The sequence below is a fragment of the Myotis myotis genome, unplaced genomic scaffold (assembly GCF_014108235.1).
Source record: "Myotis myotis isolate mMyoMyo1 unplaced genomic scaffold, mMyoMyo1.p scaffold_m19_p_2, whole genome shotgun sequence".
Classification (NCBI taxonomy): Eukaryota; Metazoa; Chordata; class Mammalia; order Chiroptera; family Vespertilionidae; genus Myotis; species Myotis myotis.
The window spans coordinates 4,101,790-4,224,879 of NW_023416324.1; the positions used below are offsets into that span (position 1 = coordinate 4,101,790).

At 50.0% G+C, this 123,090-nt stretch overlaps 5 protein-coding genes across 9 annotated transcripts; 2 read left to right on the plus strand and 3 right to left on the minus strand.

The window, feature by feature from the left end:
- Positions 1 to 12,674: 12,674 nt before the first annotated feature.
- On the minus strand, positions 12,675 to 61,952 carry CTNNBIP1 (catenin beta interacting protein 1). 2 transcript variants are annotated; one of them, XM_036348828.1, is made up of 5 exons: positions 61,779 to 61,952; positions 36,801 to 36,884; positions 31,504 to 31,622; positions 30,950 to 31,040; positions 12,675 to 13,329 (listed from the first exon to the last, which is right to left on the minus strand). In XM_036348828.1, exons 3-5 carry the CDS (start codon positions 31,597 to 31,599, stop codon positions 13,277 to 13,279), a joined length of 240 nt encoding a protein of 79 aa, XP_036204721.1. In that variant the 5' UTR covers positions 31,600 to 31,622; positions 36,801 to 36,884; positions 61,779 to 61,952; the 3' UTR covers positions 12,675 to 13,276. The 2 variants fall into 2 exon arrangements, with proteins under 2 accessions (XP_036204721.1, XP_036204720.1); XM_036348827.1 differs by having other exon boundaries at positions 12,675 to 13,335; positions 61,779 to 61,948.
- LOC118675903 (phosphoethanolamine/phosphocholine phosphatase-like) lies at positions 23,951 to 28,505 on the minus strand. Its single transcript, XM_036348826.1, is given in 2 exon segments — positions 23,951 to 25,543; positions 25,546 to 28,505. Coding segments are annotated over 2 exon segments (1,266 nt in total). The 5' UTR covers positions 26,057 to 28,505; the 3' UTR covers positions 23,951 to 24,788.
- Positions 61,953 to 76,921: 14,969 nt separating the features above from the next.
- LZIC (leucine zipper and CTNNBIP1 domain containing) lies at positions 76,922 to 88,412 on the minus strand. Its single transcript, XM_036349606.1, is given in 10 exon segments — positions 76,922 to 79,277; positions 79,280 to 79,318; positions 79,782 to 79,863; positions 80,045 to 80,140; positions 81,370 to 81,468; positions 82,226 to 82,361; positions 83,507 to 83,615; positions 86,773 to 86,793; positions 87,582 to 87,744; positions 88,350 to 88,412. Coding segments are annotated over 8 exon segments (624 nt in total). The 5' UTR covers positions 86,792 to 86,793; positions 87,582 to 87,744; positions 88,350 to 88,412; the 3' UTR covers positions 76,922 to 79,233.
- On the plus strand, positions 87,929 to 102,430 carry NMNAT1 (nicotinamide nucleotide adenylyltransferase 1). 4 transcript variants are annotated; one of them, XM_036349604.1, is made up of 7 exons: positions 87,929 to 88,518; positions 89,574 to 90,353; positions 91,677 to 91,766; positions 98,211 to 98,381; positions 99,331 to 99,514; positions 100,202 to 100,341; positions 100,896 to 102,430. In XM_036349604.1, exons 4-7 carry the CDS (start codon positions 98,267 to 98,269, stop codon positions 101,309 to 101,311), a joined length of 855 nt encoding a protein of 284 aa, XP_036205497.1. In that variant the 5' UTR covers positions 87,929 to 88,518; positions 89,574 to 90,353; positions 91,677 to 91,766; positions 98,211 to 98,266; the 3' UTR covers positions 101,312 to 102,430. The 4 variants fall into 4 exon arrangements, with proteins under 4 accessions (XP_036205497.1, XP_036205496.1, XP_036205495.1 ...); XM_036349603.1 differs by having other exon boundaries at positions 87,929 to 90,353; XM_036349602.1 differs by lacking the exon at positions 89,574 to 90,353.
- Positions 102,431 to 111,921: 9,491 nt separating this feature from the next.
- Positions 111,922 to 118,501, plus strand: RBP7 (retinol binding protein 7). The gene is made up of 4 exons (XM_036350444.1): positions 111,922 to 112,055; positions 117,094 to 117,272; positions 117,389 to 117,490; positions 118,040 to 118,501. Exons 1-4 carry the CDS (start codon positions 111,983 to 111,985, stop codon positions 118,088 to 118,090), a joined length of 405 nt encoding a protein of 134 aa, XP_036206337.1. The 5' UTR covers positions 111,922 to 111,982; the 3' UTR covers positions 118,091 to 118,501.
- Positions 118,502 to 123,090: the final 4,589 nt, after the last annotated feature.

A 123,090-nucleotide genomic window follows, 5' to 3' on the forward strand; every position in this document is an offset into this window, starting at 1 on the left:
TCCTCCAGTTCCCCCCATAGCTCCCCTCGGAGCAGGATGAAGGGAAAACAGATGTTAATTTGCTGTCTGTGCTAATTTGCAAAGGAGCATAAACAGTGGGGCTCCGTGGCACAGCTCTGCTGAGGGGGTAGTTTAAGCCCAATCGTGTGCGCTCAGTGCATTTATTCCTCGTTCCCGTGGCATGTTAATTGCAGATCTGCTACTGTGGCAATTAACACAATTACCGCCCCTCTCTTCCGGCAGGATGCAGTCCACATGCTTTCAGCCAAGGAGGTGGGCCGGCGAGACGGCGGGAGATGCCCACTGGGAGAATGCCCGCTGTTGTGGGTTGGCTGTGTCTCCCCAAAATTCAGATGTTGAAGTCCTAGCCCCCAGTACCTCAGAATGGGACTTTATTTGGAGACGAGGTCTCTACAGAAGTAATCAAGTTAAGACAAGGTTATTTGGGTGGCCTCAATCCAGTAAGACTAGTGTCCTTGTAAAAAGAGGAAACTTGGCCCTAACCGGTTTGGCTCAGTGGACAGAGCATTGGCCTGTGGACTGAAGGGTCCCGGGTTCGATTCAGGTCAAGGGCACATAGCTTGGCTGCAGGCTGGATCCCTCGCCCTGGTGGTGGTGGGGAGGGGGGGGGAGGGCGTGTAGGAGGCAACCAATCGATGTCCTCTCTCACATTGATGTTTTTCTCTCTCTGTCTCTCCCGCTCCCCTCCACTTTCTCTAAAAAAAAAAATCAATGGAAAAATATCCTCGGGTGAGGATTAACAACAACAACAACAAAAAAAAACAAACAAAAAAAGAAAAGAAAAGAGGAAATGTGGCCACCTAGAGAGAAGATGCCAAGAAGAGACATGGAGAACATGGCCAGCTCCTCCGGAGGAGAGGCCTGGAGCAGCTTTCCCCTGTGTTTTTACTGAGTTCAGAGAGGAAGGGAGAGGGAGAGAGAGAGAAACATCAATGGTGAGAGAGAATCATTGGCCAGCTGTGCTCCCTGTCATCCTCAGAAGGAACAATCCCACCCACACCTTGATTTTGGACTTTTAGCCTCCAGACTGTGAGGCAATAAATTCCTGGTGTTTAAGTCACGGATAGCATTTTGTTAAGGTGGCCCAAGCAAACTCAGAGCCACGCCTGCGTCCTGGCAGAGTACCGTGGGTGGGACAAGGAGGGGAGTGGGGAGGGGGCATCAGCGTTGCTGTCTGTTCAGAAGTCTCCAGAGGGATCAGCAGCAATAGCCAGCACCTCCCTCCCGCCAGGCCTCTTCCCCGGGGCTTGCCATCCATGTCACCTCTGTCCCCCTGGCTACTGGGCCTTTATCCTCCTTGGCACCACGGCTGGAGTCCTCCTTCTCTATGAGTCACCCGCTCAGCCAATCCTGGATGCGTCATTTCCTTTCCCTTTGTCACCCCCTAATCTTTTTAAATATATATTTTTATTGATTTCAGAGAGGAAGGGAGAGGGAGAGATAAGAAACATCAGTGACGACAGAGAATCATTGATCGGCTGCCTCCTGCATGCTTCACACTGGGGATTGAGCCTGCAGCCTGGGCATGTGCCCTGACTGGGAATGGAACCGTGACCTCCTGATTTATAGGTCGACGCTCAACCACGGAGCCACGCCGGCTGGCTCACCCCCTCATTTTGATGATAGAGGGTTGCCTACCTTATAAGGTAAATAAGGTACTTGTTATTTTCCAGGTTAAGCCAGTTACAACAGTCAGGTATCTGCACAGTGCTCTACGGCTTACAAGATATTTATCAAAGACCTGTTCTCATTCCACACTTACAACAACTCTGTGGGGGTTGGTAGTATCACCCATTTCACAGATGGGAAAACTGAGGCTTGGAGAAGTCACACAAGAGCAGCAGGGCTCAGACTTGAGCTCTGATTTTCTATATTGTACCTTTTCTCCACAGCAGCAGGTCTCACGGATGTTCCCCAGAATTCTTAAAAAACTTAAGAGTTCTATGGTCAAATAAATAAGGGAAAAGCTAAATGAAATGGATGTCTTTATTGCAGGACTTCTCAGAACCTTTAATATACTGTGACACCAAAAGAATGCATATAACATGCAACATTTTCCAGACTTTGTTTACTTTTGTGGGCCACCTGCCGTTCCAGGGAGGGCTGCATGCCACCACAGTGCCACTCAAGGATGGCAACGCCAAGTCTCCGTGGGGAAGAAGCACATTCTGATGTTCATGTCCATGGGCAGGTCGCCTTCCTGCCCCTGTTCTTCCCTCCCCCATGGCAGGCTGGCTGAGCACCCAGGGTTGGTGTCACTGTGGGATTGCTCTCTTCTGGGGTTCAGCCAGCATCAGAGCCTGGTGGTGACAGCTTGTGCCTGATCATACTTCAGGCACCACCACTTCCACTGTGTGTGGCTCTGGTGACGATCATACTCTCAATAGCCTGTCCCACCCTGGCCACAGGAAAGGGATAGGACTAAATCCCCAGCCACTGCGATTGGTCCAGCAGGTGGCACATTACCCAACTACAGCCAATCAGAGGCTGCCCTGGGATTGTTTGAGGCACTGAGAGAAAGAACTTTCGTTCCCCTGAAGTTGCCAGGAGCCATGTTCTGCTGTCAGAGGAGCAGGTCAGTCTAAAAGGAAATGAAGAGACCAAAAGGCAAAGCCAAGCAGGAACAAGCAGAGATGGACCTAGAGGGAGAGAATGTTCTAGAAGCATCCAAGCTCCAGTTCCAGGCCCTGAGGCCCTGGTTCTGCAGCAATTGCCTTAATCTTATGATCTACCTCAGAGCCTCCCCAGTGACACAATCCAGTTGGAATTGGGTTTCTGTTGCCTGCAAACCAAAAAGTTCCAGCCGGTACTAGTCCCTGAGCCCCTTCGTAGCCCAGAATGGATTCACCAGCCAAGACAGACCTAACAAAACTGTGGATATGGGGTGCCACCGGGGCCAGGACCCAGCCCCACCGAAACGTGCCCGAGGCCTCGGCCAGAGAAACAGATGATGTCCTTTTCTCCTTAGGGCCAGATTTCCTGTTGTCAGCACACTTTTAGTTCGAAATAGGGTCACTGTGGCTATAGGTCACAGAGGGCTCAGCGGAAGAGCCAACTCAAGGTCAAGGTTACTCATTCATTCAACAAACCTTTATTGAGAACCTACAATATGTCAGGTACTGGGACACAGCAGTGAAGAAGGGTGATGAGGTCCCTGATCCTCTGAGCTTACCTTCTAATGCAGTGGTTCTCAACCGTGGCTGCACATTAGAATCACCTGGGAATCTTTTTCAAATCCTGATTTCTGGGCCTCATCCTCCGGAACTTCTGTTTCTTTGTTACTAATGTTGTGGCCCCACCCCATAACAAAGAAACAGAGAGATGGCTGGCAGGGGAGGGCAGTTGGGGGCAATCGGGCTGGCGGGGGAGAGCAGTTGGGGGCGGTTGGGCCAGCAGGGGAGGGCAGTTGGGGGTGATCTGGTGGCAGGGGAGCAGTTAGGCATCAATCAGGCTGGCAGGGGAGTGGTTAGGAGCCAGCAGTTCTGGATTGTGAGAGGGATGTCCCAGATTGGAGAGGGTGCAGGCTGGGCTGTGGGACACCCCCCATGCACGAATTTCGTGCACCAGACCTCTAGTGAGAAATAAATTTATGTTGCTTATAAGCCACTAAGTCTGTGATATTTTGTTAGCGCAACCTGAATGGATTAAGACCGGGGGTGACATTTGAGCTGACATGGGGAAATTGAGCCGCGTGGAAGAGCAGTGCAGACAGAGGGAACAGCAAGCACAGAAGCCCTGAGGAGGGGGCAGGCGCAGCACAACTGAGGGACCAAAGGAGGCCAGGGCGCAGAGGCTTGGGGCTGCCCACGAGCGGGCGGGGAGATTTTATCCTGAGTGCAGAGGGCAGCCGCTGCCTTGCAGGGTCCCAGGTGGGGACTTGTGTTCTCTCAGGTCCCAGAAAAGCAAGTGGTTCCCAGACACAGCCTTGCAGGGAAGCCATGGGCTGGGAGCCCACAGAGAATTCTCCGACACAGCAAGAGTCCAAACGCCACGCAGGCTCGAGTCACTGATGCAGTCCAGTGGTCAGGAGAGACCAGGGGACGCTGCGGAGCACCCAGGCCCAGGCCCTCGGGCACAGGGCACACACGTCCTCACTCCTCACGGACGCCAGGGCTCCGCCAGCACCCAGTCGGATGGGCAGCGCCTCTGGAACATCACCCGGATCAGAAATCCTCCACCAGACACGGCCATCGCTTCTGCCCGGGCTTCTCTGGCCGAAGCCAGTCAGGGCCACACTTAATGGGAAGGAGGGGGAGGAGGCCGCGAGCTCCACCAGAAGGCCGAGCTGGGAGTAATCGGGAGCAGCACCAATGACCACACCCCGTTTACAAGGAAACGGAGGCTCAGACACAGGGACTGGAGCTGCCCAGGTCAGCGGCAGAGTGGGCTGCAGGACCCTGGCGCTGGCCGAGGTGGGTGCTCTCTGCGATGCCCCCGCCCGCCCACACTGCCGGCCTCCCTTCTGCCGAGTGACCTTGATGAGCTTAGTCTCCTAAGCTTCTCGGGCTTCCAGCACCAGCGGGAGCTCCTCCTCCCTGCACCTCAGAGGAGGGCAAGGTACCAGGACACCCCCTCCTGCCCTCCCCCGAATAGATCACGGCCCACAGGGGGCAAGAGCAGGCCTGAGCGAGGGCTGGCAGCGGCCCCCCCAGCCCAGCGGGAGCCCGCAGGTGGGTGGGTAACTGCCTGAGTCCTGGGCTTGCTCCGACACGTCCCCCCAGAACGTTCTGTTTCCTTCTGCAGAAGCAGTTTCCAGCTTTCCTCTCCGACTGTGGGGAGGAGCCAGGGACCACGGCCCAGGTGGCCCACAGGCCTGTGCCACCACCTGCCCTGACCACAGGTGAGCCAGGCCGTGGCAGGGAGAAGGGGGCCCCACAGGCAGGCGTAGAGCTCTGTGGGACGGGACGGACGCTCTGTGGGACCCTTCTGGCCACCGCAGCTCCTCGCAGGCAGGCTGGGGCCGCCAGCTCATGGCCACCTAGTCCTGAAGGGCTTTCCCTTCCCCACACAGCACGGCACTGTCCTTGCCTATTTCCAGGTGGGCGGCCTCAGCAGCCTCCGCCACCACAGGGCGTGTCTGTGTCCCTCTCGCCACTGCCTGCCCAGTGTGCGCACAGTAGGCCCTCATTCAGACTGGCTGAGTGCCTCGCAGGGGCCCAGTGCTGTGCCCGGGCTGGGTGAACTCTCTGGAAGTCTGCAGAGGTCCGAGGGCCAGCCCGATAGCTCAGGGCTCACCTCTGAAGCAGGCACAGGAGCTGGGGAGACCTGGGGGAGCACAGATGGGTGCCCCATAGAAACCTTAAGGGTGGAGTCCAGGCTGCCCCTCCCGGGTATGGCCTCTCTGCGGCCTCGGCAGCTCCAGGTGGGGTGCGGGGTGATCTGCCAGAGAAAAGTCCACAGACTGCCTTTCCCTGGGATGCTGCACCACTCCCAAGACAAGTTCCCAATGGGCCAGTCAGCGGCAACAGGGGGTGGGTGGGCAGGGGCAGCCACCTCCCCCAGGCTGGGGGCTGGGGGCAGAGTGTTTCTGAGGGCACCCAGGGGCCCTGCACAGTAGGCCTGGCCAGGGCTGGCCCAAGGGGGTGGCACGATCTGTGGAGACAGCGGAGGGGAGGCTGGCCCCCTCAGCCAGGCCCCCTCCCCAGGCACAGCTCCGCCCTCTGCCTGGCCGCCTGGCTGGCTGCGGCTCCCAGGGCTCCCAGGGCTCCCAGGGCTCCAAGGGCTCCCAGGGCTCCCAGCCGCTGGTGTTTTTCTTTCACACGGGCCCCTGAGGATGTGCACCTACAGCAAACAAAGGACTATTTTTACCGCCGGATTGTTTCCTGTCCGTGTCCTAGGTCCCCAGCCAAGGTACACTTCTGCCCTCCCTCCCTGCCCGCCCCACAGGCTCTGCTGCGCCAGGTGCCAGCAGCTCAGCCACCTGCTGTCCCTGGGGCTGCCTTGGAGAGACCAGGGCGGCAGGTGAGGCTGGGGAGGGGCGCTGGGGCGCCAGAGCCCGGCCTGGGAGACCCTTTGCCGAGGTGGGCATCAGTCCCCTCCCAGCCACAGCCACAGCCCACCTACATCCCGGTCTGTTGCCCTTCAAGCAAGGCTCCAGCCTAAGGGGAGGTCAAAGCTTGGGGGCAGCCCCGGGGTTAGCGTTGCTGGTGCATGGAGACAAAGAAATAGGAAACCAGACTTTGAGTCAGTTCTATTGTTTTGAAATCCTCTCCAGCCAGTACATCCTCCATTGCCTGGCCTCAGGCAGGCACGGAACTGGCAAAGCCTGGATTCGAACCCAGGTCTGGTAGCTCTGAGCCCAGGGCAGCCATCACACCAAGAGGCATTTAGGGGTTTTGTCCCAGATCTGCTGGGCTTTGGGCAAGAAGGGAAGGGAGTAGGAGAAGGACCCTCAGGCCCTGGGGAGTGGGCGAAGGAGGGGCAGGGAGGGAGGAGGGGAGGGTGCTGGCACTCGGGGCTCAGGGCCCAGCAGCTCCCTGTCCTCCTGTTGCTGGCAGAGGCGGCTGCAGTGGGAAGGTGCCTCTGAGTGATGGTTTTTTTTAAACCACTTGATCATGATCAAGGATTTAATTTTATCCCCTTCCCTGGCTGGCTCTGATTCTATTTGGAGTTTAATCGCGAGAAGGAGGGTCCCTAGAACACAGGCCGCCCACCCCAGGCTCTGCAAGGCCCCTCCCTGCCTGTCCAGATCCCTCAGCTCCGGCCCTTCCCCCAGGCAAAGCTGCTTAGCAGAGAGGGAGGCCCAGGGGTGGGGGTGGGGAGCAGGAGGCAGCTCCCATCCTGGCTTCTGTCAGGGATCATCTCAGCTCTTTCATCCTCATCAAAAAGCGTTTAAGCAGCAGCACCTGGCTGCACCTGGCGCTGTGCCCCTGCCCCGCCGGCAGCCAGGAGTGCAGACAAGGCCTTGCTCTGAATGACATAGCAGAGAGGATGGGGGGGCACCATCGTGGTGACCTAATGATGACCATATGTGCTGGCCACCCACGGTGGGCAGGTCACCCGGCCACCTTGTCGTATGCATCATCTCATTAATTCTCAGCAACAGCCTGATGCGGTGCTCCTGTTTTTCCCCTTTTTTCCAAGAAATAATTTGTCCTAAATCACACAGCTGCCAAATGGCAGGTCCAGACTCCGTTCCCAGAGTCTCCCATGAAGATTTGTCTCCCATGGAGATTTATACTGTGAGAGCAAACAGCCTAAATCAGGGTCAGGATCAAGTAACGTTTGACCAGGGTTTTACTGGGTTCAAAGCATTTTTGTGTAGACTTTGGCAAAGGCACAATTGTTTTTATCATCATTCCCACTTTACAGATAAGAGAAGTAAGGCCGAGACCTGCCCAAGGGTACAAGGTCACAGGAGGGCAGGGCTGTGGCTGTCCTCTGTGGGGGGGCAGGTGTGCCTCCAGGCGGGATGGCCAGGTGCCAGCTGTGAACAGGAAGAGTTGTACAAAGTGGAAGAGCAGCTTATTCTAGAAAAACCAGCTTAGCCTGGAGGACTGCCCGGTCCCCACCGGAGCCAGTGTGGAAGGGCAGCAGCTTCACTGGGGAGAGGACGGTGGCCCCGGGTTAACCCCATCAGAGGGTTAACCCATCTGACAAATATTTGTTAATAACCTACTACAATGGGACCGGATGGGGCTTGAGAACAGGGCCAAATACCAGACTGGTCCTGGGGTCACAGAGCTGGCCAGGGAGAGGGTGCTGGGCAGCCCAGTGATCCAGGATTGACCCCTCACCCCCACCCTCTCCCTTCTGTTAACAACCTGGGCCCAAGTCCTGGCTGCGCCTCACTGACCTCTGGCAAATGATGGAACCCCCATTTTCTCTTCTGTAAAACCACATACTTAGATCCCACATGACTGAAGAGGGTGTATATGGAGTGCGATGCACCTGCACACAGGCAGTGCCCAGTACACATTCGCTGTCCTCAGACCAGGGCACGGAGACACCTGCATAAAAGATGTTTTTGGCCCGGCCAGTGTGGCTCTGTGGTTGAGCTTTGACCCAGGAACCAAGAGGGCACTGGTTCGATTCCTGGTCAGGGCACACACCCAGGTTTTGGGCTTGATCCCCAGTGGGGGTGTGCAAAAGGCAGTCGGTTGATGATGATTCTCTATCATTGATGTTTCTCTATCATTGATGTTTCTACCTCTCTATTCCCCTCCCTTCCTCTCTCTCTCTAAAAATAAATAAAAACATTTTTAAAAGTTTAAAAAAAAAATAGGTGTTTGTGGCCCTGGCTATGTGGCTCAGTTGGCTGAGCATCGTCCCATACACCAAACGATCACGGGTTCGATCCCTGGTTGGGGTCCGTACAAGAGACGGTCGATGATGTTTCTCTTACATGGATGGGTTTTATTTCTCTCTCTCCTTTCCACTCTCTCTAAAATCAATTTAAAAAATACATAACCTCGGGTGGCGATTTATAAATAATAAGTAAATAAATGATGTTGATGAAAACCCACCTCCTTCCACGGCCAAGGCCAAGGGCCAGGAGGCGGGAACTCTCAGAGGCTGAGTCTGAGGTCACACCTGGGGCTGTGCAGTGGGGGTGGGGGCTCCCACAGGTGTGCAAACAGAGGCCACCTGGGCACACTCCGCTGCTTCCCTGGGACTCGGTGAGAGGCCTGTGTGTGGGGCTCAGCTCCCAGCAGCAGTGTCTGTCTGTCTCTCTCTCTCTCTCTCTCTCTCTCTCTCCCTCTCCCGGCCTCCCTGCCCGCAGGCCTGGGAAACCGTCCCTGAGAACCATCTGTGACGGTGTGGTTCCAACCTCTTGGAGGAAAGTGAAAGCGAGGTTCTGGCTGGTACTCAGAAAGCCTTTCACTGCCCTTGCCTCTGAGGAGGCCTTCCTTTAAATTAGGACTCGCAGCCATGGTCCTCCAAGCTCCCCAAATTTCCTAAACACCCAGCTGTCTCCCCAGAAGAGAAAGCTCCTTCATTGGACAGAGGAGCGTATTTTAAACACGGACTCAGAGTTAGTCTGGGCCTATTTCACCCTCCAGGAAAGGAAGAGGGGTGGGTGGCCATGAGCCACAGTGAGAGGGGTCAGGGAGAGAGGAGAGAGAGGACCGGCCAGGAAGGCAGGGCAGGTGGGTGGTGGCTGGGTCCCCTGGGGCCCACAGAGCTCCTGCGAGGCTGGGAAGCTGGCTCCTGCCCCCACCACTGAACCAGGGGCCGTGGAGGGATCGTTTTCGCTGCTACAAAGGGCCCTCGCTGTTCAAAGGCCGGAGCAGCCTGGATTCTCACCGCTGCTATTCACCTGTGGGAACAGGGAGATGAAGCACTTCATTCATTCTCCACCTCCCTCCCCCCCAGGGTTGGGAAACACCAGCAAAAGGCAGGGTGCCCTGCCTCCATCCTCAGCCCATCCCGGCCTCCCCCAGGCTCAGCCTGGCCCCCAGCGGTCTGGGGCCTGGGCAGTCCCAATCCTGCGTGGGCGTCATCACTGGCCATGCACCTGCACTAGGAAGGTGGGCCCAGGAGGTTGCCTGCTGCGTGGGCTGAGGGACCCGGGAAGACCCAGCACTACCCCTACCCCCCCCACCCCCCGAGCTTCCATTTGCCTGCTGAGGTGTCCCAGTTGTCTAATTCCTGAGGCCAGGGAGTCAGATAGCTCTGGCAGGGCCCCTCCCTCAGCACCAGTCCCATGGTCTCCGTGGGGGCTGGGCAGGTAGGACAGGCCAGCCAGCCCCTCCCTCTCTGCTCAATGGCCCAGATGAGGAGAGCCCTTAACTCCAAGGTTAGCTACCAACAGTGCCTCTCAGAACACTGGGGTGGCCCTGGCCAGTGTGGTTCAGTGGATGGAGCATCGGCCTGCGAACTGCAGGGTCCCAGGTTCGATATAGGTCCAGGGCACATGCCCAGGTTGTGGGCTCGATCCCCAGTAGGAGGCGTGCAGGAGGCAGCTGATCATTGATGTTTCTCTGTTATTGGTGTTTCTGTCTCTCTGTTCCTCTCCCTTCCTCTCTGAAACCAATAAAAATATTTTTAAAAAGAACACTGGCGTGGAGGGGGGGAGTTTACACCTCATGTGAGCCCTTGATGGGTGCCTCTGTCATTTCTGGCTAACATAGCTGTCTTCCTTCCCATAACTAAGCTCCTTCCTGGAAAAGGAAGTTACAGAGAAACTTAAGATAAGGATGGACGCCTGCAGATGGAATGCATTACCTTGTGAGGTAGTGAGTTCCCCGGGTACTCAAGCAAAGATGGGGCAAGCCCTCTTCAGAGATGCTGCAGCGGGGACTCGCTCCTCTGGCCACTGCCTGGCTGCTAGACAACCCCGTTTTCCTCGACACTAAGATTAAATGATGGAATCGTGCACCTGCCACCATATTCCATCAACCCCAGAGCATGTAGCGCCCAGTGAAACTCTTTGAAAAGGAAATAGAAGTAGTGAGTCTAAGTAATTAGCAAAAAAAAAAAAAAAAAAAAAAAAGTAGAAATGAAAAATTCTGGAACATGCTTCCAAAGCAAAAATTCCTAAAGCAGAAATGATTTCAGCTTCCAAACTTGGATCACACCTGAGCACCGGTAGATATTCCGTTTCTGGAATGATGCAAGGGGCGGATGTGCTGGTCGGGCTTTTGTCATGAGCATTCTGAGAACCACCGCCTCGCACAGGGCGCTGGAGTGTCTAGAATGGAAGGGCCTCCACACCTAGGGGATGCTCAGTGTCCGCTCACCAGCTCTGAAGCTTCCTGACCTCAGTCTAATCCAGGACGACAGTTGGAATCTCCAGGTCAAATGGGGGGGGCTCAGCCTTCCCACGGCCCTGGCAGCCAGGCGGGGTAGACCTGGAACCTCTTCCAAACCCGAGCTCCACTCCAGGTCCCAGACACTCACTATTGAACTCGTGTTCCCACCCTCCAAGGCCCTCCTTGGGGAGGGAGGGCCCCGCAGCCCAGGGATGCGGGGAAGTCAGCAATGCACCCTTTGCGGAGGGAGACAGCTCCGCTCATGCACCAAGGCATTAAACATCTTTATTGCTAATTTTTTTCTCCGACAGGTATATTTTTAGTTGAAACAAGAAGCCACGGCAACACTTTCACTTTTCTTCAGAAGATGAGACAGATCAGGGCAATCGCTGTTACAAGAGGGAGCCCCAGGACCTTGACAAGGACGGGCTGGGGTGGAGAACACACCATCAGCCAGGACATGGACCCTTCCCGGGAGCGACAGGTACAAAGAGAGCAGGCAGCCAGCAACACCGGCATCCACACCTGATAGCAGAGGGGGCTGGAGAACTCACCTTTCCCCAGGGGCTCCGCTGGAACTGCAGACCACTGAGCGGAGAGTGTGTTTGTGTGTGTTCTCACACAGGCGTCTTCCTTCCCCCGGGAGGCAGATGCTCTGAGGCCCCTGGTGGGGTCCCCACAGTCCTCGTCCCTGGGGATCAATGGCCTTTGCAGTTAATGGTCCACTAACCAGGGCCAGGGGCCTGTGCGTGGAGGAGGACACGGTGTTTAGGTCATGACACTCTGACACTTGAGTCCTGCTTCTGGGGCAAGATCAGCACAGGGTACCACCCCCCCGATTCGGCCCCCCCAAACCATAGGGCTCTCCCAGGTTCAGGCCTAGGACACTAACATTCGGCCCCTGTGCTCCACGGCAGCTCCAAGCCCTGAGAAGGGGAAATGTGGCTGAGTCTGCTCTGGCTCTGGGCTCCTGGGCAAGGCTGGGCGTCTACCTTAGGGGGAGGGGCGGCTTCCCCATCCTGGGCCTGCATCTTCTTCCTCCTCCCCAGGTGGCATCCTGTGAGAGGAGAGGGGAGAAGGGCAGGCTGCCTCAGGGAAGGGGGAGGGCAGGTGGGAAGACTGGGGTGCCTGCAGCCATTCAAAGACCTGGCTCTGCCATGAGCTTCGGGGCCGGGGCTGAGGACAGGCTGTGGGCCATGCTCATTGAAGCCCTTCGGAAAAGACGCCTCCCTTCCAGGCTGATGCAGAGGGGCCTTTGGGAAGGTGTACCGAGAGGCACAGGCCGGATGAGAGAACCGGAGTGCTGGCCGGGACCCACCATCCAGCAGCAGACACTTGGGGAGCCTGGCTGGGGGCGGTCAGGGGTGGGTGATTGGAGGCAAAGGACTCGCAGGCTTCGTGCGTCAAGCTGTGGTCTTTGTGTGGGTTCCGGGCTCCTGGGCAGACACTGTGGGGTCTCACAGCTGGGGGAGCAGCTCCTGTCCTTTCCAGGAGGACCCCCAGAGGGGGCCTCAGGAAGCAGACGCAGAGAATGGATTCGACAGAGCTGCCTGGTGCAGCCTCTGCTCAGCTCGGTCAGGCTCAGGCGGGAGGCCCGGTGCAGCGGGCCTTCCATTCTTGTCCAGGGAAGCTGGCCGGCTGCCAGCCTGGAAGTGATGCACATAAATCCTGGCTAATGGCCGGTCACCGCTCAGCTCCCGCTGCTCCGTCAGGACAACACAGACCACCTTGGGGGCCCCATTTTGCAGCTGCGGATGCTGTTTGGGGTCCTTGAGATCTCCTTACTGGTGGAGTCAGGGGTGGTCATTAAGGCAAATGCACCTTCCAGGTGGACCCGGGCTGCAGAGGGACTGTGTGCAGCAGAAGGGGTGGGGGGTGGGGGGTGAGGGGCAGAGCAACGGGAGTCATGGGGAGCCAATGGGAAACCAAACACACAATCAAATGCAAACACAAACGAAACACGTGAAAGCAGCCAGCTGTGTAATAAATATTGCAAAGCGCACTTGGTTTCTTTCTTTTTTTTTCAAGTCAAATATAACAACCAATGTCCCAAACCCTGTATTCAGCATTCAAGAGAGAAGCTGTTGCTATCAGCAGAACACCTGCAGCCATTCAAGAAAAAAAATCGTTTCCCGTTAGCCAGCCAATCAACATCCTTTTCGAGTCTGAGCAGCCAATCAGACCTCTTCACGTTCCTAAAAAGTGACCTAAATAAAGAAAGCACCAGAGCTCGGAGAGCTTCCTGGGAAGCCATGTACCCGAGGCGCAAATTTAAAAAATAAGAGTCAGAAATAAAAATAAAAGGTTTCCGTTGGTCAAGATTTAAAAATAAAAAGGTTTCTTCCTGAAGCCAATCATGAGTCCGTCCCTTGAAGCCAATCACAACTGCACAACCGGTGTTTTCCTCGATGCCAGCCCTGCTGAGTGGCCGTGGGGTGGGGTGGGGTGGGTGGGGTGAAGAGGGGGAATGGGGAAGGTGACCCGCTGCCACTCAGCCAGACGAGGTCCACACAGATCTCTTGGCCGGTGCCAGCTTTCAGGATGTTCCCTGGGATTCGTAGCTACTGCCTCCGGTCCTCTGTCTCCGACCTGGAAAACGCCATCACCACGTCCTCTGCACCTGGAGACAAGCGGAAGAGACTTGCTGCATGGGCCTCTGGCACCGGGGGCAACCTGGGATGAGGCAAGGAGGCTGTGGCCTCAGGTGCTTTCCGAGTACAAAGCACTTCCCAGGAAGCCCACCTCCCCTCAGGCCTCCCCTGCAGCCTGGCCAGGGGATATGCCTGCAACTGGCTGCAGGGCTGGGGGGCTGCGGGCTGAAAGGGGAAGGGGTGAGGCTCGGGCCTGCTGAAGGCTGCACAGCGAGGAGGTGAGTGTGAGAACCCAGGGCTGCTGCTGGAGCAGGGCTCTGCTCACACCCGTCGCTCCAAAGCCGCCACAGTCAGGCCCTTCGGAACCTCCCCTTTTCTTCCTAAGACTCTTGTCTTGATCCCTTCGGAGGACCTTGCTCATTATGGTTTCTACGAGCCAGGCCTCTTTGCCCAAACCTAACACCTGTTCCAAGGAGCAGGCGGTCTGGCTCCATAGGAGACAGATAACGGCCATAATCTTTATTGCTGCTGTTTTTAATCATGGACTTGAGAATCTGGCCCAGGCACTCATGAAATCACTTCCTTTGTCTTGTTTTCCATAAGGCAGGCTCTGACATGCAGCCAAAAAACGGCAGGAGAGGGAGGGAAAGTGCCTGGAACCCTGACCTGCCTCCCACCCAGAGGTGCTGGGCGGAAGGAGCTGACTTAGCGGCAGACCCTGCAGGGTAGGTGAGGGGACCGGGGTCCCCCGCGCCTCTGGCCCTGGCCCTCCCTGAGTCCTGCCACATTCCCCCCCTTTTTCTAAAGGACGGCTCTTGGCTGCGCCCAGAATCGGCGTATTTCTCCTCTGTGCTAACTGGAGGAGCTCTCCCGGGAGGGAGGCCTGGAACAGCAGACACAGAAAGGCCACTGAAGGGGATCGGTGTGGGAGGCGCATGGAACTGGCTGTGAACCGGCTTCCGCCCCCAGGCACGGTGCTGGCCGCTTCCCCACCTCAGGGCACCCTCTCCTTCACTGGCAGTCGCCAGCTGACCTCCTTCCTACCTGGCTGCCTTGGGGACAAGGGAGGGGGTACCCACCAGGGGTGGGCTCTGCAGAAGGAGGGCCCGCCCACAAGGCTGGATCATCCAGAAATGCGCCTTCCATTGGCACCAGAGCACAGGTGCTGTCACCACCCACCTGCCTTGATGGGGCTCTGACAGCGCACCCTGAAAAGGGGAATAAGGTCTAGAGGAGCTCAGATCGTCTGACTCCTGGGGATGGGGCTCCTTGGCTTGGGAGGCCCTGCAAATCCTCCCTGTCTTCTCGGGGACATTCTGTTCTCGCCTCAGTCCCAGGACCACGCAGAATTTTCCTAGCAACCACAGAGTCCAGGATTACATCATACCCTGCATGGCAGCTGAGCTGCTACCTAACAGATGCCAGCCTTCCCCAGGCCGCCTCCCCAGCTCCTCATCAGTGGGGGCTGGCGGGAGACCACTGGCGGGGCGTTGTCCGCACCGGAAGCCTGGCTTGCTGAGCAGTGGCAGACACTCCTCTTCCCTGGCCTGCCTCGGGGGCTTCCTCACAGGGCCCTGAGCTGCAGTCACACAAACAGGCTGCCCCAGGAGGGATGGAGTCGGCAGAGGGAATGGCCACTGCTCCCCGGAGGAGCCCAGACCCAGGCGCAGGGTCCCTGACACCCCAGCTGCCCAGGGTGTGTCCCCAGCCTCTCCATTCTATCAGGTGGCCTGGCGCCCACCATCAGCAGGCCCCTCGGCGAGGATACACCTTTCCCTCCCTTTTCTCCAAGGGATTTGGGGGTTACCTAGCAGGGTGGGTGAGCTGCTCAGTGAGTTCCCATGAGTCAAGCTGTCTGAGCTTTAGAGCCACGAGGGACCTCAGAGATGATCAGCATGTGGTGTCTCCCGTGGGTGCTCCCACTGTGTGGAGTCATGGGGCTCAGAACAGGAAGACACTGCAAAGAGGCCAGCAGCCCCGCCCACTGCCTCCAGGCAGCCGGCTAGGCTTCCTCCCCCCTTTACAGGTGAGGCCTTCTACCACGTGGGCACTTCTGCCGACACTGTCTGCACCCGGGCTCAGAGCTCCTGTTCGTCCCTTCCCACCAGGACAAAGAGAGCCAGAACCAGACAAGACAGCAAAGGAAAGAACAGCAGACCAGGATCTCATATGGCTACAGATACTCATCACACCTGTGCTATGCAAAAATACTAAAAAAATACGAGCAAACTGAAAAAAGCAACATAAAATAATTACATCCTCTGACCAAAGAGAATGGAACCAAAGCTGGGATTTAAAAAACAACATCAAAGCCGCCCTTGGGCGCCTTGAAGACAATTCAGCATGGAACCCAGAATGCCGCCCTGGGGGTGGCCCTGCCCCCGACACCTGTCCCATGCCCCGCCCCCTACCCTGGCCGCTGCCTGCCAGACACCTCCCCGTCCCCGTGGCTCACCTGCTATGGAAAGCAGGGCCAAGGCCCTGCTGAGGGCACAGCTCTGAACCAGGGCAGGGCACGCAGTGGGCCATCTCAGCCCACGCCCAATGCCAGCTTTGCCCCTTTAACAGAGTCCAGTCAAGTGACTGGGGAGAGAAAAATGACAGCTATGCAGGAGCTTGTGAAAGGGAAGCTGGCCCGGAGCCGGGGGTGGGAGACAGACAATGGGGAGCTGGTCTGTTTCAAGCTCGGGATGAATTCACAACAGCAGCATGGAAAGCCCAGACCCGGCTCCACACCCAGCACCAGCCTGGGCCCAGGGCCCAGCTGACGACGGGGAGCTACACGTGGCCATCAGGAAGCCCAGCTCACTGCAGGGTGCTGGCCCAGGAGGCAGTGTGGTTTGGAGAAAGCCCACAAGGCGCTCAGACAGTTGAGACTCTAAGTTGAAGTCTTTCAAAGGTCTTTCCATCAATACACGAGGCGCCTCAATCTGTGTCCGGAACTGTGAGAACATACCCCTATCAGCCACATGTGAGAACTGGGTCCGTGATGGTGGATGAAGAACAGGAAGGTACAGGAAGATGGCACGGCCCTGAGGCCGATGGGTGGAGTGATGGTACTCACAGCCTCTGTGTCTCAGATGTGGCCGTAAACCCTAGTGGAGACCTCGCCCTTTTCTAGGGGCTCAGAACTCAGTCCTGGAAAAGCACTGAGTCTGGGGCTCACCGAGAGCTGGGCTGGGGCCCCAGGGCAGACTAGGACAGCTCCCAACTCCATCCTCCCTCCCCAGGAGCGACCACAGAGGGCCCAGCCGTCTGTGACAGTGCAGTTCCTGCCGTTCCACTGGGCGGCAGGGGGACAAGGGGACCCCAGAGCTCTCCCAGCTCCGGACGCTGCACTGCCCCGCGCAGAGCTGGCTCTCACAGGTGGAAGGGAGCGAGAAAGCAGCCCGAGCAACCCTAGCCAGAAACTGACACAAGGTACAAGATGCTGGGTTCAGCTCCCAACGGAGGCTGGCCCCGGGCCCCACAGTCCAGGACCCAGCCCTGTACAGATGTCCCGGGGGGAAGGGGCTACTCCCAGAAGCGCCATCAGCCGTGGGTGGGGGCGCCCACATCACCCGATGTGGAGCCAGGGGCTCCTCCAGGCCCAGCTCCCATGGCCATGCGCTCTGGAGACAGGGGCCTCTCTGAAACCCTGCACCCCTGCTTGCAGGGCTTCCCAGGGCTCCTCCAGGATCACATGTGCTACCTCCTGACCTCGAAGGGGCCTAACGCCTTCCTAATGAGGGTAAACCACTGGGGCAAGCATGTCAAACTCGTGGCCCACAGTGAATATGTCTGCGGCCCACAGCGAATATGTCTGCGGCCCAGCCAATATAACGGGTGAGCAGTTATTACAGTTATGAAAGGAAAGACGTCTCCTGTCAGATCCAGAATTACTGACATTCGCCTGCGGTCAGTTTTGAAAGTAATCCCTGCGAACAAGATTTCCCCGAGTAGGAAAGTAGTGGCAGAGAAGAGATGCCAAGTGTCAGGAAGAAAGCATTGATCTTATCATTGCTCTTGTGCTTTTCTTTATACTATGCTTTTCAAAATAAACCTGATTTCTATGAAAATGGAAGCTTTTGTTTTTCTGTGGCCCACATAAACTTAAACCTTATGTGGCCTGTGTTAGCCTTTGAGTTTGACATGCTTGCACTGGGGCCCAAGAAACTCAGAAATACAAACTGAAGCCCCGGTCTCCAATTCCCACACTGCGGGGGGCAGGAGACAGTGGAGGGGTTCCCTTCGGCTAATGCTTCAAAGCCGTCCAGGGAGCCCAACCTGCCGGGCCCGGGACACCCTCCACGCTCACAGCCACCGGCCAAAGAGGGACCATGACCACACGCCTCCACTCTGTCCCCTTCTCTGCCATGATTTCTGGTTGTGGCACCTCTTCACCCAATGACCTCATTGTCTTGCTGTCAACACCAACTAGAGCAGTGATGGCGAACCTTTTGAGCTCGGCGTGTCAGCATTTTGAAAAACCCTAACTTAACTCTGGTGCCGTGTCACATATAGAAATTTGTTGATATTTGCAACCATAGTAAAACAAAGACTTATATTTTTTATATTTATTTTATATCTTTAAATGCCATTTAACAAAGAAAAATCAACCAAAAAAATGAGTTCGCGTGTCACCTCTGACACGCGTGTCATAGGTTCGCCATCACTGAACTACAGTCTGCCACCCGCCACTCAACACGGCAGCAGCTCAGCTACCGGCTCTGCAGAGAGGAGCCAGGAAGCAAGGCTCCTGGACAAACAGGTCTCAGCTGCTCCTCCACCGGGGAAAGTTTCCACGGGGACGGGGACGGGGACGGGGACGAGGCTCTAGCGCCGCCTCAGATGAGGCCTCCTCCCAGACAAACTCTGCCCACTGGGTGGCACTCACTGTTTATGGCAGCTGTAGCCTGGGAACCCGGGTTCTATAGATCTCAGCTCTGATGCCCAAAGTTCCCAGGGGATGGCTTTTACCCAGAGATAGCAAGACCCGGGTTGCCATGGGGACAGCAGCCCTGATCCACCAAGGAGTCAGCAGCCAAATTGGGCTCCAGGCTTGGCCTCCCAGCTGACAGCACATCACCAGGCACCCAGGCTGCCAGGACGAGGGGCACACCAGGGAGCATGCAGCGGGCTCCCAGTAGGGGCGGGCCTCCTGACCAGCCATTGAGGGCCCTGCCTGGGCTTGGGCAGCCTCTGTGGACGCTGGGACCCTAGAACCTGGTTCTGGGCCTGATCTGGCCTACTTTGTGACGCAGGGCGAGTCCCTGCACATCCACTCCTGTTTCTTCATCTGCAAAACCTGAAGCATCGCACCTCTCCTCCCCACCTGAGCGCCAGGACAACGTCCACACACAGGGCACCAAAGTTAGCATCTGTGGGGTCACAACTCGGGTTCTACACACCAGCTCTTCTCCAGGCCAGACCCCACCCCTTAACACACCTGCTCTAGTCCAGACCCCACCCCTTAACACACCTGTTCTAGTCCAGACCCCTCCCCTTAACCCACCTGTTCTAGTCCAGACCCCTCCCCTTAACCCACCTGCTCTAGTCCAGACCCTTCCCCAAACCCACCTGCTCTAGTCCAGACCCTCCCCCAAGCCCACCTGCTCTAGTCCAGACCCCTCCCCCAAACCCACCTGCTCTAGTCCAGACCCCTCCCCCAAACCCACCTGCTCTAGTCCAGACCCTCCCCCAAGCCCACCTTCTCTAGTCCAGACCCCTCCCCCAAACCCACCTGCTCTAGTCCAGACCCCTCCCCCAACCCCACCTGCTCTAGTCCAGACCCCTCCCCCAAGCCCACCTGTTCTAGTCCAGACTCCTCCCCCAAGCCCACCTGCTCTAGTCCAGACCCCTCCCCCAAGCCCACCTGCTCTAGTCCAGACCCCTCCCCCAAGCCCACCTGCTCTAGTCCAGACCCTCCCCCAAACCCACCTGCTCTAGTCCAGACCCCTCCCCCAATCCCACCTGCTCTAGTCCAGACCCCTCCCCCAAACCCACCTGCTCTAGTCCAGACCCCTCCCCCAAGCCCACCTGCTCTAGTCCAGACCCCTCCCCCAAGCCCACCTGTTCTAGTCCAGACCCTCCCCCAAGCCCACCTGCTCTAGTCCAGACTCCTCCCCCAAACCCACCTGCTCTAGTCCAGACCCCTCCCCCAAGCCCACCTGCTCTAGTCCAGACCCCTCCCCCAAGCCCACCTGTTCTAGTCCAGACCCTTCCCCAAACCACCTGCTCTAGTCCAGACCCCTCCCCCAAGCCCACCTGTTCTAGTCCAGACCCTCCCCCAAGCCCACCTGCTCTAGTCCAGACCCCTCCCCCAAACCCACCTGCTCTAGTCCAGACCCCTCCCCCAAGCTCACCTGCTCTAGTCCAGACCCTCCCCCAAGCCCACCTGCTCTAGTCCAGACCCTTCCCCAAACCACCTGCTCTAGTCCAGACCCCTCCCCCAAACCCACCTGCTCTAGTCCAGACCCTCCCCCAAGCCCACCTGCTCTAGTCCAGACCCTCCCCCAAACCCACCTGCTCTAGTCCAGACTCCTCCCCCAAGCCCACCTGCTCTAGTCCAGACCTCTCCCCAAACCACCTGCTCTAGTCCGGACCCCTCCCCATAACCCACCTGCTCTAGTCCAGACCCTCCCCCAAGCCCACCTGCTCTAGTCCTGACCCCTCCCCAAACCACCTGCTCTAGTCCAGACCCTACCCCAAACCCACCTGCTCTAGTCCAGACCCTCCCCCAAGCCCACCTGCTCTAGTCCAGACCCCTCCCCAAACCACCTGCTCTAGTCCAGACCCCTCCCCCAAACCCACCTGCTCTAGTCCAGACTCCTCCCCCAAGCCCACCTGCTCTAGTCTAGACCCCTCCCCAAACCCACCTGCTCTAGTCCAGACTCCTCCCCCAAGCCCACCTATTCTAGTCCAGACCCCTCCCCAAACCACCTGCTCTAGTCCAGACCCCTCCCCATAACCCACCTGCTCTAGTCCAGACCCTCCCCCAAGCCCACCTGCTCTAGTCCAGACCCTCCCCCAAACCCACCTGCTCTAGTCCAGACCCTCCCCCAAACCCACCTGCTCTAGTCCAGACCCTCCCCCAAACCCACCTGCTCTAGTCCAGACCTTCCCCCAAACCCACCTGCTCTAGTCCAGACCCCTCCCCCAAACCCACCTGCTCTAGTCCAGACCCTCCCCCAAACCCACCTGCTCTAGTCCAGACCTGTTTCTCTAAACTCACATCGCCCATCCCACCCTCCACATGCCCCTGAACCCAACCCACACACCCTACCTCTGGAGTCTGTCCTCTCAGGTCAGTGAGGTGCTCTCCTCACTCTAATTCTTTTGTTTCCCAAAATGTAAGCTCTCCCTGACCAGAGGCTTGACTATAGGGAAAGGGCCAGGATCTGGGAGGAGTGGGTGGATCCCTGCAGGGTCAGGAAAGACCAGGTCTGCAAAGGCCTGCTTGTTCCCGGTTCTAAGAGGCATCAGAATCACCAGGAGGGTGGTTTCACATGCCAGTTCCCCGGCCTACCTGCTGCAGGGGAAGGGGGTGTCTGCATTTTAACAAGTATCCTCGGTGATTCAGTGTGGTCATCTGTGGCCCACACTCAGAGAACTCGTGCTACAGACTGTCCCTTGATCTCCACTCCCCACCCGTGTTGTCCCTTCTCGGCCAACGTTCAGAGAGGTCTGTCCTGCTCCCACTCCCTCGCTTCTCGCTTACTCCCCGGCCCATAGCAATCTGGCTTCCACTGGCGCTCCATAGAAACTGTTTTGGGGAAAGTCACCACTGGCCTCTTAATCAGAAGCCCAGGGAACCCTGACAGTGACCCTGCGGACCCTGCCCCTCCCAGAGCTGCCTTGGGTCCTCCCACTGTCCTCCGTGCTGTGCTCACTGAGTTCCCCTTGCCCTCACCCTGCCTGCTTTCCCTGGACGACCTCACCTGATCCCATGTCTCACCAATACCCAAACCCAGTCCTCCATCTGCTCCCACCTTGCACCTGCGCTCTGACCTTGCTCTCACCCTTCCTGGACACACACAGGCCCCTCCCACTCAGACCTCCCCTCCCTGTCTCATCCACTAGGACCTCAGTCTCAGACCCCATCCCTACCTGCTCACCCAGCCTGCAGGTTCTCGGTCCTAAATGTCCTGCATCACTTTGCACCAGCCGTCACTGTGACCATCCAGCTGTCTTCCTGCCTCACCTTCTGCCCATGACCTCTCCCCAGCGCTCACCCTAAATCAGTGGTTCTCAACCTTCCTAATGCAGTTCCCCATGTTGTGGTGACCTCCAACCATAAAATTATTTTCGTTGCTACTTCAAAACTGTAATTTTGCTACTGTTATGAATCGTAATGTAAATATCTGATACGCAGGATGTATTTTCATTGGTACAAATTGGACATAATTAAAGCATAGTGATTAATCACAAAAACAATATGTAATTATATATGTGTTTTCTGATGGTCTTAGGCGACCTCTGTGAAAGGGTGGTTTGACCCCCAAAAGGGTCGTGACCCACAGGTTGAGAACCACTGCCCTAAATAGATGACAACTGACCTGGCTAGCTCCCCTTCAGGCTGTGGTAACCCCTTGCAGTCTTCAGAATAAACTCCATCCTGAGCCCATTTGCCTTTCTGGCCACTCACCACCCACCCGGCATCCGCCAGGTGGTGACACGTAGACACTCAACACTCGCACACGCTGGGCAGGCTCCGGGGCTCCCCCGGCCTGTGACGTCCTCCCCTAGGTCTCCCACCTACACACTCCCACACACCCTTCCAGGCCCAGGCGAACGGCGCCTCTTCTCTGTGCCCTTCTCTCGGGACTAGTCCTCCTGTGATCTGTGTGCCCAAAGTTCTTTACACATTTGCTCTTGCATCTGCCCTGCTGGACCAGCAGCTCGAGGGCAGGCAGCAGCTTGAGGGCAGGGCTGTGAAAAGGCACGTGCCTGGCACACAGATCGGGGCTAACATGAGCAAAAGTGTCCCATCACCGGGAGAGCGGCCCCCTAGTGCTCTTGTCCAAGGCAGAGGTCGCCTCTTAGGGGTGCCTGGAGGCTAATTAGAGTTGCACAAGGGCATTGTTCTCAGTTCTAAACAATAGGCCCCCTGACACTGCAAGGAAGGTCAAAGCAGCCCTTTGCTGGCCGGAACCAGAATGCGGAACTGAGCAGTTGGCCTGCGTTTCAGCACATTCCTTACCCTTTCTTGGATTTTTATTTTTCTGTAACACAAGTTACCAAGTCCCTCTGGCTGATTTTTCAGTTGGATTCAATGTATATGTAATTTTTGGGGTTCAATTTTATTATTATTAGGTCACAGGTAATTCTCATGTAAGTGTTGATTAAAGTGAAAAGAGATTAGCTTCCCCTCCATAGGGTGAGTCCTCTGGGGCCTGACTGTGATTTCAGCCCTGAGCTTGTTAGCACCAGTGCCTCTGGGAGAAGCCTGGGTCCACGCGAGCATCCAGCAAAGCCCAGCTGTGGGCCCGAAGCTGGACTAGGGCTGCACAGAGCGCTGACCTGGCCCCACGGACCCTGGCACAATGTGATTATGGAGACTAGGCTCATCAGCAAGAGGAGGAGCAGCGACGACCCGAAAGGCGCGAGGAGGGCTGCATGGAGGAGGTGAGAGAATGGAGGAGGGAAGGGGTGCGAGAGGGTTCCAGGAAGAACGCTGGCTGTTAAGATGGAGATGGTGTCAGCACCTTCACTGATGCTGCTGAGAGGGCCAAGTGGGGTGACCGACTGCAAAGTGCCGTGCAAGGGGTGGGCCACTCCCTCGGAGCTGCTGGCTCCCTGCTGTTGCCCATGACCATGACCACAGCCCCTTTACCCGGATTCCGTGTAACCCTGAGACCAAATGACCTATTTTGGGCTCTCTGGCTGCATGCCCTGAGCCAGCAGCCTCGGCTGCAGAGGGTGGGAGCCAGCAGAGCCTGGGACAGCCCAGCTGGCTCCAGGCTGGGGACCTTCCCTGGAAAGTCTCTTGCAGAAAGAGTGTGATCCGATGAGGCTGGGACAGGTGTGAGGAGCCACCGTGCCTGCACCACAGCTCCCAGCTCAGGTGAGGGGAAGAGAAGGACAAGAGCTTCCTTAGCAAATCGGGGTCTCTCACAGCCCCAGGACACCTGGGCAGGGGCCCATACGAAGCACCGCACCAGGATGACAGCTCTGCAGGTGACGGGCCACAGGGGCCTCTGCCCTGTGCACTGGGGCCTGGGATGGGCACCCGCTGGGCCCCGTTCCCGGGGCGGTGCTGGGGCAGGAAGAGACGGGTGCTCTCGACAACCGCACACTCAAAGGCCCGCAGGGCCCGGGACAACAAAGCAGTGGAAAACTCGTCCCAATGTCTCCAGTGCCTCCTGAGATGCCACAGTAACTGCCAAGTCTCTCCTGTTGCTTTGAAACGCACGGGGCCTGTAAGCCACTCCTAGAATTCTCTTAAAATAACTGAAGATTTACACGTAGAAAGTCAACATGTGGCACAGCCTGGACCCGCTGACCGGCTCTATGGCCTTGGACTTGTTACTTAACCTCTCCAGCCACTGTCTCTTTTTGAAAGTGAAGAGGGCTCTTGTGAGGCTTCCTGGGAAAACCCTCGACAAGCAACCAGGCTCAGAGCAGGACCTCAGTGTTTGCTGTTGTGATTTTTTTTTTGACTCTTCCCCCTTCACCTGCTTTAATAGCTCTAAAACACCAAAGAGGAGGGGCTTGGGTTTCGCTTGCTCTGCTTTAAAACATCATGGCTTTCTGTTCCATAGGAGAGGAGGGGGCCGCAGAGGGCCCAGCCCACAGGGGTGACTTTGGTTGTCCCTGGTCTTGTTGCATAGAGGAGGCTGGGGTATGAGAAGGCACTGCTGTGAGGTTCCTGGCTGGTCCGACCCAAGCCAGACAGTGTGCTATGCTACCTCGTTCCACCACCAGGAGGCGACTGTTCCATCTGGCTTTTCTTCCTTTGGAGTTGCTGGCCGGATGGGCGGGGAAGGGAGGCCAGAAAAGGGATGTAGTGTGGCATCGCGGCAGGTGAAGCGAAATCTAGGCCTGGGTCGGTTGCCAGAAAGCTTCCTCTCTCAGCGGGGAGTCGACGCGGGAGGATTCCTCCTTGACCTAAGACTGGGAGAGGGGAAGTTACGGGCCAGGCAGCCGTTAAAGTTCTCTCGTGCACAAGGGAACCGCTTCCTCCCAGTTCAGAGGATGAGCTTTTAGGAAACGCTGCTGCCTTCCCAGGAACGCGCGTCACCCGGGTTGGGCCACCGTCCAGAATGTAACTGTTTGCTGTGGCTCTGAGGGGGGCGGCCGCGCTGGTTTAACTGCATGGATAGTTCGGATTGGCTCTGAACTCCCTCCTTCAGCCCCCGAATGGACGGGCCTGGAATCCTAGAAATTCCACACCAAAGAGGGGCATACCAAAGCGAAAGGGAAAGGAAGTTAAAAAACTAGATGGTCTTTCCCGATCTCCCTTCCTCACTCCTGGTCAGGGCGCCCCCTGCAGGCCGCTGTCTCAGCACGTCTTCAGCACCTGCTGCAGATGGAGGCGCACGTCATGGGCGGTCTCCCAGGGCACCACCGTGGCGCGGAAGGAGCTGGGCTCGGCCTTCTGCGCCTCCTGGATCAGGCGGTGCATGGGGTAGCCGCGGCGCGGGAAGGCCACGTCGCCGCCGGCCAGCAACCCCATGGGGCAGAAGTCATTGGCGCCGTCGCCCACGTAGAAGAGGCGCTCGAAGTGCACGCCGTCCTGGGCCCGCTCGCGCAGGTAGTCGCTGAGCACCTTGTGCTTGCACATGTTGCTGGGGCACCGCGCGCAGCTGTGCGCGTGGAAGGGCCGCAGCGCCAGCAGCCCCCGCGCGTCGGGCCCCGAGGGGTTGCTGAGGATGCGGCGGAACAGGCCCAGGTGGCCGGCGGCGCGCAGCGCGCTCTCCACGCCGAAGGTGTTGGCATCCGAGATGAGGATCACTTCGAAGCAGGCTCCCTGCTTGGCCACAAACTGCAGCAGGTCGCCCATGCCCGGGGACAGGGGGATGGCCTCGTAGACGGCGCGCAGGTCCCGCGGCCGCACGCCCTGCTCGCCCAGGTACTGGAAGACCCGCAGCATGTACTCATTGGAGAAGCCCTCGCGGTAGGTGGCGCGCAGGCTCTCCGGCAGCTGCTGGCCCGGCGCGGCGCGCACGATCGAGTCGTCGCTGTTTTCGTCCACGATGGTCTCGTCAAAATCGAAGGTCAGGAGGAAGCGCGGCGCGCCCTGCACAGCCATCCCGCCGTCCAATTCCCCGGAAGGACCGTGTCAGCGGGTGGGGTTCGTGCCAGAGTCCGAAGCGAGCGAGCAGCAGAAGCAATGGGGCTTGGAGAGGTAGGAGCCTCCCGCGCCAGGCCACGGCATACCCTAGACAGGCATCGGAGGCCAGCAACTGGAAAACACCCGCTCTGGTTGGTGCACCTCCCCAGCACCACCTGTAGGGACTGCTGGGCGCTAGCCCTCGTCCAGAGCTCCTCTGAGCAGTTTTGTCCTGAATGATCAAATCGTTTTGTGTTGTCCAAGAGTTCCTCAAATAAAAGGGGCAAGGATCTCCGAGCTTCTCCGGCAGGCTTGGTTGCAGGCTCCTCCCTGACACCCTGGTCGGGGCTTGTGCAGGAGGCAACCAGTCGACGTTTTCTTCTCACATCGATATTTCTCTCTGTCTCTTTGCTGTTGTGATTAACAGCAAAAATGAGAAACCAATGTCCCACAATAAAGGATCCGTCAAAAAACAGGGCACAGCCGTATGGCTGCATGTTATGCAATTGCTAAAATGTTTTCTTGAAGATTGTTTAAAACATTGTAAAACGATCATAAGTAAAAAACTGGATGTTAAAACGGGTAGTAAAATGTTTATAGTATAAGGTCCCAACTTTGTGGTGGAAATAGATGCATATTTTTAAAAGGCTGACGGGAAATTTAACAAAATGTAATAGTGATGAGAGCTATGTAATAGGATTCAATCTTTTAAGCTGTTTCTGTCTCTCCCTCTGACTGTGCGTTATTTTATAGCCAGAAAAGTGGTCAGTTGTGCTACAGAGAGAGCAGCGCTGGCAACACTAAAGGCATGAACTCAGCACTCTGTCCCGCCTGCGCTGGAAGCTGCAGCTGGGCCTTCTCCGCAAGGCGACCTTCCCAGGAAGTACTGATCTCCTCTGGTTCAAAGCCAGGCTGTCAGGTCCCTGCAGCGCTCAGAAAACTGGCTCCATGTCTCTGCCTTTCTCAGGGACGGCAGGCTCCAGCCCCACACATACAGGAAGGGAAACCACAGTCCCAGGTTCAAGGAACTCAGAGTTGGTCAGAAGCAGACCAGGAAACAGTGTGCGAGCAGCGCAGTCGAGTACAGAGTACACATGTGATGGAAATCACAGGAGGGCCTGGCCTGCGCGAGGCAGGAGGGAGTGGGTGTCAGGGCCTGGCCTGCGCGAGGCAGGAGGGAGAGGGTGGTCAGGGCCTGGCTCCTGGGCTCCTAGTAGCCGAGAGGCAGATGCAGAGGCAGAAAGGTGTGAACACGCGTGGCCTGAGACAGGAGCCGAGAGCCATTCCCTGTGGCTGCCTAAGGTGCATGAGGTCACGGTGTTGCAGGTTGGCAGGGGGTCTTGCTCGTCATGCTAAGGGGGCTGGACTCCAACCTCAGGCAGGAGAGAGCCACTGAAAGGTTTTAAGTGGGGGAGGCCTGCTGATATGGCCTTCAACAATCCCTCTGGCCAGGGAGTAGAAAGTGCACTGTAGGGGGCAAGTGAGACGTCAGGGTGCCAGTTAGGAGCTTTTGCAGTAATCAAGATGAGAATTAATACAGGCTCAGACCAGATGGGGTTCAAACCAAGCTGGAGAAGATGAAGCAGATCTGAGCAGCATTAAAGCTTCGAGATACTTGGGGAAGAGAGGAGGACACGGCAGAGAACACAGGTGGGGAAGGTTCTGAACCTGGGTCTGCTGAGTGGGGGACACCGTGGTGAGGTGGTCAGTCGGGAGCTGCACATACAGTCGGGTCAGCAGAGGGGTCTGCGCTGAGGGAGCATGTCTGTGGAAGTCACCGTAGCATGTGAGCTCCCAAAGAGAACGTATGAGACTGAGAGTCGAGAGGACAGACTATGGAGGAGACCAGCGTGACAGGGAAAGAGGGCATTCACAGGGGGGTGAGCAGAGAGGTAGAAAACTGGGGGAGGGGAGAGAGGTGTGTATCATGGAAGACAAGGAGGAAAAGCAGGGTTTCTGGAAGGATCATGGTGACCTCACCTGGCCAGATCCTGCTGAGTAGTCATAGGCGTGTGGGTGTGACCATATAGGCCCCGGAATCGTCCATGGGACACCCAGGCTGGCCTCAGCCACCTCTCAACTCTCAGTCTCAGAGCCCCAGAGGCCAGGCATGTCCACTGTTCAGTCCAGTACTGGGGGCCACGGGACCCTCTGCTGGACCCCTTTAGTGAGCTCTCAGGGGCAGGCCCACGCTCCAGGGTCTCCAGCAGATACTGGACACAAGTTTACCAGGGGGAGAGCGGGAATGGGGGAGGCTGGGAGGCCTGGGTGCAGCAGGATGGGCCAGATTACAGTGGGCAACGAATGCCCAGCTCACTCTCCTCCCTAGGTCGAGGGAGGGCAAGCAGTGCCCCGGGTACCGGTCCCCTCCGGCTGCAGAGGGGAAGTGTTTGTGGTTCTAAAGATTGTGGGCAGGACCCCAGGACTAATGCCAAGCACAGATCCATTGGTGGGGTGGCCTCGGGAGCCCTATGGAGGGGAGCTGGAACAGCAAGAGGCTGCAGACACCCAGGAGGGAGCAAGGGGCATTTGCTGAGAGACAGCGCCACCTCGTGGCAGGAGGCACTCCCACCAGGCTTCTGCTCCTAGGCCTTTGGGGGTCTTTCATGCTGGGGCCCCTGCACCGGAAGCAGTGAGCCAGGCTTTTGCCACCTGGGCAGCACTGGAGCCTCTGACAGCAGCATGCCCCGTGGCATCCGCTGAGGTCGGCTCTGCCCGCAGAGAAGGCAGGCAGACTAGAATTTTAGCCGACAGCCACTGGGCGCCATGGGGAGGGCAGAAATGTAAGGTCTTACTCTCAGGCTTGTCCCTGCACAGCCGGAGGGACTGGACTGGCTGCTGGCTGGTTGCCATTGTGTGTGTGTTCGTGGTGTCTTTAGGCCAGTGGTCGGCAAACTCATTAGTTAACAGAGCCAAATATCAACAGTACAACGACTGAAATTTCTTTTGAGAGCCAAATTTTTTAAACTTAAACTATATAGGTAGGTACATTGTTATTAACTTAATTAGGGTACTCCTAAGGCTTAGGAAGAGCCACACTCAAGGGGCCAAAGAGCCACATGTGGCTCGCGAGCCGCAGTTTGCCGACCACGGCTAGGCTCATGGTGAAGTACCAGCGTGCCGCGAGGCTCTTCCAGACACAGCCACCCTCCCCTCCCCAGCTCAGGTCCCCGGGAATCCTCGGGCTTTCTGCAGCGCATACCTTCCGTGAGGCTCAGGTCAGAGTGACCGTGGCGGTGAGGGGCCACCTGCAGGTCACCCGGCAGCAGAGAGCCACCCCTGCCACCAGCCTGCCCGGAGGTTCTCCCCTGGCTCCAGGCTCAGCTCCAGGAGCTGCTTCCTGGAGAGAGAGGTGGCTGAGGCCAGCCTGGTGTCCGTGGACGACCCACACTCAGAAGGGCCCAGACTCTGGGGCCCATATGGTCACACCCACACCCATGACTCACTCCTGGCTGCTTAGCAGTTTCGGGCCAGGTGAGGTCACCATGATCTCCTAAACGACTCGACAGAGTTCACTTTCATTCTCAATTGTTGGTTTGGCGGAGAGAGGTAAAGAGTTCTCATAAAAATACTTTTTTAAACTTCCCTTATTACAAAAGAAATGTGTGAGCCATGTTAAAAATTAGCATTCTAAAAATGTGTGATTTGGAAAGTGAAAGTCCGTTATATAGTGTTACCCTGTATCAAAATTTTCTATTAGCAGCCTGGTGAGTTTTCTTAAAAAGAAAAACAGAAACAAAGTTTGCATTGTTTTCAGAGAGAGGAAGGGAGAGGGAGAGAGAGAGAGAAACACCAGTGATGAGAGAGAATCATTGATCGGCTGCCTCCTGCACGCGCCCTACTGGGGATCAAGTCCACAACTGGGGCATGTGCCCTGACGGGGAATCAAATCATGACCTCCTGGTTCATGGGTTGATGCTCAACCACTGAGCCAACACCAACCAGGCCTGGTGTATTTTATTTCAGCCTTTTTTTCTATACACGCGTGGGTATGGGGGGAGAGATGAATGTGTTGTTTTCTATACTGACACAGTCCTATAGCTTTTCTTGATTTTTCCAGTAAAACATTCCACCAGAGGCATTTTTATCACCCCCGCTCAAATTCAGGTTAATTCAGTGAGCCAAGACCAGGGTGGGAGGCAACGTGAGGGTTTCGGGTAGATGAGGTTCGACACTGGGAGAGGGGCCTGGAAGAGGAGCGCGCTCCAGAAAACATACCCCAGGAGGCAGGGCAGACTCCACACCCGCGTCTCCCTCCCAACTCCGCCAACAGTGCAGGCGGCCCAGGACAGGCTGCCCTGTGTGTGTAGCCCGGCGAGCGGCTGCCCAGGGAGCTGCCTGAGCCACTGGGACGTCCTGTACGTTTCTGCTGAGCTAGGTGCACAGGCTGGGTCACGCCCAGCGTCAGAGCTCGGAACTGGGCCCTGAGCCAGGGCAGAGCCCTGTGACACCCAGGAGAACAAGGGCAGCTCCAGGACAAGCAGCCGTGTGCCAGACCCTCAGCCCTCTGCTATGGAGCCCCTCGCATCGGACGTGCCACGCTGTTTTATGGCAAATAATTCAAACTAAGTGTCATAAGGACAAAAGAAAAAAACTGGAAGAAGATGCTGGCCAGGAGACTGGGCGACAGGGTTGCATAAAGCTTCCAGAAAGGAGGAGCCCCGAAAGTGCCCAGCAGCCTCCTGCTGCCCCAGGGCAGACAGTGGCGAACCCAGTACCCAGATGAAGAATCGGCTGCAGGTCTGTACCCGGGGCCCCTGGTAAGTGGCTGCCTGACCAAGGGCAGTAACTGTGTCCTTGCCCGTTAAGTGGAAGTAATACAAATAGTAGCGATCTACACTTAAATTAAATGACTGTATCAAGCACTTAGCACACGCCTGCTAAACAATATACTCAAATGCCACCCACTACCATGATGATGATTATGATGGCACTCAAAAAAGAATGAACTCCTGGGGGCACAGACACTTCCAGGGCCTTTGGGCCTCCCCTCTGGGCACAGCCAGGACACACCAGCCACTGTGTAGCCGCACCCAGGCCAGGTCCTAGCACACAAGACAGGGTTACTCCCTCTGCACAGGGTGCTGGGTGGGCAGGGGTCAGGCCAAAGGTGGAGGAATGCAACCATCAGAGCGTCTGCAGTGACAGGGGCCCCTGGACACCTCCACTTCTTGCCTCCCCCAGGCCTAGGAAGGGATCCCAGCAGGCTGGACCAGGCAGGGGCCCCTGGGGCTAGATGCGGCTCTGCCTGGGGCTCAGCTCTGTGGGGAGGAGGGCGCTGTGGCCCCTCCTTGTCTCTCACGGACCCCCACTGGGAGGGCTGCAGCTGCGCTTTCTAAAGGAGCCTCCCGGGGTGCCCTGGGAAGGTGTGGCCGCCGGGCCTCACTCACCCTGGTCGATGGAGTGCTGCGGCAGCTGGCTCAGCTGGCTGTTGACCACCCCCGCGTAGGTGCGCAGGAACTCCTCCTCGCTGGCCGTTAGCTGCAAGGGGAGAGCGGCAGTGAGGGCGGACCATCGCCTCTGAAGGCACCTGCCAGGCCTGTTTGGTCCCCGAGAGGTGCCAAGTCCTTTGCTCCCTGGAGGTTTGACCCCACCGTTCCAGAGCAAGCACTCCTCCCACCCCTGAAACCTCGTGGTCCACGAGGCCTCGCCACTCAGAGCAGACCTGAGGCTGGACTCTAGGGTAGCGCAGGGCCACTGGGAAGGCGCTGCCCTCTCCGTGCCTGTCCCGCCCAGTGCCCCTGGGCGCTCCCTGGGAGAGAAGACTCACCCACCTGACCCAGAGGTGGGAAGATGCCCCAGCAGTGCCCCTGGAACTGCACTTCCCAGACTCAGTGCCCACATGAACCGGCCACAGAGCCAAACCACAGGCTCAGCATCCTTCCCGACCACGGCTGCTCCAGGCGGGAGCTACAGCCTCTGCTCTGCCCCCTCAGGCACTCACGTTTGATCCCATCTTCCTCAGCATGAGCAGCACGCGGACCTTCTGCTGAATGTACATCTCCTCCGGACTCTTCCCGGGCGCCCCCTCGCGGTTCATCCCCTGGCCAGCTCTGGGGACTGCTGCAGAGCGAGAAGCATGGGGGGTGTCAGGACGAGACTGCCCAGGAGACAGGGAGCTTCGTGGGAGTGTCAGGCCACCCACTTCGCTGCAGGGTCTCGTTTTTGAGAGTCCAGAGCAGGTGGCGAGTTGCCTGTTCCCCCAAGACCCCACTAGCCCCTGTGTGCACAGAGCTCAGGCCAGGGAGACCGAGGAGATCCAGACGCCTGGCCAGCTCTGCCTTCCACCACAAGAGGTGGGCAACATGCCCCCACGGTGTCCCAGGTTTTCAAAGCCAGCACCTCCACCAGGAGCAGGAGGGGCACGATCAGAGGCAGCTGGCCAGGCCTCCGCTGGAGGAACTGTGGGACCAGCACCCGGCCCCAAACCCCAAGGCAGCTTTCTCAGGCAAGGCCCCTGGCGAGACCAAGAGGCCAGCTCCCGGACTGGGCTCCAAGGAGTCCCTCGATGGGGATTGGCGGGCTGGGGCTCTGGGGCACCAGACCCAGGCTCACTGCCACCACCCTCACAGGCCCACCCCACCTGTCCCAGGCAGCTCCTGCAGGCAGCAGCTGTGTCCAGGTGCAAGGGGGACCCGACCTGCAGGAAGGTCCCAGGAGAGAAGTCCCAGGGTTTCCCCTCCAGGAGAGCCAGTGGAGAGGAAGCCAGGCTGGAGGGGTTGGATTTCAGATCTGTAACTCCTGGACGAGTCAGAAATAACGCGGCAGCTGGTGGGGGTGGAGCTTCGGCAGCCCAGTGCCAGGAGCTGCGCTCGGAGACCAAGGGAGCTGGGCCGGTGGGCCAAGAACACTCCTTGCACCATCTACCCATCCCTCGGGTGGCAAGCCCTGGACCAGCAGGCGCTCCCCAGCGGGGTGATCTCCTGGGGAGGCGGCTCTCTGTGCAAAGGGTGGACTCAGAAATGTGCCAGCGCCTGCACAGCTGCTTCCCTGGAGGTGCCCGTCAACTGCCTGGTCCCCATAACCTAGCAGAGCCCTGGCCCTAAAAGCCCACCCGACAGGCCAAAGGCTGGCCAGCTGGGGTTTAAGTAGCGGCCATATGTCTGATGTGACATGGTCCCCTTTCAGGGCCTTCCCTTCTGCCACTAAAGCCCCAGGCTCCCTAGTCAACTGTCTACCCGCCTTCTACCTCCTCCAGGTGCAGAAAAGGGTCTAATAACCGGACCCTGGGAAAGAGCGGTGAGGCGCCTCAAGAATGGTCTCTGATGAGAGGCAGTCCCCCCCACCCCCCGGGCCCGGTGGGCAGAGTGCAGCGGACAGCCCTGACTTCCCAGCACAGCTGAGCGGGCAAGCTGGCTTCTAGGTTTCACTTCTCACACTGACCCCTTCTCACTGCCTTTCGCTCCCCCCCCCAACCCCGCCACAACGATCTTTACAAGAAGGCCAGAACAGATGACACCACTCCCCGACCCCACAGCCTTTGCCAGAACCCCAGGAGGCCTGCACAGTCGGCCCTGCCCCTTCCCTCTCTCCCCTTGCCGCTCTGCCTTCCTGGCCCCAGTCTGGTTCTAGAACATGCCAAGAAGCCCTTTCCCCCAGCAGCCTTTGCACCGAGTGTCCCCTGGGCCTCCACTGGATTCCTTTCATCCTTCATCTCACTCAAAGCCGCCTTCCCAGGAAGCCTTTCCTGGCAGCACAGCCAAAGCAGGGTCTGCACCCCACCCCAGACCTTACAGCCACGTAGCCCTGGCTTGTCCCAATTTTCTGAAAGCACTTGTTGGAGCATTTGCTTGTGTCTCTTCCCAGCCTGACCGGAAGGCCAGGACATGTGTGCTTCACTCACCCTGTCCTCCTGCGCCCAGCACCGTGCCTGGAGGAGCTTAAGGAATATGGCCCAGTGGCTGAATGCAGTATGGAGACCAGCCTGCGGTGTCTAAACTTTCCCATCCCTCTAACATCCACACCAATTTAGGACCAAATGTCATCGTGCTGAAAGAGGCCCAAGAACCAATCCAGCCTCCAGAACCAGGCTGAGCTTTCCCCGAGGACTCTTGTTCCTGAGCAGCTGGCGTGCTGTGGCCTGTCGTGTTCTCCAGAGGACATCTGAAATGCTCCAAGTTCCTCCAAACTGGGAGCGAGGCTTCCAGAATTAAATCTCCCAATCCTGCCCCGTGTCCCAGGGCTAATATGGTCAGTTTGCTCTCTCCTTGTGAAAGACAGTGTGGAAGACATGTGACTGGCCACTAGATGTCGCCACACACAGAAGAACCAGTGTTCCAGTGCCACAAGCCCTGTCCCCAAACCCAACAGGCCCACCAGGCTCAAGCCCACACTCTGATCCCACCAGTGCCAGGCCCCAGAGCAAGATCTAGTCGTTCATTCAGGGGCAGTTCTTCTAGATGCTGCACATCCCAGGAGCTAGGGGTCCTGGCTTCACAGGGAGGGAGTCTCTTCCTCACTGTCCTTCCTGACAGCACACTTCTTCCAACAGAGAGGCAGGTTCAGAACCCACAGGAATGTGTGTGTGTGTGTGTGTGTGTGTGTGTGTGTGTGAGAGAGAGAGAGAGAGAGAGAGATTTTATTTTTCAGAATTTTGCTCTGTCCTACACTCCTACATACAGATAGATGGGTGTTCCATTATCTTCCACCATTGTGGCCTGTCCCAAGGGACCTTCCACACTCATGCAGTGATTACTAAGTGAGGGCCTCACAGGGTGTCTTGGGTACTTGAATACGTCTTTGGGGCCAGGTTACCCCCAAGTCAGCACAGTTCCCCGGCAGAGACTGGTTCTTACCCGTTTCTTCTTGCTTCAGGGAAAGAAGGTTCCTGTTATTTCTAAAAGTTACGATCTTCCAGGATTCTTTCAGCTCTTGTATGAGCTGATCCCGCCCTGCCTCCTGACAGAGGGCACACCCAGGGCTGGATCTGGGGCAGAAGGTGGCCAATGAGCACACATTTCCGCCCTTCACGATCCCATCTAAGCAGCCTAGGCCTTCACAACTTGTTTAAATAATTTCCAAATAGAATCTGCAGCAAGGGTGTCAGGGAGAAGAAAATGAATAACTGAAGAGAGCAGGTCATAATAACCCAAACAACAGACATTGCAGTCGCTGGTATGCTGCAAGGATGTTAAAGTATGTTTGGATTTGGTGCCTGTCTACGCAAACACGCTGTTAAATTGTCATTACATTCTGACAAACATCAGATTAACTTCATCTGGAACTCTTATTCTCCCCTGTAGGGATCAGGAACTTGTCTCCATTAAAATGTGTTTAAATCACATAAGCCCAAACTGCAACTAATTTAGATACCAATTATTCATTCTGTGACTCAGCCATGAGGGCCACGTGTAATGGTGCTTCTCACTTACGGTTTCCCAGCTAGCCCCATAAACACCCCCTCACCTAACATGGTAGCATTTCCATTCTAAATCCTAAGAAAATCTCTGCTAACTGCCCAATCAGAGACAGACTTGCTCCCTCTCTTGGAGATATAACCTTCTGGAAGCACACTAGGGAAGGCACAGATGAGCTAAAGAATAGAAATGGAAATAAACAACTATTAACTACCCACATAAATAGCGAGGGAGCGGCCTGAGGCTATATATCAAGCCATAGATAAAAGTGTCGGTGATTCCAGAAAATTACATCTGATTGGGACAAACGCAATGAACAGAAGCTGAGGTACACACATTTGCTGCAGACACACAGGCATATTCATGCCCCTAACCCCCCCCCTCCCCCAACACACACACTCCTGTTGGTTCTAAGCCCGCATCTCTGTTGAAGGAAGGGTTGGCTGGTAACGGACAATGAGGAAGGGCTCACAGCCACAGGGAAGGATGAGAAGTGACAAATGGAGGCCGTGGCCTGAGAGGCCACATTGTGCTCCTGGGAGACATCCGGCCCAGTCTCTGCAGGGACATAGTCTCTACCAGCTTCGAGGCAGCTGACCTCTCTTTAGAGCAGCGGTTCTCAACCTGTGGGTCACGACCCCTTTGGAGGTCGAACGACCCTTTCACAGGGGTCGCCTAAGACCATTGGAAAACACATATATAATTACATATTGTTTTTGTGATTAATCACTATGCTTTAATTATGTTCAATTTGTAACAATGAAATTGGGGGTCACCACAACATGAGGAACTGTATTAAAGGGTCGCGGCATTAGGAAGGTTGAGAACCACTGCTTTAGAGGAATTGGGAGATGGTGCTGAGGGCCCGAGTGAGCGGGGCTGCTGGATGGTGCGTGCAGCAGTCAGACCCATCCTGATAACCTGCTCCGAAAGCTGCTGTTCTCTGACAGGCACGCATGGCCCTGAATACAAACACAGCTGCCTGCACTCATTTGTATTTATAAAGTGAGGCTAATGCTGCCTGAACACCACATTTATATAAATTGAAATATACATTTATACCCGGGGTGATCTTGTCCCTGCTTGGAGAATCCTGGGTAACCTCAGGCTGGGCCAGACAGCAGGGGCTCCTTTAGGTACACAAGCCACCCCTGCTCCATGCGTCCCAACACTTGTCTTTTGTCCATTAAAAAAGGTGATATATTAACTTGACCTGGGGTGGTGAACACACAATACCGTGTACGGGCGATGAAAATATCATTTCAGGTGCAGAATTGTGCACCTGAAATCTGTATAATTTTGTTAACCAGTGTCACCCCAATAGATTCAATAAAAACAATAAAAAATAGCCCTACCCGGTTTGGCTCAGTGGATAGAGTGCTGGCCTGCTGACTGAAGGTTCCCTGGTTCGATTCCAGTCAAGGGCACATGCCTGGGTTGCAAGCTCGATCCCCAGTAGGGGGCATACAGGAGCTGATCAATCATTCTCTCTCATCATTGATGTTTCTCTCTCTCCCTCTCCCTTCCTCTATGAAATCAATAAATATATATTAAAAAATTTAAAAAATTTTAAAAAGTGATATATTTTAAATGCTCACATTTGAAATTTACATTTGCATACAAATATAAAATAATACAATTGTGCTAGTCATAGAGCGTCTATAAAATATCACTTTAGAAACTACACAGGCTAACAGCCTGACAGTAACCAGCAGAGCCACACTCACCGCAGGAATCACCCTCTGAAGGAATGAGCATTTCTAGGGACAGTGGAGAAGGGAAATGAGATGCACTCACTTCACGCTCAGCCTCGAGCCTGAACCCAAGGGCCCTCCCAACACTGATCTAAAGCCACATCCCAGACATCCTTCCCCTGGGTCCTTACCTGCTTCTGGAAATTAACTTCAGGCAAACCGGCGCTCAACTGTGGCGGGCGGGCTGCGGCCGGGAGAAGTAGGAAGGTGCGGCCCTGTGGAAACAACATGGGTCATGGGAGGAGCCAGGAGGGACCAACGGCTGCCGGCCTGCCGGAGTCCAACCTGGAGCACACGCCCGTGCTGACAGATACAGGGCTGCGGGCGGGAAGCTCATGGCAACGGCTCTGCCGCAGTCCAGAAATACCTGTGTGTCTGGCCAGCCCAGGGGCCTGCACCAACACCTCTGGGATGAGGTGCTGACTGCGGCTGTGCGTGCTGTCATTTCCCACTAAAGCAGGTCAGCACACACCCTCCTCCCCCTGAGTTAGTCACCAAGTCCAACTGAAGCTGTGCTGGGACCACAGTGAGTCACTCCAGGGCAGCTGACCGGCAAGTCCCACACCCGCACACGAAGGTGCGCCCTCCAAACCGAACCTGAGCTGGGCACAGGCACCTGGGCGCGCCCGCTCCTCTGTGCCCGGCGTGCATTGTGTCTGTGCTTGGTATATGGAAGCATAAACACACACACAACACAGTTGCAGATAACTTACAACCTACTCGCCTGGCCACAAAACCGCTTGTGCCAAACACACCTCTTCCAGGAATCAGAGAACACGGTCTTCTTGTCTTTTGTCTCCCACACTCCACTCATCGCCCAGGCCCTTTGCAGGTTATTAACAGAAGCAGGGACCGAGGCCAACAGGTGGGAGACACAAGGGGACAGGCAGGGGTCACCAGGGAGACTTGCCCTCGGGCCGCCACCTGGTCACCTCCTCCGCTGTGGCGCAGACCTCAGCACCTGGGTTCGAGGTGGCCTCCCGGCTCAGCCCTGCAGTGAGGACAGGGGTCCGAGGACGACACTTTGAGAAACCTGTTCCAAGGGCAGGTACAGGACCAAGGGAGCTTTGAAACCCTGTGTCTTCCACGATTTCTGCAAAGAAAGCTGCTCGCTCACCCAAGGGGCCGAGGGAAACGTGTTTTCCGTAAAAAGTGAGATTTCAGAAGCTGCCCCTACAGGTAGACGTGTCTCTACCCTCTGGGTCTCTGTTTTGTGTACCCCTTCAACTATCGATGGCCCTGGGATGGAGGAGCCATTCCCTCAGACTACGCTGTGGGAACAGACATAGTGACTAATTGCTCTTTTATTCCTCTGGATATCAAAGCACCCAAATACCAAGGGCCCTGGGGAACGTGCACCCACGTCCCCACATTCCTTCAAAACGAGATGAAAAGAGCCACCTTCCCCCACTTCTGAGGGGCTTTCCTTTCTTCACCGACCACAACAGCCATTCGCTTCCTCCTGTCGACAGCAAGCATGTCAAACTCAAAGGCTGACCCGGGCCAAATAAACAAGGTTGAAGTTTATGTGGCCACAGAAAAACAAAAGCTTCCATCTTCATAGAAACGTAGTTTATTTTGATAGGGACATGCTGAATACAAAGGGCTGAAATAAATGAGTCATCGTTAACATAAAATAATAGAACATTTCAATAAAAGTAATATTTTTTCTTGAACATTAACTTACCAGACACTGAATAATTGCACAAATTAATAAGCGTAATGCAATAAACCTATTTTTCTTGTTCTCTGAAAGCAAAATATTTCCTGTTGCGCACACCAAACAAGTCAGTACAAGACTAATGACGTGGCAATCGGCTGCTAAAATATTCGCTGCTGGTATTAGTGGAGAGAAATGGTGCAATGCAACATGATTATAGTAATCAGTCATTAGCGAACAGTGTAGTTCATCATTAATAATTATGTATAACAGGATATTGTAAAAATTAAGTGACGAAATTTTTATCAAAACGTTTCTTACATACTGTTATATTGGCTGGGCCGCAAAAATATTCGTTGTGGCCCGCATGGGACCCTCGGGCCACGAGTTTGACATGCTAGGTCTACAGGGCTCAGCCCTTCCAAGGAGCAGAGAGGAGCTTGGTATTCGTGATTTTAAGGGGAAGGCAGCAAAGGGATGGTGTTCCTGGTGGGACTGTCCCGCTGTTCTAAGTGCCATTTTATGTGTTCCCAATTTACAGAGCAGGAAAGCGGGGCCCGGAGCCTGAGGACCCCGGAGCCAGTGGAAGGCAGCAGCCATGGTCGGGGGCTGGGTTCTGCTTTCAGCTCTGCTCTGTCGCTGCTGAGCTGTGCAGCCTGAGGTCGGTCACTGCCCCGTGGGCCCTGCATTTTGCCATTTGTGGAAAAGAAAACAGGACCTCTACCATGTCCTCCCTCGGGTACACCAATCAGGGCTGGCTTCGTGGGCATGAGGCCTGGGCAGTTAGAAGGGCCTCACTCTGGGTTTAAGCTCTGCTGTCCCTGTCTTGAAATTTCTAGTATTTTTTGGCCCCACAAGCTATATGGCTGGACTAGAGTGAGAAAAAGGAAGTCGCAGTGCTCTCAAACTGCCCAGGGTCCCCCAACCTGAAGTAGACACGGCATGGATGCAAGAAGGATTTGTGTGTCCACAGCTCCCTGTCAGCCCTAAGAGCGGGGATACAGTGTGGGGCTATGACACTGAGCCTGCCCTCCTGGGGTGACCAAATGACTGCGGAAACCGAACTACACAAGGTGAACAAAAAACAATACAAACAATACGGACAACCAGCCTAAAAGGTACAACAGGTTAAGACACAACATCCAGAGCGCCAGCTGCATGTGATGAGCTATGCCAGCGCCTCCCCGAGCAGCTGTGAGGCAGGAGGAAAAGACCTTGACCCAGTGTGAGAAGTGGCAGAGTAAGGGCATATGCAAAGCTCTGCGAGGGCACAAAGGAGGAGGGACTACCTGCAAAGAGCTCTGGGGAGAAGACACGGAGCTTGGTCTTGAAGGATGAATAGGAGTTTGCTGGTAGAGAAGAAGGGCAAGGGCATGACAGGCACAGGGAACAGACATTCTCCTGTGCTGGGCACGAAGAGACACAGGTGAGCAAAAACAGTTAGGATCCACTGGGAGGAGTGGGTCCCAGGGAGTGGGGCAGACGGATGTTAATCAAGTCACACCCGGAGGTGCCTCCTCAGACACTGATAAATGACACAAACTTCTGAGGGGGAGCTGGGTTGGGGGCCACTTCTGTGCTCCGGGGCACGTGTCAATGTCCTGCAGCAGGAAGAGACCGGGCCTTGGGAGAACTGGAGGCCTCGAGAGCCGGCGCTGGATGGCGGGGTGGGGGGCCATCTCTGAGAGGTGCGGAGAGGTGCTCGACAGTGGTGAGTCAGGGAGACTCTGACTTTATAAGACCAGCAAGGTGCAGCGCAGACCAGAGCCTGGAGCAGAGCTGGAGGGGACAGCCCCCTGGGCCAGGTGAGAGCTGGGCTTGGGCTGGGAGGGGACAGGGAAGGGGACACTTTGGCAGGTGGAACCGTATCACTGTGACCATTTGCGGAGACAGAGTCAAAATGGGGTGACCGACCAGATCCTGGGGCACTTCTGGGAGACACAGCACACTGGATGAGTGGAGGGGGTTGGGGGGCATATTTCGGAAGAAGGGGCGACCTAAATGAACATGAAGACTTGGCATCCTAGCAATGCCACTTACCAGCTGTGTGGCCTTGGGGAACGTATTCATTTCTTTATTCAATCAGCAAGTTTATTGAGCACCTACTATGTGTATTGGGATACATCAGCGAAAAAAGAAACAGTCAAAAATCCCTACATACAAACTAATAAAAAATAATCAATGGGTAAATGATTAAAAACCGAGCCAGGTGAGGGGAAACAGGAGTGTGGGTGGTCGGGTTGGGCCTCCCCGAGCAAAGCCATGGAGGAGGTGAGGGAGCGCACTGTGGGAACCCTGGAGCAGAGCTGGGCGGAGCCCAGGTGGGGGAGCAGCAAGAAAGGCTGTGGGGGAAGCAGGAGGCAGTGCGGGAAGCGAGTAAGGGGACAGGGCAACGGGAGGCCAGGAGGCCTCTGTGAGAACCTGACCTTGACCTCTAAGAAAGGGCAGCCACTGTGGCCTGGTCTGACCACCCCAGCGTGAAAATGGAGAAGAGACCGAGGGGTGAGAGCAGAAGTGGGAGGCCAGTAAGGAGGCCGTGGCAGAAATTGAGGCAAACGGCAGGCGGTGGCAGTGGGGCCAGAGTGCATAGGACATCAGGAGGGCCGGGGGCACACTGTGGGGTGTGAGAGGAGGGAGGTGTAATGGTGACTTCCAGGTGTGTGGGCTGAGCAACTGAAGGTGCGGGTTCCTATCAACCAAGAAGGGGGAGACACAAGTGGAGCAGTGTTGGGGAAAGACCAGGAGTTAAACTTTAGACAGCTTAGAGCCTTCCCATCTCTAAGCCTCGGTTTCCTTAGCTCTAGAATGGGGGCATCAATGACACCTGCCTCAAGTGCTGGCTGAAAATTAAATGGGATAACAAGTAAAGAAAGCACCAGGCATAGTGCCTGGGACATGCAATAAATATCAGTCACTATTACTAGTGATGGCCACACGGCAATGTGAGTAAACGACATTTTCATTACAGGATGGGGGTCAAATTAAACAAAAATAAGAATTCAAAGGTTTAAAATACCCCAGCTTCCTTTTCTCCCCTTCCTTCCCAGTTCTCCCATCAGCTCCCAACTGGCTCAAAGGAATGCTAAGGGGTGAAGAGCTGGGGGAGGGGGGGGGGTGCGGGGAACAGGACTCCCTCCCATGTTTTCTAGATCCTGCTGGCCCGGATCACTGGTTCCTTGGGCACTACGAACACTTTGGGCTGGATCACTGACTATTGTATGGGATATTGAGCAGCACCCCCAGGCCCTACCTCACACGGTCATGGTTCAGTCAGTGACAGACCCATATACAACAGTGGTCCCACGAGAGTCTAATAGAGCTAAACTATTCCAGCTGTCTGGTGAATCATAGTCCTTGTAATTACACAAATGCCACTGCGTTACGAAAGCCTAGAGTACTCAGTACAGTGACATGCTGTACAGCTCGTAGCCCAGGAGCTGTAGGGGAAGAGCGTGTTACCTTCAAATGTGTTTGTTTGGCGCGAGGATTATTTTAGGCCAGTTAGCTTTAAGAAACAGGAACAGGGAGAAGCTCATGTAAAGGGTGTCCCAAAATTCACGCAAGATTTGAATTTTGCGTGAGCATTAACAACAACAACAAAAAATAAAAGCCTAATTTTACTTGGTTTATTGAATCAGATTCTAATATCTGTTGCCCTTTGATTTCAATCCCTTCAATTTGATAAGCATTACCAAGTACCAATCATGGCCCAGGAGCAGGGACAATGAAGACCAATGAAGACCACGGCTTTGTGTATGTGCCAGCAAAGCCGTGGAGGCCATTTACCCGATGTGCTATTCCATACATAACCCTATACTGTATACTTTATGAATCAATAAAAAATTTACAATTTTTAACTATAAACCTGTTTTCTATTAATATTAATTCTTGCATGAATTTTGGGACACCCTTTAGAAGTAGAAGCTCCTCTTTATAAAATGCATTTGCAGGTATAAGGGAGTCTCCATCTGTACCAGGAACTGGGGATGACCTTGCCTCCAGAAACTCTTAGTGCGGAACTTAAATCGGCATCTCAACCTTACCCCGGTTTACTATGCTTCTCCTGGAACCGCCCACAACCTGCCCCCCCCCCCCCTTCTTTCATCTTCCGCTGCTGAAGATGGTATTTGAGGTGGTGGCTTCCACCATTTGTGTGAGTTACTCAGCTTTCCTGGGTCTCTCCCGTGTATACAGGAAATACACGTTATTAAAGTTGTCTTTTTTTCTCCTGTTAATCTGACTTTATTTACAGGGATGTCTCAGCCCAGAACCTAGAAGGGTAGAGGAAGAATTACTTTTCTTGCCCTAGAGAGCCTGGGTGTGTAGAAGGCTGTACCACCTCGGTTTCTGTAAGTGCACTTTGATATTCGCACAACGAAAGCGCCTAACGATGCAGAACATATTCCTAACATTAAACAGTGCATGATGTAGGTGCCAATAGCACCCCCCGCTCATGTTTGTGACAACTGTGGCCGAAAAGGGTTCCACAGAAAAGAGCCTCACAGGGAGTCTGATCATCAATTCTACGTCGACAGGTCATGGTGGGAAGTTAAGCCGCAGGCATATAACTCCTCAGTGAAAGCTTTATCTTTGCCTCAAGCAAGCCCTGTCTATTGTTTCTGTACACCTAGGCTAAGCCACCCTTAAGAGAACACATAATCTTTAAAAAAAAATTTTTTTTATTGATTTAGAGAGGGAGAGAGAAACCTCACTTTGTTGTTCCACTTATGGATGCATCCTTGATTAATTCACATATGTGCCCTGACCAGGGATCGAATCCACAACCCTGGCGTATCGGGATGATGCTCCAAACAACTGAGTTACCTGGCCAGGGTGAGAACACATCTTGTTAACTCTCCTGTAACCCCATCCCCGCTTGCTTTCTTGCACCTCCATGCAATCTTCCCTCCTTAGTTCCAAAAGCATAAAAGAAACTGCCATTTAGGAAGCGTTTTTCTTTTGCTTTTTTTTTTTAGAGAGAGGAAGGGAGGTAAAGGAGGGGGAGAAAGAGAAAAACATCGATGTGAGAGAGACACATTGATTGGTTGCCTCCCACATGTGCCCCCACAGGGGCTGGAACGAACCTGCAACGCGCCCTTGGCTGGGAATCGAACCCGTGACCCTTTGGTCCGTGGGCCAATGCTCCAACCACTGAGCCAAGGTGGCCTGGGCTAGGAAGCATTTTTCTCAGTCTGTTGAGATCTTGCTTCCAGGCATATCCTCTGTTTGGCTTAAATACATTTTTTATAAAAATTCTTTACAGGTTTGGACGTTCTTACATGGACACAAATAAGAATGTCTCCAAGATGTTGTCATATGTCCCCTAAGGGGCAAAGTCACCTCTGGTTGTGATCAGCGCTTTAAAGAAATAGCTGACATTTTCTAGCTTACTATTAGCCAGGCCTTGTTTTTGTTTTTAAACTAACTTTTAATAAGTTTATTTTATTACTTTATTGACGTAAGGGTTTGAGAGAGAGAGGAAGGGAGAGAGGGAGGCAGGGAGGGAGGGAAGGAGGGAGAGAGAGAGAGAGAGAGAGAGAGAGAGAGAGAGAGAGAGAGAGAGAGAGACTGACTGATTTGTTGTCCCACTTACTCATGCATTCATTGTTTGATTCTTGTATGAGCCCTGGCTGGGGATGGAGCCTGAAACCTTCCCAACAATGCTCTAACCAACTGACTACCCAGCCAGGGCTAGGCCAGGCCTTGTTCTTAAGCCTCCACGTATGTGAATCTGTTCAGTCTTCACATTCAGTCTTCACAACAAACATCCCTATGAGGTTTTACAAGTAAGGACACAGATGCAGAGAGTAACTTGCCTGTGACCATCCACCTAGTGTGTCCTACTTAGTTCTGGGGTAGGAGTCAAACCCGCGTTGTCTGAGTCTTAGCCCCATGCTGCCCTGCTCTCCAGGGTACAAGCAAATGGATAAAAATAAGCTCAGAGCCAGGAAGAGGGGCGCAGGACTGAGGCCTGAGCTGCAGCTCTGGCTGCGAGTCGACATGGGGCGGCTCCTCAGGTCCTCCAGCGACATCAAAACTGGGGCACCAGAGAGAATTTCCACAAGTTCTGCTCTCAGTAATTAAGCTGCAACCTCCCGGACTCTAGGGCCTCAGGGCAACTGCCTTAATTAATAAACGTTTCAGCCTCCTCAGTCCAGAGCCAGGCTCAGCACCCTCCAGCAGCAGGAGCAAAACAGGTCTAATGACGGCCTGGGCCTGCAAGCCAGGAGTTCGCAGGACGTGGCACCATTCTTAGGGGATGAGCTCGGGATGAGGAATTTGTCCTGAGGTCGCCAACCCCAATTCAAACCTGACCCAGCGCTCCTTCCTGCTCGGTGAAGCCAGCAGCCTGCAGAACAATGATAATTACTGTTGTTGCTACAGCACTTCCAAGGCCAGGCACAATGTCAGTCAGTCCAGCACACTGTCTCATTTAATTTGAATTCTCACAACAAACTTGCGAGGTAAGAATTATTCTCATTTTAAAGATGAAACAACAGAGTCTCAAGAGAAGGTAATCACCTGCTCAAGGCCACAGAGCTGACAAGGGACAGAGCCTGGATCGGAATCCATGCTTTCTCCCCATCTTAGCCCCTCTGGTTCAGAAATTTGTAGATGCACTAGCCATTTTAATTGACATTAAAGTGAAAATCTACTTTACAGAAAAAAAGAAAGCCAGAGCCCCAAACTACTGCCAATCAGAAAAGATGATAAAGCAGCATATCAACCAAATACAGGGAATGGTCCTTGATGGGACCCCAGGAGGGGGAGGGGACGGAGTCTTAAAGGCCATTATTGGGCAATTGCAGGAAACTGAATAGGAGTACTTATTAGATAATAGTATTGTATCAACATTATATTGTTGAGTATGATGATTATACTGTGATTATGTTGCAAAGTATCCTGGTTCCTAAGAGATACAGGCTGAAATATTTAAGGGGGAAATGCCTCAATGCTTGCAACTTACTCTCAAATGGCTCAGGAAAACAAGTGTGTGTGTGTGTGTGTGTGTGTGTGTGTGTCTGTGAGCGCGCCTGGAGCACTGGTTCTCAACCTTCTGGCCCTTTAAATACAGTTCCTCATGTTGTGACCCAACCATAAAATTATTTTCGTTGCTACTTCATAACTGTAATGTTGCTACTGTTATGAATCATAATGTAAATATCTGATATGCAGGATGGTCTTAGGCGACCCCTGTGAAAGGGTCATTCGACCGCCAAAGGGGTCGCCACCCACAGGTTGAGAACAGCTGGCCTAGAAAATGCGTGAGCAAATACTGCAAAATGTTAACATTGGTGCATTGAGGTAAAAGGCAGAGATAGGGGTGTTCACTGTACTATTTCAACTTTTCTGTAGATTTGAAATAAAAATTAAAAGTCAGACCCTAGCTGGTTTGGCTCAGTGGATAGAGCATCGGCTTGAGGACTGAAGGGTCCCGGGTTCGAATCCAGTCAGGAGCACATGCCTGGGTTGCAGGCTCCATCCCCAGTGTGGGGCATGCAGGAGGCAGCTGATCAATGATTCGCTCTCATCATTGATGTTTCTATCTCTCTCTTCCTCTCTGAAATTAATAAAAATATTTTTTAAAAATTAAAAGTCAGGAAAACATTAAAAAGCCATTGGGCCGAAACCGGTTTGGCTCAGTGGATAGAGCGTCGGCCTGTGGACTGAAAGGTCCCAGGTTCAATTCCGGTCAAGGGCATGTACCTTGGTTGCGGGCATATCCCCAGTAGGAGATGTGCAGGAGGCAGCTGATTGATGTTTTTCTCTCATCGATGTTTCTAACTCTCTATCTCTCTCTCTTCCTCTCTGTAAAAAAAATCAATAAAATATATATATATTTTTAAAAGCCACTGGGAAGTGAGGCGTGGCAGTGGATGTGCCCCTGGATGTGTGTGGAGCTCTGTCTGTCACCCACCCGATCACTGCCCCCCCCCCCCCCGCCAGGGCAAGTGGGGAGCAGCGGTGAAGCCCAAATACAGATGGGCCCATCTTCTCTCCGGCCAAAGACCTGCTGGCCCAGGTCTGATTCCAGAACTCTCAACAATGACCATGGAATTACCCTCAGAGCTTCGACCTGCCCCTCACAGCAGTGCGGCGTGTCCTGCTGCAGGCGCAAACCACTCTGACGGAGGCCCTTCACGAAGCGTAAGAATCAGATCCACCTGACATGACTGAAAACAGCCAGTAACAACCAGGACATGGCCATCCTTCCCAGCTGCCCTGAGCACGAGGAAGGTCTCAACACAGAAAACGGGGGCACCTGGAGGCACCATCAGGGCCTGGGGTGCACCCTCCTTTCTGTGGCGTGACTCTCCCTCTGAGCAAGCCCCACAGGCCACGCTTGCACACGGCACCACTTCGCCCTGGTGCAGGGCAGGCAGTCAGATCCTGGCTGTCCTGTTGGCGGCATTTGGCAATGTCCCAAGACATTTCTTCTTAGTTTTTTAAATATATATATATGTTTTTATTGATTCCAGAGAGGAAGGGAGAGGGAGAGAGAGATGGAAACATCAATGATGAGAGAGAATGATTGCTTGGCTGCCTCCTGCACGCCCCCTACTGGGGGGTTGAGCCTGCAACCCAGGCATGTGCCCTGACCAGGAATTGAATGTGACCTCCTGGTGCATGGATTGATGCTCAACCACTGGGCCGGGCTCTGGCTGTCATGACTGGGAGGAGGCTACTGGGTAGGTGCCAGGGAGGTCGCTGAGCGTCCAATGATGCACAGGACAGCTGCCACAACACGGAGCTGTCTGGCCCCCATTCCATTGCACTGAGGGAGAGAAACCCTGCTCAGTGTTCCCTCAGAGTGGCCACTGCACCAGCTCCTTCAGCCCCTCCGCCCCTTCCCACCTGCTGGTCCCTCGGCCTCAAACACCCTTCCCTACTGACTGCTCCCCAGTCTATGGTGACTTTCTCTGGGCAGTCTGGAAGCCGGTGTTGGCACCCCCGCCCCAATTTCCTCCATTCACATCACTGCCCTGACATGGCACCTGGGCATCTGCCTCTCTGTTCCCAGCTCCACACTGGACGCCGCTGAGGGCAGGCCACAGGCTGGCTTGAAGGCCTTCATAGGCCCCAGGCAGCCTTATTCTCAGAGACAGGTTAAAACGGACCCACATCTCATTAAATAGCATTCTCACATAACTCACAGAGTGGAGGGAGCTGATCCTTTTTGTTTTTCCTCAGGTCTCCAATATTTCCGTGGCCCCGGGAAGAGCCTGAGGTCCTTGTGCTGAAGGATCTGGACGGTGGAAACGTGCTGCCGGTCATGTCAGTGTTAGTCACTGGGGCACCACGGAGGAAGCCTCCCGGCCTCCGGATGGCCTGACCCCAGAGAATCTGAGCCTCAGAGGGACTGAAGGAGCTTGTCTGTGCATATTAACACGTTGATGTAGCTGGATGGTCTAAGGCTTCCGTTCAGAAGTTCTAGTATAAAAATGTATGTGATTTTGGCCTGATTCAAGAAAAAGTTACCCAACCTCACTGTCTCTTTGAGTCCTGAATTGGGAGAAACCCCCCTCTTTACAGCTAAGAAAGAGTACCTGGCGGGCCAGCCCTGACAGCTCTGAGAACAATCAGACAGGAAGGGAATGTGGAGCTGGGAGGTTTCCGCTGCCCCGGGCACTCCCCATCCTGGGCAAGTCATTAGCTCCAGAGTTCTGACCAAGGGACACGCAGGTGGCGGTTTTATCTCCGCTCCGCACAGCAGGGGAACAATGACAGAAGGAAAAAAAGGCATCTTTTGACCAACTTTAAAAAGATTCTTTTTTTCTTCCCAGAGAACAGCTGGAGCCCTGAAACCTGGTCCAGAACCAGCGCCTACAGAATCCGGCTCCGGACGGTCCTCTGACTCAGTCTGACTCGTGCCCTTCGGCCTCTGGGGGTGGGCAATGCAGACTCCCGAGCCCTGGCCTAGTTATAAGTGAATGTAAGGGCTGGAACCCTCAGCTCTCAAGTGGATGGAAGCGCCCACCCCCCTCCTGGGCTCCCAGGCTGGGCCCCCCTCGTGGGCTGAGCACCTGGCAGTGTCAAAAGCCACCCACGCAAGCTGGTGGCAGAAGGACCTTCTCTCCTGTGACCTAGATTAGCGCCTGAGGTGCCCCAGCCTGCTGAACCCCTCCTCCCCTCACCAAGAGAAAACTCGGGTTGTACCGTGGTCGGTGTTCTCAAGGACTCAGCAGAAGTCAACTTGAGGCTGGACGGACCAGCTCCTAAAAATTCCAGGGAAGGAGCCTGGCCAGGAGGCGTCACAGACCTTCGTCACCTTCAGAGAAGGATGCCCGCATGTTCATTTCAGCCACAGAAGCACCGCCAACCCTGCTGCCCAGGGCAATGTCAGATCTGCAGGGTTTCTTTGCTTTGAATGAGGACGGGGAAAGTGACACAGTGCTGTTTATTTGTCGGGAGCTGCAAAAGGTCCCTCCACTGGAGCCAGGTGGACACGTTCACACCAAACCTCCTTCTCGCACGGACAAGCCTTGATCCCACAGTCAGGCCCAGGCACGGCCCGCCCAGAGCCCAACGGCAGGCTGGTCCGCCCAGAATCACTGCCCTCCCCAGCTCTTCCTCCGTTACAGTCTCCTAGAATTGGGTCAAACAAATAAGCCTCCTGAACCTGGTTCACTGCAGCCCCTCAGAATCCAGGGTCAGGGCGCCTCCGGGTTCCCACTGCAACAAGTAGGTCATGAAATCCATCGGGCTGCCTGCAGGGCGAGAGCTCGGCCCCCAGTAGTGCAGGCCCCTAGATGGGCAGGCTGCAGCCGCTTGGCCTCCAGAGCCGGCCCCCTGCTCACTGCCCAGCTCTGGGGGTGGCTGTCCTCAGGCCCTAGCTGATGGGCTCTAGGTGTGGTCTCCTGGGTGAAACTTCTCTAAACGCTTAAGAAAATAGGGGAACCTGGCCAGTGTGGATCAGTGGTCGAGCATCAACCTGTGAACCAGGAGGTGGAGGTTCGAGTCCCGGTCAGGGCACATGCCCAGCTCCATCCCCAGTAGGGGGCGTGCAGGAGGCAGCAGATTAATGATTCTCAACCTTGATGTTTCTACTAGTATCTCTCTTTCCTTTTCTCTCTGAAATCAACCAAAATATATTTTTTTAAAAAAGAAAACAGGTCTTCAGGTTACTGCCCCCTCTTCCTATAGGCTTCCAGTATATAGGTATGTGCTAATTTGCATAAGAATATAGGTATGTTTGTTTACCTCTAAAAATAGCCACACCACTGCTACAGTTTGCAAGGATTCATCACGCCCGCACTGTCCCGGGAGCCACGCACTGTGTGTTTGGATAACTGCTCTGCCCTACTCCACAGGCACTGACTCCCCTCTCCTTCCCCGCCAGCTTGCTCCGAACAAAAAATAATCCAAGGAAGGAGGAAACCTCCCCTAGGAGGCTGCTGAAGACTTGGTTTCCTTCCTTCCGAAATGTTGAACAAGCTGATAATCAGAATCAAAAATATTTTAAACAAAGACAACTCCAGACCTACATGTGCTTGTTTCTGTCACTCACTGGGGAAGCAGCGTGAGGACGAGGAGTCCTGGGGGGTCACTAAACCTGTCCAGTGGGAAGGTAAGGATGGGGGGGGGGGGCAGAAGGCAAGGTGAGGACTGACCAGAGAAAATGCAAGGCTGCTCTGAGAGGGGAAGGCACAGCACCTAATGCGGCGGGACTCTACCCCTGTCACCTGGAGGGTTTGCTCGGGGCCACTGTGGAAGGCTCAGACCTGTGGACAGAATGGAATGGAGGCCACAGGGGCTGGGAGGGCTCCAAGAAACTGTCCCCATTCCCAAGGGGTGGAGGCATAAACACCCAGACAGGCGCACCCAGATAACTTGGTTCAGGAGCCAAATCCCCATCATCCATTTGTAATGACATCCCCGTTCCCAAAGCCACTAAACCATTAGTCACCAAGCCACGGAAAGGTGGCAGAAGCTCCTGGCAAGACTGGCCTGTGAGCGCTCCCCTGGCAAAAAGACTCCTGGTTTTACGGCCAGTTACTCCCCTAAGGCTGTCACGTTTCATGAAATGAAACCCAGCAGTCCTTGACAAGCCCATGTCCACAGACCCCAAGCAGACAGACCTTGACCTCTTGCAAGAACTCTCACCTGAGGGGAAAAGCTTCCATCTGGGTTTGCTGAGCGGTTAGTACAGGCACCGTCAGTGGTGATATTCCCTAGCAAATTTACGTGGAACACATAGGGTTGAAAGAAAACAAAACAGAAAAGCAGGCATCAGTGCAGGCCAGTTCTTACCTGCTTCTAGAAAAGTCATGTGTCTGCCAGAAAGATACTCAGTCATAAACAAGTCCAAGTCCAAAAAAGAAGAGCTCACCCAAAATAGGAGCTCCTGAGAGAGAGGGAAACGGACGGCTGGGTGCGCTATAAACGGGGCAAGAAACCAGAAATCCAGGACAATGGCCAGGAGAGCCAGGCAAAGCCAAGGGGACTGAAACCAAAATAAATTCCAGGGGGAACAAAGTTGTTGTCCTTTTCTCCTCGCCTTTTTCTTTTGAAAAATTTCAAAGCCACAGAAAAGCTGAAAGAACAGCACCAGGAACATCCCTATACCTGCCCCTAGAGCCCCCGCTGCTCACCTTGTGGTCGCTGGCCTTGTGCTGCCTGTCTCCCGCCTCTCCATGTTGCGGGTACATGAGGGCACGTTTGCTTTTTATCCTGAGCGTTTGAAAGTAAGCTGCAGATATCATGATGCTTTGCTAAGTGCCTCATTACGTTTCTCCTAAGGCCATTCTCCTGCAGAACCATTTTCACCCCAAGGAATTGAATACTGACCCATATCCAAAGTTCCCCAACTATTTTCATCCCCAAGGAATTTAATATTGACCTACTTACTAGTAGATCCAAATCTCCCCAGCCCCTCTCCCCTCTCTTTGGCCACTGCTGGTTTTTAACCCAGGATCCAATGGAGGATCTCAATTGCATCTGGTTCTCATGCTCTTTCACCTCCTTTAGCTTGGAATGGCTCACCAGCTTCTCCTTGTTTATCACGACATTGACATTTTTTAGAGTCCAGGACAATTTGGATTTGTCTAGATTAGAGTAAGCATTATGGCAAGAAGCTGACGCTTTCGATGCCCCACTAGAGGCACACAATGCCAGTTTGCCCCATTCCTGGTGATGTTGGGTTTGATGCCTTGGCTATGGAGCAAATTTTGAAACTGAGAGAAGCGAGATTATGTATATTAGAAGAAAACAGAAAAACAACAACAGTGGGATAAGAAAGAAATATGAAACAAAACCTAGAAGTGATTAAAGAAAAGATTTAAAAATCTGATTATATAAAAAGCAAACTCTCTGCATGGGGAAAAAACATAATCAAAAGAACAATGGCAAATTGTGGAAATATGTGTAACATATATCACAGCTATGGGGTAAACTTCCTTAATATATAAATAGTACCTGTAGATGAATAAGAAAAAGACTGCCAAACCAAGAAAGAAATGGTCAAACAATATAATATATTGCTCATAAATGGCTCTTAAAGATGTGAAATGATGTTTTACTTCCTCATAAAGAAAATGCAAATTAAATTATAATATACCACTTTCCACCAATCAGATTAGCAACAATCAAAAAGTTTAACAACAGCCCTACGGTGTTTGGCTCAGTGGATAGAGCATCAGCCTGCGGACCAAAGGCTCCTGGGTTCAATTTTGGTCAAGGGGCACATGCCTGGGTTGCAGGCTTGATCCCCAGCAGGGGGCGTGCAGGAGGCAGCCAATCAATGATTCTCTCTCATCATTGATGTTTCTCTCTCTCCCTCTCCCTTCCTCTCTGAAATCAATAAAAAAAATCTTTTAAAAAATTTTAACTTCTACCAAGGTATCAGGGAAATAGGTATTCTTGTACAATCTTAGTATGTAAAACATGAGTATCTCCATGAAGGGCAATTTGGCAATACTAAAAATTGAAACAGATGTACCCTTTGCTCTAACAATTCAGCCTGAAGGAATTTATCCTATAGATACACTTACACAAATGCACAAAGATATGTGTAGAAGAATATTCCTGGTTCGTACTAACAAAAGACAGAGAACTTAAGTGCTCACTAGTTTTTAAAAATGAAAATGTAACCAATCAAAAGAATGTCATGAAACCATTAAAATGAGTGAGATAGTTCTAAAGGACCTTAGACAAGTCGCTTAACCTTTCTGTGCCTCAGTTTACTCATCTGCACACTGTCGGCAATCACAGCACTTAGTTCACAGGGCTGCTGTGAGGAGTGAATGAGTTGATATAAGTAAAGCACTTTCAGCGATAGCCACAGGAAATGCTCCAGAGGTATTAGCGGTGGTGGTGGTGGTGACGTGGAGAGTTCTGGTATTCATTGCTGAGTGGAAGAAGTTAAGGTGCAGAGCACTGTGTTACAGTATGAAACAAAGCAGTGCATGTCAGGCCTGTGTGCGGTCGCACGTGTGCATGGTGCACATGTACACATGCAGGATCTCTGGTTAAGATGCACAAGACGGCCAGCATGGTCTCTTAGGGGATGGGAATCCAGGGAGAAGGAAGACGTGTTCTCATATAGCCTTTTGAATTCTGGACTATGTGTATGCATCACCTACTCCAATGAATGATTTTCTTTTAAAGGAAGTGGAGTCGGGTCAGAATACGAGAACAAAAGACAGATCTTTTCTGGGAGGTCGCCAGTCCAGTGCAGTGCCTGGTGCTGAGCACTCGAGCTCCTGTCACTGCTCACAGGCCTAGGAAAACTCTTCTCTTCCAAGAGATGGGAAGTGAGGGTGGGCAGCCACCACCTGGGGCAACCGTGAGGAGATGGGCACCTGCTGCCTCACAGGTGGCAGTGGCAGCTTCAACCAGATGGGAGGAGGGACATTTGTTCTGGTGACTCCACCCCCCCCCCACCCCCCCCAGTCCCACCATAAGCTCCGAAGGCTGCTCCATGCAGGAAAACAGAGCCAGGGCCTGGACAGATGCCCCCACAGCCGGCTTGCTGGCCTATAAGCCCCACCAGGTCCTACTAAAAATCACTGGCACCCCTGTCTTCCTGCAACTCCAGTGTTGGCCAGAGGAACACCATGTGCCTCAAAAGGCCACTGGGCAGTGCCAGCAATGGGGACAGACACAGTGGGGGAGAGGGGGCGTGGCTGAACAGCCTCTGCTCAGTCCGGAAGCTCACAGGGCTGAGGTCACAGCCTAGCGGAGCTCCCCTTAGCAGTTTCCCTGCCTCACCTTTTGCTCCTTCCTTTGTAAATAAGTGGATCATTTAGGGGCTCTTAACCGCTACTTCACCAGCTTAAAATCCCCAAACCATGTTGGCAGTACTCACAGCTCCATGCATTTAAAGCAGCTCCCTCCACCCCCAGCCACACACAGGAGAAACATAAAATTACAATCGGAAAATCATTCGAATGTCCTCCACCGGCAGAGAATGGAGCAGAAGGATGATATGCAAGGATGAGGGTCAGGACGGGTCTGTCGGAAGCCGGGCTGCCTGAGGCTGTGAGGCCTTGGTCTGGGCAGGGAGGCCAAGACTAACCTTTGGAACCTAGGTCCCTGGTTTGCCTGGTGATTTAGCAGGAAGAGCAGGGCGGGGCTCACATTGTGAGAGGTGTTTGAACCCACAAGGGACCCTGATCCCCAGAGGAGCTCCGCTGGCAGCATCCAGGACTGCAGGACAACAAGGCGTAACTTCATCTGCCTCGGGTTGTTTTCGGTTCAGGGACACGGACCACAGAATTCCACAGCAGGAAACATGTGGGTTGGATCCTCAGGAGATACTCAGGCCTGAAAAAACCTTAATTGGAGCTGGTCTCCAGAAGACTCCCACCCAGCTCTCCACGTGGGAGGGGATATGAAAGTGGGTCACATTCTCCCAGCTGAACCGGCGTCCCTGTGGGCCAGTCCAGGGACTAAGTGACCTGGTCTCCTTGCTGAACCAGCCATTTCCTCCTGATCAGATGATGAATGATTCTGGGGCCCCCCAGACCGAGGGGGCAGCTGACTAGCACCGGAAGACGGCGACATTTCGGGGTCTGGGTGAAAGTAACATCGCCCAGGAGTACACCCCGCTGTCCTGGCGCCTTCCTCTCTCTCTGACCGTGGGCAGAGGCCTCTGCCAGCCCTTTGCCCTCTCCACCCCAGGCCTGGCTGGAGGGAGGCAGGAACACTGTGTGCTTTCTCATGAACTGCTGGGCCTCCCCGGCCTTGCTCTTTGAAGGGACCCCGAGGCCTGGTGCTGGGCAGACTGAGGGAAGAAAGAACCTTCCCCCACCCCACTCTGTGTATATTGACCCCTAACGGGGGGTCAAGGACACAGGGGTCCCCAGGCATCAGTTCTTTTGGGAACACTGTGAGCATGCCGGGGAGCACTGAACAGCCACCCCACAGCCTACCTGCCGCCATATGCCTGTTTTCCTAAGTTAGCAGTGGGAGACCTATCCGGCAGGGAGAGAATTCTGGAGAGACAGGTCTGGCAATTATTCATAAGAAAGGCACTCGGTTGGTGCATAACTTCAAAAAACTTTGGAAAGAGCCCACCCCCATGATCTTGAACTCTCCCCCTGAACTCCAGTAACACAGGCTTAAGGCCTTGAGCGGAAATGGAGTTCTTATTAACCACCACCAGGTGCTAATCTACACTAATAAAAGACAAAGATGCTAATTGACCATACCTTCACTACACCTACCAGCCCATCAAAAGAGTATGCAAATTAACCCAACAAAGATGGCCGTTAAATTTGCATACTGCAGGCGGGGTGGGACAGCGCAATCCGCCGCCTGCCCCGCCGCCAGCCGGGCCTGCCGTATGTGACCCGGGGCGGGATCCGGGCCTGCCATCTGCCACCCAGCGTGGGATCCGGGCTTGCCATCTGCCACCTGGGGAGCGGGCCTAAGCCAGCAGGTGGTTATCTCCCAAGGGGTCCCAGACTATGAGAGGCCACAGGTCGGGCTGAGGGACACCCCCCGGCCAGGGCACAAATTTTTGTGCACCAGGTCTCTAGTTGTTAATAAATATGCCCACACTGAGGGCAGCTTTTGGTAGTGGGGCGCAGAAGGGTTCTCTTCTGTGAACTCTTCCCTTGCTCTTCTGGGAAGCCAAACCCAGCCCTCCACCTTCAATGCCTGCCCAGGGCAGGTACCCATGGGGGCCGATGTGTACCCCTGAAAATCATATCCTGACTTTCCCTGAGACGCAAAACACTCATCAGCAGGCTTTTTCTTTATTCATACAACTCCAGCTAGATAATAAGCCTCTTGGCCCTAGACTATAAGGGAATAATTCTTTTTACCCTGCTCACCACAGAATTCCCAGTGGGACCCACACTGTAATCAAAGCTCAGTAAATATTTATTAATTGAATTAATGAGTTCAATTAATAAATATTAATTGGGAGGGAAGGAAGGACAAATGGAAGACAGCCATCGCTCCTTGGTATCTCTGTGTTTTGGGCTTTTTTTATGAAAACATCATAGGCAGGATTAGAACCCAAGCCATTTAACCCCTTCTCTGCCCTGCTATGAATGTCCTCGACCGTGTAATGATGCGTGGCACACACACAGATGTGTGTGTGTACAGATGCTTACACAGTACAACATGACCATGAAGATGGAGAAAGACTCATGGCCCTCACTCGCTGAGAAACTTCAGGAGGAGGAAAACAATGTTTGGGCCAATCACGCCACCTTCCCCGCTGGGACTGTTGTCTTCCCCTTTTAACAAGGCTTCGTGGAGGATCAGGGCCTAATGGGTCTTTAATAACTGAGTATAACAGCAACTGGTGCTCAGCACCCTTTCATAAAAGAGGTTCAAAAGCGCCTTGGCTCACACATCACAATGGCCCTGCAAGCTATGAAGGCACAGGTATCATTATCCACCTTTACCGTTGGGGAAAGTAAGGCAAATGGAGGTTAATTAGCTTGCCCAAGGTCAGAAGAGACAGGGAAAGGGCGTAGGATTCACTCTTTGCAGCAGCCAGTGAGCTAACTCTGGACCCTAACCATGCCACCCAGTGGGGCTTAGGCGAGATTCTGTTCTTCTCTATTGTTTCTGCTAAGAAGCAGCGTCTAACAGGGTGCTCAGAGCTCACTGAGCCTCAGGAGCCATACATACTTCCTCGTTTTGAATCTGACTCTGTGCCCGACTAGCTTGACCTCACACAAGTTACTTAACCTTTCTAGGCTTCGGCTTCTGAATCTGTAAAATGGTGATAATGGTGTGTATCTCAGACACGACAGTGAGGATTAAATGAGAGAATGTATGTGGAAGGCCACTATCATTCATTTCCTCATTTTCTAAATGAGCACATATCACTCTTGTAAAAGAACAAACACACACACAAAACACAGCTCCTTGAGAAAATGGTTACACCCACAGTTCAGTTTTGACAAGGCTACAGATGACAGATGACTAACCGGCATTTCGCATCCTGCCAATGAAATGCCCCAGGACCCTGACGGTGACTTACAGCACGAAAGTCCTATTTGATTCCCACTAACTCCCGCTGGCCTCTCAAGGTTAAGAGCAAGTGGCATCATGGACACTAGCTGACAAGGAGATGCCTGAGTGAGGAGTTGAAAAGCTGGCCAACTGCACCCAGTCTAAGGAGGCCAACTCTGGATTCCTGGCGAGCTGGAGCCCTCGGTTTGAAATGCCATTCTCTGAGTGCTCTGCAGAGCTTCCCAACTCCACCAAAGACAGCCAACGCTTTCTAGGTACCACTGTGTTTCTGATCAAGTGACCACACAGTGACAGTGTGGCCCGACCCTCTATAGAGGGCCTGGTGATACCAGTGGGAGATTGGAAGAGAAGGGTGTGGGGGGATGGGTTGGGGTGGCAGAAAGCTGCCCTGTCAATCTTGGTATTCCCCCAACAGAGACACTGTGACATGTTTGTGTGTGGGTGTCTTTGGTGCACATCTGAAGAATAATAGCAAAACTTCAAGGTTTCTTTAGAGTCAATACCAAGGTAAGAAGCTCTAACTCATGCAGAAGCGAGCAGAGAACATAGGACATGCCCTGTATAGGACAAGATGCCAAGATCTGGCAGTGTTCATTCTTTCAACTCAAGAAATGTTTACTGATCACTTGTGTACTCAGGGGGAAAGAAGGCTCAGTGGAGTCTGCAGGACACACAGACACATGCCTGCACCTTCACTAACCTCGCCAATGGCCCCATATCTCCTAGGTATCTCGGCCAGAAAAATGAGGAACTTGATGGGAATAAACTCATCATTGCCAGCCCCCTGGCCTCCCAAAGTCTTCCAAGGACAAGGAGAGCCCACTCACTGCAATTCTTAGTGTCCTGCTTTTTTTGCCAGGTGGCCCACCAGGAAAAATGCCTGCGCAGTCACTTCCCACTGTTCGGAATTAAAGAGTAAAATCCAAACTCCTCACTGTGGTCACAGACGCAGCCCCTACCAGCTCCTCGCCCACCTTGTTCCAGTCCCGATGGGCTGATTGCTCCTGTTTCTGCTGTCCTCTCTGCCCATCGACGGGGCGTCCATTCAAAGTCACGTCCTCAGAGCTAGCCAAAGTTATGACTGAATCCTCACCCCAGTCACTCTCCACCTCATTGCCCACTTTTATTCTCCTTGTGTCTCTTTTCACCATTCTAGGTTATTTTGTTCACTTGTCTATTTGTTTACTGGCTGTCTCACTACAATATAAACTTCATTAGGCCATGTATCTTGGTGATCTTGTTCTTGGTTATATCCCCAGCACCTACAACAGTGCCTGGCACTTAGTAGGTGGTTCAATGAGTCATTCAATTTAACAAATATTTACTGAGGACCTACAAAGTTTAGGCACTGAACTGTAACAGTAGACACACACACAAAATAAAAAAGACAAAATCTCTGCACTCAAAGAGCTAAAATTCTGTTGGGAGATCAGATAAATAAATAATGGTGAAATAACAGCTGCTACTTACACCAGGCAGGCACTCCGTGCTGTTCAAGCTTCTGATAGGCATTGCTTAATTTAATCCTCCCTTCTTTCAATCATGAAAGTATTATTATTTTATAGATGGGGAAACTGAGGCACAGGGGGGCCAAGTTACATGGTGTAATGAAGTTTCTATTGTAGGGGTCAAGGTCATGGAGCTCATAATGGCAGAACCAAGATCCAAACCCAGCAGCTGTTCCTTGTAGGCAGGGCTGGAGAGAGCAGACCCATCAAGGAAGGGCTGCCCTCTTCTGGGAGCTGTGAAATGGAGGCTGCTGGGCTTAGCAGTGTTGCATGCTGGATGAGGAGAAATCTGGAAATCTGAAAGGAAGTGTGGTCTGATGGAAAGACAAGGAGGGACAAGGGTCAGGAGTGCTGGCTTCTAGTTTTAGATGCTGTGAAACACCCAGGCACATCAACCAATACTTGATGAGTCTACTTTCTGTACAGGACACTGATTGAGGCGCTGTGAGAAATGCAAAGATGAACCCAATAGAGATCCTGGTCTCAGTAAGCTTCGAGTCATGCACGTACCCATGGAGCTGGAACAGAGGCAGAAAGTGGTGGGTGCCATATGAAAATGTACAAACTGCCATGGGATTTCAAGAGCCATTCAGCCTCTATGGGCCACAGGTCCCCAACCATTAAAGTGGGGTGGCCTACGGAACCCCTGAGGTCCTCTAGGTCTGACGTGTTCTGACAGCACAGATTTGGAGCTGCATGGAGATCAAGTTTTATTCTGGTTCATGGTACAAGTTCATGGCCACTGATCTTGTCCATGTTTTCCTACCTAAGAACAGTTCCAATCTTTGGGCAACATCTTACAGCAGCGAAAGGGCTATACTGCGCTCATTTAAAAAATGCCGCTAGATGTGGGAACACAGCCTAGCATGCTCTGCCCTCCTCCACTTCAAATGGTTTTTAAACCCACAAGCCCTCTTTCCATCAAGGAGGAGGTAACCCTTCTGTGAGAATGGTTATATCGTGGGGACTACTCCCTACTCCCCTTGTTCACGTTTGTACCCCGAGAGCAGGGGTGGGGAACGTTCAGCCCATGGGCCATATAAGACCTGAGAATCATTTGGTCTGGCCCTGCCAAGGCATTAGGGGTGAGTTAATTAACTGTTTGACCAAATATAGCAGGCTCATTTTTATTTTTTATTTGTTTTATTTATTTTAAATTTTTTTATTCATTCATTTATTTTTTAATCCTCACCGGAGGATATTTTCCCACTGATTTTTAGACAGAGTGGAAGAGAGAGGGAAAGACAGACAGAGATATCGATGTGAGAGAAACACATCAATTGGTTGCCTGCACACATCCTGACCAGAGCCTGGCCGGGGAGCGGGGAAGCCTGCAACCGAGGTATGTGCCCTTGACCAGAATCAAACCCTTCAGTCCACAGGACGAGGCTCCATCCACTGAGCCAAACCGGCAAAGCTAAAAAAATATATATTTTTATCGATTTTTTTAGAGAGAGAGGAATGGAGAGGGATAGATAGAAATATCGATGAGAGAAAAACATCACTGATCGGCTATCTCCTGCTCGACCCCTACTGGGGATCGAGCCCGCAACCTGGGCAGGAGCCCTACTGGGAATCGAACTGGTGACCTCTTGGTTCCTGGGTCAACACTCAACTGCTGACCCACACCGCTGGGCAGCAGGCTAATTTTTAAGTTGATAATTTTGTATGCTGTTATAAATATCCAAAAGCCTCTTGGCAGAAAAAAGGCTCCCCACCCCTGCCCTAGAGTCTAGCACAGTCTGGCTCACAACAGGTGCTGAGTAAGCTTCGCTGAGCTACACCTGGGCAGATCAGGTCTAGAAGTTCTCGCTTGACATAGAAATCTCAGCCGATGATCCATGAAGGTTTGCTTTACAGCTCCGCTTCTCCCAGGGGAGCAGACTGGTTCCACCTCTTCGCTTTCACTGTTACCACGCTGGTCCCCCAAGCCTCCATCCCCTCGTGCCAGGCAGCTGCAATAGTCTGTCTCCCAGCTGGTATCCCTGCTTCTATGTTTGCCTCTTGTAATCCAGTCACGACATAGCAGCCAGAACGATCTTTGAGAACTTAGATTTAGATCTTATCACCTCTACTGAAAATCCTCCAGTGGCTTCTAACTGCACGTGGAATAAAACCCAAACTGGTCCTTCCCACCTTCATAGCACTTACCGCTACTGAGGTTAATGTGTCTGCTTATTTGTTTACTCCCTCCTCTTTCAAATGCCTGGACTAGTGCCTGACACACAGTAAGTACTCCCTAGTGAATGCATGAATCTCTAGCCCATAGAGGCAATTTGTATTTACAAGGACCACGAACTCCACCCAGAAACCATGAATGGCACACTGGCATTTAACAGCGGGCACCTTTAGGATTCAGTCCTGCTTTAAGTGACGGGAAACTTGGTATCTATGGATTCTTTAATGGTCCAAAAGATCAGTATCATTTACCTTCGAACGCCAGGAACTAGAGCCCAGCAGTTGTAGCAGGAAGCTAAGAGTCAAGGCACTGGGGAACGGCACCTCAGAACAAACTCCCACTTGCCTCGGGGTCCCTTACCAACAACACCCTGTGCCTCAATTTACCCAGCCGTCAGCCAGGCACACTCCCCTAACTTCTGAGTGGCAGGACACAAAGTAACGAACAGCTACAGCGTACGTAGATCCTCAGATAGGCGGTGCTGCACGCCACACATCTCATTACTCATCAAACTCTTGATTTGCTGCCAACACAGGCCTCCTGGCCTTCCCAGGGGCTAACCTGACAGCAGGCACTGCTCCGACAAGTTCCGCGCACACAGAGGGAGGGGGGCGGGTGGGCCCAACAGGGTGCGTGTCCAGAGCTATGAGTCCTGGTGACCAGGTTCAAGAAAAAGGAAGGTGGCTGGGCTGGGGGTGATGGAGAGGAGGTGAGAAGTGCAGTTTGGGGGCTCCCAGTGGTTAATTTTGCAGGTTCCCCAGCAGCTGGCCATGCAGGTGAGACGTGTGCGTACAGTGCGTGCCTTTCAGGAACACTCACGGGAGAAGCGGAAAGGGGAGACGGTAGTTCAGCAAACTGGAGGGAGGAAGGGCAGCCCGGTGGCCACCCTTGGCAGCATTCAGTTTGGGGAAATATGGAGGAGCCCTCTGCACAGGGTCAGGATGCTGAGTGGGGCTCAGGTGAGGGGAGAGGACGCGGGACCTGCAGTGCTGACCGAGGGTGACAACCAGCCGACGCGGCAGGCAGGTGAGCTACCGAGTGGGTGGCGCGGCCACCTGTGGAGGCGCCCTCCGCGAGAAGGTGAGGACCCCGCAGGGTGGTCTTCGGCGGGGCCGGCGAGCGGCGGGGGGCAGCGGCGGCCCGGCGGGGAGAGGAGGCCTGGCCCAGACCTGGGCGCTGCGCCGGGGGCCCCGTCGGCGGGTCCGAGCGGGGTCGGGGGTGCCCTCCGCGGCCCCTCCCCGGGAGACAAAGGGCCGGCGGCTCCCCCGATCCCAGGGGCGGCGCGGCCCGGGCGCTACGGGCGCGGGCTGGCCTCGGCGCTTACCTGGGCCGCCCGACCCGGCCGGGCCGGCGTGGGCTGCGGGTCCGTGCGCGACGCGCGGCGGCCTATTCCGGGGCACGCTCACCCCGAGCAGCCGCGGCGGCGGCAGCAGCAGCAGCAGAAGCAGCGGGAGCGGCCACCTCAGCCTCCGCCTCCCGCTCCGTGAGTCACCGCAGCGGGGAGGGAGGGAGGCGCCAGGCCGCCGGGGGAGGGACCGGCGAAGGGGGCGGCATCTGGCTCCGCGCGGGCGGCGGAGGCGCGGCCACGGCAACGCCCCGCGCCGGGGGCGGGGCCTGCTGGAAGAGGTGGGACCAGGAGCACGCGGGGGCGCTCATTGGTTACATCGGCTAGTGGGCGGGGATGCCTTTTGAGGGGCGGGAGCTGCAGGGTGTTTGGGGACGCTCATTGGGCGCCTCGAGCAAGGGGCGGGGCCACGAGATGGGCGGTGTAACCCGGTCGCGAGTAGTGGCGGAGCTGAGCTCAGCGCTCAGGGGAGGGCGGGACCGGAGGTGGGCAGGGGAGGAGGCGGCCTGAGGGCGGAGCCGGGTTAGCAGAGCTGTCGCCGAGGTAAAGCAACTTTGCGAGTCCCTTGCTGCTCCGGGAGCACAGTGATCCCGTAAAAACAATGGCCTCTTCCACACACGGGTCTGTGTTTAAAAATGGGAGCTGCCAGACTTGGCGGAATCCTTGGTGAGACCGGTTCACCCAGGATCGCTGAAAAACTGAATGGACGCGGTTGCAAGACTTTCAGAGGCGTGGTCTTCCTGAGTCTCAGCTGGGTTCGTTGCTGCGTTTGAAGCAGTTAGGCCCGCTCTTGCATTGGGGGCCTAACCTGGGGTCCACGAAGCCCAGAAAGCCCAGGGATGGGCCTCCGTGGGCCCGTTAAACTTCGAATATCGTGTGTATTGACCAACACCAATGAGTGCATTTTTCAGGGGGAAAGGGACCCATGTTTAAAATGTTTCTGTAGAAAGTCTGACCCTGCTTTCTGGCTCTCTCTGGAGAGAGTACAGGGAGAAACAACCCTTTATAGGCAACATGGAAGTTCCTTTGCACTCGCACCTTTCCAATGAAAGGGATGCGTGTACTGAAGTGTGGTCTCATTTTCAGCATTTTAACTTAACAGTTACACAGTGTGACACTAACCGCAATCTAAAAGCCCTCCGGCCCCGGTTCCCCCTTTTCTGGCTCATCCTCTTCCACTTCCCCAGAGTTCTTCCCCTTCCCTGTGCAAGAGACATGAGGTGCTTTTTTTACTTTACTGTGTTCATTTTCTGAAATGTCCATATTACTTTTGAACACTGTACTGTAGTTACAATTGAGGAATATTTTAATCTTACAAAAAATCATTAAATTACAAAGTGGGAAAGGCCAGAAATAGATCTTAATCCTGTTTATATCCCCATCGATGTCCAGACTACCGTGCCCATAGCAAGAACTCAATAATATTGGCCAATCCAAGTGTACCCGCTGGCCCTTCAAGTTTTCCAGAGCATGCCAATGCAAAAAAACCTTACCCATTCAAACTATTTTTATGTATCGACATTTAAACAAATGAACTAAAATTGAAAAAGTTGTTTGCTATTCAAGACACAATGTATAAATTATATTTCTAAAAACGACATATGCTTAAGGAGGAAGGTGGGAAAGGAATGCATAAAATGAAAATGTTTCAGTGTAAAATAAGTGCTTTTCTTTTTTTCCAAAATTACAGAAATATAGTTTTTATAGTTCAAAATTATAATAAGTTCATCAACACAGCCAGTGCCTCAACTACCCCATGAGCTTAGAACTGTAAAATTCTGCATTTCTAGATAGCAGTATTGTTTCAGGGTAACTAAGGCTCCATCCATCTGTAGGGTCTTAAAATGAAACACTGAAGGCTTAGGAGATATGGAACATCTGTTAGTTCCGACAGCCCAGTACCACCTCTCTTCTTGGGGAGTTGCTCCTCCCTACCTTCTACCACCCAGAGGTGCCGATGAGGTTACAATTACAGTATCTACACCAGACACCAGTAGTTCCCGACGTGGGGCACACGACCCACTGGGGGGGGGGGGGTAATTTGATTTTTAAGGAGAACAATTTGAGAATGAATATTAACAGTGAATTTTTTTGCATTTCTTATGGTTCTAGGAGCCTCATATACAGTATAAAAATATATATTGTGACATATTTATGCATTTCAGTTCTCTATTATATGTTTTGAAACTTTATTTGCTATTTGTTCATAGCAATGGGCAGTGTAACCCGGTCGTGAGTAGTGCTCCTGGCCCCACTTCATATTATTATGATTTTTAACAATTTCTTAGTGATTTCTTCCTCAGTACTTCAACTGTCCTTTCGTTCTTTTATTTTTCTCTTTCATGGATGCCATGTTCTTTGGAAGCTTGTGTAGACCAAGTTAATGGCCTTTTAGGCTTCCTCCACGTGAATAGGAGTTCACTTTTAAAAAATATATATTTTTATTGATTTCAGAGAGGACCGGAGAAGGACAGAGAAATAGAAACATCAATGATGAGAGAGAATCATTGATCGGCTGCCTCCTGCACGTCCCCTACTGGGGACCAAGCCCGCAACCCAGGCATGTGCCCTTGACCAGAATCAAACCCGGGACCCTTCGGTCTGCAGGCTGATGCTCTATCCCAGCCGTGGGCAAACTACGGCCCGCGGGCCGGATCCTGCCCGTTTGAAATGAATAAAACTAAAAAAAAAAAAAAGACCGTACCCTTTTTACCATCCATGCTTTTGTTCCGGCCCTCCGGTCCAGTTTAAGAACCCATTGTGGCCCTCGAGTCAAAAAGTTTGCCCACCCCTGCTCTATCCACTGAGCCAAACTGGCTAGAGCTTGGTGTTCACTTTTTGAATAATAAGAATTATATGTCACGGGGGGGGGGGGGGGCATCAGGATTTTAGAGATGCTTAGGTGGGGCATGGCCAAAAAAAGGTTGGAACCACTGATCTCCACTCTGCCCTCCACTAAAACAAACAAACAAACAAACAGGAAGACAAGGCACTCGAGCTGGACCAATCCAAGTGCTGCATTCTCTTAACCGCTGGCTAAGTAGGATGTGACCCCAGCTGAGCCTATCGGAGCTGTTCCCTGACATTTTCTGAATGAGATGAAGGGAAGTTCTGTATTTCCTATTGGATCCAGAATTTATAAGGAAGTGACCTCAAAAATGTTTGCATCATCCTCCACCCACCACATGGAAAATTCTGAAAGAATGAGGCAAGGTTACTAAACGGAAACAAAACTTTGGAGGGAGGGAAGGGGAAAGAGAGAGAAAAGGAGCTTGTCCCGTGGTTTCAGTTGACCTTGCCCCAGTTTTGCTCACACCATCTCACACTTAATAGGTCCACAAAGCTCTGTCTCCTCCGGTCTCCCCGCTTCAGGAACTGGCACTGCTCCACAACCTAAAAGAGTACCCTCGACCCCCTCTCTGTTTACCCCTCATATCTAGTCCATGCTGTTTCCACCCCAACCTGTATCTTGAATCTCTCCACTTCCCACCACCTCCACTTCTCTGTCAGTTTAAACTATCATCATCTCTCCCCTTGACTCAAGCAATAAATGTCAAGTACTCTCTCATTCAGGCTTTTCCCACACTCCCAGTCCATTACCCACTCAGCAACAAGAGGAATCTTCTTAAAACGTACAGATGTTGTTAGACTTTCGCAGCTCACCGAGTTCTCTTTCTTTTCATGATGAAGTTCAAAATCCTCATGGCTACAAGACCCTGCATAATCTGGCTGCAGCCTGACCTTGAACCACCCTTGCTGACCAGGCTCCAGCAGGCCTTCTCCCTAGTCCTTGGTCACAAGGTACTTCTTTGTGCTTTGGGACTTCGGAGTGTGCCGTTCCCTCTGCCTCTATTTCTTCCACCTCTCCCCTTTCCACCTGGCTGAATAGTTGATCTTTTTTGGTCTTCTTCAAGACTTTTCTTAACCTATGTGAGATCCAGTCCCAGCGTGGCCATAAATTCCAGGAGGGCAAGGAGGTCACGGTGAACCACTCCTACCCAGCACAGTACCTGGCACATGCAGATGCCAAACAACTATTATTGCATGAATATCTAAATGGGCCCTGGACAGGTAGCTCAGTTGGTTAGAGCATTATTCTGATATGCCAAGGTTGCAGTTTTGATCCCTGGTCAGGGCACATACAAGAATCAGCCAATGAATGCATGAAGAAATGCAGCAATAAATCAAAGTTTCTTTCTCTCTCCCCTTCCTCTGTCTCTAAAACCAATCAATCAATAAATTTTTTAAAAATGAATGCCTAAATGTATAAATAACCCACCCACAACTTTTCACCCATTGGCCAGCCACTCCTATTTCCCCAACTCCAATGCTAGCAACACAGTAACATTTTCAGGCCAAGTATGAAACAACGGTGGAGCCACAGCAGGCTGCAGGGAAGGAGGGCTATTTTGGAGCAGTTAAGGTGACCGTGGTCCTCAAATTTTACGCCATAAGAGGGCCTTCCATCCTACGAGTTGAACAGGTGCTCGGTGAGAATGGGAAAGAAAGAAAGAGGCTTTGTATTGAATAAAAAGAGAATTTTTAGTTAAGAAAAATGAGAACCAATTCTTTTTTGAGAACCAACTTTTACTAGTAAACGTGAATAATACCCAGTGATGTAGAAAGTTTAAAAAGGCTGTTTTTTGCTTTGGTCCCTATGTTTGTGTCCTGTTTACGTTTGGTACAGCGCTAACTGCTCTGAGGACAGTGGTGAGGAGGCTGCGTGCACAGGAGGTAAAGGGTGTCCCTGTCCCACGCCACTGTCCTGTGTTTTGCTTTGGCAAATAACTTGTCATCTAATTTAACTTTGGAGATAACAAGGAATTATTAAACAACCATGAAAGCGTTTTGTAGATGGGTGAATATACATATTTTGTGTCATGTGTGGGGTATGTGCAGCTGTGAACAGCTGGCTCTCTGCCAGCCTGTCCCCAGGGTGTCAGCTTCTGCAGCCTCTGATGGGTAGATCACCCCTACATCCCAGAATCCTGCTTGTCTTGTGCTTGGGAACAGTTTAATATCATTATTCAGTTCTTTGGCTGTTTTGATAGACCAGCATGTCTTGTAAGTGTATTTGGCTTGTGCAGTCTCCAACATTCTAGTCACTTAGTAAAGACAAACTAACATAAGACCTCAATTTGAATCCAAATACTCAAGTCTGTTAGGCTTTAAACATAGTAGTCTGTTTATCACCTTCCCCCGCTTCTGGTTATCATCCAGCTAAGTATAAAAAATCACCATCCTTAAAAGCAAAAAGCCCCTTCTCTCTAGGAATACATGATAAACAGCCGTCCTTCCCCCCAGCACTTACCAGTGCATTTTCAATCTGTTGAATGTTATCAGTGTATTCAGGTGAGACCGAAAAGACCATTCCTGACAAACAATTCCCTCCACCCCAGCAGAGGTGCAGACTGCCCACGAGTTTACTGTAAACAAGTAGCGGGGCCTGTTACTATGAACTATGTGTAGCTTTGCTCCTACCCTTCACTGTCTTAAGAGTGGAACGTTTCAAACCTTCCTGAGATTATAAGCCTTCCTGTTCTGACATTCCAATGCTTAGCTAGGAGTTTTTTTAAATCCTTCGCTATTTGTAACACTGAGGTCTGTAACATTTGTAACATTGCTCAATCTAAATGAACCTTGTGGCTTGGGCTTCTCCCCACCGCCTCCCCTCACTGTCTTCATTACTGTTCTTCCGGAAAATTCCTTCCCATCAGCAGTATTTGCCCCAACTGGTGAATCAGATGGAGCTCTTTTTTACAGATAATAAACACTAAAGGCCGAGGGCGGAAAGTCGCCAGCTAATGAAGAGCCTCACATGAAAGCTTATGCAAAGGGGACAGGCATGGTGCAAACGTCCTGGGATCCAAGATTACTCACTCTTCTCCCACACACTGCATAACAGAGAGTAATGATTATTAATTATTTAAGCAAAGAACACGAGAGCCAACACAGGCAGCACTCTAGGATCCCCCGTTGAAAGCACTTTAATTAGCACAAGCTACAGAGCCAAGGGAAATAGACCAAGATACGTAATAGCTAAAGCGTTTTTCAGAATTCTCTATCACTCATTCTCCCTTAAAAAAAAAAAAAAAGACAAACTTAGGTTATATTTGTATCCACTGCTGACAAACTGGAATATGAAAATGAATGGCTTCCACAGGCTCCGGTCCGTGATGGCAGGTATGTTGGGGGGGGGGGGGGGGGGACACGAGGAGGCTCAGCCAGGGCTTGGCAGGTTCCAGTGAACCCTGAGGCTGTGAGTCCCAAGTCTCCCCTTGAGATGCATCTTTCCTGTTCATACACAGTAAGGTCACCGAAACTCTAAAAGTTGTAACTCCTGATTTTCTTCTTTATACTCTGAACTGAAACCTTCATGAGATTCTCACTGCAAATTTCAAACTTTGGGTCATTCCTGGTAGGTTTTACATAAATACATATCATGATACCTAGGGTGTCTCCCTACTGGATAAGCTGTAAGACTCTTTAAAAAGTTAAGCCGAAACCGGTTTGGCTCAGTGGATGGAGCGTCGGCCTGCGGACCAAAGGGTCCCGGGTTTGATTCCGGTCAAGGGCATGTACCTTGGTTGTGGGCACATCCCCAGTGGGGAGTGTGCAGGAGGCAGCTGATCGATGTTTCTCTCTCATCGATGTTTCTAACTCTCTATCCCTTTCCCTTCCTCTCTGTGGAAAATCAATAAAATATATTAAAAAAAAAAAAAGTTAAGAACTCCAAAAGACATAGTTTTGACCTTATTTTCAAACTCTTGGGCCATCTTCACTTGTTTGAAATGCGTTGGTAGTTCTACTACAGTCCAACCTTGCCACAGCCAGTTCCCCTCCAGACAATGGCATTTCCGCTTATAATCAGTTTCCCTTTCTAATTCAGTAACAGTTGGAAATCGAGCTCTCATTATAACTGCCCTGGCTCAGTGACGAACAAGAGACCTTTGCAGTGTTTGTGTTCCAACGTTCACACTATCGCACACGAAGTTCTTACAGGACCTTTCTTTCTATTGAACTAATTCAGATCTTCCACATCACATGTGACCTCTCCTCTGGCTTTTGTTCAGTCTAGTCTCTGTAGTCAATCACTTATTCAAAAAATATTGAGTACTTCCCAGGTACATGCCACTGTGCTAGGCAAGGGATAAAGTGCAAATCAGACACATCTTGTCCTTGTCCTGATGAAGGGTCAGACAGACACCTATGAGTTACTACTGAATAATTCATCGCAACTGTAGTTGAACGCTAAAAGCTGAAATACAATGGGATGGGAAACCATGTAATTGGGAATCAAACCTTGCATCAAGGAGAGTTCTATGGGAAAGTAACACTGAAGCTTACACTTGAGGTGTAAGTAGGAGTTAACTAGACAAGAGTGGGGAGAGCACACAGTGGAACTACAGAAAGGCCATGAGGAGAAAAGAGAGCATGGTGACATCACACAGCTGAGCGAGAAAGCCCGACGGCTGGAGTGCAGAGTGATGGGGAAAGAGGCCCCAATGAGGCTGGGAGATGCCACGCCCAGATCCTAGAGAACGTCATAGGTCTTTTTTTTTAGTATTTTGTAACCATTTTAATAATTTCTTATTTTCCAGACACTGCTTTCATAACAGAAGTGTTTTACACTTGCACAATATTAATTACTGTATTGTACATGGAAGCCGCGGTAGGCTGGTTACACAATACGACTGCAAACAAACAGTGGTACTTTCCTGACGTTAGAAGAGGACGTAAAGCTGAAACATCACCAAAAGTACATAAAAACTCATAGGCGTAAACACCCAAGTACGTTAAAAAATATAATCAGAAAAAAATGCAATTGTTAAAAAAGTGGCTTAGAGCAGAGCCACTGTCACCAGCAGCAGCAAATGGCAGTTCGGGTTGAGAGCTAGTTCGGATGACTTCACACGACCCCTGCACATGCTGACTGATGCCCCTTTGCAATGTGCAATCAAGGCTGCGGTTTCACCAAGAGGTTCTGAGGTCACTATGAAAGGCAGGCACACCCCTGCCCCTCACGTTAGCTATGGCACCAGTTGGAATTACATACCTTATTCATATCTCCAGCTCTGAGTACGTGGGACTTTATTATACATAAAAATCTAGAGAACTTCATAGGTCTTTATTCCAAAAGTAATGAGAACCATTGAAAGGTTTAAACAAGGGCGTGACATGGTTGGATTTGTATTTAAATAGATGACTATGGCTTTAGCATGGAGAATGGACTAAAAAGGAACAAGAATGGTGTATCAGTCAGCTATTGCTGCATAACAACCACCTCAAAACTCAGTGGCTTAAACAAGTATTAGTTATTTTGCTCAGGTATCTGTGAATTGCCTAGTGTGGGCCACTTCAGGTCACGGGTTGACTATGACTCTGCTGGGCTGGGTTGGGGTCAGCAGGGTTTAGCTGAAGATTGGGATTGTCTGTTCCACATGTCCCCTCATTCTCTTTGGACTAGATTCTACCTGGGTCATACTCTTTTGATGAATGGCAGAAGAGAAAGAGTCCCAAGGCAAACTGTGGATGCAATTGAAGACCTCTCCAGGAGTCACATCCACAAACATTCCCTTGACCAAATTGTTTCATGGCCAGGCCCTAAACAGTGGGGTGAGGAAGTCTCTTCCACCCCAAGGGACGGAGGTGTGAATATTTGTTGAGTAACACTCTAATATATCACAGCAGTTATAATCAAGGCATTTTCCATTCTGATGGAAACGACATAAATGGTAGTCTTGCTCTCCTCATCCTAAGCCACCTTGCTTTAGCTCCCAAACAAGAACTTTACTTTCCCCAAAGCCCTTGATGGATGCGATGGAAAACTGGTGTAATATTACCAGTCTAGAATTATTTTGATCATTTACAGAACAGTTTAGGGCAGTGGGTTCTCAGCCTTCTGGCCCTTTAAATACAGTTCCTCATGTTGTGACCCAACCATAAAATTATTTTCGTTGCTACTTCATAACTGTAATGTTGCTCCTGTTATGAATCGTCATGTAAATATCTGATATGCAGGATGGTCTTAGGCGACCCCTGTGAAAGGGTCGTTTGACCGCCAAAGGGGTCGCGACCCACAGGTTGAGAACTGCTGGTTTAGGGTCTTTGACCCCAATTTTTTCATTGTGTCTGTGGATGCAGTACATATATGGTTTGTAGGTGATCAGACGCACATGCAGTAATGATGAATGGTTTTATAAGTTTTAAGAAATAAATCGATCCCTTCTTGCACTTATTTCTAAGTAAACATGAGATGAGTTTCCTCCTGTCAGGGCTGGCTCCAGCTTGAGAGAAATGCTCACTCTCCTGCCCATGGCTCCAAGGCCACCTACTAGTCTACAATGTTTTCCAAATGGAAAGGCATAGTAGGTAATTTATTTGGAGGGGTATGGCACATTACTCTACACTCTCATCAATTTTTAGATATAATTTGGGTTTTTCTTTTTAAAAATAATTTACTTGAGCGGAAAAGAAAATCTGTGGGTTTGTGTGTGTTTATTTACCAAAGTCCTGATTTCTTTTTAAAATATATTCTTATTGATTTTAGAGAGAGAGAAGGGAGAGGGATAGAGAGACAGAAACATCGATGAGAGAGAATTATTAATCAGCTGCTTCCTACACCCCCCCCTACTGGGGATCAAGCCTGCAACCCAGACATGTTCCCTGACCAGGAATTGAACCAGTGACCTCTTGGTTCATGGGTTGACACTCAACCAGGGCCACACCAGCGGGCAGTCCTGATTTCTTATCTCACATTCTTGGGCTCAGCTTTCACTGGGTTCTTCCTTTCCTGTCCTTCTTGCAGTGAGGCACGCATTCACAGCAACAGGCCTGGGTCTTTAATAAGAAGCTAGCCTTGCTGTGGACATCAATACTTTGGGTGGGGTGGGAGGCTGAGGGGAGAGTTCATGTAACTCAGGAGCAGCCCTGTGGGGAGTAAAAGTGAACTATTTTTAGCTGAATTCAAGTGGAGGCAAATCACTTCAAGAATCCAAAGGCTTCAGCAGTATCTCAGATTGACTTTAATGAGTAGTTAGACTGAAATAGCTCCAGGCTCCAGGGGGCAGAGCAACCTACCCAGGATCTCTCCTGGAAGATAAAAAGGCGCTTTATAGCTTGCAGCATCTAGTGTCAGCCTCTTCCGCGCCCCTCGCACCGCGCTCAGCATGCAGCATTTCTGCTCATCTACTAATTGGTGGCTAAATTCAGGCAGAAAAGAAAGGGACACTCATTTCACCACTAAGTAGAAAAGCTCTCTTAGGAAAGAACAGGAGACAGCTCACAGGGAAGAGGAGTGAGTCCTTAAGAAAGCACCCAGGTGACACTTGTGATTTTTTAAAACTCTGAGCAGGCAATTTCTACTTAATTTCTTTTCAGAGTAGGAGACTGAAGCAGCGCGCTAAAGGGGCTACAGTGTCTGCAAGAGATAAAGGGACCAGTTTTAATTTGCCTTCCATTTCTGCTGTTCATGACACCCTGCAGAGGCAGACTGTAATATTAACACACAAATATTCTTTTATTAGGATGTCTTGGGTTATTATAAGATCTCTGTAGCCCAATTTACATTCAGAGAAAATATAACAGAAAAAGTAATTTAGTTCACCTCCAAGAAAGGGAAAAACAGGAGTAACAGAATTGTCAGCCTTTTCACCACATTAATTTCATATTATGATCTTTATTTCCCATTACTTCAAATATCTAGAATATGAACACAAGCTTCCTTTAGTCAAACCAAACACAATGCCTCCATTTTATTTATTAATATTAAAGTGTTTAAGATTTTAAATACAAGTGGTACTATTTAGCTTTTATACAGTTCCTTAAATTGTAGTTTCAAAGTAATTTATATAGTTAATAACCATTCCTCACAAAAATGTCTACATGAATAGTTGGAAGATGACTTGAGAAAATGGGGTAAAAATTAAGTATAAGAATGGCAGAATTAGTACTAGAAATGGAATGATGAGGTTCAGGACATGCTACCCCAAAATCTGGCAACTTGGCATTTGAAGATGAAGGAATTTGAGAAGTGATAGGGGCAGGAAGGACTTTCGACTTTCCCCTGCAACAGGTCATAAAGCCTTCATGAAAGGTGCCTTCCCAATACCTGGAGGAAAGGAGAACTTTACCTCGAAGATAAGGGACACAGAGGGGAATCTGAACAAAGAGATGTTGCTAAGTTTTCCTCTGTTTACTACATTTCATATTATGATCTTTATTTCCCATTGCCTTTGCCCTATCACATCTTTCCATGACTTTCCACTCTTCATCAAAGCTAACATAGCCCTGGCTGGGTAGCTCATTTGGTTGGAGTGTTGCCTTGTACACCAAAAGGTTGTAGATTCAATTCCTGGTAAAGGCACAAGTCTAGGTTGCAGGTTTGATCCCAGATTAGGGTGCATATGGGAAGTAACTGATCAATGTTTCTCACATCGATGCTTCTCTCTCTCTCCCTCCCCCTCCTTCCTATAAAAAAAATCAATAAACATATCTTTGGGTGAGGAATAAATTTTTTTAAATAAAAAGCTAGCATTAAAAACACTCAGGTTTGTTTCTCGGGTCTTCATTTCTTTATGAAGGCTCCCATGTCACATAAAACTTATATTAAATAAATTTGTATGATTTTCTCTTGTTAATCCAGTGGTTCTCAACCTTCCTAGTGCCGCAACCCTTTAATACAGTTCCTCATGTTGTAGTGACCCCAATTTTGTTGTTACAATTTGAACATAATTAAAGCATAGTGATTAATCACAAAAACAATATGTAATTATATATGTGTTTTCCGATGGTCTTAGGTGACCCCTGTGAAAGGGTCGTTCGACCCCCAAAGGGGTCGCGACCTACAGGTTGAGAACCGCTGTGTTAATCTGTCTTTTGTTATAGGAACCTCAGCCAAGAACATAAAAAGGTAGAGGAAAGATATTTTCCCTCCCCTACAGTAGTATTCCAGCTTTCTCGCCATTTAATATTCTCCAAAACAACTTAATTACATAAATATTTTAATGAGACATACAGTTTACAAGGTTGATTAAAAGATGAGATAAAATTATAGTTGAAAGAGATCACTTAGATCAAATTGTATAGATCAGGATTATTTCCAAGCATACTATTCTAGATAGATACACAGCTGAAATAATGTTTCTAAGAACCCAGCTAACCATGATAGAGTAACAACTTTGTTTATTGGGAGGTCTTTGTAAAACACAATTTTATCACTGTAAAATAAACCTCTTGGCAATGCAGCTGGATAGCTATTATCTATATAAACACTGAAGAGTCTCATTTTTTTTTAAAAAAAAGGATTCCACCCAATACCATTTTAGAAAATTTGACAAAAAGAGCCAAGTATTGTGTCTGCATATATCAGCCCTCGGTAAATGTCTGAGGAAAGAATAAATGACATACTAGAAGAGGTAGCAGACAGAAACTTTCCCTGCTCCCACACTGTCATTAAGATTTTTCCAAAACATGATTTCTTCCCATAAATTTCAAGATATAATCCCCACCAGGGAAAGCACCTTTTGAGTTTTTCAAACCAAAAGGGCCTAGTGCACACCCTTGTCCGGTGCTTTGATTGGAACAAAATGAACCTGGCACAATCAACCTCCCACTCTGGCAAGAGCAGCACTGTGGGAGGTCATAGTGCAGGGGTGGGCAAACTTTTTGACTCGAGGGCCACAATGGTTCTTAAACTGGACCGGAGGGCCGGAACAAAAGCATGGATGGAGTGTTTGTGTGAACTAATATAAATTCAAAGTAAATATCATTACATAAAAGGGTACGGTCTTTTTTTTTTTTAGTTTTATTCATTTCAAACAGGCCGGATCCGGCCCGCGGGCCGTAGTTTGCCCACGGCTGTCATAGTGCCTTGTGGGAGCGACTCCAGAAGAGGCCTGCACATGAGCGAGCACATGCTCATCTCGCTCACTTCTCCTCCAAGTTCACAAGTTGAAAGACAGAGCCCACATTTCCCTTTCTAAGAATGCGAAGTGGATTTAGGCATATCTACCTACGCTCCTTTATGTGGGATCTTGTTCATGCCATTTTCTTGCAGAGGAATAAATCACCATACTTTTGGCAGGATGAAAAGAAATGCCACAAGGCTGAGGCTAAGGGGCTGAGAGTTCACCTGTTTGCTCCAAATGTACACATGTTCCTTTCATGAGTAAACATGAAACAAGATATTTAAATAAATGAGTATATGCTCAGAGCTATATAAACCAAATCTAAGGTACAATTGTCCAAGACCTGGAATAAACTTGATGTATGTCAAATCTGAGATGCTAACAAAGTTATCTATTTTTTCTTTTTAAAAATATGTGCCCTTACTGGGGATCGAACTCTCAAACATGGCATATCAGGACAACATTCCAACCAACTGAACTACTCTGCCAGGTCAGGCTATCTTTTCTTTTAAAGACGTAGTACAGCACCGCATTTTCTAAGGTCACAAGCAAATCAGGGTTAAGGCAATCGCTATTATCTAATCCAGGCCAAATATCTGCTTTTGCTAAATTACCTGTCTCTTTGATTATCACTGGGGATAACTGTTTCAGTTTTCAACTTGGCTTGGTTTAGGAGTATTGGAAGAATAACACCAGGCCGAAGGGAACACAAGCCAAGAAAACATTCATCTCCTCTTATCGGAAAGAACACCTCCATGTAATATGATGATTGAATAGTAACAAAAAGCAAAGTACCCCTCCTGCTAAGACATTTTAGTTTAAACAGACACAATTAAGATAATTTAGGCTCTTGCACCATGTACTGAAATTATGATTATAAAAAAAAAATCAGAAGTTCCTGTGGGAAGGCCTAAAAATTTATGGTCATAATTGCAGTTGCCAGAAGTCAGGGCAGAGATCTGTGGCTGATGCATAACCTTACAAAGAACCCTACTAGCATTATCTCCCTCTTTTCTAATTCAAAAGAAAATTAGTGGTTCTCCTTGACCTTCTTTACAGAAAATGATTTTTTACTAGTTTAGTTATTGTCAACTGTAGTCCGCTGTCTGAGGCTGTAGGAAATGTGATCATCTCAGAGGAAAACAAGCGTTAGAAAGCTTCAACTGGCAGCCTCAAACCTCTCAACCTGTCTAATCCTTTGCTTGCAACAGCATGGACTCCCCCTTGTGAACGCTTGGGAACACTACTGACCCCTTGTGTCTGAGGCCTTTCAGCATTACAGTCTTTTCACTTTGCTATCAGTGTGAGCAGGGAGAGAGGGGTTTCAAAAAGAAAGTCAGGAGGTCAAAAGGCCATATTCTAGGGGAATATCTAGGCAGCCATAGTTTTAACCTGTGTTTTTGTGACTTAATGAAAATATTAAATGCTAGTTAACTCAGTTTCTAAACCTTTGAACTTCAGACCAGACAGACTGGGAGCAATTACAACTTGTTCAGGGGTCTGTGGGAATGCTGGCAGTTTTAATTTACATATTAATGCTGGAAAACATTTTCAGAGGCTAAGAAGAGCATTCTTTGGTCCTAATCATGAACAGAATAAGAAAAAAAAAAAAAAAGAAAAGAAAAGAGAGGAAAGTGGTTGAAAAGCTCTAGGCAAAATGGTCTGGGTTTATTTTTTTCTGTAATAATTTCAAACTATTCATCATTTACTGTAATAAGATACCACAGCAATGGTGGATTTGTAGTCTTTTCTTTTGCCTAAGATGATCATTCTTTGGCTGAGTGTCTTCAATAAAAGACTTAACAATCAAAGTTAACAATCCATCTGTCCCAACTCCAACTCCTTCCTGAGAACAACTCATTCTATTTCTTGGTTTCTGCCTCTACCACCCACCTAGAATACTTATCTTACCACTCACAGGATAAAACAAAACACTGAAACATAGGAGTTGTTTTAAATTACTAGGTTTCATTAAACAGCCCAGTTGGACACTTGCTCATTGGAATTTACTTTGCTTCCTCCAGTTCTTTGAAAAAAACAAGAATTCTGTTCATGAAAATATTAGCCTGACCCAAGGATGTAAAAAAGTTAGCTGCCTCAGCATTAGTTATTGCAGTTTGAGACCTCCCAAGAGGTCTAAAACACTAGAAGATTAAATATAGCAAAATATAACAGGAAACATAGTTTGCAAGTCATTTAATAACTACAGCTGTATAGAATTTTCAAATGATTTATTTTTCAAATTATTATTCTGAATTAAATATCAAATTTGTGAAACAAAATATATCATAGACCCTTGAAAGAACTGTTAAGTGGTGGATTAACCCCAATGCAAAACTTGTTTCTGTCCTAAGGAAGAGAGGGGAACGCACAGTAATCACGGTAATCCTGTGTGGTAGTCGGTCCTATTATCCCCACTGAACAGAAGAGGAAAAAGAGGCTCAAAAAGCTGAAGTAACCTGTCAAAGAGAACAAGGTCATGACTAGCAGTGTCTTGCTAGGCACTGCAAACTTGACCTCTTTTAAAGGAAGATTATTTTAAAATTGAGCACTAGTTATTGCTTACAAAATGAATACATTAATGTGGTTAATGACAAAATATTTCACTGATGTTGGTCTAATAGAAAGTTTAAGGACCCCAGATTCATCTAGGCCCCTTTTAAATACAAAATATTGCTAATTTTCCTCATCCTGCTACTGGAGGGGAAGGGGAAAGCTTGCTAAGGCTTGAAACAACAACACAGCAATGCCATTCCCAGGTACTCTATCCAAAAGAGCTGAAAACAGGTACTGAAACAAGTACCTACACACCAGTGTTAATAGCACAATAGCCAATAAGTGGGGGGAAAATGTTCATCAAGAGATAAATGGAAAAACACGCTAGGCCACCCAAGCAAGGGAACATTTTCCCTGTTAAAAGGAATGACACACTGATGTGGGTTAACCTCGAAAATATTACACTAACTGAAAGAAGCCAGACACAAAAGGTCACATACTGTCCGAATGTATTTATATGAAATATCCAGCTTAGGTAAATCCATAGAGATAGGAAGTAAATTAGTGGTGGCTGCAGGGCTAGGAGGGAACAGGGAGTTTCTAATGAAAATGTTTTGGAACTAAACAGTGGTGGTGATTGTATAATACTGTGAATGTTCTAAATGCCACTGAACTGTACACTTTAAAATGGTGAATGTTATGTTATGTGAATTTCACCGTGGTTAAAACAAAAATATAGAATAATGAAGTAATGATGATTGGCCATAAAGCCCTAAATGAAGAGCAGATAATTTGCCTTTTCTTGGTTTGTCACAATTTCAATGAGTTTTGGGCCATCATAAACCAATACATGAAAAATTACCCATTAAAAGCTCCAAATAAGGCACTCATGTATCTGAGTTCCCCTATTTTGTCTAGTTGACAGAGCACCTAGTTGAGTTTACAGTTTATATGAAGCTTTAAAGATTTTTTAATTTGTATAAAGTGCAAAGAAAAAGAGCATTGAGAAACATATGAAAGACTATAAAATAGCCAGAGCCTAGGAACAACATACATGCAAATGGGGACATCTATATACAGAGGTGTAAACACTCAGGAGAGAACCCTGCTTCTCCTCAGAACGTATTTTATGTTTCTCCAAAAACTGACTAGTAAACAGTAATCTGCATCACCACCCAACGGGTTTTAGCAAAGAGGTCACACACAGGGAGGGCCTCGAGCTGCCACTTCCAATTACTGCCCTGGTGAAACAACACAGGAGGTTAAGTTACTTCAGGAGACTCTCAACAGGGCTGCCACTGTTCCAAGCTCAAAACTCCGAGAGACAATAGACCCTATTCATCAGGAGAGCTTACAGGCCGGGGAATGGTCCCTTAGTGACAACTTTTTGTTAGGACATAGAATTTTTATAAACATGGACTTGTACAAATATATGTTAATTATTTTCAAAGAACAACATAGGTTGAAAAAAAATAAAATTCAATGGACACAAAATGGGGAGTTTGGACCCCCAAGTTTTATCCCCAACTCTCTGATGTGACTTTAAGCAAGTCACTTTCTTTCTGAGCCTCGGTTTCCTTGTTTATTAAGTGAAAATGACTTCTAAGATCACTTAGGACTCTAAAATTCTATGAACACTTATGAGATCTATTAATGTTGTTGCTACGCTATTCTCTCCAACACAAGTGGGGATAAATTCTGAGCAGAAAAGAATCACTAGTTCGTATCTTTTCATTTACTATCAGCACCGAAAAACAAAGAGCCTTAAAGAAACAGAAACTATTTTCTATATTCTCTTTAAACAGACAAATCATAATGAATAGGTCTAGTGATCCCTCCATCCCACCAAGTCCAGGATCACCCAAGAAGATTGCCCTACAGAAAGCACAATGGTGAAGGGCACAAACAGAAGCCACGAGTATGCTTTGTCACCTTTTCTTAGGTTATGAATGCACTTGAAGAATCTCTTGATTTCTTTGCAATGACTCAAAATCCCCAGAAGAAAAATGCCATTTACAACAAGAATGTGATCACTGTCCCAAGCTTCCACACCACGTCATTTTTTTGTTTTTTCAACCTCAAAACTTGCCAAAGCAAGAACTTTGTCTCCAGAGCCTAAGAGAGAGACACATAAATGAAAACGAAAAGGTCATTTCAAATGCATTTACAGTTCCAGGCAAAGAGGCGAAAACTTACCACATACATATTGAAACAGAGATAAAGTTCGCTTCTATTACCAGCGCGTTCCCCCAAGCTTTCCCCTTGCCATCCCAGTTTCCTTCCCCTTCAACAAACAATCAGCTCCAAGGGTCTCTTATTGGTTGCAAATGGTAAAAATTTAGTTTACTTTTATATTTACATTTAGATGACAAATATTCTTAAAGCATTAGGCTATATTAACTTAATTGTTTGATTATAAAGTATTGGGAAATAAACTCAATAAAAGGGATTTATAAAGAACACAATTCTGGTTTTACCTCTAAACTCAATCTGAGAAAGCCATCATGTTATCTCACCTACGCTATCTGTCCATCGGACAGTAATTCATGTCCAACTTTCAGAAATACGAGATACTCACCAAGGTCTGTAGAGACTTTCTCGAACTGGCTGAGAATAGCACCTGCATTTGCTGATAAAAAGGCCTCATCATCTGCAGTCAGCTAAACAAAGCAAAACAAGTCCGGTGTAGTGGGTTCAAATCTTAACAAGCAGTTCTAGGAACCACTGCAAAGAATGCCTCAGGGCTATAAACTAGATCACAGATCAAGAAGTTCTGTACCAAATACTTTACACCTTTTCTTTATGGCTACTGCTATCTTATATTAAATTAAACACAGGTACCTTCTCTCCAAGTTTCCTGAGAGCTGTTAATATCTCCACTTTCTGTTGAGTGTACAAGTCTCTTTCCAGCTTTCCAACCATGAGATCTCTATCCATCTATAATGGATGAACACAAAGCATATGGTATTTAAGCTAAAAACATTCTATGCATAAAATACAGCTTCGGGTCTACTTCTTTAAAAAATATCCTCTAGCTGATTAATATTATACGGAATTATAAAAACAATTCAAGACAAACATGATAGAAATGCTATTACACAGTTCTAATAAATCTTAATGCTAATCATAACCAGTCTTAGTTACAAACTGTTTAGTAGTAGAGTTTAGAGAGGATCCATCCTCTAAGAACTTATTAAACTGAAGTGTGGTTTATAGGCTTGAATGAGGTCATTGGTATCAGGTCTCCTGGTACTTGGGTTAAATATTGCCTTTACCACTAGAAACAGTGATAGTATATACTATACATTGGTACTATTCTATGTGCTTTATATATTACATATTACATATAATATGTGCTCTACATATATTATTTCATTTAATCCTCATAACACCATAAGAAGGAGAAACTATTATTATCACCTTTTTTTACAGATGGGGAAATTGAGGCACAAGAGTTTGAACAAAATAACTTCTCCAAGGTCACATATCTCTACATGGAGCAGGAATACAAATCCAGGCCAGTCTGACCTAAGTTCATACTCCTAACTACTATCCTACTGAATTACCAGTGCTTGCGAATAACCATTAATGCCTTTATTACATTCAAGTTTATAAACACTTCTTCAAGTATCAGGTTTATAAAGACATTTGAAATCCTTAGGTGAGAAAGGCCACACACACACAAAGCAATGCTAATGAATTCTAGATGGGATTTCAACTCAGAGCTTCAGAAGTAAGTGGTAAAACCTTACCGGTAGAGTTCAAGTAGAAGTGGTCAGTAGCAATTTAAACTGCCACTTGCTGTTTAACCTTCTGTATTCAAAATCAACAATAACTGCTCAAAGGACAAATTTTGACCAATTTTTTAAAAATGGACTTTTTTAGAGCAGCTTTAGGTTCACAGTAAATTGAGTGAAAGGAACTGAGATTCCCCATATGCCTCTTGTCCCCACTCACACACAGCCTCTCCATACAAACATCCCCCACCAGAGTGGGACATTTGTTTCAACTGATGAACCTATACTGAAACAGTTTACATTAGGGTTCACTCTTGGTGCTGTACATTCTCAACTGACCAATTTTTAAACTTCAGAATAACATGAGCAAATTGTTGGGCTAAGAAAAAAAATACACATAGCCATTGGATCAATTTAAAGAAACGTTACCTCCGCTAACCTTGTCCGAAGCTGACCTGGTTGTTTCTTTGCAAACAATCTGATGACCTCTGGGGTTTTAAAGGCCTGGCTGATAGCTGCTTGGATAGCCTAGAAATACAAGGTGAAAACTAACCAAAATATTCCAATGAATCAGATGTTGCAACTGATTGATGGGTCTTCAGTTATTAATAGGCCTTCTTTATTTATCAAATACTATTACAATTTTAGTTTCCATTTGCTATTTCTGTGAATGTCACTGGAGTCAAGTATATCCTATATAATAAAAGCCTAATACTAGTATGCTAAGTGTCTGGTACTCCATTCAACCAATCTAAGTGTAATATGCTAATGATATGCTAAAGCCGTTCAACCATTCGCTATGACATGCACTGACCACCAGGGGGCAGACGCTCTGACTGGTAGGTTAGCTTACTGCTGGGGTTCGGCTGATTGGGACTGAGTGAGATGGGCCGAACACATCCTGGAGCCCTTCCACAGTCCCTCCCCAGCTGGCCAACCTCCCACATCTCTCCCCGGCCCTGATTGTGCACTGGTGGGGTCCCTTGGCCTGGCCTGTGCCCTCTTGCAGAGACCCCTCAGGGGGATGTCAGACTGCCGGTTTCGGCCCTATCCCCGCATGCTAGGCCGAGGGACCCCACAGGTGCACAATGCCATGCATCAGGCCTCTAGTAACTAAATAAAGATCTGGAAGCATATGCGGTTTTATCCACAAGTGGACACTCACCTAGAAGTTAAACCTAAAAAAAGGATAAATTTTCTATCTTAAATATACTTACCAAAACAAAAAAAAGAAAGAAAGAAGAAAAAAATGACCTGTGTCATCTAGGTAAGTAATTATGCTTACCAGTTGCATTCCACTTAGTTCATCTACCAAAGTCATATTTCCAGACATAATTTTCTTCAGTGAATCATTAAATTCACTTAGTTGCTCCAGCGTTTCCTTTTTGGTTTCTTCATATTCATCTGCATCAAGTTCCTCTCTGAAGTACAGTGAATATAATATATAAAATACAGAGTTCCAAGTGAAAACAACAATGTTAGTATTTGTACACTGAGACTTCAGATACATATATTTACAAAAAAATATCTTGGGGAAAAAGGCTAAAATGAAATATCAAAATACTAATGATGGGTGTATTCAGATATTAAAAATGTGTGCATTTTGCTGCAATGTGGTTACTTTAACTAAACATTTTTCTTTTAACAAAATGAGGCACATTTAAACCACATAATAACTTCCTTTTAAGCAGTCTATAAATCAATGATATAAACTTGGGCAGGATTGTTAACATAGCGAAGCCTCACTTTCTGTATCTATAATTGAAGTTAATAATAGTGTCCTTCTTATAGGGTTGCTAGGAGCATTAAATGAAATATGGAAAGTGCTTGGCATGTAATAGGTACTAGTTGTTATTATCATTAATGGTAGGTAAAATTTTATGCACCTTGAAATACAACAGGAATACAGCGCTTGTCATTTGAGTAAGAGGTTATTTTTATGCATCAGTCAAACAAAGCATTTATTAAACACTTACTACAAATAACAACAGTTACTATTTATGGAGCACCTACTCTATCCAAGCATTTGTTGGCTCCTTCATTTGTAATATTTACCATGGCTGAAGAGTCTTGGTCTTTTAAGTAGTCAAGACTAAATATACACCAGAAGTTCAAGTAGAACCTTCTCAGCTTGATGCCAAGCAGGGCTATTTTATTATTTTAATAATTCTTTATTGCTAAAGGTATTACATATGTTCCCCTTTCTCCCCATTTACCTCTCCGAGCCCCCCACCCCCACCCCACCCCCCGCCTTCAGCACCCTATCAGTTATTTTAAAAACTGAAGACAAGGTAGGTGTTATTATTTCCACTTCACATATATGGAAATGGAAACTTAAGTATTTTGCCCACGTTCACACTTGCTTTGTAATTAAATGAAAGACTTTCACATCCCAGCCTTTATGACCTTAAAGCCTACAGTGACTTAATTTCTCCACCAGACAAAGCACTGTGAAGAGCACTACAGGAGATGTACAAATCACATGGGCCTGAACTCATGGAGTTTGTAATCATGCTGCAGAACAAAGCCATTTTTACAGCGTAACAGAATACAATTATACTATTACCTGCATTCCTCCAGATCTTGTAATTGCTGCATTAGTCTATCCAACTGTTCTTCTAAATTCTGCTTTAATTTGCTTGTCTCTGTCTTTCCTCTGGAAGCCATTTTAATCTCTAAACAGAATAATAAACCCACATACAGTATATAGTTGGCTATCTAAAATGATTCAACATACCAGGAAAATTTTAAATAGGCTATACTCTTTCTTAGCTATAGGTGTGGGAAAGATAGTTGTGCAAAGAAAATCTCAATTTATAGATAAAAGTTTAAACTCACCCCACAAAAATGCTTGGCAGTTTTCTTTCTTTTTTTTTTTTCTAAGTGTTTTCATTTTAAATATTTCTTAAAATTAATTTTTTGAGAGAGAGGAAGAGAGGGAGAGACAGAAACATCGATGCAAAAGTGTAACATCTATCAGTGGCCTCCTGCATGCTCCCTACCAGGGATGGAGCCAGCAACCAGAGCATGTGCCCTGATCCCTGACAGGGAATTGAACTGGCAACCCTTTGGTGCATGGGATGGTGCTCAACCAACTGAACCACACTGGTGAGGGCCTGGCAATCTTTTTAATTGACTTGATGAATTAATTAGAAGTCTTCACTAGTGGGTCTATCTCACCTTAAACAGATATGATAGATGAAAATACAGATTTATGCCCTAACCGGTTTGGCTCAGTGGATAGAGCGTCGGCCTGCGGACTGAAGGGTCCCGGGTTCGATTCCGGTCAGGGGCATGTGCCTTGGTTGCGGGCACATCCCCAGTAGGGGGTGTGCAGGAGGCAGCTGATCGATGTTTCTCTCTCATCGATGTTTCTAGCTCTCTATCCCTCTCCCTTCCTCTCTGTAAAAAATCAATAAAATATATTAAAAAAAAAAAAAGAAAATACAGATTTATAAAGAAATAGATCAGGTGTGAATACAGATTCATTATAATATTCTTTTTCATTCTTAGTATGTTCCAGGACTTAGAACACTCCTAGGCCCTAGCTGGTTTGGCTCAGTGGATGGAGCATCGGACTGCGGACTGAGGGGTCCCAGGTTTGATTCCGGTCAAGGGCACATGCCCAGGTTGCAGGCTTGATCCCTAGTAGGGGTGTGCGGGAGGCAGCCAGTCAATGATTCTCTGTCATCATTGGTATTTCTATCTTTCCCCCTCTCCCTTTCTGAAATCAATAAAAATATATATTTTTTTAAAAAAGAACACTCCTAGTATTATCTTGCTGGTCGTATGTGTATTTACCTAATAATGTGTGGGCATGAACAACTTTTGATATGAATTTCTTCTTTGAAAATGTGCCCATTTCTACTCGATTGTATTTCCCTACTGACTTATATAAGATGGATACGAAGACTTTGTATTTATGTTGCAAATATTATCTCTTGTCTCCTGACTTTAAATTCTACTTATGATGTTTTTATCACAAAATTACTTTTAATGGTCAAATCTATCTTCTCAAGTCTTCTTAGTCTGTGCCCCATGAAAGCAGGCCCTAATTATCTCAAGATTGAAAAATATATTTTTTCTATTCTAAAACTTTCATATATGTATTTTTAACATTCAGCGCTTTAAGCCACCTACATTTTTTGCTAATGCTGTGAAGTTAGGGGTCTTTTATTTTCTTCCAGATGGATAGTCAATTGCCCAAACACTGTTTACTAGTCAGTATTCATTTATGCCACCTTTACTGTACTCAATCGTGGCTCAATAGTTTGTTTCATTGATAATATTCTGGTCCTAAGGCACTGCCTTGCTATTTTAATTTTTATAGCTTTAGAGCTGATGTATAATAATAACTGATAAGAAGTTGCTTTTATTACTGTGGGTTTCTTCCCCCCAATAACTCTTGGTTATTCGTGTGCATTTCCTTTTTTAGATATGTATTTCCAGAAGAAATTTAGATGAATTTAAAATCAGTCTGTCAAGTTTTCTTAGAAATTAAATTGAGCCCTAACTGGCTTGGTTCAGTGGATAGAGTGTAAACTTTCGGATTGAAGGGTCCCAGGTTCGATTCCAGTCAAGGGCACATACCTCGGTTGCAGGCTCAATCCCCATATGGGAGGCAACCAATCGATGTGTCTCTCTCACACTGATGTTTCTCTCTGTCTCTCCCCCTCCACTCTCTCTAAATATCAATGGAAAAATATCCTCGGGTGAGGATAAACAATAAATAAATAAATTCAATTGACATTTTGACAGGGCTTACATTTAAGTTAGACACTAATGTGGAGAAAACTCGTATCCTTGAAATTTGAATTTTCCTATCAAGCAATATCTATTTTATTTAGGCTTTCTTTTATAATTTTTAAAAAGAAAATATTTTTTTCACAAAGGCCTTGAACATTGGCTATTCTTAGCTATTTTGTATTTTTTGTTAATATTGGGAATAGGGTTTTCATTATTATAATTCCTGATTATTGCTGATGTAGAGAAGAGCTACTGATTTTGGTGTTGATATTGTATGTATCTAACATTTATAGCATTTAAGTTTTTCTATTTGTAAAAATTAAACTTACATTCCTTTCGGGAAACACATATTGCCTAGTATTAGGTATAAACCATTCATCGAAACCTAAATCCTAGGGTAACATATTAAAACACTTAACATTTTCCTACACATAATCATTATCAGATGATTTGATATGTGAACTTCAGTGAAGAGAATTCCTTACATCATTTTCAAGGTAGAATTTAACCAGTGAAAATCTACTCTTACTACCTGCCATATCTCTTAAAACTAAACAATCTACAATCATTCATAACATTTAAATGTAAATGAGTATAGCCAGAAGTGTAATTTTTGATAGCTATGCCTCATGTAAAATTTCTCCTGGAAATATATTTAAATTTTATTTTAAATCTGATGTATTTTCCAGAAAATTCAAGGCAAACCTGAGATAAAACCAAAAGTGCCTTTTCAGGATTAATTTCCTATAGTCTAACCATGCTGGACTACATGCTATTTCAGAAAATGCTATGAACTTTCATCCTTCTCTTGGGAGCCTGCTTTTTTTTCTACCTGACAAGCCCAGGTCATTCAGTCTTAAGGGTCTAGCTCAAGTCCACCTCCTCCATAATGCCTTCCTTGGTTACCCCCACTCACTAGGTTGTGAGTTATTTGAGAGTAGGGATTTTGCTTTCTCTTTATAAACCAGCATCTAGCACAACGCTGCACACACAGAAAGTACTGGATAAATGGCAAATCAATCATGAAAAGAGGAGTCTTTTTTTTGTATGTGGTTGTTGGCTTTTGTTGTTGTTGTTAATCCTCACCTGAGGATATTTTTTCCATTGCTTTTCAGAGAGTGGAAGGGAGGGAGGGGGAGAGAAAGAGAAACATCAATGTGAGAGAGACACGTCAACTGGTTGCCTCCCGCAGGCGCCCCCACCGCAGGACATGGAGAGAGCCAGCTACCCAGGTATGTGCCCTTGACCCAGAATCGAACCTGTGACCCTTCCATAGGCAGCCTATGCTATAACCACATAGCCACACTGGCCAGGGCTGCATTCCACATCTTATTCTCTATTTACTGCTTTTTTCTTCCTTGAATTATATGAGTTCATTATAGCGTGTTTTCTGTCTTCCTCTCCAACTGTAAAAGTTCTGAAAGCAGAAAATTAGTCTGATTCCGCTTAGCCTCGATACTCAATAACTGGATGAAGTGTATAAAGGCACAACGTATTTTAGGGAGATAAAGCTATTCTAAATAAATTCCAGAGAAACTTTAAAAGCCTTAACCTGGCGCTACATTGAGATTTACCCCAGAAAGATGAACTCGCTGGCACCATCTAGCATTCAATAAAGGTGGTGCATCTTTTACCAAAAACTAATCTGGAGAGGAAACTACTCATTTATGCTTACTTGTCTCTTTTTTTAAAAAACAAAACAAAAACTTTTTTATTTATTTCAGCGAGGAAGAGAAAAAAACATCAATGATGAGAGAGAATCGTTGGTTGGCTGCCTCCTGCACACCCCTTACTAGGATCTAGCTGCAACCCAGGCATGTGCCCTGACCTGGAATGAACGGTGACCTGGTTCCTAGGTTCCCGCTCAGCCACTGAGCCACGCCCACCGGGCTCACCCGTCTCTTATCACTCCGGACTCTGCACGGTGCTGACAGGTCTCAAACTGCATACACCTCCAGCTCTTGAAGTCCCAGTGTCATAAGCTTGAGGAAAGTGACACTGCTCATCAGAACTACAAGAAGCTCGGCGTGCAAACAAACCACCGTGGGGTGGAGCTGGCTGGGGAAAGAAAAACCATTTGCAAGTAGGTTTTATTCACTAGGTATAATCTTGGCCTAAAGCGGTCCAGATAGCTCCCACTGGGGCCGCCTGCAACTGAAACACACCCCCCTCTTTCTAGGAAGACATCCAGGGGGCCTCGTTGCGGGGGGGTGGGGGGTGGGGGGAGGGCGGGGAGGACAGCCTTTCTGAGATGTTTCCTAGTGCGGGCGTTACTGAGAAAACCCCCGCGCGAACTCGCCTAGAGGAAAGCTGTCAAGTCCAGAAGGGCACAGAGAAGTAAGGGCGGAGAGCACCCCTTTCCCGTTTCCGGCTGGAAGAGAGCTGCGTTTGGACCTCAACCTTCCGGACGCGGTCAGGGAGCAGCCCCGGCCACGGCCCCAAATCCTGTCTCCACGGGGGAACTTGAAGCTCCCGCACGCGGGTCCTGCGGCGGCCGGGCTCGACTAGGCCCCGGTTGCCACCAGTGGTCGCCGTGAACCCAACAGCCCGAAACTTTTCGGCCCTCCCCGACCAGAACCCGAACGACCTCTTCAGGATTTCGGGGTTCCCGCTTCGTCTCAGGCCCCTGGTGCTCAGAGTTGAGAGCCAGGGGCCCCGCCTACCTGCTAGTCCTGGGCTGGCGGACGCGCGCTGGGGGAGCACTTCCGCCAGACGTACGCACTTCCGGCCGCCTGGAGCCAATGAGGGCGCGGCCGCGGGTGTTCCCCTCGCTGGCGTCCGGGCTGCGGGTCGTCCGGCGAAGGACTCGGGCCGCTTTGCTCTGAGGACGCGGTAAGCCCCTACCCTGAGCCCCTGATAAACTCGTATCTAGGGGAGTCCCCCCAGCACCCCGTTTTGTCGCGAGCATAGGGGAGGCCAAGGCGGTGGCATCTTTGAGGGTCAAATACAGCGGTTGCCGAGGCAAGGTCATATTCAAGTTTGGGGCGAGGAGCTTGCCTCTTCATCCTTTTCTCTCTCCGTGGGACCAAAAACCTCGGTAAATTTGCCTCTGACCTTCGACACTGGTGCATTCACCCTGAAAAAATAAATAAATAAATAAATAAGAAAGTTCCTCTAGATGCGGCTTCTGGAGCTCGGCGGAGGTGGTGGGAGGCAGAGCAGGAAGTCCATTCTGAACGACTTCTCTTTCCTCCCAAATCTTTTCCAAATCAAAATACTAGGCCCCGCTTTCCCTGGTGCGGTTTGACACTCACGCCCCTCGAGAAGGAGACTAGTGAGCTGTGGGGCAGCACTTCAAAAATTACTGAGAAATTAGGTGGGAACCATTTTCTGCTGTTTCCCAGCCCATCTCCTGGAAGCGTCAGCAGGGTTTCTGGCAAATACGTCAGAGGTGTCACCTTTAAAGCTACTTCTTTTTTCAGGCGCCCAGGGTAAACTTCCAACTGATATTACCGGAGAACTCTACCAAAATGAGTTATTTCTGCCAGTTCTGCCTGATGGTGGAATTCCTTACTTCTTACCATAAGGTGTATTTCAGAGTTATAATTTGGGTGTGAAACCACTCTTCTAGCCCAAGTTAGAAAAGACTGCTGATGGGGATGTAAAGTACAGCATAGGGAATATAGTCAATAATATTGCAATAGCTATGTGTGGTGCCAGGTGGTTACTGGACTTATTCGGGGGATCACTTTGTAAGTTACTCAAATCCCTAACCACTGTGTCCACTGTAATGGGGAAAATGTGGGTTAAAATAAAGACTTTGGCACACAAGTTGGAATGGTTCAGTAGCTTACCTTGCAAAGACACTTCAGACTCACAGAATGCCCTTTGTAAAAGTATGTTAATGTAACTATCTCTCATTTCTGGTATGTGGATATATATGGAAGTGTCAACATTTTAAGCAACATGGAACCTTCAGTACAAATGAGGTCAGTGCGAAACAAAACAAAGCTGGAAGATACATTTTATTTCACCACTTGAAGAACTTGCTGAATCAACATTTGCTCTTGTGTACTTCCCCTAATTTTCCTGTTGGTAATACAGTATTCTATTCAGGCATTTGTGTTGGTTTTGGTGTGTGCAGTCTTGAAGCTGTGGAGGAAAGTGCTCACCCTACAAGCATTCTCTTTGCCTGCTCTTCTTTCTTAGTGATTAACCTGATCTAGTGGTTCTGTACCTTTGGCTTCTTGTTTATAGTAAATGGAGAATGAAAAAGTATTCCTTGTGCATAAGTAAGAGAAATTGGTTTGGGTTCCAGTCCTCATACAAAAATAGAACCCAAACCCTGGGAGTGGGGGAGAAGAAATTGTAAAACTATATATCAGGTAAGTAGTCATGGGAGAGAGCGTTGGAGAAAACAGCTTCAGAACTGAGAGTCATAACTGGGAAACCAGATACAGACACATTTCAGAGAGATTGGGGTTCTGTTCCGGACCGCCGCCATAAAGTGAGCGCCGCAATAAAGCGAGTCATCATCTTTCTCCTCGTGGAGGGGTTTGCCTTCAATTTGTAGAATAAAGCAAAAGCAACACCTGTGAAGCGAAATGAAATGAAGCACAATAAAATGAGGTAACGCCTGCAGATACTGCTTGATGGCTGCAGGAGTTTAGAACACTTCAACTTGGACTTGAGATGGGAGCCGACAGTGTGCAAGTTGCTCCAATGAGGTAGGGAAAATGCGGGGCAGATGAAACTTGAGTGACTAACAAGAAGTACCATGAGCCACCCTTGACCGTAATTGAACCCAGGACCCTTCAGTCCGCGGGCCGATGCTCTGCCCACTGAGCCAAACTGGCCATGGCAATTTCATTGTTGATGTATGAATTACTCAGGTTTCTAATCACTAAGTTTTCACAATATGTCTGGGATATGGAAGGTGCTAGAAAATGCCAGTGTTGTGGATAGTGAATGTGTTTCAGTAACTTCCCCTCCAGCAAGTCCCACCTGACCAGAGAAGCAGATGGAAACAGTTATTTCTACTGTGAGGGTCTGTGCCTGTCACCGATGTGTTTGGGAGATATTTACATCGAATCTGTCCCTCCTGCCAATGGACACTGGTCTTTTCCTCAGGAAACAGAGGCATCTCTACTTCCTAAAGACATTCAGAAGACCTGTGGGTAGCTAGGTCCTACTTAAACTGCCTTAGAATCTGTGACTACACAGAAAAAGTAAGAAGACGAAATACCATGTGCGTCACTTGGCTGTTTTCTAGATAGTAATCGACTGTCATGATGCAAAAGATTGTCGTAACCCATATGGAGGAGATTGTGATTATTTTTCATTCTTTTTACTCAAATTTCCCGCTGCATTTTTAAAGAAGCAATAAATTGACCTTGCTCAAACACGCAATCTGAATCACTCTTCTTTTGAAACTAAACCTTTGTTCATTACTAAGATTTATAGTTTTCTTCTTCCTTTTCAGTACTTATTTCTCTAGCAACCATGCAACTGTTGCTATCACTTCCCTGAAACAAAAAGGGAGGTTCAGAAAGTCAAAGCAGTGATCTTGAAAGTATTTCGGAGGAGATCCTTATTTGGGATGAGTTTGGTTGTGCTGTCAGCCCTGTGATTTGGGTTGACTCTTCCTTTTTATCCAATGTCAGTGCTCATTAATGCTGAAGGACAGCATTCTTTCAAGAGTGGCTTTGATGTGCTTCCTGTCGTAGCTCTGATGTTCGGCTGACCGTTTCATCTCGGGAGGAGCAGGGTAGGAGATGGTGATGTGCTTGCTGGCCGTGGTAGGTGCAGTGCTGCGGGGACAGCTCACCCTGCTGGTGACATGTATCCAAGGCAGGGGACCAGCCGGGCTTCAGACTGCTGGTTTAGCATCTGGTCTTGCACCGCCACACTGGCCAGCCAGAGCAGCCCCAGGCCTGAGAAAAGCACCGCGGATGAAGGATGGGATCTAATTCAGTGGAGTGGCAGTAACAGGAGAAGGGTGGCTTTTTATCTCCCCTCTAACCCTCTCTGCTTTTTCTCTTGCTTTTCAGACGCCTTAGCTTCTTGGACTTCCCTTTGCAGTGTGACAGTCCTAGCTGAGCAGTTACTTCCCCTGAGGGGCTGATAAGCCTTTGACAAAGGTGGGTTTTGAGGACGTTTGTTGCTCACCTGTAGAGACCGAGCTGCTCATTGACAGCAGCACAGACAAGGAGTAAAGTTCAGGAGTCTTTTTTTCTATATTTGGGAGGGAAAAAGCACTGTGAGGAATACTTGTCTGTTCATTGGAACATATATTTAATGTGCTTTTGCCACAAGGATTTAAACAGAGGCACTCACTTAGTAAGAGATGGAAGGCTTGCTGCTTAAGGTGCCAAACCTAGTCCAGTGGTCCCACTGTTAGTTAATATCTTAACTTAAAAAATTCTAGCAAAGTGGAATTCGCAAAACACACACATACAAAAAACCCTTGTGGGATTTTTTAAACTTTCCCTGGTGAAATGTGTAACTGTGACATGTGTCTAATTCGGAATTCTATCTCCACATACCTCTGTTTTTTAGTGTAAGTAGAGAATAAGTATCAAAGACTAACGGTGTATTGTATACAGCCAAGCTTTCAGATTAAGATGAGCCTTTAGAAATTCAGTATTTCAAACGTACGCAGTTAGTGGCCAGAACTGGTAACACCCTGGTGCAGACGCCTTCCCCGAAGGATCCCACACCGAATGCAGAAAACATCCTCTTTAGAGCCCGTGGGACCGGGCCCAGGTGAGTGAGCGGCACAGTGAAACCTAAAAGGATGGCAGGACAGCGTCACTGTCCTCGGCTTCAGCGTCTCAGAAATGCACTCCCGAGTGCAAACCTAAATCGAATGTGCTTCCTCGCTTCCCTTGGGTGGAGCAGAAATGCTCAAAAGCTAAGGATTTCCCTCGACAGGTCCTGCTCTTACTGGCGACGCGGGTGCTAATAACTGGGACTATTTTGGGAATAACTTCCTCATTATCTCAGTTAAATCTTCCAGCCAAACTGTGCCTATGGCACTCAATAACTACTTTTTCATTTTTATTTTATTTATTTTAAAAATATATTTTATTGATTTTTTACAGAGAGGAAGGGAGAGGGATAGAGAGTTAAAACATCGATGAGAGAGAAACATCGATCAGCTGCCTCCTGCACACCTCCTACTGGGTATGTGCCCTCAACCAAGGTACATGCCCTTGACCAGAATCGAACCTGGGACCTTTCAGTCCGCAGTCCAATGCTCTACCCACTGAGCCAAACCGGTCAGGGCTAAATGTGAATTTTTTCTTAAATTTCAATCCTTGAGCTCCTGAAAACAGGAAGTCCCATCTTACCATTTAGCAGACACTGAAGTGCTGGTCAGAGTGACTGCACACTCACCAGTTGCAAAGAAAGTAAAGATGGTATTACCAGCCAAGTTGTTGAGGAGAAGTTGACTACAGTACCGAGAAGAGCTGGGACTAAAATTCAATCCACTGGGTTACACATTACTCAGAAGAGATCGGCTACAAGCATGACACCAGAAGGTACTGCAACCCTGGGATTTTAACCCTAACCTGGCACTAGGTTCATTGGGCTCCGGGCAGCTCACTTCTCTTAAGGACCGTAGTTCCTTTAGCATGGCTCAAATTAATGCTGTAAGACAGCCCACCAGTAGCATTGAGTTATTAATAGTCATAGTTGGTGGACAAATAAAGTTTGCCATTTTTCTAATTCATGTTAATTTGCTATTTTGGTGAAATATTTTTGTGGAGCCCAGCCGGTGTGGTTCAGAGGTCAGGCATCAACCTATGAACCAGGAGGTCACGGTTCAATGCCCTGGTTGCAGGCTGGCTCCCCAGTGTGGGGCGTGCAGTAGGCAACCGATCAATGATGTATCTCTCATCATTGATGTTTCTGTCTCTCCCTCTCCCTTTCCATTCTGAAATTAATAAAAAAATATTTTTTTAAAGAAAGGAAAAACAAGAAAAATATTTTGTGGAAATTCCAGCTTTTCAGAGTAAGGGAATATGCGTTACTGCACACAAACATCCTATAATAGGTTTGAAGTCGGCCAGTTACAGTGTCACAGTTCCCGTCCCTTCTCTGTCCCTTAAGTGGGTTCTTAGTTTTCAGGTATTTGTTGAATATCAATGTTCTCAGAACTGCAATTCTCTTATTTTGAATGTGCCAAATTGCATTTGTTTCATTTGTCCAATAAGAAAGTTAACTGATTTTTTTTTTTCTGCCAAGACTAATTTCCAACGTAGAATCTAAACTAACATAATCAAGGCATAATCTGGTGGAGTGTGCCTGTGTCGCCCTCAGCCCTACCGACATCAAGTAATGCAGGGCTATAGGGACTGCTCTGTGGGGAATAAATAGAGACATTGGTTCCCTCATTGTCTCTTCTTATGAAATTAAACTCAGTCTGCCCAAATCCAGTGATTCTCACTGTATTGAGATTGTTGACTTTTCCAAGAAGTGAAGTGGGTGACTCCCGTCGATGATAGGGGCAAACACAATGGGGCAGACGGCAATTAAACACGTGACAGGAATCGCAGAGAGCACCCGAACCGCCCCCACAGCTGAGACCCAGACCACCCAGCTGCCAGGTGAGGGCTTGGCCGATGAAAGAACTTACCTTAGCAGAATGTACAACTGGAGAGCCAGAGTGGCGAGGCTGCACGGGACACAGTGAGTTACATTTTACACAACCGCTTGGTGATGAACTGGCTTCCAGAAACCAAAGCCAGGGTCTGTTTCAGGATAACGTAACTTTAAACCACAGAGGTAGAGTTTCACACATAGCAAAGACGAATTGAGATCCATCCCATTAGAGCAAAATTATGTCTAAGAATACTCCAATAAGAATATTAAAAGTGCCTTGCCCGGTGTTGCTCAGGGATTAGAGCATTGGCATACAGACAGAAGGGTCTTGGGTTCAATTCTTGGTCAAGGCTCTTGACTCAAGGGCATGTTCCTGGGTTGCAGATTCGACCCCAAATGCGGGAGGCAACCAATCAATGTGTCTCGCGCCGATGTCTCTCTCTCTCTCTCTCCCCCTCCTTTCTCCCACTCTCTAAAAATCAATGGGGAAAATGTATGTGGGGAAGGATTAACAAAGGGAGGGAGGGAGAGAGGGAGGGAGGAAGAAGGAAGGAAGGAAGGAAGGGAAAGGAAAGGAAAGAAGGAGAAAGGAAGGATATTAAAAGTAGCTACCGTTATTCAGCTCCTACTATATCACAGGCACTGTTGATACTGATTTCTAAGGAGTCTTTAGAACTTTGGTTCTTTTTTCATGACTAAATTAATGCGCTAAGGCAGTCCACAAGTAATAGCATGAGTTATTAATACTCAGTAGACAAATGTGTCATTTTACATGCATTTTCTCACTTAATATGCACGAATCCTATGAGGTAGAGACTGTGGTTCCCCATTTTGTAGATGAGGAAACCAAGACTCTGATTGTGTCTGAGGACAAACACCTCGTAGTAAGAGGTAGAGCTAGAATGTGAGCCAGGTCTGAGAGTCCTAACTGGGCCCCTCTGTGGTGCTACCTCTGCCTCCAGCCAGACGGTTCACGCTGAGCATCACTTATAAACGGAGGCTACCCTGCCGACCGCCACCTAACCACCAAGTGAAGTCTGCTGTTACTGCTCAGGCATTCTGGAAACTTTTGCGGTTACGTGTATATAGTTTCCGTGCATGGGAAAATCTTCGTCATTAACGAGTAGTTTTAGCTCTTCACCATAAACTCTTTTAGTCATTTTTTTTTTAAATATATTTTATTGATTTTTTACAGAGAGGAAGGGAGAGAGATAGAGAGTTAGAAACATCGATGAGAGAGAAACATCGATCAGCTGCCTCCCGCACACCTCCCACTGGGGATATGCCCGCAACCCAGGTACATGCCCTTGACCGGAATCGAACCTGGGACCTTTCAGTCCGCAGGCCGACGCTCTATCCACTGAGCCAAACCGGTTTCGGCTCTTTTAGTCATTTTTATTATTTACTTTATTCATTGGGTTTAGCACTGAATGCCTTTAGGGTATTTGTAGAAATCAAATTTACCCTCAAGAGATTTATCCCCAGTGAAGGTCCTCTTATGCCCCCAGGTTATTGAAAGTAGTGGCCTGTTGTTAGAAGGAGAATACAGTTACATGCTTAAAGATATGTTTTAAAAGGAACAGCTTCTTAGAGGTGTAAATTCCAGAGGTTGTCAAGTCTGCCCCATTATTTGAGTCAGCGATGCAGCACCCTGAAATGTGACAAAAGCCACACAATTCCTGTTCTTTCTGGAAAAATGAATGTTCTACACACTGGCTTCTTGTTTAGAAAATGTTTCATTACTGTTTACACATCAGTGTTTTTAAAACTTCCTAAGAAGGTCCGTGAAATCGAACTTGAAAATGGAAAGTACATTTTCGTTACACGTCAGGACCCCCTCAGAAAGAAATGACGTCCGTCGCCCTGGGCTGGGAGGGACACCTACAGCCCGAGCTGGTGAGACCTGGGCCGCCAGCAGTGCACCTGGTAGGCCGAGTGGGCCAGACGGAAGTGGATCATGGCGACACCTGTCCTCGAGCACCTGGAGCAAGGCAAGGCGGAGCCCAGACAGGCCTGTTAGAGCTCCCAAACCACCTCTCCCAGCGGCCCCTGCCCGCCCCTTCCCTGCACAGGTACCTGCGGGCCCGCAGGAGAGGTCTTCTCCTGAGAGGGGCAGGTCCTTTTGTTTTTAAGCCGCCCTGGGCTATGGTCGGAGCTCACTGTAACTTAAGTCTCCTTAGCTTTGAGCGTCTGACCTCAGGTTGGTGGTGTTCATGGTGGATCAAGAGGACTGAGCAAGACATCTGAGGCAGGTCCTGACTGACAAGGGAGAGAGCTTTCTTTAAGCTGAGAAATCAGCTTCCCGAGCCCTTCCCCTGGGAGTCCTTGGAACCTGAGCGCATCCCCAAGGGCAAGGGGGGCTTCGAGCTCTTTGTTCCACCCATCCCTGTGCAGCAGGCGGCTCCCCTGGGCACCAGTCCCTCCTGACCTCGGCCGTCCTGTTCTTCCAGCTCCCAGCTCAGTCTCCCTGGGGGAAGGTACCTGAAACCTGAGATGGGTGGGGCTGGAATTGACACCTGGCTCCAGCTGAACTCAACCCCTCAGCTCTAACTAACAGGCATTCCCCACGGGAGCAAAACAGTTCAGTTCAGTTTTCAGAACTGAAGGTGATGCCTTTGAGCTGGAAAGGGCCCACTCAGTGTCCAGCACAGGGCAGGACAGAGCCGCACCACAGGGCATCACTGAGCTTTCAGAGCACTGGGCAAAGGGCAGATCTCATGGGCTTCAAGGGAGAAAATAAACGTCACACTTAAAGGATCCAGAATGGAAAGTGACTTCGGCCCAGCCGGTGGGGCTCAGTGGTTAGAGCGTCAACCAGTGCACCAAAGAAGGGCACATACCTGGGTTGCAGGTTCGATCCCTGCCCCCTGTCGGGGCATGTAGGAGGCAACCAATCGATGTGTCTCTCTTACATCGATGTTTCTCTCTCTCCCTCCTTCCACTCTGAAAATCAATGGAAAAAATATCCTCCAGGGGAGAATTAAAAAAACAAAACTGACTGGATTTTTCACCGTTAGCACTGCACTCTCAAAGTAGTGCCTTCAGAATTCTGGGAGGTGATTTTCAACAAAGACTAGGATCTGCCAAAAGAAATAGCTGAAAAAGTTGACTGGGATTGCTTTGGGAGCTGGATGAAGGGGTTGGTGAGCGGGATATGGCCGATGGCTGTCACCCTGAGATGTCTCAATCTATAATCATTTAATAAAAGTTTTTAATAAAAGCTTTAGATCACGTGTCTCGCATTACTTCAGTAGGTTTATGGAAAGATCAAATGGAATAATTTGAATGAAAAAGAGGTTTGTGAAGGGTAAACTGTTATTCAGCGGAAAGTGACGTGATCATGTTGACTTAGAGGCAGAACACTGGTTTGAAGGGCAGGTTGCTGGGGAGTTACCCCGAAGATGACGATGTCACTGTGTCCGTTAACTGTGGCCACAAAACCACAGCAGCGTGCAGCAGTGGACATTCGTTTTTGCTCGTGAGCCTGGGTCAGCTGTGGGTTTGCTGATCCGGGCCAGGCTCAGCCGATCCCACCTGGGCTGGCTCTCGTGTTGCGCTGGTTGCGGTTTGGCCCGTCCCCGATGGCCTTGGCCACATAACTCATGGCCGGCTGTCTGGCAGCAGGAGCACCGCGCTCTCTGCGTGCCTGTCACCCTCCCTCAGGCTGGCCGGGGCCCGTGTGGTGGCCGGGGCAGGAATCCGAGAAAAAGTAAGAGTGTGCAAAGCCCCACCTGGCAGACTGTCACATCTGCCACATCCTTTTGGCCAAAGCAAGTGACACAGAGTGGGAAGGAGCTCCCCATCCTTTGTGGTAGGAGCTGTAAGTTCACGCTGAAAAGGAGGGTGGAGAAATGGGGCCACTGTTTACAATTCATGGAGCGCAGTCATCGAAGCCAAGAGTTCTAATCCATCTATTGGGAATGAGAACACAGAAGGGGGTCAGAAAGCCTGTAACTGGTGTTCCTTTTCCTTTGTAGACCACCCGGGAGGTGCCAGAGTGTGCCGCTCAGATCAGCGCCGTCAGGGTCCTAGCATGGAAAATCCCCAGAAGACAGAAGTGGTTCTCCTGGCCTGTGGCTCCTTTAACCCAGTCACCAACATGCACCTCCGGTTGTTTGAGCTGGCCAGGGACCACATGAACGCAACAGGTAGGAACAGTAACAAACGCAACGGTGGGGTTCAGAACACTACCCCCAAATACGGCCCCGCGGCATATTGGGTATTTTGAGCCGAAGGAGTTTGAGAAACCTGCAGAGTCAGGGAGGTCACTCGGCCCTCCTCCCCACCCTTCTCCTCTGAAGCAGGTCACAAAACCCCATGTGAGAGGCACCCCCCCATCCCCAGAAGAAAGGCGCATCCTTAGCTCTGAAAACAAAGGGATGCCAGGAAGAGTCTGAATGAAAGAGCCTTCGTTAGTTTCCCTGCACTGACTACTCTCACCTGGTGCTCTTTGCCCCTTCTGTTTCTCCGCTGCTGTCTGCTCTTCAAACCTAGCGTGAAACACTCAGGCCCCCCTGTTTCCTGGGGTCTTCATTTCCTTAGGAAGGTTCCCGTGTCCTGTAAACCTTACATTAAACAAATGTGTGCTCTCCTCCTATTCGTTTATCTTTCTCAGTTTCATGTTCAGACCTAGCCAGGGACCGACCCGAAGAGGGTCAAGGAAAACCTTTTCCTTCCCTCCATAGACAAGATTTCTTTTGTTACACAAACTCATGCTCTATGCTAGAGCATAGCTAGATAGATAGGAGGATGGGTGCTCATACTCACTGATAAACAGGAAACTAAAATTAAAAATGAGACACAGTTTTCCCATCACACGCACAAACATTTTTAAACTTCACAGTGTCAACTATCAGAGGTTGGGGAGATTGAGGCTCTTTTTATACTGTAGGTGGACAATACAACTTGATTAAGGCATTTTACAAAGCAGTTCTATGTGTTGTCTATTTTACCACAATTATGAATGAATGAATGAACCTGAATCCCTGTGTAAAAAATAGAAAGGGAATATTTGATTAAAATCATATCAGTGGAACTATTTCCTGTGCATAAAGTCTAATTTGTTATACCTCATGTCAAACCTAACTCTCTACCCAGGAAAATACAGGGTTATCAAAGGCATCATTTCTCCTGTTGGCGACGCCTACAAGAAGAAAGGTCTCATCTCTGCCCATCACCGAGTGATCATGGCACAACTTGCCACCCAGACTTCCAGCTGGGTGGAAGTGGACACCTGGGAGAGTCTGCAGAAGGAGTGGGTGGAGACTGCGAAGGTGCTAAGGTATCTGTGGGGAAGTGAGCTCTGTGGGCTCCCGGGAACGGGTCGGCGCCTTTCTTGGGTTGGGCCACGTTTTCGTGCTGCCGGTGTCTGAGCTACAGGTTTACAGCGCGGTCCCTAGTGCTGGAAGGGCTGAGGTGTGCGGTTCCCGTGCGAGGTCGTTGCACAGCGTGGAGCACAGAAGCAGGCAGCGTGTTCCCGAGCCTGTGTCTTGCATTGTGTGTTGAGATGTTTGCATGATGGTTACTGTGCGAAGCTCTGTTAGCAAATGTGCAGGGAAGCCTGCCGGCCTGGCAGTGCCCGAGCGAGAGAGGCAGAGTTGTAAGATGATGTCATTGCCATCAGTCTTCTGAGAGGCAGGTATTCAGGACAGGAAGCTGTGATGCTGGGTCATGGACAGACCTGTCTGTGCGCTGCTTCCGTGACAGCATACGGGCTTGTCACACACCTGTCTTACACCTTTGAGACAGTTCCAGGTAAGGGTTCAGAAACCAGAGTGAGTGACATCTAGTTATTACTTAATGTTATCCTATATAATAAAGAGATAATATGCAAATTAACCCTCACGCCCTCACAAGATGGCTGCCTACAGCCAGGCTGGCAAGGAGGGTTAGTGAGCATCTGCGAGGGACAATGTTTGGTTGAGCTCTGTGAGGAAGAGGACTGTTCTGTTGCTTTGTTGTTTTATAGACACCACCAGGAGAAGCTGGAGGCTAGAGGCTGTGAGCAGCAGGACTCCCCTGTGCTGGAGAGGCCTGGCCGGAAGAGGAAGTGGGCTGAACAAAGATCAGAATTGAATCAGAAGAAGACCCTAGAGCCACAAAGAAAAGGTCTGCATGTTTTCCCAAGACTTGCCAGCTGGAGCGGATAGGGTTCTAGAGCTGAGCAAGCCCCCTTTCTATTTCCATCTTCTTTTTTTAAAATAAATTTTTATTGATTTCACAGAGGAAGGGAGAGGGAGATAGAAACATCAATGATGAGAGAGAATCATTGGTCAGCTGACTCCTGCATGCCCCTCACTGGGGATCGAGCCCACAACTGGGACATGTGCCCTGATCGGGAATCGAACCTTGACCTCCTGGTTCACAGGTCGATGCTCAACCACTGAGCCACGCCTGCCAGATCTAGTTCCATTTTCTATTCAGTACATGGGGTGCCTGGAAAACGCCCTCGTAGGTTTGCTGAGGGAGGGAGGGGCGGTGCGAGGCATCCTGAGCTCCTGCCCCTGCAGTCCTTAGCTTCTCAGCTGTCCTCGGTCTCTTTTGAGAATCAGAATCGGAAAAAGCAGAACCTTCTTTCCAGAAAAACACGCCCACACATTCATTTTGACGCCGGGAGTTATTACATAGCAAACCCTGACGCAGTGTTTTCTTCTTTGTCCCAGACGTGCCCGAGGTCAAGCTGCTCTGCGGGGCAGACCTGCTGGAGTCCTTCGGTGTCCCCAACCTGTGGAAGCGCGAGGACATCGCCAACATCGTGGGGGACTACGGGCTCGTCTGCGTCACCCGGGCTGGAAACGATGCTCAGAGATTCATCTACGAATCGGATGTGCTGTGGAGACACCAGGCCAACATTCACCTGGTGAACGAATGGATCACCAACGACATCTCGTCCACGAAGATCCGGCGAGCCCTCCGAAGGAGCCAGAGCATTCGCTACTTGGTACCAGATCTTGTCCAAGAATACATCGAGAAGCATAATTTGTACAGCGCCGAGAGCGAGGAGAGGAACGTCGGGGTCATCCTGGCGCCTCTGCAGAGAAACACGGCCGCCACTAACTCAAGAACTACCACAGCGTGAAGCTGCATGCCTCCCCTGGGGGGATCTGAAACTGTCTGGGTGTCAGCAGTTTAATTGATTTGAGCCAGAGAGAGCAGCTGGGGGAAGGAATTGTGATCCTCTTTCATACATTGAAACTTGAAAGTTTGGTAAAAATCAGTAGTAAATTAAAATCAGGTTTATTTTTTTTTTCTTTTTACCAGAAGTTGCGAAGGTGAATGTTTTCAGTATTACCATCTTTTTTGTTTTGAATGTGCAAATCCTTTTATCTTTAAAACGAGATTAGCAGCACTCTAACCAGAAGACTGTTTAATCAAATTAACTATAAATCAGAAGGCAAAAAGGACATCTGGCTTTCTCATACTAGAGAAGCAAAGTCTGAAAAGCCAGGTGCATTTAAAGGCCTCACATTAGTTATGAAGGAACGAACACTTATGGATGCCTAATTCTGGGCCGAAAAAGTCACTCTTGCAAAAGGCAGCACGGAGCGGCCATCTCCAGCTGTGCACAGGCAGGCTGGGAATGTGCCTGGCAGCAACCTCGGGCCCACAGAATGGCTGGTTAGGCTTCACCAAGATACACCTGCCTAGAGCTCCGCCTTTGGAGGCAGGGAGTGGGGTCCAAGCCCTGGCATGTTTGCAGAGGCGGGCAGGTTTCTCCGATGCCCCCTGGTGGGAGAGAGCCTGTGCGTCACGTGTCTTATACGTTCTCCTAGCACAGCCCTAACCCTGGCCACCCACCCTCGTTTATCCTCAGGAGCCACTTTGGAGATGACATCACGCTAATGCAGTGTCTTATTCAAGAATGTGGTTAAGTGTCAGTGCTCTAAGCTTTATGGGTAGCTTAATAAGCAAAAGACAAACGGAGACCTTAAACACATGAGAAACGCCCTGCTTGTGGCCAGAGTTTCAGCTCAGGGTTGGGGCGCTGGTGAGAGGTGTAGAGGCCATCAGCCCCGCCTGCGCTGAGGGTCTGAAGAGCCTGCTGTTTCGTTGCAGCCACAGTGAAGCTGCCTTTTGTGAATCTGTACATTTTTCTCTTCTTGTCCCTTTGTGTGGACTTTATTTTTTTTATTATTTTTTAAAATAATTTTATTGATTTTTTACAGAGAGGAAGGGAGAAGCATAGAAGTTAGAAACATCGATGAGAGAGAAACATCGATCAGCCGCCTCCTGCACACCTGCTACTGGGGATGTGCCCTCAACCAAGGTACATGCCCTTGACCGGAATCAAACCTGGAACCCTTCAGTCCCCAGGCCGATGCTCTATCCACTGAGCCAAACTGGCTAGGGCCCTTTGTGTGGACTTTAATCAGGGCAGAACTCCCAAGTAATAAAGTCATAGCTCTATGTTAAAAATACAAGCTTGCTATATGATTTGATACTGATAAAAATTTAGTGGACATTTTACCAATTGGTAAAGCAAAAAGGCCAGAAATAGTTTTTTTATGGAATAGTGTTGTGGTTTGTGAAAATCATTCTGTGATAGAAACAGGACTAAAGTTACATTTCCAATGAAAATAGAATACCAGTAATCTAGCTTTTGCAATTTATATTTCATACCTACACCACTCTAGATGAAGGATTTATAACTGCAGAAGAAAAACATAACCGTGCAACTGCATAGTCCAATCTGTACCCACAGTTCACAAAGGAAAAGGTTAAATAAAGCCAGCAAATAAATGTGCATCCTACAGCTCCTGACATTATTACTAATGCCAACAGGTCAACTTCTTGAAGACGGGAAGGGTTGCAAAGCCTGGCACCCAGCAGTTTTCTCGCTATCTGCTGAGTGAATGCAAAGTTAGAATCTCAGGTCATAGAAATGGGGTCATTCTTCTCCCTCCTTAGCTTTGTGGAACCTAAGAGTTGGAGCAGAACTGAAAAATAGCCATCTAAAAGCAGCTGAAGCTGTCAAAATGTAACTTTGATGTCTTCTCCTAGAAAACTAGTTAGTTCACCTGAAATATTGTGGGAGCTGCAGACAAGTTCCAATGCTAGAAATTTCTCTCATACTCTGTTGCCTCGCTACCTAGAAGTACGTATACCCTACTCAGCTATTAGTGTGTGTGTGTGTGTGTGTATTTATTTATTTTTAAATTGATTTCAGAGAGGAAAGGACAGAGAGAAACATCAATGATAAGAGAGAATCATTGATTGGCCGATCCCTGCACACCCCATACTAGGAATTGAGCCCACAACCCGGGCATGTGCCCTGACCGGGAATCCAACCATGACCTCCTGGTTCATAGGTTGACGCTCAACCACTGAGCCACGCCGACTGGGCAGCTATGAGTATATTGACCTCAGGCCCCACTGGGAAGGCCTGGGGGACCCTCCCAGGAGAGCTGGCCATGGTGAAATGGCCCTTTGTTGTACTATTCATGGATCAACAACTTTGTACATTGAACGAGCTGCTTGACTTTTCCCCCCGAGACCAAGGATGCTGCTAATGCCACAGCATAATAGCACAGTTCTGGGTGTCTTCAAGGACAGAACTTCCTCTTTGGAGAACGGACATTAGAACAATGAGCTCCGCAGGGGAATAAATATCAACTGTTGTGCCCTCCAAGGAGGAAGAAGAAAATGTGCCATTGTTGATCCTGCACCAGGCCTTTCTCATAATTTGCTTTTGTAAAGCGAGAGTCTGGGCAGTGTGGGAAGCTGGTGTTTTGTTTGTTCGATGCTGGTGATGTTGCGTCGTGCTCCTTTACCCCTCGAGTGGCATCGCGTACACGCTGCAAACAAACGCGGTAAGTCCTTTCCAGGCCGCTTCACCAGCTTCCCTCAGTGGAACGTACCACGCACATGGAGATATTTTTTTCTGTTGTTTACCAGTTGAGTGGACAACCGGGAACAGCAAACCTTCTAGAGAAGAGGAGCAGGGCCCTTCCACCATGGGAGGATATAACCAGCAGTCTGCAACCCCCTCCGAGGGTCCTCACCCGACCACACCGGCGCCTTCATCTCAGATTTCCAACCTCCAGAACTTGGCATCCCCCGGCAATCAAGGTTCAATGTCAAAAGCCTAGGCCAGTCTCCTTCGCCAAGGAGATGAAGAGAAGGGGTGTTGTAGGTAACATAAAGGAACGTGCTCGGCTGGAGCTGCATTTTGTGCATTTGCACTGTTAACTATTTGTGGGTAAATGATGCTTCTAACAAAATAACAAAGCCACATTATGGAAACAAAAAAAAAGGAGGAGGAGGAGGGTTCTCCTTGGTGATCAGGGTACAGGGACTGAACCAAAGGGATATGTAGGCTCATCTCCTGGCATCAGAGGCGGCTTTTTTTTCCCATTTGAGGACCTCACCACTGGGTAGGAGAAAGCACCCCCCAGGCCGGGGCTGCTTCTTCCACCCCAGCCTCCAGGTCCCTTCTCTGGGAGCTAGAGGTCATTGTATTGTGAAATGGGCTCCTTTAACACTTCGTCTGGGTGCCACGGGACGTCCGTTCCTTTGCCATCCTCCCGAAGGCCTCTTGCTCTAAAACATGCCTTGCAGCTCCCACCCCAACATGAGGATGTGTGGACAGGGCCATCTCTGAAAGCTGTACCTCGCTGAACGGGCGCTGTTGGCACTTGCTGTGTGCTGGGCATGTGCTGGGCCTGGTTTCAGGAACAGCACAGTGAGGTGACTGGGGCCAATGGGAAACAGGCCCGAAGGAGCAGTTTGTCTCCGAGCCTGTGCTCTTGATCACTCACCTTACATAACGTATCATTTTTCAAGGAATGTTTTAGCCAAATCTTGACATTTTCATCCACCCTAAGTGGATGAGTACAAGCAGATAAAACGTTCAACAGTATGATAGTCTGATGGCGATGGCTGATGGGTTCAGTCCACCCAGACGGACCCAGTTGAACTTGCCGTGTTAGCAATGCCTTGGAACTGGGCAGCCAAAGCCCAGAGGGAGGAGGTGGTATAAACCGTAGTTCACACACAGAATGAGTGGAGGAAGGAAGGGAGGGAGGGAGGGAGGGAGGGAGGGAAGGAGAAAGGAAGGAAAATGGCCCAGATGCCCATGCCAGCCCCATGAGGCCAGCATGCAGGAATGGTGCCTGTGAGGCGAAGGCGCTTCTCTGCTGGGGGTGGTCTCAGCGCCAGGCATGTCGGCCAGCTGCTCGCAGAGGGAGTCGCTTGGCGCTGTCCCTTTCTCTAGAATAACCAATGACCTTGGCGCCCCTTCCAGCTCTGAAATGATGTCGACCCGATGGAGGGTTGGCGCTCCCACTGGTTCTCACTGCTCTGAGCTGCCACCTGCCCCTTCCCTTCTGCGGGACCTGGAGGTCCGTCCTGGATCCCTGTCATGGTGCTACGTGCCCAGGGAGCACAAGTTGCCCACAGCCAGGTGGGGAGGAAAAACCCAGTTTTAGCATCAGCAAGGGACTCCCCAGGACCAGTCCTGACAGTTTCCTAGAAACGAGCACCCCCGGGCCCTGCAGGACAGGAAACCAGGCCAGAGGCCGTTCCAGGGGGAGCAACTCAAGGTGTCCAGACTGATGGGGAACATGGCAAAAAATGACATTTTCAAAAATTAAGCAAAAACTAGAGCATGAGCGAAACTAGTGGTAATAGTCGAAGGAACCCCTCTGGAGCCCTCACCAGCTCCCATCGTAACGCTCTGCCAATCTCGCTGCATCCACACCCTCATTTTTCTGGGATCTTTGAAAGCGAATCTCAGGTGCATAATTTCATCCACAACTACATCCATGTGAGGCACACCCGAGTCTCATTTATATGTGAAAACAATTGCACTACAGACCAGCAGGGGGAACCAGGAAGCCCAGGACAGTCAAGGAAGGGAGGAGGGTGTCTTGTTTTCAGAGTTTATCTTGATTTTTTAAGGTATAATTGGCCCATAACATATTAGTTTCAGGTGGACAGCCTAATGATTGTTACTTGTATGTTGCATAGTGGTCACCGTAATAAGTCTAGTTAACCTGTCTCAGTACACAGTTAGAAAATTTCTGTGCGTGCGCAAGTGCCAGGAGAAAAAGGAGGTGTTTTTTAAAGAATCATTCGGCCCTATTCCATCTGCCTCAGGACCTCAGGAAAAACAGCTTCATGGGGAGTCAGCAGAGCATGAGGAAGGCCCTCAGATTTTTCTCTGCCGCGCAGTACAGAAGAGCAGGGCTGAGGCGCCCCGTGGTCTTTGTCCAAATTCAAGGAAGCGCAGCCCTAACTTACCTTCTTCAAGGCAGATTCTTGGGGTCCAGGAATTAATGGGCTGGTAGTGCAGCTAAAAGTACCGTGTCACCAGACAGACCCGAGTTTCCAGCCCCACTGTTCTTGTTGCAAGAAGAGTGCTCAGGAAGTACAAGCATTTTATTTGGCACTTGTTAAGTGCCCTCAGCAAGTAAACATGCTCAGAACCGAACCACAATTAGCTTGTCTTGTGCCCTCAGACCAGTTGGAAAAGGCAAATAAAGGGACAGGAGTGCCCTGATTTTACTGTCTCTGTCAGGGCGTTTTCCACCGGGAGCAGCAGGAAGCTCACTCCCAGCGATTTCAACAATAGGGACCTTTACCAGCAGCGGAGACAGAGGGCAGGCAGGACTCAGGGTTCTCGGGTGCAGTGAATCAACCGTGTCAGCAGGGACCCCGGTTCTTTCCGTCCCTCTGCTCTGCTGGTCACGTGTCCTGAATCAGGTGCCCCTTAGTCGTAGGATGGCCACCAGTAGCAAGTCTTCCGTGTTCATTTCAGAAGTGGAGAAAGGCTGGCTCTCCACAGCTGTTACAATCAAGCCTCTCCCAGCTAGTGTGGTTCAGTGGTTAAGCGTCAACCTATGAACCAGGAGGTCATGGTTCCATTCCCGGTCAAGGGCACATGTCTAAGTTTCAGGCTCGATCCCCAGTAGGGGGCATGAAGGAGGCAGCCGATCAATGATTGTTATCATTGATGTTTCTCTCTCCCTCTCTCTTCCTCTCTGAAACCAATAATATATATATTTAGGGGAAAAAAAGACTCAAAAACAATCAAGCCTCTCTCAGCAGCCCCATCAAACTTCTCATATCTCGTTGGCTGATTCAGAGTCATTTAAACCTGCTTGTCCCTAAAATCAACCACTGGCAAAGGAGGTAAGATTTCTGTGATTGGCTAAGCCTTCAACCAATCCAGGAATTACCCCCTGGGACTGGGCCGCGCTCCCTGATGACACGGCTTCCTTGCACTGGGAGGGAGGCGTGGATGGTATGAGGTCCACTTCAATGTCTACACTGTTCTTTGCTGGCCCCGTATCAGGCTCCATCAAGTGAGAGAGACTGGTTCTCCTACAAGTGCCCCTCATCAAGTCCCATCCATTACCGACTAGGAGGAGCAGTGTTTGTACCCAAGGGTAGGACCTGGTCTTGGCTATAATTTTATGGTTTACTTTGCCAGTATCAAATGGAAGGAAAGAAAAGGCTCAAATTTAGCCACATTTCTCCCCTTTTTCCTTTTGGAGATAATTTTATCCTTGTCTAGAAGAAAGATTTTAGAATTGTAAATGAGAAAAATTGCCTAGCCCGTGTGGCACAGTGGTTGAGCATTGACCTATGAACCAGGAGGTCATGGTTCAATTCCCAGTCCAGGTACATGCCCGGGTTGCAGGCTCGAGCCCCAGTATGGGGCATGTAGGAGGCAGCCAATAAATGATTCTCTCTCATCATTGATGTTTCTATCTCTCTATCCCTCTCCCGTCTTCTCTAAAATCAATTAATAAAATAAAATAAAATAAAAAGGAGAAAATCACTCCTTATCCCATGGGCAAGTCCAATTTATGGCACTTCAACCAAAATTCAACCCTAGCCCTACTAGATGGCCCTTGCCCAGGCTGGCCAAAAGCCATACCTTACCAGCACAGATGCTAAAATCATTATTACTTATTTCTGTGACCTTCATTTTCAGGCCAAGATTTAGAACAATAAGATTTTAAGGATAGGAAGTAAGCATGATTTCTCCATATCCTGTTCATCTGGAATTTAAACAGGCTTCATGCTCCAGAAATCTAGTCAGAGTTCATAGTTCTGTGCCCATTAAATGGCAAGGTATAGGTAATTCCAGGGTTTGAAAGCAGCCTGTCATATTCCACTAAAGCAGTGGTTCTCAACTTTGAATGCACATTAGAATCACCTGGGACTCTTTTTCAAATCCTGATTTCTGGGCCTCATCCTCTGGAAATTCTGTTTCTTTGTTATGGGGTGGGGCCACAAAATACCACGTGCGGGCGCGCACGTACAGTGTGATTGAAACTTCGTGGCCCATGCGCAGAAGTCAGTGTTTTGTGGAAGAGCCACACTCAAGGGGCCAAAGAGCCGCATGTGGCTCATGAGCCGCGGTTTGCTGAGCTGCAGTTTGCTGACCACTGGGTTAGAGCATCGTCCCGATGCACCAGGCTGCAGGTTCCATCACCTGTCGGGGCACATCCAAGAACCAACCAATGAATGCCTAAACACGGAGAACAGCAAATCAATGTTTCTCTCTTCCTCTCTCCCCTCATTTCTCTCTAAAACCAATCAATACGTGTTTTTCTTTTTAAAAAAAGGCAGTCAACAAACGAACCAAAAAGAGATCATTGTGAATTATGATCATTATGAAGGTAGTAAGCAGAGATGTGATGCAGACTAACTGTATGGTGCCGCACCAGCACAGCCAGGTTCGGTGAGCCTGAGCGGGGGGCAGTGAAGGATTGAGAAAAGACAAGACAAGCCCTAGCCGGTTTGGCTCAATGGATAGAGCATTGACCTGCGGACTAAAGGTCTCAGGTTCGATTCCGGTCAAGGGCACATGCCCAGGTTGGGGGCGAGTCTCATCATTGATGTTTCTGTCTCTTTCTCCCTCTTCCTTTATCTCAAATTAATAAAAATATTAAAAAAGAAAAGACAGACAAGAGAAGAAAGCTGGGTCTGGGTGTGACGCTGCCCTCGCTGAAGGAGAGACAGCACCACGGCCTGTAAGCTGAATCTTTATTTTATAGCCAGATTCCTCGACGCAAAGTAAGGGCGTGGTCAAGATGTTTACAACATTCTCCTGGGTTTCGAATCTACTCGATTACATGCACGGGATCAAGCTTTGTTTACTTGCTGCACCTCCCGCAGCCCATATCACTCAGCCTCGTGGGGCTACAGGTTCGGACCATAAGGTCAAGCTCACAACTATCACCTTTGGCTAAAATTGTGCTCGGACTTGCTTTGCCACGAGAGGATCGTGCCCTCTCATTAGGCCCAGGCTTGAGCCTGTCCAAACGCTGTAGCCGCTCTCCACAATGTATATTAGAAGTGATATCAAAGGCTGTTCTGAAAAGGTGACGCTTAGAGATTTTTGAAGAGATCCAAGGCTTTCTCTGTCCAAGTTCTAACCCAGGGGTGGGCAAACTTTTTGACTCGAGGGCCACAATGGGTTCTTAAACTGGACCGGAGGCTGGAACAAAAGCATGGATGGAGTGTTTGTGTGAACTAATATAAATTCAAAGTAAACATCTTTACATAAAAGGGTACGGTCTTTTTTTTCAATAGTTTTATTCATTTCAAACGGGCCGTAGTTTGCCCAAGGCTGTTCTAACCCAACTGGAAAATAAGATGAAAAAAGCAACAAATGGAGAATCTAAAGAGCATTTCAATTACTGACAAAGTCTAGGTTAGAGGTCATAACTTAGTGTGAGGGTCGGAAGAGGGATGGGTTCCCGTGACAGATTATTTCAAAGGTGGCCATTCTAAGACCTGCTGTTCTACATGCTCTTCCATGTGACATTGGGAGATGCGGTCCGTGTTCCCGCCCTTGGGGTCCAGGTGGGTCTGTGATGGTGCAAGTGATGTTGGATGACTTCTGAGGCCAGGTCAGAAAAGATGTGCAGCATCCTCCTGGTCCTCCTGGGACACGCCCTCCTAGAACCCAGCCAGCCAGCCCTGCTGTGAAGGCGCCCACGCTGCCCAGGGCCCATGGTGAGGCCCAGTGAGGAGGAACCTGCCCCCCAGCCCACAGGCCTGGCTGTGCTCCCAGCCAAGAGATAGGCAACACCAATTTACCAGCCAGGAGACTGAACCATTTGGGAAGTGACTTTTCCAAACCGGAGTCACGTGACTCCGGCTGATGCCTCATGAAGCTGAGAGCTCTGCCCAACTGCAGGTTTGTGAGCAAATTAATGGCTTTTTGTTATTTTTCAGTCGTTACATTGGAAGGCAGATAACTTATACACGCATTTCCCCGGGCTAGACTCTGGAGCAGCCTGCCGGAGGGGACCTGTGGGTCCTCAAGTCCGTGTTCCAAGGGGAGAAGGGAAAAAATGAAATACCCTGTGTTTAGGATTTGTGATAGATTCACTGCCGAGTTGATAAAAAATGGGTCAATGGCAAGGAACTCATTCAGGTTTTCCTGAAATGTTTCCAGTTTCAGCCGTGAAAGCTCCATGTCACACCCTGGGCTCCATGTCACACTCACTCCTTCAGTCTCAGGGAACCAGCGTGGTGGTCGCCCTAGCTGCCCTCGATCAGGGGACTCATCGCGTCTCCCGGGAGAAAGCGAGGGTTTGGAAAGAGGCCCGGGCGTTTGGGGAGCATTCCCCTCTGCCGAGAGCATGATTAGGAAAGACTGTGCCCCTAATAGTAACTTTTGAACTGGAAGCCCAAGGAGCCAGCTGTGCAAAACCCCGGAGGTAAACAGCCCAGGAAGAGGGAGCACCAGGTACAGACGCGAGGAAGGCGAGAGTGTGAGCTCTGCCAGCGCTGCGGCCACAGCACACCTGGCGGGCGGGACTGGAGTTTCGAGTCAGGATGGAACTGTGGGAGGAGGATCCAGAAGCCCCCTCAGGAATGGCTTTATGAACCACAGCAGAGGGTTTTTAAGCAGTGGCGAGCTAAGATCCGAGTTCCATCTCTCAAAAGCTCGCTCTGGCTACAGCTGGAGAATGGTTTGCTAGGATCAGAGTGGAAACAGCCAGGCCAGGGCGGAGGAAAGGCATGAGAAAGGCTTAGTTTCGGATGCGGAACCAGCAGGTCTTGGTGATGGGTTGGAAACAGGGGAGCCACCCGCAGTGAGCACAAGGTGGCCAGTGGTGCAATTTGCAGAAGCGGGGCGCTGGGGAATACGTCTGTTTTATGCTTCTGTCTTATGTGTTCAGTCTGAGAGGCCTTTAGGGCATCCAGTGGAGACAGCGGGTAGGCAGTGAGAGCTGGCGTGGGAGTTCTGGGTGGGGTGGGGGGTGGGGGGATCAGGCCGCCTGCGTTTGAATCCAGACTCTTCCACCCACTATATGACCTTCGGCAAGTTACTTACCTTCTCTTTGTCTCTGTCCAATGGAGATAACTAAGTAACTATTGGAGAAGTAGGTCTTTGTGACAAATAGTAACAAACATCGGAATCGCTCCGTCAGTGTTGGCCGTTAATATGTTTGCGTCCAGAGCTCCTGGAGGGGTCAGAAATGGACATTTAACTCTGGCCTGGATCTCAGTCTGGGTTCCGCGCACGTTTGGGGTGACAGGAGGAGGAGCCCCGAGGAGAACAGGCGCGAGCGGCCAAGGGAGCCTGGAGGGACTGGGCTCCTCGGAGAGAGTGTGGCGGGTGGGGGGGTGGGGGGGGGCCCCCCCGCCGCCCCGCCCTGCCCCGCCCGCCCCTCGCGGTCCGGCCCGGCCCCGCCTCCGCGGCCCGCACTTAGGGCCGAGCGCACGCTGCTCGCCCGCCCTGCAGTCGCCCCCAGCCCCGCGGTGTCGCCCCAGCCCCGCCATGCCCGCCGACCTCAGCGGCACCTGGAACCTGAGCAGCAGCGACAACTTCGAGGGCTACATGCTGGCCCTGGGTAGGCGGGGCCGTGGGTGGTCGCAGGCGGGGGCCGTGGGGGTCGCAGGCGGGGCGTGGGTGGTCGCAGGCGGGGCCGTGGGGGTCTCAGGCGGGGCGTGGGTGGTCGCAGGCGGGGCCGTGGGGGTCTCAGGCGGGGCGTGGGTGGTCGCAGGCGGGGCCGGGGGGGTCGCAGGCGGGGCGTGGGTGGTCGCAGGCGGGGCGTGGGTGGTCGCAGGCGGGGCCGTGGGGGTCGCAGGGGGGGGCGGGGGGGGTCGCAGGCGGGGCCGTGGGGGTCGCAGGCGGGGGCCGTGGGTGGTCGCAGGCGGGGGCCGTGGGGGTCGCAGGCGGGGGCGTGGGGGGTCGCAGGCGGGGCCGTGGGGGTCGCAGGCGGGGCGTGGGTGGTCGCAGGCGGGGCCGTGGGGGTCTCAGGCGGGGCGTGGGTGGTCGCAGGCGGGGCGTGGGTGGTCGCAGGCGGGGCCGTGGGGGTCGCAGGCGGGGCGTGGGTGGTCGCAGGCGGGGCCGTGGGGGTCGCAGGCGGGGGCGTGGGGGGTCGCAGGCGGGGCCGTGGGGGTCGCAGGCGGGGGCCGTGGAGGGGCGCAGGCGGGCGCCGGCTCGGGTCCGGGTGAAGGCGCCGGGGTGTCCGTCCGTTCCCCGTGCGGCTGGCTCCGTGTCTCTCCTTCCCACGTTCGTTCTTCCCCTCGCGTGTCCGTCTGCCCGTCCCCCGTCTGTCCTGCATCCCCGATCCGCCTGCCCGTCCTCTCATTCCCAGGTTACCCCGTCTCCCCGTCCTCCCGTCTCCCCCGTCCCCGTCCTCCGGGGCAGTCTGCCCGCCGGTCAGCCCGCCTCTCCGCCTGCCGCATCCTTCCATCTTCCCCAGCAGGGATCCCTGTCCCCTCGCCCGCCCGCCCGTCCGACCGCCCCTCCAGTCCTTGCTCCCAAGCCCCCATCTTTCCTTCCTCCCGTCCCCTCCACCGTCTCTGTACCTGCCCGTCGGCCCCGCTCCTGCCCCAGCGCGGATTGGTAACCAGGCGGAGGTGGGGGGGGGGGGCGGCGTGGGACACCTCGCGGGCAGACTCAGGGACACGATGGGGTGCGGGCAGGTGAGGGGCGCTCCGGATGGAAGCCCCTCCCCAGGTGACCCTCACCCCGCAGCCGCCTTTAACGCGGGGCTCTGGGCTGCCGGGCCGGGATCCCTTGAACACAGGGGCGCCCAGGGAGGCCCCCGTCCCGCAGCGTCTCCAGGGGCGCCTGGGGCGGCCCCCGCCCCAGGAGATTCCGGTGCCGCTAGATTCGGAACCGAGTTTGAAATCTTTGGTTTCTGGCCTCCGCTCTCCCCTCGAGGACTGCAGGGCGTTCCGGTAGAGGGCGCTTCCCGCTCCTCGATCCCCGCCTCCGGGGTGCAATTCCAGCCCCGAGGAGGGTCGGTGGTGCTGCCTGAGCGCTTAGGGAGCCTGGTCTCCGAGGCTTGGAGGAGGGACCGTGCGTGGCAGGGGTGTGCCGGACCCGCGGGTCTGACCCATGTCCTCTCTCCCCAGAGGGCTGGAGGGTGCTCCCCGCCCTGATGGCGGAGGCCTGCCTCCTCGCCCATCCCCAGTCTGTCCAGCCCTCAGTCTCCTTCCTCAGACTCCTGCATCTGAGCACCTACTGTGTGCCAAGTGCTTTTGACGAAATGCCACCCATCAGTGGCACTTTTGACAGATGGACCAAAGCTGCTGAGAATCCGGGGGTCTGGGGGCTGCTCTGGCTCGCCTCCGTTTATCTGAGACCAGGCCTCCGTTTCCCCACCAGTAAATTGAACTGGGAGTCCAATTTTTTTTATTGTGGTAAAATACCCATGACAGAAAATTGGCCATTGTGACCACTTTGAAATGTCCAGTTCTGTGCCCCAGTGTGTTTTTCAGATTCTCCTCCCCGTCCTTTCTCACACTAAGTAGGGAAGTTTGGAACTTCTCAAGCGAAATCTGATTTATAGTCACACAAAACCTTGTACAGAAGAAAAAGTTGTATTTTCCTCTACCCACCTGGTTCATTGGCAGGGGCCCTGTGGATTAGACTAACAAAGGACAGACACACAGAAGTGGACACACTCGGCCTGGGGCGATGAGTACCTCAAAGGAGTGGGAGGGCCTGAGCTTCTATAACTTCTTAGCGACGAGTAATACTTCCGTAGAGAAGTGACAAGACAAAGGGACTCTGAGTTCCCAGGGTGACAAACAACAGGAAAGTAAATATATGGAAAAACGAAGGGAAAATAAGGGCTACTTAGTAACGTTTATTATGTAGGCTCTTCTGGTGCCAGGCTGATAAGAGCCTAGAGTCGTGTCCCTAACTGCTGTCCGTCCTGGTGCAGGTGGGAGGGGGGAGTGTGGAAGAGAGGGCTCCATGACGTGACCAGCGAGCATCCTGCAAGCTGGACCGGGCCAGAAAGGAGGTGACTTTCTGCAAATCCCCTTAAAGACTGTCTGATTGTAACCGACGTTCATTCGGACATAAACTCGCCCCCTTCCCTTGCCTCCTGCCAGCGCTGGTCCCTGGTACAGGTTGTTGTCCTGCCCTAGTCAGGCATGTAACGTCATTCCCCGAACCTGGTAGCATTTAGGTGCCGTTACCTGTGACTGCCCCCCACTTTACCCTATATAATTATTTGGCACCTGCCAAGCAGTGAGGGGGTCCATTTCATCCTGTAGTCATCCACGACATGTCTTGGATGTTCCCCTAAGAAACTCTGTTCATTACCAGCCTGGAGGGCCAGCCTATTTCTTCGGTCTCTCCTGCCCTCCACTTGCAAAAGTAGATTTTCAGTCTCAGGACCTTACCCTGGGTCTGCGTGGACAAACAGGGTCTCCAGATACTGGAGTGATCAGAAGCAGACTATAAAGCACTTATGCTGAGCTTAATTTTGGCAAGAAATCAGACTCTATAAAAAGTAACATCTGCCCAGATGAAAAGGAAACAAGTAGAAATTGTAGAACTAAAAAGTAACCAACAAGCTTAGAAACTTAGCAAGTGTTCAGATTCCTCTCTGTGTCCCTTGTGGGGGAAGCTGAGGCTGCTCCTTTCCCTGTTATAAGGAGGGAACCTCTCACCTGAGGGTTTTATCAGCTGTGTCAGGGGGACATCAGAGGGTCCCCCCTGCACCTGCCTTCCCCAGGGACCTGCGGCTGGAAATATTCACTCTGCCAAGGTGCCAGGTTTTGAGGTAGAGTGTCCTGAACCCCATCTGATACAGCGTTTCTGTTTGGGGTGATGAAAAATTTCTGGAAATAAATAATGTTGGTTGCATAACATTATGATTATTCAATGCCACTGACTTGTATGCCTTTAAATGGGTAAAATGTATGTATTGACCACAATAAAAAATTACCAAAAATAGAAAAAAAAAAGAATCACAAGGATACTTGGGTAGAAAACCTACAATAAATCCTATATTTCATTTTAAAAAATAAAAGTTCCTTTTAAAAAAAAGTATTGATTGATCCTAGAGAGAAGAAGGGGGCGAGAGAGAAACATCAATTGGCTGCCTTCTGCATGTGCCTCGACCGGGGATCGAACACAACCTGGGTATGTGCCCTGACCAGGGGGGACCTTTTGATGCATGGGATGGCGCTCCACCCAGCCAAGCCACACCAGCCAGAGCACGTGAAAGCTCCTTTTACGTTCAGTTGTTTGAATTAAGTTCATTTTGGGAGTTAGCATTCTCTCCTATCTGAGCCATGTCTCATGACTTTACACAGTGAACTAAAACATGTTTTTTTAAACACAGAGGTTTATATTTCAAGTGAATAAAGATGGCTCCTGTAATAAAAACCAGAAAGTCCTTATCTTGTTCATTGGATGGAAGAAAATACAGGCAGGTGATCTGTCCCTTTTGGCCAAAAACAGAGCTTGAGGTCTTCGTCCCAGTTAAATATTTAAATTAACAAAGTGCTCGGTGAATTAGTCCATGTCCTTTATTCAGAATCTGTGTAAAATTAGCACATGGCATTTACAGGGATTTACGGCACAGAACTCAAATAATCCAAGTGCTTTTAGGTTCAAGAAGATTGTTCTCAGTTTTCCTTTCATTGGAGCAGATTCTCTTAAAGGGGGATTTCGATTACTCTGTGTCCCCTTCATTCTTGGCTATAAATTCCTGAAGAATAGGGAGCAAGCGTTCACAACCTCTAGCCATACAACATGCTCAAAGCTAATAAATGAGAAACGGCGTTCAAATCCACTTTCTATATCAAAACCCTGACCTTCACAGTATTCCATGTTTTCGTCTGTGACCCTTTTTAAAGCTTATTCAAGATTCCTAAGTGAATAGAATCGTGTGCATGATTGCAGTGGTTTTTGAGGTTTTGGGTGTGTGTGTGTGTTGTTGTTTTTTTAACAGTTGTTCAGAAACTGTTCAAATTCTGTCTTCATTTGAAGCGTACATACAAAAAGCAGAAAGAGGCAGAGTTGCTGTAATTGATGTTGGATGGCTTCCTTGTCTCTTTGTCACCCCCTAACGCAGGTGATAAAACCCGCAGATGGTGCCCTGGCCGGTTTGGCTCAGTGGATAGAGCATCGGCCTGCAGACTGAGGGGTCCTGGGTTTGATTCCAGTCAAGGGCACATGCCCGGGTTGTGGGCTTGATCCCCAGTGGGGGTGGCGTGCAGGAGGCAGCCGATCCATGATTCTCTCTCATCCTTGATGTTTCTATCTCTCCCTCTCCCTCTCTGTCTCTGAAATCAATAATAATAAAAAAAAAATTAAAAAAAAACACCCCACAGCTGAGAGGTACCCTCCTTCTAGCAGATGTACTTCTGCTGTGCCCGGCTTCCAATCCACCCCTGAGGCACGCGCTAGCCCACTGCGTCTTCCCCCAAAGCTGTTGAAGTTTTTAAACCAGCCTCTGGATGGAGGTTCGCCAGGATAGCTTTCCCTGCAGGTCCCGTCTCAGCAGCAGATGACATTGACACTATCAGAGAAACACTCGCCATCGAATGCAACGCTTATGAGGATAGTTGCCAAGTTCGTTGCGTTTGCCTCTCTGGTGAAAGCTGAGATTTCTTTTTAAAATTATTTTTAAGGTATTGACTTTGCCACTCGGAAGATAGCCAAGCTGCTGAAGCCGCAGAAGGTGATTGAGCAGAATGGGGATTCTTTTACCATCCACACGTACAGCAGCCTAAGGAACTACCTTGTTCAGTTTAAAGTTGGAGAAGAATTTGATGAAGATACCAAAGGCCTGGATAACAGAAAATGCAAGGTAAAAATCGCAGCAATAACACAGGCCCTTAACTTTGCCAGGTTAATTGGCCGTCAACTTAGTAATAGTCGAGATCCTGTCACAACAAACCAATGTTTTCTCCCTCTGCCGTGCAGAGCTTGGTCACCTGGGACAATGACAGACTCACCTGTGTCCAGAAGGGGGAAAAGAAGGACAGAGGCTGGACCCATTGGATCGAAGGCGACACGCTCCACCTGGTACTTGCCATATTCCTCTTCTTTTTAGTGAGATGATCTAACGTTGAAGAAAATGTTAAGCAGGGAGACCATGACCAGCAATTCTATCAATCTACTGTTTTTTCCCAATTTAAAAATGAAGGGATTGAGATTTAGAAGTGCCCCAACCCCAAACTGGGGATGGAGCCCACAACCTGGGCATGTGCCCTGACCAGGAATCGACCGTGACCTCCTGGTTCATAGGTCGATGCTCAACCACTGAGCCACGCCGGCCAGGCCATTCTAGCAAATTATTGCACTTGAGGGAGTCACGGGAACCCCCAATGTATAACTGGTTGGTCAGAATTACAGGTGGCCTGGGACTTTGATTGATGCCGTAAGTGGGGGCAGTCAGCCCTGCACCCGTGGGCTCTGCACTAACACTGGGTTGTTAGTTGTCAGAACTGAGTTGGTGTGAGAGTTGGAGGAGGGGGTTGGCAAAGACAGCACACGTTTGATGTCAGATCCTTGTGAGTAATAACAGGCCACGTGCCAAGTCACCTTCTTCCTCTTCCTTCCTTCTGATCCCAGGAAATGTTCTGCGAGGGCCAGGTGTGCAAGCAGACATTCCAGAGAGCCTGATGGGGTCCAGCGACCGACCCACGAGCCATGAGTCACGCGGGGCCGAAGCTTAACGCCCGACTACATTCCAGAACGAACAGGTGTTCATCTGCCCTCGTTTGGTGATGGGCCTTGTGGTCAGAGAGGTGTCATGCAGCCTGTACCACAAACCATTTGGATTAGGAGCAAACTGCTCAACTTCAATAAACCTGTCCGACGACTCTGACTTCTTCCTTCTAAATTTTAGCAAGTCCCACTATTTAAGAAGTAATCCGGTCTGTGATGACACAACAATGAATGAGATGTAATTCCTGCCTCGAGGTCTGGCGCGGAAAGTGGGTGAACCAAGCCCTCTGAACAGGGTGACAAGGACAGGCAGCCGTGAGGCCCCGGAGGGCAAGCCTGAGAGTGTGTAGGGATTTGTCAGCCACAGGACAGGGGGCTTGGGGGCAAATGGGAAGAACAGGTCAAGGGGGCCCAGTCTGTCTGTGGAGATAGGCAACTAGTTTAAGAGCTGAAGGAGGAAATTGAGTTGAGACAAAAATGGTTTAATAGCTCCACCAAGAAGTGTGGCTGGCTTCCTTTCCTTTCCTCCCTCCCTCCCCCCCTCCCGATATTCTCCCTCCTCCCCTCTTTCTTCCTCCCTTTTCCTCTTATAACTAGAAAATGTTCTTTTTAAAATTTCCCCACATAAGCAGCCCACAAAATCAAAGTGGGAAGTGCTTTTAGTTTTACCTTCATCCTTTTACCCCCACAGATATGTTTTATCAGAAAAGCTTTGTCCCTGGCCAGGTAGCTCAGTGGGCTAGAGCGTTGTCCCAATACGCCCAGGTTGAGGGCTCCATCCCCTGGCACATATAAGAATAAGTGGACCAACAAATCGGTGTTTTTCTCTCCCTTTTCTCTCTAAACTCAATAAAATAAAAAAATTAAAGAAAAAAAATGTTACGTATAGAAGTTAACAGACATCAGAGTAGGAATTAACAGAAACGTGCGGCCTCCTGAGAAGACTTACTCTCCTCCGAGGAGGCACACAGCCTCCTGTGGGGCTTGTGCAGGGAGGAAGGGTCCGGAAAACTGCCCACTAGTGAGCTTTTCCTTGCAAACGGGATGTGGGGGGTTGGGGGGCTGCACGGATTTTTCTGGACGCTTCTGGGAGCACCTGCCAGGTGATGCTTCATGAAAGGGGCTGGAGCCTGAGGCGTAGGCGGTGACTGCGCCTGGGCTGTTTATTCCCCGTTATTTCTGGGCCATCGTGTGCCCCGCTGTGCAGCAGTGAAATAGGCTGAATAGAGTAACACCGGGACGATGTGGGCTCTGCCCCCTGGGAGTCAGAGGAAGCTTCTGGAAGGACAGCTTTCCAGGCCGTGGCGTGGGAAGCAGAGATGGCACTGTCAGCCACCCTGAGCACGGGAAGGGGCCGGGGAAAGGCCACCCAGGGCCTGCAGTTACGGGAGTTCAGGTTGGGGGACTTCATGCTGCGGCTGCTGCTGCTGCTGAGCTGGGAGGACCCACGCGCCCCCTTCTGGACCAGCGCGTCCTTGGCTCCTGGGGAAGGAGGGAGGGCACGTGCTCTTGTACAGCGTAGCGGTTAGGCGATCGTATACTTCACAAAGGGTTCCTCTGAGGCGGTGTTTTTGTTTTTTGTGTTTTTTTTAAATATATTTTATTGATATTTTACAGAGAGGAAGGGAGAGAGATAGAGAGTTAGAAACATCGATGAGAGAGAAACATCAATCAGCTGCCTCCTGCACATCTCCCACTGGGGACGTGCCCGCAACCCAGGTACATGCCCTTGACCCGAATCGAACCTGGGACCTTTCAGTCCGCGGGCCGACGCTCTATCCACTGAGCCAAACCGGTTTCGGCTGAGGTGGTGTTTTTAAAAATTGTGATAAAATATGCACAACAAAAACTTACCAGTTTACTGTTTTCGGAGTACAGTTCGCTTGCATTAAATGCATTCCCATTGCGGTACCACCGTCACCGCTGTCCATCTGCAAAGCTTTTCATCTTCCCAAACTGAAACCCTGTCCCCATTAAACTGCAACTCCCTCCTCCCTCCGTCCCCCAGGCCTGGCCACCAGCATTCTTCCTGCCCCTATGAATGTACCTGTAGGAGCGGAGTCACCTAATAGCTGTTCTTTGCGTCTGGTTTATTTTACTGCATAGCTTAAATCTGCAAGGTTCACCCACGCGTCAGAATTTCCTTCCTGTAAGGACAGTGCTATTCCACCCCATTGCGTGGAGAGACCACTTTTGTGTGTCATTCATCCCTTGATGGACCTTCGGGTTGTTTCCACTTTTTAGTGATGGTGACTCCATACTGTCATGAAGGTGAGTGTACACATATCTGTTTGAGTTCCTGCTTTCAATTCTTTTGGGTATAGACCCAGAAGTAGGGACAGTGTGTATACAAAGACAGAAAATGCTTGTTCACTAAAAGGGAAGTTGAAAAATAGGTGACAATAACAGTAAACCACCAAAAATAATAAACCACTTCCATAATGTTTATTATGAGCCAAACACTAAGAGTAGTTTTTTAATTTTTACAATATATGAAATAATATTCTTATTCCCATTATATAGATGGGACAATTTAGACACAAATTGTCTTTTTTAAATTTTATTTTTAATTTTCAGTTACAGTTGACATTCAGTATTTGTTTCAGGTGTACAGCACAGTGGTCAGGCATTTATATAACTTGCAAAATGACCCCCCTGATAAATACAGTACCTATCTGGCACCATGTATTGTTATTACAATATTATTGACTATAGTCCCTATGCTGTTCTTTACATCCCCAACCCATGATGACTTTTAACTGCTAATTTGTACTTCCTTTGTTGTTGTTGTTAATCCTCGTCCGAGGATATTTTTCCATTGATTTTTAGGGAGAGTGGAAGAAAGAGGGAAAGACAGAGAGAAACATCGATGTACACGTAGATTGGTTGCCTCCAGCACAAGCCCTGACCAGGGCCTGGGCCGTGGTAGGGGGTGGGGGTGGGGATGGGGGTAGAGGTGTGGGGGGAGGAGCCTGCAACCGAGGTACATACCCTTGACTGGAATCAAATCTTGGACCCTTTGGTCCACAGGCTGACGCTCTATCCACTGAGCCAAGCCAGCTAAGGCACTAATTTTTACTTCTTAATCCCTTCATCTTTTTCACCCAGTTCCCCAAACCCCCTCCCATCTGGCAACCATCAGTCTGTACTCTGTATCTATATACAAGTCTATTTTTGTTTTGTTTTTTAGATTCTACATATAAATGAGATCATATGGCATTTGTCTTTCTCTTTGTGGCTTATTTCACTGAGCATAATACCCTCTAGAGTAGCAGTTCTCAACCTGTGGGTCGCGACCCCTTTGGGGGTCGAATGATCCTTTCACAGGGGTCGCCTAAGACCATCGGAAAACACATATATAATTACATATTGTTTTTGTGATTAATCACTATGCCTTAATTATGTTCAATTTGTAACAATGAAATTGGGGGTCACCACAACATGAGGAACTGTATTAAAGGTTCGCGGCATTAGGAAGGTTGAGAACCACTGCTCTAGAGCATCCATATTGTCACAAATGGCAATATTTCATTCTTTTTATGGCTGAGTAATATTCCATTGTGTATATGTACCATGTGTTCTTTTATCCACTTGTCTTTCGATGGACACTCAGGTCGCTTCCATATCTGGCTATTGTAAATAATGCTGCAGTGAACATAGGGGTGCATGTGTATTTTTGAATGCGTGTTTTGGATTTCGTCAGGTACATACCAGAAGTGAGATTGCTGGGTCATGAGGTCTAATTGCTAGAGGAACCTCCATGCTGTGTTCCACGGCGGCCCCACCTGTTTGCACTCTCACCAGCAGCGCACAAGGGGTCCCTTTTCTCCACATCCTCGCTGACACTTGTTTGTTGATTTTTTGATGAAAGCCATTCTGACACGTGTGAGGTGGTATCTCATGGTGATTTTAATTGGCATCTTTTCTGATGATTAGTGGCCTTGAACATCTTTTCATACAGGAGTGGGCAGAAGTAGGTTTACAGTTGTCCGTATGAAAAATGACACGCAGGGTATGACGATTACAAGAGCTTTATTAGCTCAAAGGAATCGCACAATGGCACAGTGCACTTAGGCACGTTCTGGTAAGTGCTCACATTGCTGCCCTTCATCACACATAAATAAAAAGGGACATCTGTAATACTTTCAATAATAAAGATACGTTTAATCATAAATAGGCAATGATACAAGAATAAACCCTGTGTTTTGTGTACTCACAGCACAACTGTAAACCTACTTTTGCCCACTCCAGTATATCTATCAGTCGTCTCTTTGGAGAACAGACATAAATTGTCTGACATTGAGTGACTTGCCCAAGGTCACGGGGTTAGTAGCTGAGGGAACCCTTGTTCCTCATGTACGTTTCTTCTCCCTTTGCTCCTGCTGTTTTGGCCACTGAAACACCAGGAGACTGTTTCCATGAAAAAACTTCCAATTCACTTCTTCATTCCTTTAATATGCGCTTCGTGCGTACTCCGTGCTCGGATGTGCTTGGGACTTGGGGACACAAGTTCCCGTTAACTTAACTTTGCACATTCCGAGGCTCCATGCACACGGCATTTTCACCCTCTATTCTGGGTCACCAGTCCCCTATTCAGGTACGTTTGCTTCTGGCTGTAGAAGCAAAGTGAGAAAAGAACCTGCCAACAAGCAAGCTGGAAACCCTCTCTCCATCTTCGGATACTGTGAGTCACATGTTCTTTCTCTTGGCCTCACATGGCAGCTGTGCCCCGTCGTCTCCTGGACGAGGTCATGACTTCCAGGTAAAGATGTGCTAGATTCTGGTTTTGACCTGACAACCAGGTAGGTTGAATCCATAACACGATTAAAGCAGGGGCTTTAATATGTCAGTTATTAAAGCTGGAATTATTAAAGTTATTAAAGCAATAAAGTTGAAAATTTTAAAACTAGCTCTGGTTCAAAAATGTACAAGCCCAGAGTTCCTGTTGTTCAGAG

Excerpts from the sequence above, each read along its gene's own strand:
- NMNAT1 (XM_036349603.1), top strand. The coding sequence starts at position 98,267 with ATGGAAAATCCCCAGAAGACAGAAGTGGTTCTCCTGGCCTGTGGCTCC. Across the intron at positions 98,382-99,330 it reads GGACCACATGAACGCAACAG|GAAAATACAGGGTTATCAAA; the intron begins GTAGGAACAGTA and ends CTCTCTACCCAG. Across the intron at positions 99,515-100,201 it reads GAGACTGCGAAGGTGCTAAG|ACACCACCAGGAGAAGCTGG; the intron begins GTATCTGTGGGG and ends GTTGTTTTATAG.
- RBP7 (XM_036350444.1), top strand. The coding sequence starts at position 111,983 with ATGCCCGCCGACCTCAGCGGCACCTGGAACCTGAGCAGCAGCGACAAC. Across the intron at positions 112,056-117,093 it reads GGGCTACATGCTGGCCCTGG|GTATTGACTTTGCCACTCGG; the intron begins GTAGGCGGGGCC and ends ATTATTTTTAAG. Across the intron at positions 117,273-117,388 it reads TGGATAACAGAAAATGCAAG|AGCTTGGTCACCTGGGACAA; the intron begins GTAAAAATCGCA and ends TCTGCCGTGCAG.
- CTNNBIP1 (XM_036348827.1), bottom strand. The coding sequence starts at position 31,599 with ATGAACCGCGAGGGGGCGCCCGGGAAGAGTCCGGAGGAGATGTACATT. Across the intron at positions 31,041-31,503 it reads TGAGGAAGATGGGATCAAAC|CTAACGGCCAGCGAGGAGGA; the intron begins GTGAGTGCCTGA and ends CTCCCCTTGCAG. Across the intron at positions 13,336-30,949 it reads GCAGCACTCCATCGACCAGG|GTGCAGAGGACGTGGTGATG; the intron begins GTGAGTGAGGCC and ends GCTTGTCTCCAG.